General features: G+C 46.4%; 4 protein-coding genes and 2 long non-coding RNA genes across 6 annotated transcripts in view; 1 reads left to right on the forward strand and 5 right to left on the reverse strand.

Moving 5' to 3' along the window:
• Positions 1-4065: 4065 nt before the first annotated feature.
• On the forward strand, positions 4066-73050 carry LOC140214016 (uncharacterized). Its single transcript, XR_011890907.1, has 4 exons — positions 4066-4885; positions 36989-37140; positions 37226-37305; positions 72898-73050. It is a non-coding gene; the product is annotated as an uncharacterized lncRNA (long non-coding RNA).
• Positions 7412-26927, reverse strand: LOC126518069 (uncharacterized). Its single transcript, XR_011890976.1, has 4 exons — positions 26778-26927; positions 17770-17907; positions 12824-12932; positions 7412-7688 (listed from the first exon to the last, which is right to left on the reverse strand). It is a non-coding gene; the product is annotated as an uncharacterized lncRNA (long non-coding RNA).
• Positions 35845-48934, reverse strand: LOC129381656 (ileal sodium/bile acid cotransporter-like). Its single transcript, XM_055064686.2, has 5 exons — positions 48150-48934; positions 44459-44695; positions 43094-43265; positions 41676-41916; positions 35845-36437 (listed from the first exon to the last, which is right to left on the reverse strand). The coding sequence occupies exons 1-5, from the start codon at positions 48627-48629 to the stop codon at positions 35951-35953; spliced, it is 1617 nt and encodes a 538-aa protein (XP_054920661.2). The 5' UTR covers positions 48630-48934; the 3' UTR covers positions 35845-35950.
• Positions 55333-65913, reverse strand: LOC129381655 (uncharacterized). Its single transcript, XM_072285597.1, has 5 exons — positions 65356-65913; positions 64586-64885; positions 61470-61742; positions 57984-58144; positions 55333-56169 (listed from the first exon to the last, which is right to left on the reverse strand). Exons 1-5 carry the CDS (start codon positions 65437-65439, stop codon positions 55944-55946), a joined length of 1044 nt encoding a protein of 347 aa, XP_072141698.1. The 5' UTR covers positions 65440-65913; the 3' UTR covers positions 55333-55943.
• Positions 73051-78865: 5815 nt separating the features above from the next.
• On the reverse strand, positions 78866-91154 carry LOC129381541 (uncharacterized). The gene is made up of 6 exons (XM_055064494.2): positions 91018-91154; positions 89599-89980; positions 88706-89005; positions 85600-85872; positions 81437-81597; positions 78866-80138 (listed from the first exon to the last, which is right to left on the reverse strand). The coding sequence occupies exons 1-6, from the start codon at positions 91119-91121 to the stop codon at positions 79910-79912; spliced, it is 1449 nt and encodes a 482-aa protein (XP_054920469.2). The 5' UTR covers positions 91122-91154; the 3' UTR covers positions 78866-79909.
• A 25958-nt stretch (positions 91155-117112) lies between these two features.
• The window catches only part of Hsdl2 (Hydroxysteroid dehydrogenase like 2), a 31050-nt gene continuing 3983 nt past the window's right edge, over positions 117113-144179 (reverse strand). Inside the window, exons 2-8 of the mRNA XM_050167916.3 lie at positions 142760-142923; positions 140236-140449; positions 135210-135313; positions 133826-133927; positions 129347-129547; positions 126094-126330; positions 117113-120224 (exon numbers count right to left, since the gene is read on the reverse strand). Of these exons, the coding sequence (XP_050023873.2) occupies positions 119983-120224; positions 126094-126330; positions 129347-129547; positions 133826-133927; positions 135210-135313; positions 140236-140449; positions 142760-142923 (1264 nt within the window). The 3' untranslated portion in view covers positions 117113-119982. The remainder of the gene's footprint in view (positions 120225-126093; positions 126331-129346; positions 129548-133825; positions 133928-135209; positions 135314-140235; positions 140450-142759; positions 142924-144179) is intronic.

Consider the following 144179-nt stretch of genomic DNA (forward strand, 5'->3'; position numbering starts at 1 on the left):
TATATAGGAAACACGACTGTGTTTATTCGTCCGGGAAGTATCAAGGAAGCTTATATATGCACACTGCACCAATATAAAATAGATCTCTTAATGCGTGTTCGAACTGGAGTTGCGGAGCGCTAACTATGGAGTTGAACAGAATCGTCCTATATTTTTGTAAGCACTTGGAGTGGAATGGGAATGGAACGATGGCATCAGTCAGGTAGATGAGATGTAAATAGAACAGAAGCCCGAGTTTCCGGAATGGAGTTAAATTGGTATGGGCACGTAGTCCCTGAGCAAGGAACGTTGCTCATAAGCGAGACTACAAAACCGCCAAGTTTGCCATTTAGACTAAACTAGACTTGACCAGTATATTGCATTTCTCTACTTTTTACTCAGTACCCACTCTTTCGACACCTACCTAGAGGTAGTTCTGTCGCGGTAATCATAAACAGCATGATATTCTACACATCCGACGTTTGAGAAGACCTGGAAACCATTCTGCGTTACGAGGTACTGTATTTAAAGAAAGGAACTTCTAGATGTCCAGACTACTTCGGTTTAGCAAGAGCCTCGAAAAAAATGGTTCCCGCTGTTATGCAATTAGATGTTAAAAAAAAAGAAATGTCCTGCAAAGCGTAATAATGTGTTTCGCTTTTATGTTGGTCATCGAAGTGAGAGAATAGTTGGATGCATGGTATGCACAACGGCGTAAGGTTGTGTTGTACTTTGCTTGGCGCGAATAAAAATGGTTTCAAAGAACTAAAGATTTTTGGAAATAGCTGACTTCCTTTAGATGGAAAGCGTTGCTCGTACATCGCAGGGTGCGATAACATCGTGAACCGCCTAACACTTGTGCATCTAGTGTGAAACTAACGTCAGCAGAAACTAATCTCAGCTGTCCCAAGCGGCCGGGAAACTGTGCATTATGCTGTCGGGGTACCATGCTGTCCGAATTTATCGTCACGCTCGGCTGCAAATAAAACAATACTTCTACTAAATTGAAGTATAACCGAGTAAACACGCCGGAGCGTAGTTACAATTATGAAAGCCTCAATCATTAAAGAATTCTCTTTTTTGACTTTGACGACGTCTGGAGGGGGATCGTCTGCTCTGTGACTTTGTTTTTTTTTCCTTATTGAGACTAAGGAGGGTCTTCGGAAGAGGAGACTGCATTACAGGAGGTCACCACGAATTGACAAGTTTTGGGGGCATTTCGATCTTAATAACTGAACATATTTCGCACAACCATCATATATTCGTGACTTCTAGCCTGCCAAGCTTGCATCTGTTCGTTGACGCTCTTTGACGAGGAAGGCAATGAAGTTTAACAATGTTTTATGTATTTCTTTGTCTAGCCTTATTACAGCTGTAATAATTGTCTCGAGTACTCATCTCGTATATGTGTTTGGGAAACAAACTTCTTAAAGTACAGGTACTGTGTTGGCGAGACATGTGCTCTATTAGTAACAGGCATGTGCTTTGCCATTCGAGTGTTCGTGCAATGATTATTTTGGTGCCTCATGATAGTCTTCACAGCACATAGGCTGTTTATAGGTTTATGGCGAAAGTAAAACTGACTATGGGTTCGTTTAAAGCAGCGGAAATTACGGAAATTAACAGCAACAACGCTCTGCAGAGATACAGGCCACAAAGCGTGTTTCTTCTTGTCAAGAAAATTGCACGTAACATAATTTGTAACGTTGTTAGGCTTCAAAAATGTGTTTTTTCTTTAGTTACGAGGCACGCAAGCTCACGTAAATAACTTGTGGAGAAAGCCTTTATTGCCGGAATTGAAGGAATGGACTTGATAATTTCCGCCGCTCTAAGAGTGGGAATGTCCCGGCTCTCACCATTCGGAGAAATTAAAAGGAATCGGGAAATAGGTGTAACTCCGCTGTTCCCAATTCGACTGTGGCTGCAACGGAGGGTCCCACTTCGCTGCTCTGGTTCAAATTGTTTCCTGCATACATGTAATCACGTTAAAGAATCCCCCTCGCTGAAGTTCTTTTTTTCTATGTTTCAGGGCAGGAATCGGGAACAATTACTCTCATTAACGGAAAATTTAGTGTCCATTTTATATTGGTACATTGTCTGCACATTCTGTAGAGTTCATACTTTTACATGTACTATCACACTCTGTACAGCCTATTGCGATTGGGCGCCGTGTCTATACGAGCTAGTCTTTTTTCTTAAACGGCAAAATATAGCTATGCTGTTTTGCCTCGTGCCTTAAGACACGGTCAACATATTCCCTTCAGTGACGAATTACGATGAAGCGTCGTTGATAAAGGTGGAGGAGGTACATAATTTCTTTCTAAGGTGCAGCAAACTCCACTGAAAGGAAGTCAAAGCGGGGTAGCATGATGTTTTCATATTGTCTGGTCAGCCCTCATAATGACGGAGATGTTTGATTGATTTGGTCTTCAGTCAAGCATGTCGCGTTCTTTTTCGTACAAGACGTGAATCATGCACACGCCGTGAAAGCATGTGAACAAGTCAGTTATTGGCTGCAAGCTATGCGGGAAAGGAAAAGTTGCTTTTTCACTGTTGTCCGACGGAACTCGGCACGTTGATCGCCCCGTCAAACATGGCAGCGCGTTCAGCAAGCTGCTTGTGTGTACCGGTACACTGAAGTGAAACGTGGCCCCATTTAGTATGCAGGGGTAGGATTGCGAGTCCGCTGAATAGAACTGGCAAAGGCAACACCCCTACACAAATGCGTACGTAGTTACTGAAGGTGACATCATTGAAATGGCGAATACGTAAGGCCGCAGGTGCGGTCTGTGCGGAGCACACAAATTTACTCAGCGTTCAGTAAGCGACCGAAGTGTCGATTAGCTTTGCCGCCATATGTCGTGAATCTGGGTAAGCGAGAAGGCCAGCCTAGCCGTTTTGAAAAGTATCTATTGTACACGTCAATGTTACGAATAACGATAGCGAGTACTATCGCTAATCGTAGGACTTGAAACTCATGGCAGCTAAAGTCCCTGTATGTAGGCTTTTCTTTTTCAGCGTATCTTGGAACTTCAGCACTAATCAGTACGCGGGTACCTACTTCTGCCGCGATGCTAATATTTCTACTCGTTCACTTTGGACAAATGGGACTCTTTGCATTAAAAAGGAAGAAATCACCGACAATGACGATACTCCCCGATGTGAAATTAGAGCGCAGCTGTTTAGGTGTTTTGAATTCGCGATAAATTGAGGCCAATAATTTGAATCTGAGCGTCAGAGTCCTCTCGGCAGTAGCACTGAGCGTCTGCTCGGACAGTTCGTCTAGCAGCTGCGGCAGACGAAACACTTCCACCGGTTGCATCGCTCATTGTTCAGAAAGAAAGCGTGCACACGGGGAGGGGTGGCTCGCACGGAGAGCATTCTCTAGCGGCGGCGGTGGCGCAAGCGAAGTAGCGCATGCGCAGTTGGTGCGAAGCCCATGCCAGCGCTTTGTTCCCATATGTGATATTGGTGGACGGGCTCACCGCATGTCTTAGTAATGACGTCATCGACGGCCGGGTGGCGGCGCAGTCTACTATGGCGCCATCTCGTAGCGGGTCGCCGCCGTGCAGCACGTCTCGTGCGGCGCACCGCTTTCCTCCTCACCTTTTTCGCCATGCCCTTATCCTCAGCTTTCCTCCTCACGCTTTCTCTGTGCCCCCTCCTCAGCTTTCCTCCTCGCGCTCTCTTCGCTATCACCGTATTCAAACCTCCGCTGCGCTCCTCTCATTCGTTCTGCCGGTTACGCCGACGCCGCGATGCCGAGACCGGCGCCGTGGTCGGCGCTCAACTCAGGAACGGGTGCCTAAGAGCTACATTCTAAATGTATTACGCCGCCCCACAGTCGCAGTCTGAGATGTAAGCACTTCGTAGTTCAATTTATAATTGCTTGATATTTGTGTTTTTTAACTGAGGATTGCTTGAAACTCGCCAAGTTATCTTCGGCACTGATGATATTGCTGTTTCTAATTAAAAGCAGAGTCGTTTCATTCTTAGTAACCGTGTGTTTTCCATTGCCTTAAAATTTTGTTTCTCTTAATGCGATGTCTGTGGAAGGATGGTTTGATGGCGAGGCTGAAAGCCTGAGAATCCCTCCTTTCGGGAGTCGGACTCTCCACCAAATCGAAGCGCACCAACAATTTGACATCTATACGACCCCTTACAATCTAATTAAAATAAATTGTGAAGGTTGCGAAACTGCACAGTGGGTTAGTTAAGGTGTCATGGCTAGTAGAGGGTACTGGATTCCCTTTGACCACCTGAGATTTGTCAACGCGCACGCACAGCATGGCACCACGAGCATTTTTTTGCATTCCGTCCTCGACCTGACACGCCTCCGCCACAGCGTCACCGCTATGGGTCTGCTGAATCTGACCTCACCCTCCTGGCGCCTGCCGCTGCGCTGCGTCTTTTATGTATTGCTCCCGAATCATCCTAGGAAAATATGCCGACAGTGGTGCCTTGCTGCACTGATTGCCTCGCACAAACACACGTGCGTACGTTTCCATTCAATGGAAATTCTTGCGAAACAAAAATTTGATTTTGTCTGCTACAAAAAAAAAAAAAAAAAAGAAACAGCGACAACATAAACAATGATCTGTGGTGAAACCAAGAGCGACGTGCCGATCTTTCGAAACCGAAACCGCAGTGACCGAAGCTATCGTATCCCATGACCCAAGCGATACGTTGCGTCATTTTGGCGGGGGCCTGCGCTCGGAGGAACAACGCGCGGCGCCAGGCGACGGTTGCTGAACCGCCGAATGCAGTGGTGCATGAGTTGCCACTTTTTTTTTTTACTGTGTTATTTCTGTGATTTTTTTTCTATTTTTCGTTGTGCGCCGATAACTGCGGCTTGAAGCTATCGTCCTCTCGGTGATCACGCAGTCTTCCACTGGCAGCCTAACAAGTGAGTAGATCGTTTTTTTTTCCTTTACTTTTTCCGTTCAAGCGTCGACATAGCGTCGTTTCCTCTATGGTTTTCTGCTCATTGCCTTGCTCGAAACTTCCGCAGTAAAGCCGCTCAGGCCGAGCGCGTTAGTCTATGTCGTATAAAACGAGGTCCATCTTCAAGACTTCGCAAAGTGACATATTCGAAGCATATGCGAAAAGTGTACCAGCCTAAGTGCGCACAAATAGCACAGGTGGCCCGTGAAGTATCTTAAGGGGACGTGCGAAACGGGGCCACTCGACAGTTGTTGTTCTTAATGCTACGGAACAGACATTGTTGAGCAAAGCGATTACATTAGCGTGGGAGCCGAATGCACATACGCCCCTGCGTGTGTAATGTCTCTTTTATTCAAAACTGAGCGGCCTACCATGAGACTCGTTTATCTATTTGATGGTTTAGCTGCACTCTGAAAACCCTCGCTAATCTGCCTTAACCTATCGCTTTCCGGTCTGGCACCACTCCTCACTCATAGTACAACTTTGAAAACGTCGCACTACCAATTGCAAATTATTTCCACGTGTAGTCGGGGCGTTTTAAGTTGCAGGCAAGGTACTCTATAGGCTACTGACCTTACGGGGCGTGTTCCTTTTATGAAGTGCATTTTCTCTTAAACGTTACACAGCGACGATATGTGCGAAGCTGAGCCTTACAACTTATCTTGTAATCGAACTGCAGACTATGCCCAATGCGGGCTTCTTGCTACGTTCTCAACATGTCTCTTCCGTTTCGTGTGACCAGTGACAGTGCGGAACACATGGAAAAGTTGAAGCGTACGTTGTACGATACGCCACAGTTTACTCGTCTCGTATGCTTTATCGCAACTGCGTGGCATGAAATGACTCGGCAGTCATTTGCTTTGCTAAAGAAAAGTAAATGCCATGCACTTGAGATGTGGCAGCTTCTTACCTTTTTTTGCAGACAATATTGGTGACGTGTAACAGCTTCATCTGTCTCGTATTAAGTGTGGTGTCGTGACGCGTTTTCTTCATATTCGATTAATTACTGAAGCTGCTAGAAGTACCTTTATAAGGTTGTTTATTTATTCTCTAAATCGATATTGCATCTTCCATCCACTGTGTGGTGTGTGCTGTTCCTCGTTGCTAAGTTGTCTTATCCTTTGTAGAAAGTTACTTGGAAGAATATTGTTTCAACTGTTCGATGGTACTGTATTGCATTTTGTTCGAGACCTTGTTCAAGCTCGTCCAAGTAGGTGCCTGGAATGGTTGTCATTTACCAAGGGTGGGCTCAGGGTTTTCTTATTGCGCCGCTGAGCTCAAGGTTGTGGGTTCGATCCCGCGGCAACGGCGGCCATATTTTAATGTAGGGAAATGCAAAATGCTTTGCAGAAGGGTTGAAATCCGGGCCAGTGGGTACATAGTTGAAGGAAAAAACAAACAAACCAAACCAAACCAAAATGCTAATGGACCGCTTAAGTGCACGTTAGCTAACGCCAAGGGTTCAAAATTAATCTGGATCCCTCTACTACGCGTGCGTCATAGTAAGATTGATTTTGGCATGCGAAGCCCTTGTATTTAATTTTTTATGCTATTCTTATGATAACAGTGTATGGGTGCAATGGGTTGTTAGATATAAGTGTAGAAAGGCAACACAATGCAATTGCGCATTGCCTTCTTTCCCTCTATATTGTCATGCGTAGATTGTCTCGTTTTTCTGCCGGTGGTCGATTTTCACCGGATCATCACTGCTATCGAGTAATCGAGTAGAACTTGTTGCTGGACGAGTTCTGTCGCGCTCGGTCTGTCGTTTCATACTCTCCCTCCTAAGTCTTTATTTTTCCTTTTTGGTGCAACAATGCATTCATTATATCGAGTAATCGCTTAGCGCAAGGCGCAGTAAATTACCCGGAATTTCTCAAAACGTTGATAGCCGTTTACATAACGGGACAGGCTTATCAGATAGATCTCGTGACGCGACTGCTGCTGCTGCTGACTCGCGAATGTGCACGATTACCAGTAATTACCTGCATGGAGTATGCGTTGATGCACGTATAGATAGCCTATCCATTACAAATGTTTTTTTATAGAAAGTCAATAGACAGCCTATAGACACTTGTCTATGAAATCTATAGACATTTCTTTAGACTAGTCTATAGACTTATGGCCACACACTTTTTATAGGCTAGTCTATAAAAAGTCTCAGTCTATAGACTGTCTATAGATTAATGAAAATTTATGTTTGTAGCCAATTGTCTGCAGAAGATCTATAGACAAGGGTATATGCTTATAGTTCTACTTTTGTAGGCTGAAGTCTATAGAATGTCTAAAGACTCCTGCTCCTGCAGTCTGATGTTTGCTCCTGCAGTTTTGAAGGCTGCATTGCAGTGTCCGGCTGCAATGTCTGCAGTGTCCCGTATGCACTTGGAACGTAGTCGCAGCTGCAACCACATCACGCTGGACACCCGCAGCGGTTGAGCTGAGTGGCAAAACCGCATTATCGCGCTCTTTGAAGAAACAAACAAATGAGGAACGGGACATTCTTTTTATTAAACCCTGAGTCATGGCGGTGCGTTGGTGCCTTGAATTTTCGAAGCTTTGCTCAATGAACGGAATGCCTCTCAATAGAAAAAAAAAAAAAGAAGCGACAAAGTTTCGGTTTCGCTTGAATTCCGTGGTTCTTGCTTTATTCCGGAAGTTTTTTTTTGGCGTTTCAAGTGCAAATCACTGCACGACCGCAACAGCGAGGGTACGCACCCACTCCTGTGAACACCTGACGACACATTCTATCAGAAGCCAGTCGACACCTGGGTAGAAAGAAACGTTTAACTTAGGGATGGGCGAATATTGTTTTTTTTTCTCCAAATATGTATAGGGTACGAATAGCAAGTAACGAATCTCGAATAGTTCCCCCTCCCCTCTCTCCCCAGCGTAGGGTAGCCAACCGGACCTTTTCTCTGGTTAACCTCCCTGCCTTTCCCCTTTCCTTTCTCTCTCTCTCTCGAATAGTTAAACAGTAACGCGTGTATTTATAGCAGGAATATTTAGTTTGGTATGATTGAGTACCAGACTTGTACAGAGTAGGGCAAAAGAAGCAACCAATTATCACGGACAGTTGGCGTCAGTGTTAAGTACAACATCCCCAATTCCCAATAAAAGGACCCAGCCAATAGCCTCTCATCATCTTGAGAGCCCGGCTGGAAACAAGCTTTTCCAAAAACTAATGGTTACTGTATGACCAGCTTTCCAAAAACTCTAAGTAAATGGTTGTTAAAAAAATCCGAAGTTGTGTAAAAAGAAAAAGAAAAGCTGCTGAAGTACTTCTGTGCTCTAGAAACGTGTAACATGGCCTGTTCAAACGAAAACATCACTGGTTGTAGTGTAAATGAGGAATAGGGTGCAGGACTAGAATGTAAGAAACTCGAAATTGGAGACTACACTCACGAGGTTGAAGTGTAGACTTGCGCCGCGAAACCGAAAACAAAGCTCGCATCACCCATATTTTTTTGTTTCTGCATTTCTTCAGAAACATTGGTCGTTTCAAGTTTGATCATTTAGGTTACTTTGCTTAGAAGAGGCACCACAGTTCCCCGACTTTAACAGTCGGTTGTGGCGAAATGGTTGGTTAGTTAGTTACGGCATTCGAAAATACCGAATGGTTCATTTTCGTAGAGGAATAGTTGGCGGATAATATGGGATTCGTATTCGACACTTCGAATAATTGGCCACCCCTAATTTTATCCCAAAGCCGGCGGCGTTCCAGTAAGCAAATTGCAAATGTTGTACACTAGCGGTCTGCGTTCAGGCATTCCACGTTTTGTTGCTTTTATTATTATTATTATTATTATTATTATTATTATTATTATTATTATTATTTCGAATAATCATCCTACACTTCCATCGCTTAGTTGGAGACGCAGTCTTACAGATGGCCACTTTTTATACGAAGCAATTCGTGGAATTATTACATGTTCGGATCTGCTAGCTTCTGTTTCACTACGGCTTCCGCAGAAGACTACTAGTGAACATAGACCCTTGCCCAATCCTGTGTCCTTCAGAAGACGCACGCCTCTCCGCCGAATGCAGTCCTTTACGACTGTCATTTTCTCCATCTTGTTATCTTTCATGACGTGCTCTCTTTATTTTCGTTCCCGGCTTTGCGCCTTCCCATGAGCCTTCTTTCTAGCGGGGCTCCTCTCATGGCTTCTCATATAGTTTCTTTCTCATCTCTGGCTAACATCCTTGCCTTTCTATGCGTCCTCTCTCTCTCTCTCTCTCTCTCTCTCTCCTTCCGTACATGTCCTTGACCTCTAAATTGTGTGGTATTTCTGTATTGCTGTTCGTTATGTAGCTGTCTAACCTGTTATTTTTGTCTTTGTTTTTCCTTCCATTTTTTTTTTGTCGTAGCTGGTCTATATTTCTACCTTTTTTTGTTTTTCCATGCACCAGCACCCAGACCTCACTTTTTTCCTGGGCATGTTAAATAATCTATTGATTGATTGATGAACTTATTGATTGAATATCGTTATAATTTAATTCGGCGTCCATAATCAAATGGCAGAAATACGAATGACTTGCAATAACCGCATTCATTCAATTTCCATTTTCTATACATGACAAAGATGCTCATGTGAAGTCGTTCCCTGATAAGGCCTCTTAAACTTATTTAATAAATCTCTCATGTCAATGATGCCTTCGCTTTCTTCCTTTTTATTTGGCTGCTCTTTTTAGTTGTATTCTGCCACTCAAGTCATTTTCTTTGTATGTGCGACTTGTTTCCCCAGATGTACAGGTGTGTTCTAATTTTAAGGATATATATGTATATGTGCGTGTGTGTATCTTGATAATGTTGATTTAGTTTGTTCTATTGGTGTTGCGAGCGTGCTAGGAAAACACCCCCAGTATTTTCCTGCTCTCTCTACAGAACTATCATGATTGATTCATTGATTGATTGATTGGTTCATTGATTGAGTGATTGATTCATTGATTGATTGAATATGAGACTCTGCAGCACAATGCCCCTGAACCTACGGCTCTCGACATCTGCATTGAACATGACGCACGACTCTGTGCGATAAGTTTAAGAAGCGTACGCGGTTTCACTAGTTATTGAACGGGCAGTTTATTGCGCACTTTGTGGCAACAAATCGAACTATTAATTCTTCTTTACTACGTCGAGTTTGAGGGCGGCAGTATACAGTCAAACGCCTTCATAACGAAGTCCTTATAGGGTATCCGAAATTCTTCGTTATAGCGGGAGCAGGCGCTGAAACTTCGCGAGGCAACAGCGGTGCCTGAGCACACAGCCTAACGAATGGTGGAAGCATTTTTTTTTATTCGGCAGCCCACGCTGTGATTTCACGTCAGCAGGTTCGCCACCGATCTCGAGGGACACGTGTCCAGGTTCCGGCCTGACCGGGTACCGGCGCGCCAGAACGGATGCGCAGATGCGCCTCTCCGACGCGCACGGGCGCTTCCAGAGCTTGGCTGGACGCATAGAGCTACAGCAAAACGTTGATGCAGGCGAGCATCAGTTACCGTCCGAGATGTAGAACCATTTTCGTGGCGTACCTAGCGTATGCTGTCGGCATATTTCAGCTGCCCACTCAAACTGTCGTAACACCTCCTAGCCAGTGCTGGTTCGACAGGTCACTTCGTTGTTAATGATCGTGCACCGTACCGCTCGCAATAGAGCAGGTTAGACACGTTCAACGAGAAAAAACAACATTTATTTAACACGAATTAAACATGGGCTTAGTTAATTCGCTATATTGAGTGTATACTTTGTCTGGCAGAACTTCTGGCAGCCGACCTAACTGCGCCAAGGTTCCCAGTATGCTCCGCGGTGAAACGCGAGGCAACGCAGGCTGCTGTACGCAGGCAAATGTATGCGGCTATCGCCTTTCTTGCGGTCAAATTGTCCGCTTTACAGGATGTTCATCGCTGTTGCCTTCGTTGACGTTACCGTCCTTTACGCCCCAGCAACCTACGAAGAACGCCGTCCGTATAGTCAATTAAGATAGCATCATCGCGTCCTCGTCAGCTGCGACGTACTTCAGTGTTACAGCAAGTAGCGTAAAAAGTTGAGCGATTCAGGAACCAGTGCAGTAGCACTCGCTGATCATTCGCTGATATCCGCACGCTCGTCAAGTGCGTAGATAGCGCTGCGGTTAGCGCTGACACAGATCATAGCTAAGTGGCGCCTTCGGAGGGCAGGGAACGCGGTGTTCGCTGCAAAGCAACAAATTATCCATCGGGGTGCCGAAATTCCTTCGTTCTATACACAAATTTGTTCTAGTGGTTTTTTATTGTACAGCTGTTCACACTGCAATTGAAATGTAGAAATTCGGCGGGGCATAATCAGTCCTTCGTTATAAAGGTTATTTCGTAGTAGTGGCGTTCGTTGCAGAGGCGTTCGACTGTATGCGGCGAGTGTTGGAGGGGGGGGGGGGAAGATCGCGGCGGGCCCGTCAGTTTGTTTTTCGAGCGCTGGATTTAGTGCGTGGTTTGTACCGTCGGTATATTGACCAATATAGCAAGTAGTTAAGCCGCAGGTCAGAGTTGCGTGAGACGTAGCCCAGTGAAAGCTGCCTACAAGGGATATAAAGGGTGCCCCTTAAAAGGTGCTCCTATGTTGCCAGACACTCGATAACCAACACGCGCCGGTGAAGTACTACCGTGGGGGCACATCGTATTAGCAGGAGGAGGAGGAGGTGTCGACTTTAATGAAGAGAAAGGAAGAGAGGTCGACCTGCAGAGTGCCTCTAGCCTGCTACTCCTCACTGGGGAAAGGGGGAAATGGGAAATGCATGGAAAGGTAAGTGGCAGGTGATTATGTTATGGTACAATGAGATACTATATACACGTTGTCCAATATGCGGATGCGCACTGTAGACACAATACACGCAAGAGTAATCCCGTCCACACAAAAAGTTATCGCGTAAAGACATTTCGCACTGTCTGTACGTCTCACACGTTCTAGAGGCGATCGTCTAAACCAGTCTCGCGTAGAAAGTGCAAGAGTATCAGAATCTATTCGCTGTAATGAGGGCGAGAGTTAAGGTGTGTTTGCTGCCAAAGGAAAAAAAAGAAAGGCGTCGTATTGATACGTTTGTCAAAACCGAGCACGATTTTAATGCGTCAGGGTCGAACGCCGCCATGGAAGGGTCGCTCTCGCCGCCCTTATACATTCGTTTTATCTTTTTATACAATGTTATACAAGAAGCTCTTGTTTCTGGAGCTTGGCCTACAGGAATCTCAAGTATGGTGGCTCAGTCAGCATGAGAATGATGGTTAGCACCTTAATATGTCTAAACTTCGTCCTTATTGCTTCAGTGAACTTAGTAACTTTGAAAATTGATTATCTTCGACAAGATAGTGCGTTATGCATGCAACAGTTTGCTTTAGTTACGCATGCGTGCAGGGATTAACTGCCTCGCCTTTTTTTTTTATAGAAAACTACGAGATTCAGAACGACAGATAACGTGATAAGTATAACGTCCTAGGAACGTTTGCCGCCAGGAGCACGAAGATTAGACGAATTCCAAATAACACCTATAATTCCCTCTACAGTCGAACAGCCGCAGTGGCAGACTTCCTTCCGAGTAATTTTAGCAAGAAACTATGCATTCGTCCCACCCAGAGTTCTTTAACCTGCACCCAAAGCGCGGTACACGAGCGGGTTTTGCATTACCGCCGGTGCCAGAATTCGGCCACCACGGCCGGGAGTCGAACTCTCTACCTCGCACTCTGCAGCAGTATATGCCTCAGCTGCTGAGCCACTGATGCGGTTGCTGTGAACTGTGCGTGTGTCAGGACGTCGTTACCTATTCCTCGCGCATTCAGTTGTTATTTTTCCTGCGCACACTTGTGCGTGTGCAGTAAATGTTCGAGCGGGTCACCTTGACGGAGATAAACTTTGCCGAGTACCATATTAGCTTACCTTTCTATCGTGAGTTCTCCGTCACGGCACTTGTAGCGTTCGCAGGGCTGTTCCGCGCTTAACTCATCCCTGTTCTCGAGCGTGTAACCTCCTTCTGTTCGACATCCACCTGCGTGAAGGTGGTGCTGGTTAGAACTTACCAACGCTCTTCAACTTACGTTCGTGTTTCTCGTGCGCGTCGGAGATATCGCAGAGATTTAGCGTGTTCCCGAAACGTATCACAGTTTACGAAGCGCTGGAACCTGAGACGTTTAGTGCGGAAGTAGCCTTAAAGCACCGTAAACTTCGTAAAGTAGCGGCACGCTTCGAAGAATGTCGCCTCCTCCTCGCACGTTCTGGCCGAGGCCGACGACGCGTCGCTATTGGCCTAACAGCATCACGTGGGCCCTCGCGCCGTGCTTCAGCGCCATTTTCGCTCGAGAAGCGTCTACGGAGTGGCGAGGAGCGCATGTTGGCGCCGTTGCTACTCTCGAGCGGTGTAGGCGGCGGTCGAGGGGGGAGTGTGAGAGAGAGGAGAAACGAGGAGGAGTCAAGGTGGAGGAGGAAAGTGTCGCTACTTTACGAAGTTTAAGGGGTTTTAAGTAGCCTATGCTGGTAACACCGTCTTGCCGCACTGTCTTGAACCGCCACCTGTTGCAGACGTTCTTGTGCGTGCGCAATCCTCTCGTGTAAGCGGGAAAGGAAAATTTGATACACGCTAACTATTGTTCATGCCAACGCCTCTGTAGTAGAATGTGGGCAGAATATGGTCGTTTAATTTTGTAGTTCTGTGCGCTGTACTTAAGGTCAGCGCCACGAGATGGTGCCACCAGTACGGCTGCACCCGTCTGTGCATATTTACCCTAGACTGAAACTCTCTATTCCCGTCTTTATTTATAGGTTATACGAGAAATGCTTCGAACGCGGATTCGAATGAACTTTTCGGTGTGATCCGTGGACAATAAAAGTTAAAAGAAACGGACAAAGGAAGGACATGGAAGTAAAATGCCTAGTTTCAGATAACCTAGGCGTAGGACTCTCTGCGTAAAAAATTTTACGCTAGAAGTACGAGTGGATGGTTAATTAATTGTGAGGTGAATATGAGGCTATTTTCGTATTTCGCGTTTTCCTTATAACGCGGGAAAAAATAATTACGCGAGACATGACACCATGAAAACAACTGAATCCGCAGTTTTAAAACACTATTATTACTTTTTTATCAAAATTAGGGCCCTTAATTCAGTAATGAAAAAGTTTGTTAATTGATCTCGTGCAATTATTGATAGTTCGGTTCCAAGGACTTCGAGCCGCCACCTGAGGCCGCCACAACCAAACCTGTTGGACCATTCTTTTAATAAAATTCCTTCTCTTCTTCTCCTGGTGCGGTACGGCACTGCTGACAGAATACCATTGGTTGTTAGGGTAATATAGGTAAAAACGGCATGATAGTAAAGGTAAAAAAAATAAAAAGAACAATTTTGAAGAGTGCACATATAAGAAGGCGCAAGGTGAATATAATATAAGAAGGGGGAGAAGGGCAGCTCAACAGTATGTGAAATTATGACTATAACTGTGCCTCAGAACAGGCACCGAGGCATTTATATTTAGTGATGGGTGAAGCTTACGGGATGCACACATTAGGGAGGAAAATGTATAAGACCTTGTCACAGAAATTGGCGATCAAGCAATGCTGCTGAAGTGACCAGAAGGACAGAAAGTCCAGCAACAGGCTGCATTTGTTCTCCATGTAATTATATTAATGAGAATATGTAAGCGTGTTCCAATGAATTCCGGACACATCCAAATCGCCAAGAAGGATTACTCTATGCATGCTAAGGTAAGATAAGGCAGTTTCAATAAAAGAGATGACCTCATCAGACAAAACAGGGGAAATATTAAAATTCGGCGGCACATAGAAAGCTGCAATGAACACTTTTTCACAGCGCGCTAGGCTGACTTCTAGCCAAATGGACTCCAGCACACTTTCCATTTCGTTGCGCCGAACACATCTCTGCCAGTGGTCAGCAGCAACCGGCACACCATCACCTTTTTGTTGAGGTCCACTGACGTCCCGGTCACAGCGGAAGACGTTGTTGTGCGGTGGAAACAAATATAAAGATGAAGTTTCACTGCACAGCCAAGTTTCAGCAAAAACCAAATAGGAAAATAAGATAAATGACATTACAGAAAAACTCATGTGCTTTGGTGCGAAGTCCACGAGAGTTTTGCTAAAAGATGTCCAAATCACACGCCACTTTGATCCCTGGGGTTTATCTCAGAAGCATGAAGCATGTCGTCGCGTAGCACCCCACGGAACGACTTGAAGAGGCATACCATTGGTCACATTGACGGGTAGTTCAGGGGCTAAAGGACTTCAGCATCGATGGATTCACGAAAAGAAGAACATGACTGATATTTTGTTCTAAGTCACCGGAGAGAAGAGAAATATTCAATGCCTCTAACGGGCCTCTTACCAGGTATGGTCATTTTTAGCTGACAAGCGCAGGGCGTACAACGCTCGCTAACGATCGTGTCTGTTAAGTATTACATTCCTACGTGCTGTGTAAAAACCTTATATTTCAAACCAAACGCCGTCTGCCCTTCTCCTCGCGGGCGACTCGCTCCCAGTGGGAGAGTCGACGCCAATGCGCACGCACAGTGGCACATAGCTTCGAGAATTATTCAACGAAACACAAGTTATTTGTTTAATCTGTTTCTTTTTTTTAATTCTGGGGTTTCACGTGCCAAAACCACTTTCTGATTATGAGGCACGCCGTAGTGGAGGATTTCCGAAATTTTGACCACCTGGGGTTCTTTAACGTGCGCCTAAATCTAAGTACACGGGTGTTTTCGCATTTCGCCCCCATCGAAATGTGGCCGCCGTGGTAGGGATTCGATACCGCGACCTCGTGCTCAGCAGCCCAACACCATACTCACTGAGCAACCACGGCGGGTTGTTTAATCTGTTGCCTCAATAGACGAATTTAAGGTTAGAGACATAATAAAACTTCGTACCGTAGCAAGATAGATGTACTTCAGTTTCGTCTGCTTTTCCCACGTCGTGGAGTCATGCGCGCGGAGAACGAAACTATGTAATTTTTTGCCGATTCCAGCGCCTCACTCATGCTCTTTCATCCTCTCGCGCCTGTCTCAGTGCTTGTGATGGTTGCACTCACTTATACCGCTAATCAGGTGTACTCGTGCAGAGCGCGCAAAAAATAATTCGCGGCGCGAAGCGAGACAAACGCAACAGTTCGCGCGCCAGACCGTCACCGGAAGTGCGCCACTCGGCAAAAACGAGAGAGAGCGAAAAAAATGGAAGCCGGGCCCGTGACGTTATCGTCACGAGTATCTCTGTTGGCAGTGACGCTCGCCTCCTGAAATCACGGGTTCGCGGCATTTCAAATATTTCTCCCGCTGCTATTAACGAACTAATGTGAACAATTCTTGCGGTAGAGCACTCCTTAGAGGGAACGTAACAACTTCCGACGAATAATGAAGATTTTCTGTCTGGCCTGGTGAAGGGCACTTCAAGCAGCTCCCGGCAGGCCAATGATAGTTTCGGTTTCAAGGAATACGCGCGCTCCTAGCAGTTGAAGGCCATCCTAAGATCTGGTGGAACGAAGCAGATGTGGACGTTCGCATTTCTTGCCATTCGCGAGTTTTCAGAAATAAAGAAATTTGATTGAACGGCAAAGAACTCTTCTTTCTGTTTAGTTATTTTTTTTTTATTTCTCATTTTGTGAATTTTAACTCGGGCGACGCGCGGGAAGTGGTTTTCTTCGTGCGTCCATCGAGCTTGCCTGCGCTCACCCTTGCCACTGCGTCTTCGATATCACAAGTCGGATCGCGCTTGGTCATCTGCTTCGGTTGACGTGCCAAGTATGAAGATGGGAAAGATAAGACAGGGAAGCTCGATCAAGCGTGCAAAGGACGGAAGACGCCGGAAACCAGGTCGATCAAGCATTAGACAAAGATGGCTAAATCGGAGCATCACATGTCTTGCGCGACTCTGGCGCGTTCTAGCCCCGGGAATTGCCGTTCTGCGAAGTTTTCCAGGTTTCGTAATGACAGCAGGTAAGCACAAGTATTTAACTTTATTTTCTGAGCAGGTATTCATTTTTCATGAGTAAACCAGTTCTGTGCAAGCCTGAGTGGACTGAATTAACAGTGGTGTCGCTCGACCCATTCGTCATGACAGCAGCCCATCTGCTGTCGGTGAAATACTTGTACTGAAGGGCTTGAGTGCGTGTTTGTCGGGCTATACATCTTGTTCATTCTCTACTTTTTCGACACGTACAGCCAAAGCAAAAGACGAAAAAGATTTTCTCTGAATTTTGGAGCGTAGACGGTGCCATGTGCTTAATTACGTTGCCTGAGGCTCAGCTTCGGTGTGCGCAAGTTTTTGAGCCCTTGTAGAATAAATGAGGCGCAATATTATTTGTTAATATTAGTCGTATTATGTTATAGTTGTATAAGCACAACTATAACAGATAATACAACTAATAAAGTTACCAGTAGTACAGCCTTTCGCAAACGTGGCATGTTTTCGCGCAGAAGAAAGGTCCTTGCTTTAGGTCAGTTTCGGTGTAATCAGGAAGAAAGGACTGCAGAAGAGGAATCGATGATCTTTCATAGAGAAGATTTCCCTAATTTCGTAGAAACTTTGCCAGGAAATGCGACATCCACTTCGACGTCTTCGGTTGCGTCTCTTACAATTATCTGAATCGACTGCGTCTGCAACTGAAGCAGCAAGCGTCGACGAAGTGCCTCGCACTCACACAGCCCTCAACCTGAACTATAATATTTTGATCGTAATGGTGCTTCTCCTATATGTAGTTGAAAAAAATTATTTATGCAAAATTTATTTTCGTAGTTGTATTTGTGCTGTACGCGGTATTTCAGAGCCACATAACGTTGTGCACCTGAAAAAAAAAAAAAGACTGCTAGAAAAACTGAGTACCTACCAGCCCTTGCCAGGGTGCGTTCACGAACTCCACAATGGCAGTCCAGTTGTCCGTAAAGCAGTGCCACAAGGAGACCCCTCCACCTTACTTTGATATCCATGTTTCCAAGTCGATACGGGTCACTATTCAGAGACCTTGCTGAAATGCAATCCGTCCCAATTTTAACCCGGAAACTGAAAGATTACTTCCGCAAGTACTGCAAAAAACATTTCGTGCACGTAATGTTCCTATTCAAAAATCATGGTGTTTATTTTGTTCATCTCAGTTACTTACCCAAAACATCGTAGAAATGTGCGGAAAAACAACAATAACAGATCACTCATTTATTGAATGTCTCCAGAGACGCGCATTGCGTTTCGATGCAAAATCGACGAAGGCAAAGTGGACGCACCATTACGCTGTGCTGAAATGGTACTGCCCAAAGTGATATTGGAGAAAAAGTCCTGGAGAGGAGATATCTTGAAAGTGAAGCCAGTTGGTCGCCATCTTACTCGGGGCCCGAAGAGATATCAGAGGACAGCGGAGAACAGGAAACGTTGTCTTTTCATTTATTTTTTGTTAGGAAGATTAATAATCTCGCCGTATATATCCTACTGAATGGCTGTCTTTTTTCTCACTGGTTTTAGAAGCAAGCCTGAACCACGTGGTACATTTATTGGCAAATTATGTGAATACTGAGACAAAGGAAATAGTTTAGCTAGAAGAAAACGAGCTTTAATTTCCAGCTACCCTAGCCTTTACATTAGCAAAGCAAAAGCACGTAAGATGTGAACGGGCTCTAGCCAGCGCTGCACTCTTATCAAAGGTGAAGTCAGGGCAAGCGCTGGCTTCGCTTCTGCTGGTAAGAAGTTGCTGGAGCTGTCACGCTAGAATTATTTCACAGCGAAGCTGTATATGACTTGCATCCCGGGATTTTTTCTCCGTCGACAGAACAGTCGACAGAAAACCATTCCACGAATTGAAGCGAAAAGTGCCTATCTCCATTAGAATTACGCGTGCAAGACACACCCCAATATTCGTTTCAATAAAAGAAAGCACAAAACAGGTGCCAAACGCACATGATGACAAGGCGCGACCCGCCGTAGTTGCTTAGTGGCTATGGTGTCGCGCTGCTAAGCGCGAGCTCGCGGTATCAAATCCCGGGCACAGCGGCCGCATTTCGATGAGTGCGAAATGCAGGAACACCCGTGTACTTAGATTTAGGTGCTCGTTAAAGAACCCCACGTGGTCAAAATTAACCCCGAGTTTCCCACTACGGCGTGCCTCATAACTGCAGATCGTGACTTTTGCACGTCAAAGCCCATAATAAATAAAACAAATGATAAGGCGCGTTCGAACAATGCGAAGCACGTAGCGTTCGCCGCAGGCGTTTTCCGGTAAAGACTACGGTTGCATTAGCTGCAATTTGACGTAGTAGTTCGGCGGAAACCCGCAAGGTGGAGAGAAGTGATGAATAAAGGGAATATCAGACATCCACCCGTTCGTAGCAATTGCAACGAACAGGTTGATTACTTCTCTCCACCTTGCGGGTTTCCGCATAACTATTACGTCAAACACTTGCCTTTGCTTCGTGTTGTCGACAAATTCGACTTCGCCCTGCCATCTGCTAGCCACCTGGTTAGCTCAGATGGTAGAGCGGCTGCCACGGAAAGGCGGTGGTCCCGGGTTCGAGTCCCGGACCAGGACGGACTTTTCTTCAACTCTGAGGCTTTTCTTTCGAGGTACCCGTATGGGTTTCCTTTGTAGCAAGTGCTACGAACGGCTGGATGTCTGATTTTCCCTTTATTCCTTAGCTGCAATTGCCAGGAAGCGGCAACTGTAGTATACGAAGTAGGGAGTAGCGTCACTACACTTTCATATGTAAAATAATAAGAACCCGCCTAACAACTAATTTCATTTATGTTTCGATAGCGCGCCACACATAGTCAGGACTCCCGAAGAGCAGCGTGAACACGACGAGCGGCGACGGGAACAGCACCGTTAATATGCACAACGGCGTCGTGCTCAGGTTATTAAGCGTGAGATGCTTTCAGCTCCCGTTGTCGGCGACCTTCAAATGACCTTGAGCCAAAGGCCAGATACATTATCCGGGTGCTCAAACGAGAACAGCCGGGCACCAACGAAGAAGACGACAGCGCTTGAGCCATTGATGATGTTGATAGTTTCTGCTCGAAGACGCCACGAAACCCCGGATCTGAGCCATTTACAGCTTCGCTGGGAACTAGTAAAACATTTATATGCTTTATTTGTTCGGTACATCGAGAGTACTGCTCTGGTACCTTCGAACTCAAAATTGCCATGTGCTCCATTACTTCAGAAATCTCCTGTTCCTCGCTTACAACTGTGGTATGAACTTAAAGTACCATATAAGGTATAGCACATGTAATACATCATACTTGACGTAAACAAAACAGATTAGCAAATGAAATAATAAATGGTGTCTGCTTAACATTGGCTTCGCCACACACAACAACAACAACAATAAAACATCATTACAGCGTCTACGCAATGACATTATTGTCAGCCTAGAATTTATAAAAGGCACCCGGGGCACATACAAATACAAAGACTCAGCTCAGGCAAACAGAATTGAGCATTATTCTGGCTGAAGAATGACTTTGCCTCGGGAGACAGTTATGTACCGCGTAGACCAGCGGCGAAGAAAGTCAGCTTCACCGAGTTTGAACAACTGTTCTTCAAGATGACCCCATACTATCACCCGTAGTTTCCGCATTATGGGGTACATTGCTCTATTTGACTGCCGAGATCGTTCTGCAACGTTGCGAAAGCACCACAAGACGTAGCTAGCGCTGTAGTAGACGAGACTCGCAAAGCGATCTCGGCGCTGTGGTGGCCGCACGTTGGATATTCCAAACATTCTTGCAACTAGTTTCCAGAAGGTGCGTGCTACAACGCAGTCCTTTACTACATGCGCGTTGGTCTCTGTTTGTGCGCAATATATGCATTTACCATTCGCTACCATACGCCAGCGTTCAAGTCTGTCTGTTGTAGGTAGAATGCCCCACTGGTATTGCCAATGAAAATCCTTCACTTGAGAGGGCAAATCAGGTGAAAGCACGGCTGTCCATGTTTGTGTAGTAGCTGTCCATGGAGGTACAGCTGTCTCACACAACATTTCACACCGCCTAGAAACCGGTGTCTCACGCCATTTTGTAATTCTTAGTTGTACAAGCTGGCTTTGCAAGCGCGCAGCCGCCGCATACTGCGGTGCTGGCGTTACCGCCGTCGGAAGCAAGTTGCCTGTACTCTGCGGCATAAGCGTTCGACGGTAATGGCCCAGCCAATAAAGGAGCAGTGGCCTACCAGGGTACTCATCATCATCAAGTAGATCACATGTACTCTTAGTGCACAACAGCCTACCGAATGTAACTATGCACGGCAAGCTCCATCCTCCGCTGGATTTTGGCAGACGCAAGAATTGCTGCGCTACGTACTGCGACTTGTTTAGCCAGAACCAGGAGAAAATGAGTTTACTACGCGTACTGTTGGTGACGGTGGGAGAGCTACCCTTGCAGCAAACCACAGTTTACTGCACAATACGTTCTTAATAAAGTAAGCCCTTTCTGCCAGTGGTAGTAGCGACGCAGTCACTGCTTCCGTCTGTTCTTTAATGTAGCTGACAATGTCGCGCCACGTGTGAGGTGAAACACCACTTGTACAAAATGTGATGCCTAGTACTTGCATATGCTCGGTCTGTTTAATGTCCCCTGGTAGTGCTATCTCAGCGCGACCTAAATTTAGTGCTTCACATTACCTCATATTTATTTTGCCCCCTGACATTGAAGCATATTGATTATAAATACGAAATACCTCTACAAGACTGTCCCCATCCCGTAAAACTAAAGTGATGTCATCCGCATACGCCGATACCTTTATGCACCCCGTTCCCGGCATAGGGAGACCTCTTAGGAGCGGGCTCTCGCTAAAACGCTTTAACAACGGGTCAATCGCAAGCACAAACAATATGGGTGACAAAGGAGAGCCCTGCCGCACTCCCCTTGTGACATCAAATCCAGGCGTCAAAATGCTGTTAAGTAGTAGCTCAGCTGTTGTTCCCGAATACAACATCCGCAGGATGTCTACAAACTCTTCAGGGAAGTTGTAGCATCGTAAAACCTCAAATAAGTAGTGGTGTTCTAAGCGGTCGAATACTTTAGCTTGATCCAAGCTCACTAATACTCCTGAGGCCTCACGAGCTGTTGTGTATTGTATGATATCATGTGTTAAGTTGAGAGACGAAAATGTACTCCGACCAGGCACGGAACACGTTTGATGTACACTGACTATTTTCGGCAATAATATCTTCATGCGATTTACAAGAAGGGTTGTCAATATATTCAATATATTATAGTCTGTGTTGAGCAGCGTTATAGGCCTCCAGGATGAGGGGTCTGCAAGGTTGGAGTCTGACTTGGGCAAGACCATTACGCGGCCCCGATTAAACGATTTAGGAATACCTTAATTCCCGTGCAAAGATGCCGTTAAGGAGCGATACTAAGGCAGTGCCTACTTCCTCCCAGCAAGACCGGCAAAATTCGTCTGGCAAGCCATCTGGACCGGGTGTTGATCCGCTGTTCATAGATCGTATAACACCAAAAACGTCTTGCAGATTTGTTGGAGACAATAAATTCTGGCCTCCTGTATCTTCCACTTGAAGTAGGTTAGCGCAAAAATCCTACGTTTCTTCACTCAAGAGTTGGGCATTGTAAATCTTTTCCGATGAAAATGCTTCTGACAAGGAAATTTATTGACCCGTAGGCACGTTTACAACTGTGGTCTGAACGAAAAGTACAATATAAAGTACATCACATGCAATACATCATACTTGATGAAAAACAAAACAGATTAACAAATGAAATATTAAATGGTGTCTACTTGACACTGGCTTTGCCACAAACAACAACAACAACAACAACAACAACAACAACAACAACAACAACAACAACAACAACAACAACAACAACAACAACAACAACAACAACAACAACAACAACAACAACAACAACAACAACAACAACAACAACAACAACAACAACAACAACAACAACAACAACAACAACAACAACAACAACAACAACAACAACAACAACAACAACAACAACAACAACAACAACAACAACAACAACAACAACAACAACAACAACAACAACAACAACAACAACAACAACAACAACAACAACAACAACAACAACAACAACAACAACAACAACAACAACAACAACAACAACAACAACAACAACAACAACAACAACAACAACAACAACAACAACAACAACAACAACAACAACAACAACAACAACAACAACAACAACAACAACAACAACAACAACAACAACAACAACAACAACAACAACAACAACAACAACAACAACAACAACAACAACAACAACAACAACAACAACAACAACAACAACAACAACAACAACAACAACAACAACAACAACAACAACAACAACAACAACAACAACAACAACAACAACAACAACAACAACAACAACAACGACGACGACGACGACGACACCAACACCAACGACACCAACAAAATTACCGCATCCACGCAAAAGCATTATTGTCAGCCTCGAATTTATGAAAGGTACCCGGGGCACATACAGATACAGTCTGAACTCAGGCAACAGAATTGAGCATTATTCTGGCTGTAGAAAGACTTTGCCTCGGGAGACGGTTATGTACCGCGTAGACCAGCGGCGAAGAAACTCAGCTTCACCGAGTTTTAACAACTGTTCTTCAAGATGACCCCATACTATCACCCGTAGTTTCCGCATTCTGGGGTACATTGCTCTATTTGACTGCCGAGATCGTTCTGCGATGTTACGGAAGCACCACAAAATGTAGCTAGCGCTGTAGTAGACGAGACTCGCAAACCGATCTCGGCGCTGCGGTGGTCGCACGATGGATATTCCGAACATTCTTGCAACTAGCTTCCAGAAGGTGCGTGCTACAACGCAGTCCTTTACTACATGCGCGTTGGTCTCTGTTTGTGCGCAATATATGCATTTATCATTCGCTACCATATGCCAGCGTTCAAGCCTGTCTCTTGTAGGTAGAATGCCCCACTGGTATTGCCAATGAAAATCCTTCACTTGAGAGGGCAAATCAGGTGAAAGCGCAGCTGTCCATGTTTGTGTAGTAGCTGTCCATGGAGGTACAGCTGTCTCACACAACATTTCACAAAGCCTGGAAACTGGTGTCGCACGCCACTTTGTAATTCTTAGTTGTACAAGCTGGCTTTGCAAGCGCGCAGCCGCCGCGTACTGCGGTGCTGGCGTTACCGCCGTCGGAAGCAAGTTGCCTGTACTCTGCGGCATAAGCGTTCGACGGTAATGGCCCAGCCAATAAAGGAGCAGTGGCCTACCAGGGTACTCATCATCATCAAGTAGATCACATGTACTCTTAGTGCACAACAGCCTACCGAATGTAACTATGCACGGCAAGCTCCATCCTCCGCTGGATTTTGGCAGACGCAAGAATTGCTGCGCTACGTACTGCGACTTGTTTAGCCAGAACCACGAGAAAATAAGTGAGTTTATTACTCGTACTGTTGGTGACGGCGGGAGAGCTACCCTTGCAGCAAACCACAGTTTACTGCACAATACGTTCTTAATGAAAAAAGCCCTTTCTGCCAGCGGCAGTGGCGACGCCGTCACTGCTTCTGACTGTTCTTTAATGGAGCTGACAATGTCTCGCCACGTGTGAGGTGAAACACCACTTGTACAAAATTTGATACCTAGTATTTGCATATGCTCGGTCTGTTTAATGTCCCCTGGTAGCGTTATTTCGCCGCGACCTAAATTTAATGCTTCACATTTTTCTCATATTTATTTTGCCATGAGTTAGCAACGAAGATACGTGTGATGGAGGCGCATGAACAGGAACTCAAATGCGAGTCTATTTCGTTCCAGCCGGAATGTTTGCTCAATATTTTCAACTGCTCTTCTAAAATTACTTCTCTGAACAACAAATGTTTCGCGGTGATTAAATATTACTTAGACTATACTTCATAAGTAGCACTAACTCTTATTTCAAACTAACAAATATAAGGAACCAACGGTGGTTTAACGCCCAATTATCGGGCTAGAAGCGTTTATGCAGGTTATTCCAGGAAGTAAGGGTGGCAAAAGTTAAGCAGGGAGCTGCAGTTGACGTCTATGTAATGCAAGCATGGGCGGTTTGCAAGAGAATTACGAAGCACAAACGTTTTCTGTGTTGCGCCGCGAATGGTTACTGCTCTTGAGAAACCGCTAGTGCAAGTTTCTCGTAAATTCAGCCAGTAAGTTCATCCCTGACGTCCAATTATTTATTTAGAATTATATCACGCTTTAATTGTTGTTCTAATTGTCAAGATGTCAACTAGGCGGTTGTAGAGAATCGTAGGACACATGAAAACGACGTGCTGATAGCAACACGCAACATATCGTGTTTTTACGTTTTCCGTAAGATAAAGAAAGCCCGCGAAATATGAAAAAAAAAAAAAAAATGCCACGTGACCGCGCCCCGTGCGTACCAAAGCAACTGGATCTTCGAAACTTAGTTAAAGGCTTTGACCTTGCAGTCGAGCTACGCGATTGGACAGTAACATCAGCGCGCCCCCTGGTGTGGGGGCGAGAGACGCTAGCTGGTAGCTCGAGTTGCGCACGCGCTTGTTCTCCGTCCACGCATTGCTTTCACAATCGCAATGGTCTATAGACCGGCGCGGGCGGGCCGTCTCCACGCAGTAACCTAAAGGAAAAGGTAAAGCTAGGAGGGACGCCGAACTAGCGGATTTTCCGCCTAATGTCGAACGGCTGCTTAGTAACGGGGCGCGGGAGGCACGTGAAATTTGAACATATATGTCTTGGCTCAAACCACAGGAAGCCGTCACGTACTATGGCTATCTATATACTGGTTGCTTTCTTTAGACTGCACTGCATTTGTGATCGGCCCACGAAAACGGTCATAATGCCACCCCAAGTACTGGGTTAATTGACCTGCAGAAGAATGCCGGACATTAAAAGTACGCGCAAGGTAAAGTTTTGCTCTATGGATGGCGTGCTCATCGAAATGATGCGAACCGCAGAAAAATATGTACAAGGGGTGCCTGTAATCTTCATTGCACGTTACTCAAATGAGACGACGAGTCAGTTTGACTACGGTAAGTAAATCGGACCCAAATCGAGACTTGGACGTCTTTAATCGACACTCGTTTTTAACGGTATCGGAACATGTAGGTGGAATAAATATGTGTAATACATACAGCCCGCTTGTTCAGGAATTAGAAAAAGCAACACTTGAACTTATGTATTGCCTTGAGCAAAAGTATACGAACCGGCGATACCGCGATAAAGTCTATTTTCTTCTTCGCCAAAGAATGTGATTGGGAATTCAGCACTGTCTTTCAAAGCTCACGCTGCGAACCTGCAGTGGGAAAGCTCAAGTAGCTGATATTCTGTTATTTCACATGGTCTACGAAAAAAATTGCGAAGGAATTTCAAATTGTAATGATCCGCGCACATCATGTTGTCATACAACTGGTGTCAAATTTAGATCACAAGAAAACGAATGTATACTAGTTACGCCGGAGTGAAATCGTGTCTTGAAGACTTCATTGTTCGCGACGCATCGTTAGAGCCTTTGATAACGTTTAAAGGTGAGTGTGTCTGAAGTAAGGCGCAAAAGATATATAGAACGAATAATTATCAAATAAGTGAAATAAACGACATTGACTGTCGTAAACAATTTATTAACGAATATTTATAACGGGGTTGCTGATGTGGGGAAAATTAAAGCAATTGCCTTTCGTAACACTTTTCACGTGACACCTGACATCGAATGGGCTCCTTTGCGTTAGAACACGGAGGTTCAGATTACTGTAACAAATTAAGATGTGCGATGGCGTTCTGGAACTGGAAGCTCTGTTTAGCGTAGCTTCCTCCGTGTCCTGCGTTTTTAAAGGAGAGCGCTTCGTTTAAAATGAAAAATGAGCTACTTACGAAGAGAGAAGGGGGGCGTCACCAACTGGTGAGTTTTAGTCTCCAACGGAGTAATCGTCGCGTCGCGTTAGCTCCGTGCATCGTGTATATGCCGTAAGCAATTTGAGTATTACAAAATCCTTGTTCATTTGCCGTTCGTGTTTGTCAGCCTTTTTTTGTAGTCTGAAATAAACAGCTGACGAAATAAACAGGAATAAATTCATTGCTATTTTATTTTCTTCTATAAGGCTTTTCCAGATCGGGAAACAGCTTCATTATAGCGGGAGTAGAGGCTGCAGCTGCGGTTACAAATGCACGCTTATTGTAATTTACTGTTTACTTTATGGGCGGGCGGGAGGGACTATAAATGAACGTTTTCTTTTGATTTTTTTGCCGCACAGCACTCAAATTTTACATTTAACTATGCGGCTGATGTCTTGAAGAGCTCGTTATACGCTAGGGACTGTGTCCTCGGGGCACGTCTCCCGGGGGATGTTTATAGTTAGCCTTAAACTTTGCGAGCTCGATCGCATGCAGCGAAACCCGTGAAAACACTAATAATACGTTCATGAAAGTGTACGCGGTTAGGTAATTTCTCGCTTCACCGTATAACCCGAACAGCGGCGGGCGTGCAGAACGGTTTTCGCGGGCAGTGCTTCGGAACGCCACTGCAACAAAGCGATTAGAAGCAGGCGGGTCAGAAATGTTTTTGACGACATGGCGAAATGCGCCTTGCGTACGGCGCACAATATGTATCCGGCTTATACCCCTCAGACCTGTACTCGCCTGGGTGCAACTGAATAAGCGCTTGGGCAGAGTACGCGCCAAGGGTTTCACACGGCACGCTCTGGAGCGTCCTGCTGGGCCGTCCGCTTTAACGCGACAGCGTAGCAAAGCAAAATCACTTAAGTCGTCAGCGGACTCGAGCTGACGCTGTGCTCTTTTCAGAGATGAAGTCAGGGCAAGCGCTGGCTTCGCCTTTGCTGTTAAGAATTTGCCAGAGCTGCCACTCCAGAACTATTTTTACAGCGGACCTGTCCGTGGCTGTGGTCCCGGGGTTTATTTGTGGCGTAACATCGACAGAAAACAACCATCATCAGATGATAGTTCCTCACATCAACGTGAGGAACAGGGCGTTATTCGAGCGAGAAGAGTACAGTTGTTTTGTCGACAAAGAAGTAATAAAAAAAATGAGAATGCGATGCAATGAAAAGGGAAGTTAAAGATACGAAAATACTTTCACAGAAACAGGTTACGTACAAAACTAGCAACTACATCATGCTCGTTTCAAAGACTAGTCACTGCGTCAGGCTGATATTAACAACGTATCTTAGTCTAGAAACAGTACCGCGCCTCGCAAGTTACACACCTCTCGTTTACATCTGTATTAAAGAAATAAAGCAGGGCTATATCAGTTATATTGTTGTGTTCTTGAACTCTAGAAAAAAAAAAAGAACCCTGTGTTCCATTGGTTCGGAAATCTCCTGTTCCGAATTTGTGTCTAGTTGTTCAGGTAAGTATTATCGATGTGTCTCACACAAAAAGAAGTTTATTGACGTGAAATATCATAACTCAATTCATCTTGTACAATTTTCCAATGAACAAAACAGTCTAAGAAGGACAATGATGTATACAATGTACTTATCAAAGGACGGGTTGACAATGTTACTTACAATGTTGTTCTACTTATAAATGCGTGAGGACCATTCCGTCAACAAATTTATATGCAATTGTCGAAGTTTGACATTCACACTTGATTGTATGAAGTATTGTTACATAATTACATCTTTATACAATTTCTACGTGAAGACTCTTGTTACATAAGTACTAGTACATCCCTAATTCATGAGCATTGTTCTGGATATGCCTTCTTAGGAACCATAGTAAATATATGACACACCGTCTAATAATAGATGATTACCCGCCGTGGTTGCTCAGTGGCTATGGTGTTGGGCTGCTGCGCATGAGGTCGCGGGAACGAATCCCGGCCACGGCGGCCGCATTTCGATGGGGGCGAAATGCGAAAACACCCGTGTACTTAGATTTAGGTGCACGTTAAAGAACCCCAGGTGGTCGAAATTTCCGGAGTCCCCCACTACGGCGTGCCTCATAATCAGAAAGTGGTTTTGGCACGTAAAACCCCATAATTAAATAATAGATGAATGGTGTATTAATGTTGTCATTTTTAATTGTCCAGAAACGAGTAGGCTACTTCCTGTTAAGAAGTGTTCTACTCCATTTGCTGCCAATTCATCGGCAATAATTACACTCATCAAGACAGGTGCACGTTTGAAAACCGGATAGACGGATTCTTGTGGTTTTCTTTTCAGTTCCGCTAGTCCTCTTTTCCGAAGACCGTACATAATCACTATTGTTAGTGATTTGTCGAAGAGATTTTTCCTTTTGTTCCGTTTTAGCAGTTCTGCTTTGAAGTTTCTAGAGGCCATATTCCACACAATTTTGGCTGAAATACATTCGTTCAGGGCATGTCATTGTGATTCTGGATTCTCGCAGTTGGGGCATCCATCTGTAGCTGTGATATGGAATTTTGCCAAGCGGATCTTAGTTGGCAAGATGCCCCAGCTTCTTCTCCATTCAAAATCTTTAATTCCGCTGAGAAGCCGTGTTCCGTTCCAAAGCTTCCAATTTCTTCTTGCGCTTTTCTTCGTCGCTTCCGGTTCCAATTCACAGATTGCCAGTTCCGCGTGCACTCGCATCTCCTGGTTTTATTTCCGCTAGTGCAGTGTTTGGTAAGAATTCTTCGTCGGCCCGCTTGGTGTTGATAACATCCTTATAGAACTGCAGCGGGACTTCCACTCGAGGACCTACCCATTTTTCTGTGGTTATGAAGCGATACAAGGTACTTAACCAGTAACGTAAGGCCGGTCTTCCAACATAGTCCGATGTATTGGTCAACGTGATGGCCATTTTAACAGCTAGAACTCTGGTGGTTTGCGCCACATTTGGTATGACTAATCCGCCTTTAGACATTGCAAGTCGAATGATTTTCTTAGTTACCGGTGGTGGCTTTCCCCCCCAAAGATATATCCCAATCAGGGAATCGAGTTTTTTTCGCAACGATAGGCGAGGCATTTTGGCGACTCTCGCCACATAAAAGGCCGGGGCGCAGATCTTCGTTTGAACCAACTTTGCCTTTTCTACTAGACTTGTTGCAGGATGTACAGTCAACCGCAAAAGACTACGGGACGCAGGATCTGCCAAGAAGCTGAATTCTCGCGAAGCGTGGTCACACAGCCTCGAATGAAATGTTCAAGCATGTAGTAGCCTTCGCCACCTACACGGTGATTCATTAAATACGAAGTGCCATGCCTTAACAGTTCAGGAGTTCACATTTGAAGTGGAAACCCCATTCCTCAACCTTTTGCTGTTGACTGTACTTGTTCATCTATTGATTTGGCAGCTTTTCTAACCAGTTCCAGCCAGCTTTTGGGGGAAACCTCTTCTGGCTCAAACCAAACGCCCAACACTTTGACAGATTCTGGGAACTCAATTCCTGGTAGGGGTATCTTCGCTGAAATTTCCAAACCGAAGCGCTTTACTTTTCCGTTAATTTATGCTTGCTCCGCATGAGACCGCATATTCATTGAATATATGAAGGAAAGTTCTATAACTTCTTTCGTCCTTCAAAAAAAAAGAGATGTCATCGGCAAAGGCTGATATTTCTACTTCTCTTTGTCCTGGCCGCGGCAGTCCTCTGATTCTTGACCACAAGAAGCCATGTACGACGACTATCTATGTACTGGTTGCGTTTGTCAGACTGCCCCATCCTTGGGATCGGCTCTACGCATTTCGACAAGGCGTATTCCGACATAGCGAAATACGTCTTGCGTGACAGCGCGCAAAAAATTTGGAGGACGCTTAAGCTTCGCCTTTAAGAGTGGAACGCGATAGCATTCAAAGATCCCAGACTGCTTCTGACGCTTGCCTGCAACTGCATCTAATGTAAACGTGACATTTCCCTATAAACGCTGTCTGTGAACGCAACGCACGAAGGTGACCTTTCTGGTTCATTTTTCTTATCCCCCCTCCTCCCCCTCCCCCCCCCCCGCGGCTGGCGCCTCTGCTGCCACGGATGCGCGGAGGCGAGCGCCATCTGGATGGTTGTTGCAAGGAACCGAGCGGGTCGCTCCGCTTCTACTAAGACGGACCTCTAATGGCAGCTGGAAAAGGCGATTGTGTTTGAGTTTCCACGCAAAAGAATTTTGTTTTCTCGAATATTGAAAATACAATCCGACGCTATCATGTCTGTAGGTTGTGTGTAAGTCCTACGTTACGAATTTCTTGACCCATTTTAGTATGAGAAATCCAGTTCAGTAACGCCCTCTGCGTCTAACGGAGGGCCTGCGTGGATCGGGGTGCGTGGTTCGGGATGATCGTTCTTATGCGGACATCGCCGCCGGCCGACATCGACGCCTGATTTTCTCCGACTCAGGCTCCTTAACGTTATCGCGTTAAAATCTATCCTGCTTACCTGTCAGACCTGTGCACGCCTTGGTGCAACCTAACAAGCGCTTGAGCAGAGCGTACGCGCCAAGAGTTGCAAACAGCACACTCTGGGGCGGCCAATACTCACGGCGCGTTTTCAAGTATGCTGCAACGCGCTCGTGCGCAGTCTCAGGCAGACTGGTCTGGCGTCCTGCGAGGTCAAACTAAGACCACATACAGTACCTGAAGACGCCACTCTTACTGTAAGACGAGGCCTCGAAGGCCACAATATACGCAAGGAAGGAAAAACGTGCGGTGATGCCAGCCTTGAAGTGCGCGCACCAGCTCGCAGTAACATTAGCGATTTTGACGGCGGCGTCAGCTGTTATGGCTCAGTTAGCGTTACATCGTTTAATATATACTACATTGAAATCTCAAGAGTCTGTCTCAAAAAAGTTCAGTCTCAAAAGACTGAACTTCACAAGTTTCAGGGATAGTTACTAAGCCACCAACGACCCCAGCACGAAAAATATAATTTGAAATCCGTGACGTACCACTGCCTTCCGTTGGGGTTTCAGCGAGAGAATCACAAACCGGAACTTTTGTCCTATTTTTCTCCTATATGGGCAACCTATTAGAGCGGGATTACGGGAAATAGTTACGAAAGCACGCGCTTTGTCTAAACCAATTTATTACTCCTTTTCAGTGTCACTAATTCTGACCTGTTATGAAAAGAAAAGTAATTAATGCAGTCTTTTTGCAGCCAGTGCTCGCCGCAGTATTTAGGAAGGTCAATGTTCGAAGAATGAGAATTAAATTCGTCTGTTATGCACCCACAATCGGACAGGCACGCCGTTGCCGATTCAGATTAAGGTAGGTGCATCGGCAATGAACCACTGCGCACGTAAATGTGATGTAATGTATACCGCAAGGTGTACAGCGGTTTCGTCTCAACATCACTTCCATATACGGAGGCTCATAGACTGCTCGAGGGGTTTCGGTGAAAGGTTAATTGAAAGAGGCCATACTGCAGCGTCCCACAGGATAGTGTCTCAGAACAGTAGATGACAGGCTATCGTCAACGCTCGACAAGTGAGTCAGAAATCGAAGCTCCTTGGGAAGGAAAAGTCGGCTGCTGAGAGCGCGTTAGTCAGCAGGAGCAACACTCCGATTCCGATCACCATAACGGATTGATGGTGATGTTTCCGATTGATGATCACTATATAACCCGCCTGTGCTAACATTCGGTTTGCTTTGTATGCGAGTCTAGACTAGCCTGAAAAAAATCTTACTGCGTAAAACTGATTAGTAGTGTGTAACACTTTGCAGAAAAACAGTGCTGTTACAACGTTCCTTCTTTTGGGCGTCCGCTGAGACTTTCACCCCTACCTGCTTAACCAAAGAAGAGCTGGCACGTTTCTAATACAGGCACCCGGCCACAGGTACGCAATGACGCTTTCAATTAACGCCCCAGTGTCGCCGACACCGTCCGCTAGGGGTGCAAATAAAATGAAACATTCCAAGCTATAGCCACGCTTGCTTGATCTCTCGTCTGTAGCATTGCGCGCAGTGCTTTGCCGAGTTCAAGCTCGCGAAATGTTCGTGCTTCTGATCTTGATTGCCAACGTTGCCAGACATGTGGAGCATGCACACTTCGACGTTTGCAGATTTCGAACACTCTTGCCTCGCGATATATATGATCAGAGAGGTGTCACCGTGAGTGAACAGCGCAGTGCACCGTTTAGAGGGAACACCTATCATGTGTGCCTCTCACCCTGTTGGCGCAGTTGTTGGAATAAAACTTGAAGCGGCGCGAAGAAGACGAAGATGACAATCTAAAACACGATACACAACAGGGCGAGCGCTGTACTGCCAACTGGAAATTTTATAGAAAGATCAACAAGCTTTTATACAGCATTCCATATAAAGAAGAGAGGAAAAAAAACTATGTTAGTGATACTTCTGTGACTTTCTTTAAAAACCAAAATGTCATATCTTGAAAGATTTGGCAGATGATGCCTTGTGGTCCTTGTGCGTATGTCTGTGATTTTCCTTATATTTGTCGATTTTTCAGTGAATAAAGATAAAGTCTGCGCTTCCTCCCGCTCTTGATCGTCTTAGTTGGCGCTGTTCTTTCCTAGTTCAAGAATGCATCATCTAGCCCAAATGAATGTTGTTCTGAACCAAGCTTTTATAACACGTCAAAAACGCCAACAATAACCAAAAGGTTAAGAAGCATGCGTACTGCCTACAAGTGTAGAGGGGCTTATCTAGAAAATTTATCTCAAGTTTTGTTAGGCTGAGTGACGCTGTGCTAACGTATTTGTCTCCTGATTTGGTAATGTAGTAAGCTTTTACAATTTCTCTTTATTTTTTGCTCTTTGCGTGGTTCAGAAACGTGGTGTCATTGAACATTGGTGTACATGAGCGTTTGTTGCAATGCGCAGCTAAATGGATACAGTACCTGTTTTTTTGTTACATTGTTTTTATGCTGCTTAGAGGTATCATTAAAACATTGCCCGGTTTGGCCGATGTACACTTGTCCGCAATCTAAAGGCATCTCGTAAACGACGTCAGAAGTTTACTTGGTGAATTTTTTCTCGTGATTCCTGGTGCATTCCTGGGTTTTCCGATTTTTCATAGCAATATATAATTTCGAAAGTTTACAGGAAGCGGAGACACTAAGTTTATTTGGTGCCTATTGGCCATTTTCTTTATATTGTAGGATTACTTGTGAACCTATGGTACTACATGAAAAGGTATCTTTTCTTTTTCCTGCTTTTCGATTTTTCTTCCTGAGTGATTTCTTTGCAGGAGTGTTTAACACACGGCTGTGATGACAGAAGATGGGTACCCGACTGTTTTAAGACGTTCTTTCTGCTATAAGAGGCTATTTTTCATTAGTTGCTCACAGACTGTGTTCATTGCAGCTTGAATACAGGAGATGGCTATTACCCTTTTCACGAGTTTTTAATGAGCAGTGTCATAGGGAAGCATGCCTTTCTTAGACCTAAGTTGATAAGCCCAGCAAACGTGGTGATTTGAAGCAAATGAGATTGATATCTAAGAACTGAATGTTAGTTTTATTCGGCAGTTCAAAGGCGAACTTCAGTCCCCCACCGTGCGTACTAAAAAAATCTCAGAATATTTTTCACTTCTTCGTCAAAGCAATAACCAGGTCGCTGGTTTAAAAGAACCAGGTAGTCGTCGACGCAGCAATAAATGAGCGTAACTGGGGAGATCAACTAAAGCATCGTAAATGCGTTTTTCAATGCTAGATCAACATATATCACTAAGCATGGGTGCGATGGATGAACTGACACAAATACTGGTGTGTTGGATATAAAACTTTCTCGTCACGATTTATGGCTGTCGAATGAAGATAAAGATCTAAGAGCGTAATGAAATTGTCAACGTTTATGGCTACTGTGTTTTGAAATTCTTGTTCACCAGTGATTGTTTCCCGTACAGTGAAAGTAGTTGGAAGTTTCTCTGGAAGCTACGTCAATGCAATGCAGGCGAGCGCAGCAAGTCGCCACCGTCACCAACCTCGGCCCATCGGCTGCAAAGCAAGAGAATTACGCGCTTGGCAGAGGGAAAACAATTACACGCGCTTTGCACTCGCGTGTTTAATTTAACAGTGGACGGCACTGCGCATCGTGCATTTCCCAATTTCGCTTCCACCTCGCTGCAAGACGCGCGTTCTGTCGCTGTTGTCAACTCTGGAAAGCTTCGTCGCAAGGTGTCTACATGTGCATCGCAGAGGGTCGCGCTTCTTGAAACCGTGAAGATTATTTTACAAGCGTTACTATATAAGTAACTCTGGAGCTACCGTCTACGTGCGTGAACATAATGGTTAGTACATGGATTCGAATAAACGCCGTACTTCTCGCATAAGACATGCCGCTTTGTGACTTTGCGAACTGATCAACTTCAGCAAAATTGTGCCTCATAAACGCAATAATTCGCGCTGATTGCCCATGTGCTCAGAATCTTATTGCTTCGTGCGTTCTTTTTTTTGTTTTAAACTGGGTTGCTACAAAATTTAGACCAATACAGGCGCATAATATGCAACAAGTAAAGCCACAGGAACTTTTGAAGCCACGATGTTGAAGATTGGATAAATTAATGTAATAACCATCATTCCCATGCGAGCTGAGCGATCACTGAACCAGAAGGATCTCTAACATTTTCAACAAAAGAAACTGTATGACGATCAACTGTGACGAATAACTGACGTTATTATACTTAAACACAAGATGTTCAACATGACGGAGACGTGCACGTGTTACGCATGTGTTACGCACGTGTAACCAACCGCCTTTACAACGCACGCAGACGCCGAAAGTTATCGCTTATCGTCGATAAAAGTGGTAACATTCGACATGCAGTCCACAATACTGCTCCCTATATTGCAACTCGGCTATGTCGTCGTCCCTGTGTGCGCGCGCCTGGAGGCGCTCTCGACGACGGATTCGTGCTTCGCGACATCCTTGTGAGGCGTGCACGAGGCGGCCGCCGCTTCCCCGGCTTCCGAACCGGAAGCGGCGAGCGCCCCCGCATCCGGTTTGGAGGAGCCCGCTTCGGCGAGCGACTTCTCGCTCACGGACACTCACTGAACAAGAAGGATCTCTGCCATTTTCAACAAAAGAAACTGTATGACGATCAACTGTGACGAGTAACTGACGTTATTATACTTAAGCACAAAATGTTCAACATGACGGAGACGTGCACGTGTTACGCATGTGTTACGCGACATCCTTGTGAGGCGTGCACGAGGCGGCCGCCGTGTCCCCGGCTTCCGAACCGGAAGCGGCGAGCGCCCCCGCATCCGGTTTGGAGGAGCCCGCTTCCGGTTTGGAGGAGCCCGCTTCCGGTTTGGAGGAGCCCGCTTCGGCGAGCGACTTCTCGCTCACGGACACAGGCCCGCCGTAGGAGAAGCAAGCCGCCCGGATCCTTTGCGCCGCGAGAATCGCGTAGAGTGGGACTCCCTGCAGCATCGTCTGGTACACGACGGGCACAATGACCAGGTCCGAGTCCGGTCGCGGAAGTGACATGTACATGATGACGACGACGATGCCGCTGTTCTGGAAGGCGACCTCGATGGCCAGCGCGATGATCTGGGCCCGGTTGAGGCGCGCCGCCAGGGCGCACAGCGTGCCGGCGCCGTACGCGCTCCACGATATCAGCGCGCCGCACAGCACGGCTTGCCACGTTATCAGCTGGAAGATGTACCTGCGACAGAAGCGGTGCAGTAGACCCGCGTGCTGAGGTGTAGCGATGACGACCGGCCACGACAGTTCGGTGGTTGGGGCGCTGCGCTGCTGAGCTGTATACGAGGTCCAGGGTTCGATCCTGGCCGTGGCGGCCGCTTTTCGACCACCGCAGAATGAAAAAAAAAATGAAAACGCTCTTGTCCCTTGCTTTGCGTGCACGTTAAAGCATCCTGGTGCAGCTGTGCAGTCATGAGGATGTTAAAACCAATAATTTGCACAATGATTTATAATATCATCCCCTTTGTAACGGGGTGGCAAGAAGCAGTCATCTAGTCTGCTTGAGGTAGTAAAGCCTTATTACACCTATTTCAGTCTGGCGTAATGCTTATCCCTCTTATATATCACCATTGTTTTGTTATTGAGATATGCCTTTATATTGTGAGGTAACCTACGTCTGGGATGACTCTGGTTCCTTCTCTTCCTTGCTTTTTTCCTCACCAATATTTATAAACGTCCATTGCTTATCTAGACCGCTGGCCAGTTAACGCTCCCATCCGCTTTGAATCCCAGCGCTTCTGGATGGCGGACTTTCGCTACGGTTCCAGCAGGGTGACGCCCCCAATGAACACGGCAGGGGCATTTTTACATTTCGCCCCAAGAGAAATGCGGCCGCCGCGGCCGGGCTTTGACCTCGCCACCTCGTGCTTGATGACTATCCATGGGTATGCGATAGCACTTCACAATACGGACGCGAATTTCTTTATGTGACATCACAGAATTCGTAAGTTTCTGTGTTTATTACCGCAGCACCTTAGGTGGCTGGGGTGGTCCTGACGCTCGGCGTGGATGAACGACTACCTGCGACGTCGAGTCGGAGGCGGCAACAGGTAAGGAAGGATGTTTTGCAAATACATAATCGCTTGCACCACCGGTTCCTGCGATGGGCATGAACTCTGAGGTTGAACTGACATCACGAAGGAAGCAATTTCATATTTTGCGAAACTCCCTTCTGGTGCGAACCGTTAAAAGCCATTTGGTGAAGTTGGAGAGTAAGAGTTCGAACATTTAAAGAGGGCAGATTTTATTTTCGTTGTTCTTTCGCACGTTTTCGCGGTCCGAAGGGGGGTCTGTCTTTTTTTTTTACGGCCGATAGAAATCTGTCGGTGCACAGGGCGCGTGGGCGTATTCGTCACCGGACGCCAATATTTGCCACGCGTCACGCCCGAATTCGGGAGAGGCTTGAACACTAACTTCAAATTAAGCTACAAAAGACTATTTTCCGAAGGAAAGTGCTAAGTGTTCAATACCGGGAAAAAATATTCTGGTATAGAAGTGAATACTGATAGACCGACAAGCAATGCTGTCGCGAAGTCCCCAGGAACAACCAGCTGCGGACGTGCCTGTGCGCGAAATAAGTAGGCACGCGCGAACGGTGGAGGCCCATCTCCAACAGCATCCGTAAATTTTACCAACATTCCGAGCGTTTTTCACGAAAGAGATAGTTTGAACAGTTTGATTTACGATACTGGCGCTGATATTCTCGTACTAACGGAAACCTGACTACATTAAAAAAAATTGAGTTGTTTAAGCGCAACAAGAAATTTACTGTATATCGGCTAGACCATGTCGATAGGGCAGGCGGCGGTGTCTTCATCGCTAAATAGACTCTAGTTTTGAATCGTTCCTTTTGGGTGTGACTACTAATTTGGAATTACTCTGTTGCTGCCTGTCTATTGGTTTGAAAAAAAATCATAGGTGCCTGTTATCGTCCACCTAATCCCGAAGGTGAGCTTGCAGAATTAATTCGTGCCACCCTTAACGAAATATCTGTTCGATTCAGTGGTTCCCCCTGTTTCTTTCCAGGATACTTTAATTTCCCTATTATCCACTGGTCGCGTTCTCGCCCCTTTTCTAATCCGGCGTCTGCAGAGGCTAGAGAAGTTCTTAACGCTTGCTCGGATTTTTAACCGTTTACAGCTAGTTATCAAACCAACACGTGTCACATCTACTGCAGCTTCCTTCCTTGACTTGATTCTATAGCCACGTACTAATCCCGATAATGCTTCACCAGTGACCCACGTGCCAGGGCTAAGCGAGCATGCCATCTTACACTTTACTATTTCCACCCCGTCTGCAGAAGGAACACACCAAATATATCAGGAACTACGATGAGGCTAACTTTATCGCTATTAGCTCTTGAGCTATCAGTTTTCCTTGACGGATTCCTCGTGACACATGCCGACTTAACAGTTCAGGCGAAGTGGTTGTTTTTTTTAAAGCTGCAGTAATGCATCTAATCAGCAAATGTATTCAGCTCAAAGTAATCAATCAAACTTCTAGTGCTTCTGGTTACAACAACCCTCTGAAATGATTACCCAACAAAAAATGCAGACTTTTCCGTTCCGTCAGAAGATCAGATGGTTAGCATGCACATCAGCTGCTAGAGCATATACAAGCGCTTTAAATACGCCCAAGTTTCACTTCTTTAACTCTACCCTACCGTCTCTAATGAAACTAACCCAAAAACACTTCTGGAACATTATTAAATGCATCAAAGACAGCACTATAAGCTTCGTAAACGAGCTAGAGGATCAAGTTCCGAATCATGTTTGCGCTTCCCCACTTAACAACAAGTGTGCCCAATCATTCTGCACAGCAAATATCAGTGAGTATCCCCTCTTTTCAGCCGTAAACGCTCTGGAGATGGATCCCATTGCCTTCGACTCAGCAGACATCCGGGTCAGAATTTCCAAGACAAACATTTACCAAGAGTACCTCCATTCTTACTAGATCACTTAACGACAGTGCCCTACCCATTGACTGAAAAACCGGTAAAGTGACCCCGCTTTTTAAATCGGGGCACCCACACAACCTATATAATTACAGACACGTTTCATTAACCTCGGTAACTTGCAAAATATTCGAACTTACAATTTCAACTCACCTTGCACTCTTTCTTGATTCAAAAAGTTTTTAGTTATCAAATATTTTCATGTTTCATGTTAAATGTTATCAAATAGTTTTTATCAAATAGTTCAGCAAATATTTTCTTGTGAAACATAACTTTTAATATTTACTAATGAATCGCATGCGTTTTTGGACTCGCGTTTTACGACTCACTGTTTTTTAGACTTTTCTAAAGCCTTTTATAAAGTTAATCACCTATTACTCATCTATAAGCTAAGCCTTCTAAGCATTGATCCTTGAATATTCAAATGGATTTGTAGGTTTCTTTCTAGTCGTATCCAATATGTAACAATCAATGACGCTGACTCACTAGATCTATCAGTTGAATCGCGCGTACCTCAAGGCTGTGTGGTGGCGCCTTTAATTTTCCTCATTTAAGGACCTGCATAACGAAATAACTAATTCTGTTTGATTATTTGCCGACAATTGCGTAATTTGTCGGAAAATTACTAACGAATGTGACATGGTCGCATTACAAGCAGATCTAGATAACGTCACAACCTGATGCTGCCGCTGGCACATTGATCTTAAGACTTCAAAGTGTATGTTCATGAGAATCTCACGTGAAAAAAAAATTATGGGGTTTTACGTGCCAAAACCAAGATCTGATTATGAGGCACGCCGTAGTGAGGGACTCGGGAAATTTGGACCACCTCGGGTTCTTTCACGTGCACCTAAATCTAACTACGCGGGCATTTTCGCATTTCGTGCTTATAGAAATGCGGCCGCCGTGGCCGGGATTCGATCCCGCGACCGCGTGTTTAGCAGCCCAACACCATGGGCACTAGTCAACCACAGCGGGTAATCTCACGTAGCGAAGTATCTCTTCCTAATTACCAGCTTAACAACATCGAACTTGAATCAGTATCCGGTTATAAATGCCTAGGAGTGCACCTTACATATGATCGCTCCTGGAAACGACATTTTAAACACATAACATCAAAAGCTAACCGCATGCTTGGCTACGGACCTGAAACGCAATTTCCCGCTCGCACCTTCTTCTGTGAAGAAAAAGCTATATGTCACCTACGTTCGACCTAATCTACATTATGCGTAATCTATATGGGACCCTCATCAACTTACATTAATTAACACCTTAGAAGCTGTGCAGAATCGTTCCGTTCGTTTTATTCTGAACAATTAATAGCGCACAGAAAGTGTGACTAGATGAAACTTGCCCTCAACATGTCTCCCCTTGTCAACCGCAGAAAAATCGCTCGCCTATATTTGTTTCATAACATATATTATTTAATTCCCACGCTCAAGGCAAACTATATGGAACCAGCCTCTTTTACTTCTGCACGCGTGGACCGTCGTCATAAGGAGAACATCCCGTTCGACAAAACCTCCACCTATGGAAACTCATTTCTCCCAAAAACATGCCAGGAGCGGAACCACCTAGCGGATCCACTAGTCTGTATTGCTAACGCCGATGACCCTCACAAGGTACTTACTAATGCTATCTAGTATACCTTCATGCGGATGCGTAACGAAGCTGTCCCGTTTTCTTCTGACCAGTACTGTCCGTCAGCGCCGTCCCTCTGTAATGCCTTATTGTATACCCTGAGGGTGCTATAACTAAATGCTGCTCACCAGGACCGCGAAGCGGAAAGAAATGCGAACCGTCAATGTGGCCCCGATCGTGCAAACTTGGAACGTTTCACCGGATCAATGGCCTGCTTTCAGAGGTAGTTTGTGGGGAACCAATTTGGTGCGACCTGTGTTGTGTGTGACCGCTTGTGGTTTTCGAGTGACCTCACAACCGTTACTGCACTGCGGGACGTCGACCAAGGCACGATCGCCTTGGCTACGCTGAAGCAGTGTGTGCCCTTGAAGAGCGGTGAGGTGCCGGGATTCGTTAGTAAAATGTGCGATGCCGTGGTTTGAAACAATACATGGCCATGTACACGTCCCGGTGCCTCATCATCTTCCGAGGCTCAGCATCGTGGAGGAGCGCCTAGTGACGTATGGCCCTACATTTGTGCATACGGCGTTTTGCGCACTGCAATGGATGGCTCTTGCACGCCAATCAATATATAGTTATCACACAGTACAGCTTCGCTGGTCATCCTCCTTCCCAATCTGTGCTGTCTTCATCATACACTGTTATCGACCTACGCCCTACACTTGGGAAGTAATGCTGTCGTGTCTATTTGCTTTATGCGGTGCACATAAAGCTATTCGCTTATTTTGACACTCATCTTCGATAGCTTCGCCATAACTTTCCGAAAGCAAGAACTCAAATTATTTTCCATTTGTTTCCCTTGAAGCGGCGAAGCATTCGCATTACCTCTGGACAGTGGCTGTCAGGATCAGCAGAGTGACGAGCACAAAGATGGTGACGGGCTTTGAGTACTCCTCCAACGTCAAAGCCAACTTGGGTCTGAACTGCTGGATAAGTAGGCCGATGGCCAGTGGCACTGAGAGCATCGCCAGGCTGGCGATGAGACTGGTGTAGGGGATGGTCACCACCTTGGTCTCGTCTTGGCAGATGCCGTTTCCCAGGAGGAACACCCACAGGGGCATCATGACTGCACAGCATCACGCGAAAAGCACGTAAACGCCAGAAATAATAGAGAATGTTAGTACTGCGAACGCAAGATAACTTATATGCAACACTAGTCTGGGCGGCCACAGCTAAATATCGGAAAAGGCTGTCATTCTTGCAGCAAAAAAAAATTGTAGGGTGCTTCAGCTTTGACTTTAAGAGCGGAGTGCGCGATAGCATTCAAAGGACCACTGGCTGCTTCACACGCTTCCCGGCAACTGCAGCTTATGTAACCGTAATGTTTACCGGGATACGTTGGCGGCGAACGCTGAAGACGAAGACGAGCTTTCTGGCAGATGCGCGGCCACTTGCGTGGGCCGATCCCAAATGGTGTGCCCAGCCTCAACAAAAAATTGCGTAATATTAAGGCTTCTGTTATTGGTTCGCACTTTTGTAGTGTAAATCTGAGATTTACCATAAAAGGCAGGCGCTGTCGGTGTTTTGTTTCAGGACATTTGTTTATGGGCTGTCATTCTCAAAATTCTGAGGAATGACTTTGTCAAGAACAAAAGGCAAGGGTATGAAAAACTGTAGTGACTGAACGGTGTGGCGATATAGCTCGCTTATACCGCATGTCATATAGCAAGGCATGGCGTATACATATAGCTAAATATATGTGCGAAAATTTTCGTTCACGGACGAGTCCGTTGGCGCCGACGCCGACACCGGATGTTGTGCGACGGCGCCCTTAACGATATCGCATTAAAGCCATTAACTGGGCTAATTAGCTTAGTCTCCTACTTTTCCTATGTACGAACCTTGTTTCAGAATCCTTGCATCGTAAACCTTTCCCTCTTTTTGAGGCTTTGGCGCCTTTACTGACTAGAATCTGTTACTCTTCTGCACCACTATAAGGTTGGAAAACATGCCAAGTATTTTCCAAAAGTTATCCTTTTGTCAATGAAATGACGGCACTATGGTCACCCTAATACATCTGTTGCACTCAAATTTGGTACCGGGATGCCTCCTTCCACTTCTGACACTAGCCAATACTGGCAATGGTGCTGGTAAACGCCATGTTGCCGTTAAGGTATGCGAAGGATTTTCCGAAAGTTATCGTTCGGGCAACGACACCGGCGTATCGATCATGGTTTGCGATTAAGATACCAATTGCATTCAAATATGGCCCTGGGATGCCTTCTTCCACGTGCGACACTCACAAACGCTGGCAATGGTGCTGATAAACGTCATGGTGATGCTAAGGTTGAGGTCGCCGTTGAACACAAGCGTCCAGAGGTTGCTTGCGCTGCCCCCTGGCGAGCAGCCCAGCAAGAAGATGCCGAAACGCTGGAGGGAATCTTCCAGGATCAACAGTCCGATGGAGTAGGACGCCTGCAGTTTGGTACAGAACGTAACTTTTGGGTAGGAGCTCTGATAGAAGACTGCTGGGAAATCTCCGACTGCAGTCTCATTCATGCAGGAGGTCATCTACTGGGACGAAGGGTTGTAGAGGGCAACGCATTCATTAGTTGTTCAAGACAGGCTTGAAACAAGAAGTGCTTCTTCAGTCCGGCTAAGCGGAGAATTACGATAGCGAATTTGACCACTTAAAGCGACGCAATTCCTCCGCCCCACCAACCGCCGGAGGCTACGAAAACGGGTGTCCAATGTCTGTCAGTTGAGCACTCTTGTCCAGAAGCCAAGGCGCTTGTCTAGAGCACGCGAGCCGCGTGCTTCGTAACATCTTGTGCTCAACGGCTGCTTGCGTGGGTAAACTTAAGAAACGCCTTGGCTTCTCTCTCTCCCCGCTTCACCTCACGTTCTGAAGGCTGCTTTGACAGATTGGTATTTTACCCACGCACACTCGGTACACGAGCACGCATGTGTTTGTGAATTACCCGACACGCATGAAAATGTTCAGAATATATGGCAGCTTGATTTGTGATAGGAAGTTTAACCAAAAAACTTAGCATGACCCAGAATAAGCGTAAGCTGAAATGGCAGGCGTTAAAAAAGAGCGTAGAAAATGGCTTCGAACAAGTTGTTTTTTATCTTTCATATCACATACCTTTCTAAAAAAGGTATAGGTAGAGAAACGTGTATTGGGCCGTCATCGTGTATCTCGTAGCGAAGAGGCCATAGTCTTTAAAATTTATAAATTTCCTTTTGGAGGTGAGGCCTTGCATTACTAGATTTTTTCCCTCGAACCATATTAAACTGGAAAGCTTTTGCACCTGTGAATGCTTAGATAGTGCCCAATGACTTCTATCGCGCTTTGTGTACTTGGTTTGAACGTCAATTACATTATGTTACATATAGGATGTATACCTCCTCTTGTATTTACGGTATAGGTGAAGCAGGTACCGAACAAACGAACCGAACCGAACCGAACGAACGAACGAACGAACCGAACCGAACCGAACGAGAGTGTCTTGACCCCTGCATCTGCGTCGATACAAGGAGCCCACAAGCACCCTCTGTCTGCGACACCGATTTTATTCGCGTCCATCAGATGTCATGCGGCGACTACCAAGTCCACCACTGAAATGGCGATTCTACCGACGATCAATATCAGCGCTGCTCACCAGGGGCATGAAGATGAACTGGCAGAGGCAGCCTATGGTCGGCGCCAACGGCTGTTTCAGGCACTCCAGTATGGCTCCCATGTCTACCTGGCAGCCCATGCTGATGAAGTTGAGAAACAGCATTAGGGCGACCACCACGGGGAAGGTCTTCTGCAGCACCGTTCTCGCGCGTAGCACGGCGACCACGTAGCTCAGTTCGACGCAGTTGGTCTCGGCGTCGCCTCGCAGCTCGCATACCTGAGTGCGGAAGGAGCACGTGACAGGGAGAATGAACGTCGTATTATCGGGTTCAACGGCGCAGAAGAAACGCCCGGGTGTATGTGTGCCTAACGGGGGAAAGGCAGCTCCCCATTTGTTTTGGTCGTCTGGTGTTCCTTAAACTGCGCGCACTTCTGAACAAATTTTTTTACAAGTTGTATTTCTGGGCTATATATATATATATATATATATATATATATATATATATATAGTTGGTTCATATTGTCAGGTTCGGCCAGTGTCACTTTGCACGAGGGCGACGACGAAAAAGCGGTGTTCCCCGTTACTTTTACTACGTAGAATTCTTGTGGCAAAGTTATCTTGGCCGGGCCTGTGATTTCCTTATTTCTCTTTTTTTTCTTTTATGGTTCTCGTGTAGCTGCTGTGCGCTAAACATGCAACGCGTAATTACTGGCTGAGAATTCGCGGAACTTGTCGATGAGCTAGGTTGGCGCGCATTCACGTACGTGCCGACACGGATTGATAAATGCTCGTCGCCATGGCTACGCGTGGCTTACGACGCCCTGCTGGTCGCCGGTGCGATTACTGGCTGCGCCGGCCGCATTCCGTGACGGCGGAACGCGAAAAAACACTCGTGTGCCGAGCTTTTGGTGCGCGAGCTCGGGGGATCAGGATTAACTCGAAGCCTCCAATAGTGTGGCGTCCCTCAAAACTCGCTGCGCAATGCTCATAGGTTAAACTCGGGAATATATTTTAAAGTAGGTCAATGAAAGGCAGAACCCAGTGATTTCAACCCTAATGGTTACTGTTAAAAAATTGACCTTATATGCCCTTTAATATCCTTCCGGCTTGTTCCTTCATCAGGGGGCGATCGACTTGCTATATGCAGGGCCTGAAGTAGGAGTCGTAGGACTGTGGAATTAACTCCCGGTGTGTTTGGAAACCTAGTTATTTGGTGTTTGCTTCATGTAACTTCAAGTGTCCTTCAAGTAGACTTGATTTCAGTCGAATGTTTGCCTTCGAGTCAAACACACACACTCCAATGCCTTTCAATTAAGTAGGCGTGCAGAATTATATCAGCAATGTGGTCAACTTCCATATCGTTCTATTGTCTTTCTTGTAGCTTAGAAAGAAACATATATCGCACGTGTATGTGCTGTTTCGGGGAATGACACCCTGGTACCAAAACATTTTTTAAATGAAAAAAAAAAAGAAATAAATAGAGGGTGTAAGTTGCACCATTTTCTCAATATTCATGAAGCGCTGCGCGCCCTGCTCTTCTCCGGACCACGTCTGTCGTTTCCACTTGGTCCGCTTCGGCCGCCTAGGTCATCCATGACTTTTGAACTCGACAAGCGCACAATGCTCAGATTACCTTAACGCGGATGGAGGTAGACATCGTAAAGATTATGCAGCCATCCTTCTACTGGGATGTATTGAGTTGTGCCGACGTTTTTTACTTCCATGCCCGCGATGCGCCCATCTTACTAGTTCGTACCAATATCAACGCCAAAGATAATTAATGTAATTTAGGACGAGACTGTTTTTGTCCTTTAAGGGCGCTGTTAAAGTATTGTTCAACCACGAGGCCCAAAAGAAATCTTCGTCTTGACCACACGCTGTTCATTTTTGGTTCTTGAACAATGAATAGCGCAAATTCTTCAAACACGAGAAATTTTCTATAACAACGGCATTCCCTTGACGTTGAAAGCATGTATGTTCTTCTACTGAGTTATCTGTCGCAACGTAGTTCCAACTACGCAGCATTCGTGGAGGCCCCCATTTCTGAAACAAAAAAACAAAAAAATAATAATCTGCGTTTATTGCGAACTCTCGTTTATGCCGTATTCCAGTATTTGAGCACACACAAAGGTTATTGAACTGAGCTCGCCCGAGAAAAGCCGGAGCAAAGGGAGAGCCAGCACGAAGTACACTTCCGCTTTTCTTATTCCTGCTAGTCAACCAGGTTGTTCGCTTTGAAGCACTTTGAACACCTCGAAACGTGGTCATCATCACAGATTGTTATAATTTGGCATCTTTTTCTGTTTGGCACGAAGTAGTTATTTTTTTTTAATGTGATTATCATTCTTGAGGAACTTCACCGGCCTTGCGGTATGTTTGTTCGTCCGTACCAAACTCTTTCCCATACCCAGCGACCTAAGTTTGTTACAAGCACTGGGCTACTATGTACGTGCTGGCTGCTGTCTTGCCCTGAGCAGACGACATAAGTTACTGGGTGTGTGCCCAAATTGACAACTTGCTGCTGGCAGCCGTCCGGTCTAGTTGACGACGTGGGCCACCGGGGGTATGTGATTCTGGTATGTGCTCGTTCTTGGCCAGTACCCCCAAAGCGCACGTGCCGAGTTGTGACGCCAGGGTTATGTAGCCTCAAATACATTAAAGCGACAGCGCCCTATCCGCGTCGAACGCTGCCGCTTGGTGGATGGCCACTGGAGAAAGCCCATCATAAGATAGAACGCTAATCACGTTAACGTTGCTGATAATGTCCAAAGGATGGCGCGACGTCGATTTTTTTCCCTTCCTTGCATTAACGAGCACCGATGCCGAACCCTGTATTTCTCGCAGTGGATACATTGGCTCTCTTCGTTCCTGTAATCGGTGCGTCTGCCACGCGCGTGGAACTCTTGCGCATTCTTATCATCACTTGTGAGTGACGTCATCAAATCTAGCTTTATTAGTACGCGACGTGAGCAAATTTCGCTGTTGTGTCACGATGTCACGATTATGTCGATGACTTGAGGTCTGCCCCATTTTGAGACCAGCGTTGCTACCAAATTACAATGTCTTATAAGTTGCCCAAATGGCACAGTTGCTAACTGCGACTCCCTTTTCGTGAGAGGAGCATGTGGTTAGAGCTCCTGCGACTTCGAAAAATGCACTAGTTTTTTGATAATTTGAGTGACAGCACTCCCTTTTTGAAAGTTCGCTGTTGCTGGGCAACGAATGCCGTGCCAACGTTAAAGTCCGACGCACAATCTTGTATCCTCAAATCTGGAGGAAACTCGGGGGCATATTGGCTTTTCAATTCCCTTCTTATCACCGCTCGACTAGCATGTTAAAAACATGAAAACAACGGTTTCTTTCTTTTTTTTTTTGCTTACGTACCCAGGGCTTTGGTGCTCAAGCAGCATCTCTATTTACGTAAATAAAGTGACCGTCTCTTCGCGCTTGTTACTGTAAAAGTGCTTTCTATTTGCCTCAACACAGATGTGAAGATGCAGCGTATCACAAATGCTATTCCAGTCCGTGCTTTAAGTTTCCCCTGCTTAAATACAAATTTCGCCGTATCCAAAAGGAGTATCATGTGTGATAACGCTGGGCATTGCAGGTTAGTGTTACAAAAGGATCTAAGGCATTCCGCGTCGTACTGCACACGAGTGGTAGCATGTCCCGATCTCCGAGAACGAAACCGGACGCGGTAATTAAACGCACGGAGCGTGTATGTACCCACCCTGAAGTGGAGCTTGGTGTAGCCGACGAAGACCCCGCGAACCGTGACGTTGAAGGCGCTGCCGTGTGCCTCCGAGTGCAGGTTCACCTTCGAGAGGTCCACCGTGGCTATGCTGGGGTCGGCGCTGCTCACCGCGACCACCCGATCGCCCGTCATGGCGAAGGACACTTGCACGACAACCTCGCTCTTTTCGTGGACGCTGATTCGGCGCGGCGGATCGAACGTGACTGCGTAGGGACCGCGCTCGATGCGGCCGGATTTGTTGCCCGCGACGAAGTCGGCCCGCTCCTGGAAGTCGTCGGCGACGTCGCGTACCTCGAGGCCCTGCTCCTGGACGTCGTGGGCCTCTTCCAGGCCCTCGAAGGTCGGGAAGAGAACTAATCCAGCGGTCGCTTTGTTGTCGAGAGAGGATGCCGAGTCCAGAAACGCGGCGCGGGAGAGCGCGCAGAAAAGCAGGGCTGAGAACTGGCCGTGAAGCATGACGAAACCACTGTATACTAGGCCCTTGTTCCCAGAGGCTCATGTGGGGTCGGACGGCTCCCGAAGACCGGAAAGGACTGTTCCTGCTCGGGGCAGCCAAAAAAAAAAGTCTTTATGACGGCGTTACCGGCACAGTGTAGATAATCAACCTGGTCTACAGCGGTCAAGCGGTCCATTCTATCGTCATCGCTTGCGAATGAAAATGCAAGCCGACGTTGCAATAAGGCCACGTATGGCCGTACCGCATGAGCGCTCGGTGCTCGCTCCATGCGCGCTGCATGCGCTCCTACCCAGTCGGCCTTGTGCCCGGCAGCCAGTCACCCGATTATTGTACACAAGTGTGATTCAGACTGTACGTAACGGGAATCCTAACACCATGTATTTGGAGGCAACGCTACAGGGGACTACATGGAACTGGACGCTATAGCGTCTAGTGCCATGTGGTCCTCTGTAGCGCAAAACTCCTTAGCCGCACGATTCACGAAGCTCCTGTTCCATGTTCCATGTTCAACCATGTCCAACTCCATGTCAACCATGTCCAAGCTCCATGTTCAACCGGGCCGGCATGTTGACTGAATGCTAGCGTCGAAGTCCGTAGACTGTCGGGTGTCGGCTGAAAAGAAATGACAACCATTCCACTCTGTGAAGATGGAATGGCAGCCAAAGGTGACGACAGTCAGAGCTCACAAACGAAAAGCAAAGTGCTTTCATTGCCATTCCATTTTCACAGAGTGCAATGTATGGTTGTTATATGTTGCGTTGCGAGTCTGGAGTCGTTGCTCGTTCGGAGGTCGCCCGGACTGGCGATTGTCGTTTTCGTTCAGCATCGCGGGAACGTTCTTCGTCGGTGGTCGCTTCACGCCGGCGCGCTTTACATTCTCGCTGCTCTTCCCTCCGGCGCTCCTTGTACGCATGTTGTTCTTCGGTTGTACGAACTATACGTGTACGCCCCATCGATAACGCAGCTGTTTTTAGCACCGATGCCTCTCCTGCGATAACCTTGACGTCATGCTATTGATCACGGCGAGCGTTCAATCTGTTCCGCATTTTGACATCTGCACCACCGCACTGCACCCGTATGGGTTTGTTAGAAATCGTTAAGTCCGTTCCTGTTGCCGGACGCCGAAACAACTACGGAAGGTTAGTCATATACAGCTGTCGCTGTGAAAGGGATGCGTTGGAAGCAGGGAAACGGGGAGCGCTGGAATGATCTTTAGACGTTCAGCGCTATTCCGTTCTTTCCTGTCTCGCGCCGTATTTTGGCCCGTGCCAAATTGCAAAGAAAGGGGTCTACGTACCTTGTACCTTGCGACGCCGCTAATCTTCTCCTTCTTCCTCTTCTTCCTTCAAATTTCGGAACGTGCCGCTATTCGTAGAATTGACAGTGGCTTGCTTGCTTGCTTCCTCACTTGTGGCGCTTGCCCCACCACGGGGGATTGGCGAAGAAGCCGGTGGTTAAAGGGAAAGTGAGAGAGAAAAACCTAAACGGAAAAGTAAATCGGAGTCATGCATAACGTTGATGTTAATTGAGAAATATATTCACGTGGCCGATATAGAAATAAATATATATGTAATTATATATAAACAACAAATTCCGTGTTCGTTTTTGGATGGTATTATGATAATTTCAAAGGCACAACCAGGGATTTCATGATGTATCCAATTATTGATTTCGAGAATTAACATGGTAGCCCTCTTGTGTCGCAGACGTAGTCGCACATGGCCGCGCAGATTTTCCTGTGGCTAAAGCAACAATGAAGAAGCCTCGAAGGAGAGGATATCTTGAGTAGTTGAAGAAATACCCAATTTTCGGAATGAAAATGCTAATTTATTCCTCTGATTTCTAAATCGATGGCATGCTAGTAGAAAGTGTTCAATGTTTTCGGGTTCCTGACACGTAGGACACAGGGAGGGCGGTGCCAGACTAGACCTGTATAGGTAAAAATTTAATAGTGCGAAGCGGCATCGTAATTTTGTTATGGAGATTTCTAATTTACGTGCGGGACACCATTTATTGTCCCAAGATAAGGGCAAATAATTAAATTCCAACGCTTAGATTTTCAGTTTTGTAGGCTCTTGGAAAAGAGAAAGTTTTCTAAACCTAGCTGCAGTGACATAAGCCGAAGTAGGCATAACGTACATAGCTGGTCCATCAAGAGATATCCGGGCAAGTGTGTCGGCCATTTCATTTAATAATATACCACGATGGCTTGGAACCCATACCAACCTCACCAGGCTTGTGTTTGGGGGAATTAACGATTTAAATGTATTGGCTACAATAGTGTCTGAAGACGAAGGGTACACTGACAGTGAAACAGTCGCTACAACCGCTGTTGAATAATTTGAAGAAAGTTTTCGATTAGCAGTGGGCGGGGGGAGATGTTTGTTTGTTTGCCTCTACGAGTGACTCATAACAACTATGGGGGATTGGCCATGAATCGGGCGACTTAATATAAAAGATTAAACGAATCTAAAAAGAAGCACCATTGAAAATTTTGAATAGCTGAAAGAATCAGTTCAGATAAAGTTTAAGAATTTAGCAATAGAATCGTGCTGATTCAATTGGGTATCTCAGAACAGCCGAACCAACATCGCCATGATAACGTCCCAGAAAAGAGGCTCTGAAAGATAGAATATCAGGAATCGTCATACTCGATCCAGCACCATGAAATTGCCTTTCTAAAGTATGTTTTCTTAATGGTGAAAGACGGCGACGTGACATGAAGAAGCGTTCCATTGTCTCATGCTCACCACAGTAACAGCGCAAGGAGGAGGGCGCCAGACAAGATCGATGCAGATAATCGTTTAATGCAGGTATTCGACCTCTAAACTTCGTAAAGACATCAGTTTTTCTGTTACGGCAGAAGGTTCTGCTCCTAGGGAATATGTGTCGGTAATCAGTTAAATTTGGTAATGATAGGTTCAAAGAGTCTTGCATGACTGCACGTCTGCTTAACCTAGCAGCACTTATGAAAGCTGATACGGGAAGGATCGGAATAACTGGAACACTAAGGGCCGCTCTCGCCGAGCTGTCTGCTATCTATTTATTTATTTATTTATTTATTTGTTTATTTATTTATTTATGTACATCAGGGTCTTTCGGCATTAGAGAGGGGAGGGGGTTATACAAGAAATAAGGAGGAAATATATTACGAGCTCATACACAATATTTGCTAATTATACAATGTTAGCTGAAAGTATGATAAATACAGTAATAGAACATGACATATAAAAGTAACATTAAAACGGAAAACACCAAGAGTAGTTCGTACAAATGTTTGCTATTATGCAGTGTTAGCTAGTGCTTTTGGACCAATCCTTTGTGACCAGGCACCCATACCAATCTGATTAGTGTTAAGTGAGAGGGTATTAGACAGTGAAATGTGCGCGACCTTTGTGAGCCGCTATTTGCAGTGAGATGAACATAAACATACAGAATCCCTTACTACTATACATATTATGAGATTGGGGAGTTCCCTTTTCGTAAAGCCAATGTAACCGCCAGAAACTCGGTTAAATATACAGACAGTCAGGAAGTCCTAAACAGAACGACCAGACTAAAACGGAAGGGAAAATTCCAATTCCCGATTTTTCTTGTGATTACGATGCATCGGTCGCTATGACGACGTTTATTTTTTAGCTCCAATAAGTGATTTGCAATGGCCCATTTATTATATTGTAGGAAAAACGTTTCGCGTTGTTGGGATATATGTCGTCATATATAGGCTGGAGATTCTCTCTCTCACTGCTAATAGGAGGGATCTCACATAATCGTACATCTAAGGGACCGACAACTGCCTGTACAAAGGCGACCTGAGGATTGTGGAACCGAGGCCAGGAGGACTGAAAAAAAATATTACAGGCTGGGATATAAAAATGATGTGCAATTTTATAGGGGACTCATGCATCTTTAGGAACGTTTGGAGAGTTAATAGCAGATATCTACACAAGAGACTGTAAGCGTGCTTCTAGGTATAGTACATTTCGGGCAACGAACTTTGGTAAACCAAGGCACAGGCGTAAAGCTTCCCGTTCTAGAAGAACAAGGGGATGCAATTTATAGAACGCATCCGAATTCCAAAATTGGCGGTACTTACATATTATAAGTAACCACAAAGGGTATCTCTGCATCCCCGATCAACTGCTGCCAAGCCTTTTGAGCATTACAACCACTCGCATTCCATATTTATTTATATATTCAACGTACTTGAGCCAAGTAAGGTGGTTATCATATATTATGCCAAGTTATTTTACCCAGTCCACATGGGCTATATTCTGCAGGCGGTAGGTAAGGTTTATATGTATCGGATGCCTTATGTGTAGATGTACATCCTTGTGTTCTAATGGCACGTACCAACTGTGGGGAATTGAAATCGGGTAAAATGAGTCAAAACTTTTTAATAGGTAAGCTGTAGACGAAAGGTACAGATTGTAGAGCCTGCATGATTTCATAAAACCGAAAATTTTACCATGACTATTGAGTAAAACAATTAAAGTTCAATTTTGATGAAAGAAAACTGGGCTAAAAATTTTGTATTCAGAATTATATCTCACCGATCCTAAAAGAAAATCTTGGATGGCAGCGCTAACCTTCCCTTCGCTATGCCCAAGTGTAGAGGCACACAAAGAAAGCACATTTTGAACTGTTAAAGCTAATCCAAGAAAACGGAGTGGTGTTTCTAAGGTTCGTTTTTTTTAAACGAATAAATCGTCAAGAAATTAATAAAAAGATGCTCTATGGTCTAATCTTCCCTACACACATGACAATCGGTGAGGGTGCCAGACTAGCCTTGTATAAATAAAAATAAAAAGAAATGTATGCGACAGCAAAGCCTACTTATAAGGCAGACGGGCATTGACTTGTTATTGTTTCCCGTCAATGATTCATGCCCGCTACTGGGGATTCGACAAGAAGCAGGTGGTCTTGCAAGTGTTTTGTAAAAGATAGTAACTAAAGGAGAACTTCCAATATTAGAGCGTGAATGAGAGAAAAAGAATAAATGTAAAAATTAGAAGAACGCTATAACGAATTTTATGATGAAATATTTTAACATCAAGCAATAAAATAATCAATAGGTAATTGAAAATTGCATTAACATAATCGTTTTATGTGCCTAATAAATTATAAATATCAGGAAAAACGTCCTCCTTGTGACTGAATTTCAGTGAAGACGTACCAAGTGAGAAAATGGCTGTAGATGTTAGTGATAGCCTAAGCTGACGAAATTAAACTTCCAAAGGTTTTTTTTTTGTCTGAAAGAGCGAATGCAGCATAGAAAAAATGTTCTGAATTGTTGCACGTACATTGTAATAATACCACAGGTGACAAAGCGACACTAGACTTGTTTAAATGAATGTTTTACGGCGGAACATGGCTGAGCAGTTTTGTAAAAGAAACTTGAAGTTGTTCTTCGGGGGCACCAATTATCGTTCCATGGCAAACACAGGTTTTTGAAGACAGGAGACAAAGTGAGGGTTGATCTTGCGGAATTTGCTTGTGAAGAAATTTCGGTACCTAGCCGTGATTACAGAAACCGAAGTCGGCAAAACATACATTACAGGGCATTCGAGAAATGCTAACGCGACGAATCCACCATTCCGTACAAGTACATTCCACGGCGAGCCGGTGCCCAAATCTAGCGAACTTGCCGTAGGGTGCGGAGGAATTGCTAAAAAAAAGATCAAGGCCATTCCGCCCTGTGAAGGTGGATCACTAGCGGAGCTGTAAACATCGTGTTTACCACCTTGGCGGTAAAGACAGCATTACAACACTCTTTGCCACTTAGTAACGATGGTCGCAATGGTTTTGTGGTCGCTATGATATACGCTGATCGGTGTTTCTCGCAACTGCAATCGTATTCTTTGATAATGTCAAATCGATGCACGTACGCCGCTGGGTGGTCGGTTGGGCCGCATCGGGAGATCGCAAGCGATACGTCTGCAACATGGAACGCGCAAACCACTCCCTTTTCAGTCCCGACACATCCACATTGAAATCACCGACAACGACCACAGGGGTAGTGTCAACGCAACTAACCCAAGCTTTGTCATTAAGTAGGAGCGCTTGAAGTAGTGCTTACTGTCAACACGTCTTTTTGCGGTTCATTTAAACACTTGTTGTTCGCTTGCCGCATTGTACAAGGAAAAGCAGGTTCCTCTTCAGAGACGACGCTTGCGACGAATTAGCAAACCGATTCAAATGCTTGTTTCAAAAACGCGAATTCCCGCAGCACGACGAGAACGTTCATTTATTTAGTCATTTTCTGAACATGGAAATGCGCAATGTTTGCGTGAAGGCTGAAGGTGGATTATCTTGTCGCTGATCCCAACTCCGCTGCTCCTAAAGGGATCCATCCGTCCCGCGTATTTAGTATTAGTAAAAGCTGTCCCGTGTCCCTCTTCTCGGCACCACATTTCAGGGGAATGCACAAGGCTTGTGCAGTATTTCAGCTTCGTCTACTTTGAATCACAGTATCTATAGGATGCCGAATGCCGAGAGTACTTGTTCTTATAGGTAGAAGATATATAGTAGCATACGGCTTGTTACCTTGGAGCAGTGCTGCCAATGCAACGTGAAGTTATGCTGCGACAACTGTAACCGAGGAACGGGCCAGTTAGTGTTAACTTGTGTGACGCAACCGGACGTGTGACGCAGCCGAATCACAATGTCCGCAAAAAAGAAAAGGAATGAACAAAAAACACGTTTTATCACTTATGAGGATGTTGTATCAACGTCTTTATTTCCCATAATATGCGACAGAGCTGCAGACGACACGTTCAAGTTTGATTAGAAAGTAAAATTGCTAATCATTCTGATGTCTCCACGTCCGTAATTAGTATACATTTGGTAGGGGACACAAATGGGAGAAAGACGATATCACGTCCAGTTATAGGTTCTACTAAAATATGAAAAAGAAACTTGTAATTAAAAGAAGTTCTGCATTTCCCTCCTCTTACGCTTCACGGCGCGCACACCACATTCGCTCTGTGTTGCACTGAGGTCCGGATGATCGAGGTTAATATGCGCGCACAGTTGCGATCTAGCACCATCAGCACTGAACCCTCGAATTGTGACTTGCATTAAGAAAAAAGTGTGAAGCGAAGTCGAGGCATACATGCACAAGGGACATATATCTTTTAGGCCCAAACATAATCGAGAAATGTAACAGTAAAATCGGTAAGTTTTGCGAAACTGAAACGCGTTTCGCAAAAGAGCGCACAAATGCAAAGTACCGAGAAGCGATGGCCGCCGTAGCAGCATACATGCATATACGCAAAGCAGAAATGTGAGATCGGTAGGCGGTGAAGTCAACGCTACGTGAAGAAACGGCACTGGCTCAGATCGTCTTCCGCGCGCCCCTTGGCGCAGCTGAAGACGGAGCCGAAGTCGGGCAGGCTGCGCACGGCCGATTTGCAGCCGGTGCCGGTGCTGCAGAAGCGGCGGCAGTAGGTCAGAAAGAAGAGCTGGTCCGACGTGTATCGCTGGGCGTCGCCGTGCGAGTCGAGGATGTCCAGAGCCTCGACCGACGACGAATCGCCGCTGGAGGAGAGGGAAACGCGCACGAACTAAGTTAGCGTAATGGTATAAGTGCCGGCTTTTGCTTATCGGTACCATACCCCGATTTTTCCCTAGTTATTTAACAGGGAAAAGCGGGCTAGTTGGTGGTCGTTATTGGAATGCATCATGTAACCGCACAAAAACAAGGGACAAAGAAGGAACACACAAGACAGGCGCGAACAGGCGATGCCCTTTGTGCGGTTACATGATGAATTTTCCCTAGTTTTCGTACCCTGGGAGGGCTTTGTAGTAGTCCATTTAGCCCCGTTTCTCTCAGATATGTTTCATTCTATATCTGTGACAATTCTAGTGGCTGTCTAAAGAGTATGGAAGAAGAGACGATGGCTCTCCGTGGAAATAAATGTAGGTTCTGGTGTAACTTTCGAATGTTAAGGCCCCCGGCGGGGTCTCATGATCGTAAGGGCACAAGGACAGGTACACAAAGCGAAGAAAAGTGACAGCGTGAAAATATTGAGGATCACAATATTTCGCTGCCTCATTCCCATTTGCATTTCCCCTCCTAACGTTTGTTCGACGTGAACCGTCTTTCAAACGGTCTAAAGGGATCGCTTGCAGAAACCGATGCAGCGAAAAACATGTTGCAGCATTCTCGCTGATATCTTGGCAAACCCATGCAGTTAATTTTGGTATGATTGCGTAGAGAAAAGAAGCATGCACGTGTTATCATACCAGGAAGGGTCGCGTTTGAGAGAGCTCACTATGCCATAGTCGGTGTAATTTATCAAACTCAAACTGACACTCATCAGGAATCGTAAGGCATACAAACGTTATGCTCCGAAAATTTCCACCCTCGCTCAGCTATCTTCTTTTGTTGTACAAGAATTTAAAGTAATTTTACCATCACTTCTTGGCTTACCGACACTTGCCGGAACCACGATCTGATTATGAAGCACGCCCTATTGATGGTCTCTGAATCGCTTGTGATCTTCTGGGTTTTCTTTTATTGGGCACTTTTTCTTTTAATGGGCACTTAAGAACACGGACGTTCTTGCATTTCGCCCCATCGAAATGCGGCCAGCGCGGCTAGGATCGAACTCTTGTGCAACAAAATGGGTTCCGATGTATGAAATAATTAAAAAGAACGTCGAAGGTTCTATGCTAGTTTTCGCTGTACTATTGCACCGACAACTTGTTTTATTGTTCGTAAGGGTTAGCGCAAAGTCTCAATTGTGTCGGTTCCGAATCAATGCGACATGAAGAACCGCCGGGCGGTTAGCCCGGCGGTTCTTCATGTCGCATTGATCCGGAACCTGTTGTTGCTTTGCACCGTGGGTAAAGCCCCTGTCTATAGAGCTACTAACGACTTTATTGGACACGACAGCGAGCGATAGCTACACGTGCGATGCGAAAAAGACAGTTGAAAACTGCTCAATAATTTTGAACTCTTTGGACGCACAGAAATATCTAAGAGGAGAATTTGACGGCAATGCATTTGAAAGCTTATTTAATGCACTTTTGTTGTCGTCTGTGGCAGATACCATAATATTTGCTTGCCACAAAAAAAGTCGGCAAACTTCACTGGTCCTCGCCAACGATTCCATCTTACCCTTAAACGCGAGGGCGTTAGCCGTATGACGTCAAAACACCATTTATACACACCTAAAGGTGCAAACTTTTGTAAAAAAGTGAAGGTGCGAACGATAACGTATGCAAGCCTACAAAGTATCTTGAAGATACTTTGGGTTAGTTCCAGCAAATGTCCGTGTGGACATTTGCTGGAATAGAGAGGTGGAACTGCACAGACTTATTCACAAGGCGCACCGAGCGTGGCTTACCCCGACGAGGCGTTCTTGTAGGCCTCCCAGGCGACGCGAAGGCTGGCCACCTGCAGCATGTTTTCGCCGATGTCGCTGCTGCAGTGAAACCTGCGGTACAGCTGTCTCTCGGCACGGGGGCTCATCCAGGCCCTGGCCTCGCCTTCGTCTATTCGAATGCCCTGCGAATGCACAGCGGGGGCTCATCGAACGTGAACGAACTTTTTTGACAAGGATTGGGGCCCAGTGGCCCATGCAGGGGGTGAGAGTCGCTGGCGCGGATCATGACGTAAACAAAGAAATATAAAGGAACATGTGCGCAAGCTTCCGGTCCAATCCCATACAGAGTTGATAGTTCACCGATAGTCTGCCTGAGGAAGCAAAATATCGCGGCACAGAAAGGCGAACAGGATCTGCGTTTAAAGCACGCCTGAACTGCTTACAATCCATGTAGCACGTTATGTCTTTTCATAAAACGGAACAGTTTCTTCAATATTTGATCGAATGAGAGGCTAATCACTGAAGGGGCAAAGGCTACCAAATTTTTCACAACTGCACTCGGCCACACTTCAATACAGAGTGCTTCACAAATGTACACAAAAGTCAACGTAGAGTTACAAACGATATAGACATCAAGGGGTCAATGTAGAATTCCCGTTTAACTATACAAAGAATTTCACGTATATGGCACTATGTAACAACATGGACAAAACATTTGGCGCCCTTTGGCCGTAATTGGCCCTTGCGCCACAGAACACTACATTCATCATCAGACAAAACATTCTAGCATCGTTAAATTTTCTTCGCCTCATACAGCTACGGTACTATAGTATGAGATTTGAACACCAAGTAAGAAGGCCATAAACAAAATAAGGCGTGCACGAAAGTAATACCAAGGTGTGCAAACACTAAGCATTGAAACAAGCTCACCCCGTTTAACATCGAACTTGTTCTTTTTTCACTTTCTTGGGTGTTTCTAGTTTATCCCTTCTTGAAAATTGCACTGTCGTTGTCATGAGACAACAAAGTGATAAGCTGGCTCTGCGCAGAGTTGTTAACGAACGTATAACGGCAGCCTATTAACCATCGTTATCGCTAGAAATGGGCTTATTTCTCGTGCTTTTATGCTTTCACATATTCATCTCAAGACGTAGTAGTCGTACTGCGATATAATAAATTACAGGCGTGTCACTGGCGCATCAAAGTTGCACTTTATATTAGTCGAACACAAATATGAAAACAACACAAACTCCAGAGCACCTACCGTTGTTTGAGACATCGTTAACACAGCCTATACGTAGGATCAGAACACTGACAAGCCGAGAGCATCTTCTGTATCTGCAGTGTTGCTGTCATGTTAACGCCAACGTTGCCGAGCGGAGCAAAACGCAAATGTTTAGCCTTTTTTATTGAAGTGCTGGCAGCACTGGAGGCTAGTTTCGATGATATCACCCGTCGAAGTTTCATTTTTCCAGACTCCACAATATTCTGGAAACTGTCAAACATAACAAAGTTCAGTCGTTGTTTCAGACGGTCGATGTTGTATGTTGCTAGTAGAAAAATTCCAACTGAAATCTTTAACAACGCGTAGAAAAACGCTCGATTAAACTGATCGATTCATGTAGGCGCGGTAAGGAAAGAGTTAACAAATATGCGTAGCGTAGAGAAGTTCTACGAGCAGAGACCTTTATGTTTGCACTAAGTCTTTACGAAGAGCCATTTTTGAGACTGAATCAAACGCGAATCGTATTGTTTAGGAAGCGAATTGAAACGAATGTCAAATAGTTTTTCAGTCAATGAACAGCCTTTTTCTACATCAATACGAACCAAATTTCTCAGCCTAGTAATAACAAAATTAGCAAATGTATATCATAACACTGCACATTATGAAGGATGTTTTATTAAAACCACGTACGGAGCATTACAAAAAAACGGCAGAGGTTCACAACAAGATAGAGGCTAGAAGTGGTGAACAGTGAGAGAAAAAAAAAAAAAAAAAAAAAACACAGGCGCGAGTTGACAATTCCGATAGGGGACTTGGTCATGGCACGGTTAGCAGCGTTTGTGTTAATGAATAGAGCAAGACTAATAAGCAGTCTGTTAACATATATGTATACTGACTCGTCGAAGCATACGGGATCAAAAATTATTGTAACCGAGCTTAGAAAGGCAATATTAAAGGGCAGATAGCATCTGCAAAGAAAAAAAAAATAAATCACCATAACAGGTTCACGTCACTGACCCAAGTCAAAAGATTATTCACGTTTTGGAACCTCACACAAGTTCCTTGTTATCAATGCATTTGCAACGGAAGGCATTGTGAACAAGGAGTGCACATGCCGCAATTCTTGCTGATTCTCCCGATTTTTTCGCAACATTTACGAATTTAGGCTCGTTCTATACGATTTTACGAAGTTTTAAGAAAAACAAATTCTGGTCCCAAAAATGTAATAAAGGTCTTAAAATAAGGACTGGTAAGCAACAAAGTAAGCAAAGAAAGAAGAAAGAAAACAAAGTAAGAAGAAGAAGCAACAAAGTAAGCAAAGTAAGAAGAAAGAAAACAAAGTAAGAAGAAGAAGCAACAAAGAACTAGTATGCCAGAACGTCACAAGAAGGAACGAGACCGTATACCACAGTAACTTGTAGCATACCGTTTCCTATTATAGAACGCAGCTCTTTTACGCGCTCGTTCCTGCTGCGAGCATCAACATCGGGGGCGTAACGGAGCGAACGAGCACAGCGAAAGATGAAAGAGCGAACGCAGAGCGACAGAAAGACGCGAGCCGTGAACGGAGGTGACCAGTGAGAGCGGCCCGTTCAGTCACGTGCGCGCGGGAAACTGGTGTCGCGCGGACCCGCCCGACCGCTCGATGCGTACTCGTATTTGGCCTCAGCCGGACCGCTCGTTTCGTAATATCGTCTGCTCGCGTCAGCTCTCGCTCGCGCTTGTATATGGTTTGCTTTGTTGTCTCGTTCCCGCTTGTTTCGATTCTTATGGTTTGCGATCGTTTTGCAATCTGATTGTATGCGAGACTCGAAGGCTGTAGCACTTTCTGGAAGCCACGTGGCTCCAGCGATTACACTGGAACCTTCGATGACTCATGCATAAAAGCCGCCGTGCTTGACCCGCACATCAGACTTTCGACGATTGCCCACCCTGCTATACATGGCCGAGTCCCTCAAATTCTTTGCCTCAATATGTCGCCCAATGGAAACACGTGTACAGCTGCGCTCAAATTTCGCATTCGGGAGTATAGTAATCGTCGGTGAATTTTTTTCGCTGGTACAATTGTACTTGTACTTCTACAATTGCACTTGCACTGTATTGTACTTGTACCGTACAATACTTGTACAATTGTGAACGCAATGTGAACAAGTAACCCGCGTGGGGTTCTGAAACGTCGATTAGCTTCTGATTAGGTCAGTGACCGCAAGCTTTTCTTTTTTTTCTTTTCAACATGCCAGCTCACTCGAACTGTCGATCTACGCGAAGCGTCGAGAACTCACTCGTCTGTCGAACATTCTGAGCGCGGCTTCCAGGAAGGCGGTGGCCAGGCCCCCGAAGCTGGCCGCGCGCAGGACGCCGCCCCCGCTGTAGTCGGCGTAGAAGAGCGGACTGGCGGTCGCGGCTTGCGTCACGGTCAGCGTGTTGCTCAGGTAGCGGTAGAGGAGTCCGCGGTACGGATTCACCAGCCGGCCCTCGCCCTCGTAAAAGCGCCACGCCTCGCCACCCTCGGGGATTCGTTTCGTCGTCGGGGCGATCAGGATGTCGATGAATTCCTGAAGCAGCGTGTGGGACGCGCCCAGTTTATATATGTAAGGAAACCGGAGCACGTCTCACTCTGTGGCATTCCGCTTTCTTTTCCGCGTATGCAGCAAATCCATTCATTGTACAAAATGAAGCATTTTAAAGGTGTGGTCATTCACATATTCATCATATTTTTGGTAAATTTAACATTAGACCTGAAACTTACTTAACATACAGCATTTCTAGGCAAACTAGACACACACGTGCTCATACTGTTGAACCTTACTTTGCGCGCACAAAATTTGTCATGTAATCTTTTTTTTTCTCCCTCAGACCATAAAAGAATGGAATGCGTTACCGTTGGAAGCATTTCGTGATGGGGATAATTCTGACTCTGAGAGCTGTGTACCTTTCTGTTTATGACCACACAGTACGAACTGCGGGGTTCTTTATTCGAACTGTGTATCTCTTTGGATGTGTTTTGATCTGTTTGGTCGTGCTTTCCACTTTTGCTTAGTCCTGCTAACTTTTGATTATAATTATGTATTATAGTGTCTTCTACCGTTTCACTCTGTACTTTTGTGTTTTTCGAATTTCTTTCATCAACTACTTTTGGTACGCCCCCCGGCTCGGTCTTTAGACCACAGTATGTTCTCAATAAAAACAAATAAAACAAAACTGGCGCAGAGCCGCCCGCAGTGACTGAATAGCTGTGATGGCATAGCGCTGCTGCTAGGTACAAGGTGACGAGTTCGGTTTCTGGTCGCGGAGGCTCAATCCCAACGAGGACGGAACGCATCAAAAGCGCTTGCATGCCGAGCTTCCAGGTCGTTAAGACTGCCGGGGAGGCTTCGTGAAACACTGTCGGCACTGTTTAGTCTTGCATATGCACTGAAACATCCGATAAAGTTAAAAGGAGCATTGCCGCCGCCGGTAACTCAGTTGTTAAGCCCCTTTCCGCGCAATGCGGAAGGTGTCGGTTCAGATCCCACATCCTACAAGTTATCTTTTCGTCCCCTTCCGTTTCCCAATTACCTTGTTATTTTTACATTTCAATTAAGCGCAACAATAATGTCCCTAGCGTTTTGTATGTCTTCATTGTCTGCTATTGATAGCGACTAACATATTATTTATAGTGATTATTGTCCTCATTGATAGCGATGAATAAAAACATGAGGTCCTCAGATGTTATTCTCGTCCACCAGCGTCACTGGTGCGACCGAGCGGAGTCGTACGCGCTAAGTGTGCATTTACACAAGTCGGATTCAGGAAGGTTCCCTATATTTAACATTTTACATTGAAGCTGCATGTGCATGGCATCCTTCCGCCCGTCTGTCGTCTGTACGCCGAAAACCCCTCCGGCGCAACCAGATGCACATGCGCAAAAAAAAAAAAAAAAAGGACGAGAGGTGCGAGATTGGCTGCGTCAGTAGTGACGTCGTTGCTCTCCGTCGCAGCCGAGCGCGCCCGCAGCAGTTCCTCTCCGGTGGTAGTTTCTCTCCGAAATGGCTAGGCCACGCATCACACGTACCCCTGAAGAGCAAGCAGCATTCGATCAGCAACGCCATGAGCAGAACACCGTGCCGGTCGCTGCAACCCGGGCACAAGAACAGGCTCGTGCAGCCGAGCGCAAGCAGCGACTGCGGACCGAGTATCCTACCAAGAATCCTACCAAGCCGTTGTTTAAAGAACCATTGGGATAAACCCAGTGTGATAAACACCGGGGTCGCACGATTCAGCTTCGCTGGTTAACCACCCGTGCGGAGTGCGTGGGCGGTAATTTTTGTAGGATTTGTCTCATTTCTGCGCCATCGGCGTTTGAATGGTTTTATTAACGACTCTATTGTGGCGACCTCATGAGTATCTACGAGTGCACCAAGAAACACAGACAGCCGTAGCACAGACGCTTAGAAACATGGACGTTCGAATGCTCTAAGCATCAGTCCTGTAAGCTAGACGTCTTTCTGCTTCAGTCTACTGTTCCTTTATTCAATACACACGACGAATTTCAACCAACTAGCCCGCCTTCACAGCTTGCGTATATCGTCAAAGGCTGCAAGAATTTACAGCTCACAGCTCAAGAACAAGCGCAATCGACATGACAACACGTCGTTTAAGGCACAGCCCACGCTGATGCCCGTAGCTCGGCAACAAATCGCTGGTTCGAATTCCGGGAGCAGCGGCTATACTTTGAGGCGGGTTAGGTGCGAATGGGCTGGCGTTCTGATACTTTAAATGCCCGATATTCAATCCCAGGTGGTTAAGTACACACATAATAGTAGCTTTCTTCCATTAGTTGCAATAAATGAAGTTCGTGGGCATTGAAATCCAAGAATGAGTACTGGCAAGTCTCAGAAATAAAATAATATTGCTGTAAATACCTTTTTTTAGGAACCAGTTTCAGTTCAGTTTCCCAGGAGGTGCGTTTGTCATGGCGTCATAACGCTGAAATTGGTGCCACGTGCAAGAAGAACGGAGTGACGTTTCGGCACTCGCTTCGGGGTTGTTCGGTCATGTGCTATGCCGCTATAGCGGGTCGCCAAGCAAGTATAACAATATTTATAGCAGACGACTGAGCGACCTAAATAGAGTGCGATGTTGTCATCACAGATAAGCCTCAGGACTGCGAACATATACTGAAAGACGTTCTTTGAACAGCGGGTATAAATCTATCTGTATTAAGCTATTTATGTCGCTCTAAGGTTTACTAATACGTCCTTTAAGATTTCAAAGCCCAACACCTTGACTTAGTGGAAAAAACGAAAAAGAGCGATAATACCAAGTCAGTATTCCTTTAAACTATCGCGAAGGCATACGTTGCACGAAGTCCGTGTGCACGGCGTTCGCTCATTCGCCATCACTCACTGAGTCCTACCTTAGTGGAATTCGACCAGACTTCGGACAGTGCGGCGCGGCTCGCCTCCTCCGGCTCCTGCGAGGTCACCACGCTCATATCGCGCAGCCTGCGGACCATGGCGCGCCGCGTCGTCTCGTCGGTCCACGAGATCGCCGTGACGGCCCGGTGGACGTCTCCGAGCAGAGCCCGCAGGAAGTCGTCCACGGCGCGCCTTTCGTCGGCCGCTGTGAAGTACGCGACGCTGCCGTACAGCGTGGGCCCGAACCAGGCCGCGGCCATGTCGAAGCAGTTCGCCTTCTTCAAGGTTCCCGATTCCACCTGCGCGTATCGCCGTATATATAGCCTCTCGCAAACCTTTCACGAGAGGCTGGCCACGCGACTCGTTTTTTTTTTAAGTGAATGGCCTTCCATTGCCTTTCCTTCGTCGGTTTTTCACTGTGGCCACACTTTCTTTACCGCCCATAGAAAGACGCCGGTGCAAAGGGTATACATACTGGTTCTCGCGCAACCGAGCTACACGGGAAGCGTTTGCCGTCGAACGCCATCTATTATCGCTCGTTGAGACGCACGTAGCAAAAACAACAACAACAAAATGGAAGTTAATTCGCTTTAAATGCTTAAAATTCATGCGCATGTCATTCAATGCATAATCGACAAGGGACTATATACACCGCGCGACGTCCGAACAAGACAACTCGCACGATGGACGCGGAACAGGCAATCTGTCTGCAGGATTCTATAGATGCCAGCGAACTTCTTACGAGCGCGACACATCGGGGCTCCGTTACCTCGTTCCCTCCGATCAGCAGGCGAGCCTTGCTCGAGGCCATCACGGCGCACAGCTGGGCGAACCACCAGGCGATGTGCTCCATGAGCCGGTCCTTGCCGAACTTGCCCAGCAGCTCGTCCAGGGCGACGACGAACCGGCGGCTCTCGACGTAAACACGGCTGCGCTCGTGGATCCCCGAGGCGTTGAAGAAGGACACGAGGAACTGGACGAGCGGGATGTCGCCCAAGTGGCTGAAGAGCGACTCGAGACGGCCGACCGTGGTGTCGACGGCCTCGCGGCCGGTCTCGTTCGTGACGGTCGCCAGCGCCGTCAACACCTCTCGTTCGGTCTTTAAGTGCCTGTCGGCGGTCGCCGCGTCGGGGACGGGCACGCCGTAGAGGCTGCGCGGGGCGTTGGATGCGCGCCGGTAATGTGCCAGCCAGGCTCATGAACCAACTCTTCGGGGACAGCCCCGCACCTTTACCGATTTGTTTATCGCGCTCTACCGATGGGCCAATGTGTAGTGCACAGCGAAGAAGACGAATAAGATATAAGTGCGGTTGGCAGATTTGTAGTCAAAGTAGGAAATCAATGTTTAAACATGCTTCCATTGGTAAGAATATTTACCCGTGCTCATTTGTTCGGTTATGTTTATTTTGTTGTTTTCTTAGTTAAATGTTTGTTCGCTCATTCGCGCGCTCGCGCGCGCGCATGTCCCACAAGGGCACGATGAGGGCCTGTGGTTAAATAGCTACAGTTTAGAAAGGCATAAAAAATTTTACTTTAATATAGCGACCAGACGGCCAAGGGTGTCGCACTGTATCTAACAAAAATAGCAGACCCTAGCCGGTATTTACAGAGCTTTTTGTTTTTAACTGTTGTTTGCCGTTGGCATGGCCACCTTGGTTAGTGTATGTCCAAGAAAACAATTGGCTGTACTTTTTTTTTCTTACGAACAGTTCTTGCATAGGAACATTCATCTTTTTTCTGTGTGAGCGATTACGCGCGCCGGCTTTCCGTGCTTTCAGCTGGACTCTCGCTTGTTCTACTTGTGTACCTGTGTATGTCTTTGTAGTACGCCATGCGTCCTTGGTTGTTGTCGAGCGCGTCGACCAAGCCCAACCAGGCGGAGGCCATATCTGTCCTGCGTACCACCAGCACGGGTGGTATCGGTTTTTGACGCCTGCGTTTCAACACGGTTGTCTGCAGAAAAAGAAGAGGCCGTGGAATATCAGCCGACCGTATGTTAGTACTCCTTCAATGCATGCGGTAATCGTACAGAAATGGTTTCGAAACCTTTTTTGAATACTCGACGTGAAGCTCCGTGGAAGGCTTGCTGCCCCATAGTTCATTCCATAACGGGCAGCAAGACTTGTCAGACGAAACGTGCAAAACAAGGCCATATACCCAAAGCCTGATGCACGAGTATTTCTTTGCGTACCGTAGCCCACCGTAGGGGTGCACGGAACCACCGCAGCAGGGAGTCGAACCCACGTCCCTCTGCTCCGAAGCACAATGACATGGCCACTAAGCCACGGCGGCGAGTAATTTGTCTTGTAGCTGTCTGTGTTTCAATTGACCTTCATTCGTGGTCTGCGTGCGCGTGCTGCCATTGTTCTCCGCATTCACCCTCGTTCTGCCCTCGTTCTGCTCGAGATAAAGCCACCGAGTCACCACGGCCGGGTGATTTGGAACTTCATTACGTTTCGAGAATAACTGTTCGCACGCTTCTTAGGTGTAGTACCAGGGGCCAATAGGCCGAACCAAGAAGGCGCCGAATCCTTACTGTGAACTTCTTGTGTGTTTCGGCAAAGGAACGGCACCGCGATGACGGCTTGCTCGACAGCTATAGCGTACAGCGTAAGCTTACAAACGGGACGCATAAAAGAAGAAATGCAATGCAACATCTGGCACCGTGCGATCGTGTTGCCTCCGCTATGTCTTTCTGTCATACATAGGCAGATCTCGGAGCGCGAAACTTCTGTTGACTTGCCTGACACCACAGTTCCAGGCCCCAACGCCCGTCCAGCCGGATGAGCACTTCGAAGGGGTGGGTGTCCGGCACCGAGGGATGGTTCGCGTCGTACGGCCACGGGATACCCAGGCGTGCCGCGAAATCGCGCACGCTGAGAAGGCTGCGTCGGTCATCGTCCTTCTGGGCGATACACTTGCGCAGGAACGCCGATACGACCTTGTGCTGCGCGCCCAGTTCGCCTCCCTAAAGACGGGAGGGGAAAGTGCGTCATTAGAGAGTTTTCGATTAGGGGACGCAAGCAGCTTGCGTACGCGAGGACTAGGGAGCATTGTACTGCGCATGCGCTCACCCCTACATTTGGGTCTGCACATGCGCACTACCGTCGCAGAAGGACTAAGGGCCACGGTACTGCGCATGCGCGGAACACTACGTCGGTTTCTGCGCATGCTCAGTACCGTCACCCCCAGTTCTTGCGTACGCAAGCCGCTTGCGTCGCCTAACCTAAACTCGCCATTCACCCGTCCAACGCGTGAGGCCGAAAGGAGTCGGGCTGTCTCGTAACCTATCATTTTGACAGGGGTGTTACGTAAATAGCAGCGCCATCAGTGCACATGACTTCCCGCTAAATCTCTGGTTGACTTTCCGTTCAGATTGCGCACGGATCGAGTTAGCACATATCGGTGGATTTGCCTTAGAACCACGTTTGGGAGCATTACTTGCCTGTTTCGTTAGCAACAAAGCTTAAGTGCGCGTCTTCCGCGGCGACGCAACTGGGGGGAAAAATGGAAGAGAAATGTGGAGTTTACTGAAAGTGAACGTTAGCACCACCTGTCATTGCTACAGTGGGATTCGCTTTACACCGTAACGGTGATAGATGGGAGCACTGTTTCTTCGCGTAAGAACATTATTCGTTATTGATCTTGTTACCGTGCATTTAAACAGGACCGTGTTCGCAAGAGGGAGAAGAGGAGGATGTGGTAGACTGCCTCCTGGAGTTGTGGCCTTTGTACCAGCCTGCGCGATTACCACTAACTTTTCGCCAAGTAAATAGTGGTACATACATTTACATCGGGATTCCTTTCCGAAGATCATCATCATCATCATCATCATCATTGTTATTATTACTATTATTATTATTATTATTATTATTATTATTATTACAGCAAATATACCCACGTATTATTGACCCAAGACGACAAACATGGTGGAGTTTAAATGGAACCCCCCCCCCGGTGTAGCCTCACCGCGTCCAAAGCCTCAGACGTGGCGTCCCGAGTCAGCGACTCCGTGGCCCTCAACGCCCAGGTCAGAGTCATCTGTCCAGCAAGGTCCGAAGCCATGGGGCTAGATGGCGACCAGAGGGAGCAGACGTAGGCGCCCAGGTCCTCGCAGGGGTCTACTCGTGTGTTCAGACTGCGGTGGAAGAACGAAGCGTGCTCTTGGCAGCCAGCCGTCACGCATGCGCGGGTCGCCAGCGCCCCTTGACTCTGAAGTGAGCCCGACGGCGCGGAGAGGTAGAAGTAGTAGACCACTGCCAGAGCACACGCCACTCCCACGGACAGTGCCAGCAGAGCCAGGGCTCTCGGGGAAGCCCCTGGCCATTGCCGTCGCTGGAGCCTGACGCGTTGTGTCTGCAGAAGGGAGCGGGACGATCATGAAAAAAAAAAGAACGGACATGCTCGAAAGTTGTACGCAAGCCGCAAAGAAAAACCTGCGCGGGTTTCTAAGAAAGAAAGCTCTGCGGTTGGAGAAAGGTTCGTCGGGGTCCAGGGGATCGAATTCGGGAGCAACGAATTTATGTTCTATAGCATCCGAGTTAACCCGGAGACTTGCAGACTGCCAGAGGGAGGTCCAGTTAGTTGACCACTCAAAGCACAGGAGCACCGAATCTAAAGGTGGAGAAAGTGTGTTGTAGTTAAACCGATGTGCTATTTGCTTGAAGTACAGCTTGAAATGGTTGAGTTTAAATTGCCTACAGGTAGTGACGCCTCGGATAAGAACTTGGTTGATAACCTGCGCTGCCAAAGCGGCGCTGCGGTTACTGCAATTTTAGGGAACCTACATTCGCGCGAGGCTTCCTATTCAAATTGTCACTACAGCAACCGACGCGACTTATTTAGTTCCCTGCAGAAAGCGCTTGCGACTGAATTGTAGACGGCTATTTCAACGTGCACCCGCATGATGATATTGTGGAACTTGATGGCAGGGCATCGGTTGCTTATGCAATTGAGATTGTTGATGTTTCGGCACTTTCCCGTCACTTTTACTCCGTACACATTGACTTGCGCCGCTTCGCCAATTGCTGTTTCGGCGTTGTCGGATGGTCTCCATATTTTGTGCACGAAATACTCGAGCGCACTCGTCCCCGCTGAGAGAGTTTTGTCGCCGCTGTTAAACGCCCGTACGCGAGCGTTTGAATTCCAACTGGTGCTATCCTATACCTGAGCAACTGGAGACAACAACACCGCCAGGTGTACTCTAGTCTCCTGCTCTTCTAGTCCGCTCCATGCAATTCCCTTTCTCGCCCACCGCACCTTTCATCATAGGCGACTGTAGACAGCGCGAGGAAATGCAAATGAAGAAAGGAATAGATAAGACGAGGATTGACTTGCCACCTATCGCGAGTTCCTTTGTGGGACTGCTTCTTCGCCTCTTTCTGGCGCAGACCCGTCCTCCTGCAGTCTCAGAGCGAACCACCTTATCGACCTAACCGACGGTCCTCGCTTCTTCTCCGGATTTCTAGATTCTTGGAAGTTTCTGTGACATACTAATTCTCCTTGGCCGTGTTCGGCACATGGAGACTTGTCACGTTGCGAGTCGGTGTCCGTCGCCGCATATCCTGCCGTAAGGAAGGTGTACGCCGCGCAGAACAAAAAAAAAAAAAAGGGGGTGGGAATTTGTGCCAGAACTATCAGCGCCGCCGAGTCTGGGTACTGCCAGTTAACGTTCCTTTTGAAGATGTGTGTGCACCTGTCTCGGGTTCCACGGTGAGGAGCAGCGCGCACAAGCACGAGTAGCTCGTCAGTGCTTATCCTTGTCCCCCTCACCTTAATAGAGCGCTGGTCCGCCTTAAATATAAGATTCTCATTGTGTGCACCTTATCATCACTATATACTATACGCTCTAAAACAAAATTGTACCCTTTGGGTTGTGTCTTGACACACAACAACAAATGTCACGTGTCTTGTCCGCATTTCCATTCTTTAACGCTGCGAGCCCGGTACTTCCCAGTAACGAACGGCATGCGCGTTATCGGCATGACATAGCATTCCCGAAAGGAAAGTAGCGGGCGCAGCGTTTTCAAGAAAGGAAACGCAAGCAAGGCAGATGACGATTATCGTTGTGTGGCAGGTATACACCCAAAAGGGTGTACCTTTGTCTAAGAGTGTATATATGATGACACTTTCCTTTTTTTCGGAACGAGATCCAACACTGCGAGTCCCAGTGGTGCCTTACAGCACTGAGCAGTGGGGAGCGGATCGGGGTCCCCTTTCCGGCGCTCTCGGCCTCCTCCGGGTACTGCGAAGTCAGGACGGCAGCGGGCGCCGACATGGTCGACACCGACGTCACCACCGCTGGCGTGCTCGGAGAGGCCGCGGCCGAAGCAGGGGAGACACGCCTGTGGTGCCTCGAGTGATGCAGGCCGCGTTCCGATCTCGCGCGTCTCCTTGTCGGCTTGTTTCTGCCTCCTCGAGATGGGGGATCGCTGTCGCTGCCGGTCTTCGCTCCTGGGTGAGGGGAGCCGCCGGAGCTTCGCGGCATGCGAACCGACGACCTTGGGCGAGAGGAGGAGACGGGGAGCGAGTGCCGTGATGATTTGGGCTCCACCTTCAGCAGCGGAGTGGCGGCTTTGAGATCCATATGGCTTCGCTACCTGCGTCACTATAACGAGGCGCTTCACTTGAGCACTTGAGCAGCTCAGTCTCTTCTGAGCAAGTCCAAGGTCCACCTAAATTAGGTAGCGCAGCTTGGAACAAAAAGCGTGCAAAAAACTATTTCCAGAGATGTCAGTTAGTGCTACACGATGGAATCGCCACTAGGTGAGGAGGGGACAAACAGTAAAACGAGGAAACCTATGTGAAAATTTTTTTCTCAACATTTTAAACCACAATACTGTCGTATGAGTGAATATTCCGTTTCAAATATTTTTGCTGTACTAGAGCACCAAATGTTATTCTTTTTGTATTTCACAATCTATTAGTTCGTTCTTGGTGACCCCTACCTACCAGTGTTTCTGGCACAAGACTTGGCAAGACTGTACACGACAGCTGTTATGTCGTGTGTAATGGCGTTGTTCAATTTAACGCGGCGGCTACGTACGAGCTTTTTTTTTTATTATTTTCTTGCGTATTTGTTCAATGGGTGGCGTGCGCTTCACTTCAAATTTTACGTTACCTAGCGCGCGGCATTCATTGGCGAAAGTTGCGAGTGCAGGATTTTCGCTATCGTGCAAGAATTCACGCGGCGGCATCCGACGCGCTGTGTCTCATCGTGACGATAAATTCGGAACGCTCCGCGGAAAACGTCGTGATATGTTCGTTCACTCTCCGTAACGCCGGCTCTGAGCGTCCTACGGGCAGCAAAATTAGCAAGTCGAATGTTTTCTAAATGATAATGTTGCACAATGTTGTCTGGTAACTGTTGGATGTGAATACACGGTGTCGCACGGAATTGCGAATGATTCCGTGAAAAAGCTTCGCATATGTTGCTGTACATTAGGACTATGTGCCGGTCACAGTATTTTTTATCCACTGAAACATATGTTTTGTTTGGTCAGTTGTGTTGGTTGCATTATTCTAGACGAATAAAAGTGAGGTTGCTTTCGAAACCACGGTGGCACCCTCATTTGTTTCCATCCTGTTAGCTCACCTTCCTAACAAAGCTGCTGGAGCAATCGTCCTAAATAGCAACCTAATTATGTTCACATTAAGACTTACGCCCCTCCTATAGTTTAATGACATGCTTGCGCTTCAGCTGAGGCGAGTCGCAAGTTCGCCTCAGCCTCAAAAGAAAAATAACTGCTTTCGTAGATCGAAATGCCGGACGCTAAAGAAATTCAAACATTCGCGCTAAGCAGCATAAGATCTTGACGTCACTGCCCTTTACGGTTAGGACGTCATTATTTAGTTTCGTTTGCTGTTGTCCCCCCGATGCGTATATGGTGACGGTTGCAACGAGCGGACTTTTTTTGACAGGAGGGCTTCTATAGAAGCTTCGGTACCAGTTTACATATACCTTGGCAAATCCCCAATGATTCAGGTATAGCTGCGGTAACCACACTAAACGTATTTGCAACGCAAGGCGATAGCGTTAAGGCTCCCCTGTCGCACAACATCCGGTGTCGGCGTCTTGCGCCGGAGGTCGTTCGGCGCAAAATTATTCCGAACAACAACCACGCAGGCGCTCCCCGTGGTGCAGTGGCGTTACTGAAATAATTGAATTTCTCAAAGTAGGATGATTCAGAAAAATCGTAGAATGCCACCTAAACGCAACCTGCAGTCATGATAGCGTCGGATTGTAATTTGACTATAGCAGAAAACATACTTCCGTTACGCGGAAACTGAAACATAGACCCATTTTTTCCAGCGTTTTACCATTCACAGAGCGGCGCGCTGCGCTCCTTGCAACAACAGCATCCAGATGGCGCTCGCCTCCGCGCATCCACGGCCACGCAAGAGGCCGCGTTTCTACAAGAAAGCTCGCCCGCCCGCCTTCGTGCATAGCATTCGCCGCCAGCGTTTCCCGGCAAGCATTACGGTTACGTAAGCTGCAGTTGCCGGCAAGCGTGTGGTACAGTCGGGGATCTTTGAATGCTATCGCGTTCCACTCTTAAAGGCGAAGCTTAAGGGTCCTCCAAACTTTTTTGCATTGACGCGTCACACTCGGCGTCAGCGCGTCCAATTCCCCGCGGCGCAGTAACTATCAACACGGCTGTTACCATGACAACATGGCTGTTACCAAGACCGACAGTGAAGACCGGATGGATAATCACTTTGACTTGCGTAACATCTAGCTAGACAATCGGAACGCGGAGCGTGCTTCTGCAATAACCCTTTCAACCGCGAATTATATAGTGGGTTGTCGATAAAGATGAATGTGTCCAAGGTGCATAAGTTTATTCCAAAGCGCTTCTAAGTCAATCGAAAGAAATTCATTCTGGTAGGGTGATGCTTTGCGCATATTCTAGTAAGTGCTCATAATTAACAAGTATAAATAAACTTTGGTTTGTTGCACGGTCACTTGCGCTGCGTCCTTTCACGAAAAGAAACTAAATCTTAGGCTCGAAGCACGTGATGTTCATTATTAGCTGCAAGCGCTCGGAGAAATAAAAAAAGAAACTATTATTTCACGAGAGCATGCCGGAACGCGCCATGTGGAATATCCTGTCAAACATATGCTAGTGCCTTTGACACTGGGGGCAAGCACAAGTAGCATCATCATCGGGACGGAGGAGAGCCGCCGGACGCGCAAGTGCGTCGCCAGAGCCTTGGGCGTGCGTTTCGAAGTAGCCGTAAACATTCGGGGCTCAAGAGCGAGGAGGAAACCGAGCCGAGGGTCGGAATCCTGAGTGCCGTATAGGCTGAAAAAATTAAGGGTCTAACAAGTGTCGACGCGCTAAGCAAGACATGGTTGACGTAATTGCGCGCGAACAATACGATACGATTAAGATACGAATTGAGTGCACGCGTTAAAGAAACCTAGGTGGCCCAAATTAATTCGGGGATCCTCCATATCGGCGTTCCCGATAGTCATGCCGTGGCCTGGGCACGTAAAAACCACATAATTTAAGTTGAATAAAACTGTAGAACATATAACCGACAATTCCTGCATACCGTCTTTAGTCTGTACCATTGGACGGTCTGCAGAAAGGGACATGGGGGGGGGGGGATAGTTGAATGTGTGCATGGCAGCAAGGTTGTACATTGTATAGGCTTCTTGGGCGGGCAGCGCGTGCTCGGGTGGACCATGCATCGCGATTTGCGAAAGTGATTTCGTCACTAGAAATTTGTTGACCTTCTAATAGATGTCGCAAAACGATATTCCAGTCTTGTCTGCTTCTGCGCATATGTACATCCTACGTTTCCTATATACCCATTGGTGCCACTTCTGTTTCCGTAAAAGTCAGTTTCCACTTAATTGCGATTAATCTCTACCGTTTCACATTCATTTATTATTGTGCTGTCTTGCAGAGCTGTGCCGTATTTCAAGTCTTTTTTTTTTTCTCTCTCATTATGTCCCTTGGGCCCGCTCCCAGCTGTACGCAAGCGAGAAATTTTGAAAGTCGCGGCTAGGCACAATGCCGTTCACGTAGTTGTCCTATGTGCCTCCCGCGAATGCGTCGCCTTCTCTGTTCTTAATCCCGCTGACAAAGAACCTCAGTCACTGCTTACCTGTCAACGATGAGGAAGGATGAAACGCTGCCTGCTATATCGGCTTTGTTCACGTCTTCTTATCGGAATTGCACGTGGTCACGTGCATATATGATGGCATCAAACTGTGACGCACACCCACTACGGTGGACCGGCCAAGAGTGGGTTGCCGCAAGCGAAGTGCACGCTTCCCTTCCTCGAATTTGTTTTCTTTCTCGCCGTAGCCTCAACACAGGAGCCCAATGTGACGTCATGAATTTTTAAGTATTTTATCGTATATCTTGGTTCTTTGGCGCAACAAAACTTCTCGGGAAATGTTTGTATTGAGTCTTCGTTTAGAAAGCGTTGTGCAGTTCTCCTTTGCCGATGAACGTTTGCCTAGACTCGGGTAGACATAGTCAAAAAATCATCACGTACCAGGCGCAGCTGGAGCGAGAAATTCAAGGCGATGTCACGAACCGTATTTCGCGTTCGTTGCTTCTCTGCATTACGAAGCCTCCGCCCACGAAAGCAGTGGCCACATCGCTGTTGTACAGCGTAATTTACCAAAATAGCTTTACTAAAGTAGTACAGATTGACATATTTCGGGCTCTCTTCAATATTTTTATCAGGTAAAATGAAGGTCCTGGACCTCTAAATCCTAGAAGAATATGCTGAACTGCCGCTTCGAACATTTTCAGCTAGCAAAACATATGTGTCATCGAAACTTGAAAACTTTACAATTAAATAAACTTATTGGTTTTACGCGGCGAAAAAATTCAATGCCCTTCCGCCATGCCCCATTGGACAACGAATATCCGCAGGATGCCCGGAACGTCCGGGAGGGAACCGAACGTACGGACGTCTGACGGACGATCTTGCGAATGAAAATGCAAGCCGACGTCGCAATAAGGCCACGCATGGCTATGCCGCATGAGCGCTCGGTGCGAGCTCCATGCACTCGTACCCAATGGATCTTGTACGCGGCTGCCAGTCACTCGACTACTGTACACAAGTGGGATTCACACTGTTCGTAACGGGAATCCTCACACCGTGCATTAGGAGGCGATGTTCAAGTTTCCTTCCTATAGCATTCTCTTTTCATGTGGTAGCCTGTAGCGCAAACCTCTTTAGCCGCACGATTTACGAAGCTCCTTATATAGCCCACGCTCAACTGGGCCGGCATGTTGACTGATTACTAGCGTGGAAGTCCGTAGGCTGTCCGGTGACGTGCGGCCGAAAAAAAATGACAACCATTCCACTCTGTGAAGATGGAATGGCAGCCAAAGGTGACGACAGTCAAAGCTCTCAAACGAAAAGCAAAGCGCTTTCGCTGCCATTCCATCTTCACGAAGTGGAATGGTTGTCATTTTTTACGTTGCGAGTCTGGCGTCGTTGCTCGTTCGGAGGTCGCCCGGACTGGCGATTGTTGTTTTCGTTCAGCATCGCGGGAACGTTCTTCGTCGGTGGTCGTTTCGCGCCGGCGCCGTTTAGATTCTCGCTGCTGTTCCCTCCGGCGCTCCTTGTACGCATGTTGTTCTTCGGACGTACGAACTACACTGTCCGCCCTATGGATAACGCAGCTGTTTTTAGCGCCGATACATTTCCTGCTTATATACTGCGATAACCTTGACATCACGCTATTGTTCAGGCGAGCGTTCTAATCTGTTCCTAATTTTGACGTTTTGTCGCCGCACTGCATCCGTATGAGTTTGTTAGAAATCGCTATGTCCGTTTCTGATGCAGGACGCGGGAAAACTACGGAAGGTTAGGCACATACAGCTTTCGCTGTAAGTGGGATGCGATGGAAACTGGGAAACAGGGCGCGTTGGAACGCGCCTTAGACGTTGAGCGCTATTCCGTTCTTTCCTATCTCGCACCTCATTTTGATCCATGTCAAATTGCAAAACAAAGAGGTCTACGTGCCTTGTACCTTGCGACGCCGCTATGGTGCTTCTTCTTCCCTCAAATTTTGGCACGCGCCGCTATTCGTAGAATTGGCAGTGGCTTCCTTGCTTGCTTGCTTGCTCCTAACTTGTGACGCTTACCCACTACGGGGGATTGGCGAAGAAGCCGGCGGTTAAAGAGAAAGGGAGAGAGAAAAACCTAAACGGAAAAGTAAATCGGAGTCATGCATAACGTTGATGTTAATTGAGAAATATATTCACGTGGCAGATATAGAAATAAATATATCTGTAATTATATATAAACAACAAATTCCGTGTTCGTTTTTGGATGGCATTAGGATAATTTCAAAGACACAACCAGGGATTTCATGATCTATCGAAATATTGATTGCGAGAATTAACATTGGAGCCCGCTTGTGTCGCAGACATAGTCGCACGTGGCCACGCAGATGTTCCTGTGGTTAAGCAACAGTGAAGAAGCCTCGAAGGAGAGGTTATCTTGAGTAGTTAAAGGAACCCAAATTTCGGAAGGAAAAGGCTAATTACTTCCTCTGATTTCCATATCGACGCCATGCTAGCAGAAAGTGTTCAATGTTTTGGGGTTCCCGACAGCTAGGGCACAGAGGGGACGGTGCCAGACTAGACCTGTATAGGTAAACGATTAATGGTGGGATGCGGCATCGTAATTTTCTGATGGAGATTTCCAATTTACGTGCGGGACACCATCTATTGTTCCATGATAAGGGCAAATGATTAAATTCCAACACTTGGATTTTCGGTTTTTTAGAATATTGGAAAAGAGAAAATTTTCTAAACCTATAGCTGCAGGGACATAAGCCGATGTAGGTTTAACGTACATAGCTGGTCCATCAAGAGATATCCGCGCATTTCATTTAAGAATATACCACGATGGCTTGGAACCCATACCAACCGCACCAGGCTTATGTTTGGGGGCATTAACGATTTAAATGTATTGGCTACAATAGTGTCTGAAGACGAAGGGAGTGATCGATGTTTCACTGAGAATGAAACAGTCACAACAACCGCTGTTGAATAATTTGAAGAATGTTTTCGATTAGCACTGGGAGGGGGGAGATGTTTGTTTGTTTGCCTCTACGAGTGACTCATAACAACTATGGGGGATTGGCCATGAATCGGGTGACGTAAAAACCATTAAGCGAATCTAAGAAGGAGCACCATTGAAAATTTGGAATAGCTGAAAGAATCAGTTCAGATGAAGTTTAAGAATTCAGCAATGGAATCGTCCTGATTCAATTGGGTATCTCACAACAGCTGAACCATCATCGCCATGATAGTGTCCCAGAAAAGAGGCTCCGAAAGATAGAATATCAGGAATCGTCATACTCGATCCAGCATCATGAAATTGCCTTCCTAAAGTATGTTTTCTTAATGTTGAAAGACGGCGACATGACATGAAGAAGCATTCCATTGTCTCGTGCTCACCACAGTAAGAGCGCGAAGAAGAGTGCGCTAGACCAGATCGATACAGATAATAGTTTAATGTAGGTATTCGACATCTAAACTTTGTAAATACATCAGCTTTTCTATTACGGCAGAAGCTTCTGCTCCTAGGAAATAGGAGCTGTCGGTTCGGAATTATCGGAAGGATCGGAATTATTGGACCACTAAGAGCCGCACTCGCCGAGCTGTCTGGAAATTCATTTGTTTAATTAATGTATTTATTTATTTACCCTCAGGACTTTCCGGCATTAGAGAGAGGACTGGGTTACACAAGAAGTAAGGAGGACATATATTAAGAGTTCATACACAAGATTTGCTAACTATACAATGTTAGCTGAAAGTATGATAAATACAGTAATAGAACATAACATATAAAAGTAACATTAAAAAAGAAAACACCAACTGTAGTTCCTGGAAATGTGTGTTATTATACAGTGTTAGCTACTGCTTTTCCACCAATCCTTTGTGACCAGGCTCCTACACCAATATTATTAGTGTTAAGTGAGAGGGTATTAGACAGTGAAATGTACGTGACCTATGTGAGGCTATTTGCAGTGAGAAATGAACATAAAAATAAAGAATCCGTTACTGCTATACATGCTCCTTCTGTCTCTATACATGCTCTCGCTACTACTATACATACTCTATATATACTCTTGTTGTTCGCTTGCCCCATTATACAAGGAAAAGCGGGTTCCTCTTAAGAGACAACGCTTGCGACGAATTAGCAAACCGATTCAACTGCTTGTATCGGAAACGCGAATTCGCGCAGCACGATGAGAAATTTCATTTATTTAGTCCTCTTGTGAACCTGGAAATGCGCAATGTTTGCGTGAAGGCTGAAGGTGGATTATCTTGTCGCTGATCCCAACTCCGCTGCTCCTAAAGGAATCCATCCGTCCCGCGTATTTAGTATTAGTAAAAGCTGTCCTGTGTCCCTCTTCTCGGCACCACATTTCAGGGGAATGCACAAGGCTTGTGCAGTATTTCAGCTTCGTGTACTTTGAATCACAGTATCTATAGAATGCCGAATGCCGAGAGTACTTGTTCTTATAGGTAGAAGATATATAGTAACATACGGCTTGTTACCTTGGAGCAGTGCTGCCAATGCAACGTGAAGTTATGCTGCGACAACTGTAACCGAGGAACGGGCCCGTTAGTGTAACTTATGTGACGCAACCGGACATGTGACGCAGCCGAATCACAATGTCCGTAAAAAAAAAAAGAATGAACAAAAAACACATTTTATCACTTATGAGCATGTTGTATGAACGTTTTTATTTCCCATAATATGCGACAGAGCTGCAGACGACACGTTCAAATTACACAGGAAAGTAAAATTACAAATCATGCTGATGTGTCCACGTCTGCAATTAATATACATTTGGTAGGAGACACAAATGTGAGAAAGACGATATCGCACGCGGATATAAGTTCAGTCAAAATGTGAAAAAAAAAAGAAAACTTGCCATTAGAACAAGTCCTGTATTTTGCTCCTCTTACGCTTCACGGCGTGCACGCCACATTCGCTCTCAGTGTTGCACTGAGGTCACGGATGATCGAGGTTAAGATGCGCGTAGAGTTGCATTTTAGCATCATCAGCACTGAACCCTCGAATTGTGACTTGCAATAAAAGAAAGTGTGAAGCGAAGTCGAGGCGTACATGCATAAGGGATTAGCTTTTAGGTCCAAACATAATCTAGAAATATAAAAGTGAAGTCAGTAAGTTCTGCGAAAACTAAAACGCGTTTCGCAAAAAAGTCCACAATAGCGGTGTAGAGAGAAGCGATGGCTGCAGTAGCAGTATGTATGCAAACGCGCAAAGCAGAAATGTGAGATCGGTAGGCGGTGAAGTCAACGCTAAGTGAAGAAACGGCACTGGCTTAGATCGTCTTCTTCCGGGCGCCCCTTGGCGCAGCCGAAGACGGAGCCGAAGTCGGGCAGGCTGCGCACGGCCGAGTGGCAGCCGGTGCCGGTGCTGCAGAAGTGGCGGCAGTAGGTCAGAAAGAAGAGCTGGTCCGACGTGTAGCGCTGGGCGTTGCCGTGCGAGTCGAGGATGTCCAGAGCCTCGACGGACGACGAATCGCCGCTGGAGGAGAGCGAAAGGCACAATATAAGTTAGCTTTACGGCATAAGTGAGGCGTGTTGCTTATTGGTACATACCCCGATTTCTTCCCCGGTTTTCGTTTCTTGGGAGTGCTTTGTGGTGGTAATTTTAAGCCCCGTTTCTCTCAGAAATGTTTCACTCTATTTGTAGTAATTGGACTGGCTCTGTATACAGAGTGCGGAAGAAGAGACGATGGCTCTCCGTGGAAATACACGTAGGTACGGGTGCAACATTTGAGTGCCAAGGCCCGCGGTGACGTACCATGATCGTAAGGGCACCAGGACAGGCACACTAAAGCGAATAAAAGTGGCCAAGGGCACCGTCTTTCAAAACGGTCAAAGAGTATCGCTTGCCGAAACGATGTAACGGAAAAATGTGTTGTAGCATTCTCGCTGATATCTTTGCAACCATGCACCCCGCGCAGTTAGTTTTGGCGTCGTTGTGTAGAGAAAAGAAGCATGCACGTGTCACCATGCACATGTCACACGCGCTGATGATGTCGTGTTCGGGCCACGCGTGACGTAATTAGAGCTAAATTTAGCCTGGCGCGCGCTTCAAACCCGTCCATCCGAACAGGAATGGTCGCGTCTGAGAGAGTTCACTATGTCATAGGGGGTATAGCTTATCCAACTCAAGCTGGCATTCATGAGGAGTCGGAATTCATACAAACGTGCAATACCTTCCACAAAATTTCACGCTTGCTCAGAGATAGCTTCGTTTGTTGTACACTAATTTAAGGTAACCTTACAATAAATTACAAAAAATTGGCGCCCTTAAGGGTGTTGCTTTTTCCCGTGGGTAACGTCCCTGCCTTTAGGGCTAACGATCTATTACACGTGATAGCGAATGATAGCTATACGTGTGATGCGAAAAAGACACAGTTGAAAACTGCCTAATAATCTTGGCCGCCTTGGACACAGAGAAATATCTGACAAGAGAACTTCACGGCGACAGCTTTGAAAGTTTATTTAATGCACTTTTCTTGTCGCCTGTGGCAGACGCCATAATATTTATTTGTAACAAAAAAATTCGGCAAACTTCACTGGTCGTGGCCAGCGATTCGATCTCACCCCTTCAACGTGAGGGCGTTAGCCGTATAACGTCCAGACACAATTTATACACACATAAAGGTGCAAATCTTTGTAAAAAAGTGAAGGTGAGACCGAAATGTATGCAAGCCTACAAAGAACCTTGAAGAGACATGGCAGTGCGCCCATTTGCTGGAATACAGAGGTGGAACGGCACAGACTTATTCACAAGGCGCACTGGGCGTGGCTTACCCCGACGAGGCGTTCTTGTAGGCCTCCCAGGCGATGCGAAGGCTGGCCACCTGCAGCATGTTTTCGCCGATGACGCTGCTGCAGTGAAACCTGCGGTACAGCTGTCTCTCGGCACGGGGGCTCATCCAGGCCCTGGCCTCGCCTTCGTCTATTCGAATGCCCTGCGAATGCAAAGCGGGGGCTCATGGAACGTAAACCAACCTTTATGACAAGGATGGGGGCCGAGTGGCCCAAGCAGGAGGTGAGCGTCGCTGGTGCGGATCACAACGTAAACAAAGAAATATAAAAAAAGCATGTGCATATCCTTCCGTTCCAACCCCATAAAGAGCTGATAGCTCACCCATAGTCGGTCTGGGGAAGCAAAATATCGCGGCCCAGAAAGGCGAACAGGATCTCTGCGTTGAGAGCAACGCCTGAACTGCTTATAATACATTTAGCGCGATATGTCTTTTCGTAAAAGCAGAACAGTGTCTTCCTTTATCATTTGATCGAATGAGAGGCCAACACTAACGGGGCGAAGCCTACCAAATGTCTCACAACTGCACTCAGCTACACTTCAATACAGAGTGCTTCGCAAAAGTATACAAAGTCAACAAGCAACATAGGCATCAATGGGTCGATGTAGAATTTCTGTTTAAATATACAAAAAATTTAACGAATATAGCACTATGTAACAACATGGACAAAACATTCTAGCATCTTTAAATTTTCTTCGCATCATACAGCTACGATACTATAGTATGATGTTTGGGCATTAAATAAAAGCGTCATAAACAACATGAGACGTGCACGGAAGGAATAGCAAAGTGATAAACACTGATCATTAAGAACGAAACCCTCCCCGTTTAACATCTACCTTGTTCTTTTAGCACATTCTTGGATGTGTCTAGTTTATCAGTTCTTGACACTTGCACTTTCGTTGTCAAGAGACAACAAAGTAATAAGCTGGCTCTGCGCAGAGTTGTTAGCGCACGTATAATTCCAGCCTATTAAGTCTCGTTACCGCTAGAAATGGGCTCATCTCATGACGTAGTAGTACTGCGATATATTAAATTACAGCCGTATCACTGGTGTATCAAAGTTGCACTTGATATTAGTCGAACACAAATATGAAAACAACACCAACTCCGGAGCATCTACCGTTGTTTGAGACGTCGTTAACACAGCCTATACGTCGGATCAGAACACTGACAAGCCGAGAGCATCTTCTGTATCTGCAGTGTTGCTGTCATGTTAACGCCTACGTTGCCGAGCGGACCAAAACGCAAATGTTTAGCCTTTTTTATTGAAGTGCTGGTAGCACTGGAGGCTAGTTTCGATGATATTACCAGTCGAAGTTTCATTTTTCCAGACTCCACAATCATCTGGAAATTGTCAAATATAAGAAATAAAGTTCAGTCGTCGTTTCAGACGGTCGATGTTGTATGTTGCTAGTAGAGAAATTCCAACTGAAATCTATAACAACGCGTAGAAAAACGCTCGATTAAACTGATCGATTCATGTAGGCACGGTAAGGAAAGAGTTAAGAAAATATATCTACTGTTGTTTGAGACGTCGTTAACACAGCCAATACGTCGGATCAGAACACTGACAAGCCGAGAGCATCTTCTGTATCTGCAGTGTTGCTGTCATGTTAACGCCAACGTTGCCGAGCGGACCAAAACGCAAATGTTTAGCCTTTTTTATTGATGTGCTGGTAGCACTGGAGGCTAGTTTCGATGATATTACCAGTCGAAGTTTCATTTTTCCAGACTCCACAATCATCTGGAAATTGTCAAATATAAGAAATAAAGTTCAGTCGTCGTTTCAGACGGTCGATGTTGTATGTTGCTAGTAGAAAAATTCCAACTGAAATCTATAACAACGCGTAGAAAAACGCTCGATTAAACTGATCGATTCATGTAGGCACGGTAAGGAAAGAGTTAAGAAATATGCCTACCGTAGAGAAGTTCTACGAGAAGAGACCTTTATGTTTGCACTAAGTCTTTACGAACAGCAATTTTTGAGACCGAATCAAACGCGAATCGTATTGTGTAGGAAGCGAATTGAAACGTTGTCAAATAATTTTTCAGTCAATGAACAGCCTTTCTCTACATCAATACGAACCAAATTTCTCAGCCTAGTAATAACAAAATTAGCAAATGTATATCATAACACTGCACATTATGAAGGATGTTTTATTAAAACCACGTACGGAGCATTACAAAAAAAAAAAAAAACGGCAGAGGGTTACAACAAGATAGAGGCTAGAAGTGGTGAACAGTGGGAGGACGAAAAAAAAAAAACACAGGCGCGAGGCGACAATTCTGATAGGGGACTTGTTCATGGCACGGTCGGCAGCGTTTGTGTAAATGAATGTAGCAAGACTCATAAGCATTCTGTTCACATATATGTATACTGACTCGACGAAGCATACGGGGTCAAAAATTATTGTAACCGAGCTTAGAAAGGCAATATTAAAGGGCAGATAGCATCTGCAAAGAAAAAAAAAAATAAATCACCATAACAGGTTCACGTCACTGGCCCAAGTCAAAAGATTATTCACGTTTTGGAACCTCACACAAGTTCCTTGTTATCAATGCCTTCGCAACGGAAGGCACTGTGAAAAAGGAGTCCACATGCCACAATTCGTGCTGATTCACCCGAATTTTTCTCAATATTTACGAATTTAGGCTCGTTCTATACGATTTTACGAAGTTTTAAGACCAATAAATTATGGTCCCAAAAGTGTATTAAAGGTCTTAAAATAAGGAATGGTGGAATATTTAAAAAAACAATGTACGCACGGAAAAAAGAAATAGGTGATTGTACGTGTGTCGCCCTCGTGTGGCAGCATGTAAACAAGAGAGTACTGGCTTCGAGTTATGTCTATTAAAAAAAAAAAAGAAGTCCATCAACAGGCGAGATTGACAACAAATTGGCTCAAAAAGTCAGAGATCTAAAAACAAAGTTCTGATTGTCCGTATCTGCTTTGAAAAAAAAAAATACTCCGGTGCTAAACATATAACGCTATAAACCTATAAAGCTAAACCTATAAAGTTAAACAATCGTTAATAACATCCGTATGTATCCCACAACCAGCGTGTGCTCCGGTAGGCTTGAAAATAAATGCGTGATGTCCCCCTTCCCGCTCCTTTTTCGCAGTATGCGCGACTTTACAGACCTTAAAGTTCACACGTTTGAAGGCATGCAGATTGCCACACTAAGCAGCAAGGAACTAGTATAAGAACGTCACAAGAAGGAACGGGACCGTATACCACAGTACCTTGTAGCATACGGTTTCCTATTATAGAACGCAGCCCTTTTAGGCGCTCGTTCCTGCTGCGAGCATTGGCGTCGGCGGCGTAACGGAGCGAACGAGCACAGCGAAAAATGAAAGAGCGAACGCAGAGCGGGAGAAAGACGCGAGCCGTGAACGGAGGTGACCAGTGAGAGCGGCCCGTGCAGTCACGTGCGCGCGTGAAACTGGTGTCGTGCGGACCCAGCAGACCGCTCGATGCGTACTCGTATTTGGCCCCAGCCGGACCGCTCGTTTCGTAATATCGTCGGCTCGCGTGAGCTCTCGCTCGCGCTTGTATATGGTTTGCTTTGTTTAGTCTCGTTCCCGCTTGTTTCGATTCTCATGGTTTGCGATTGTTTGGCAATCGGATTGTATGCGAGACGCGAAGGCTGTAGCACTTTCTGGAAGCTACGCGGCTCCAGCGATTACACTGGAACCTTCGATGAGTCCTGCATAAAAGCCGCCGTGCTTGACCCGCACATCAGACTTTCGACGATTACCGACCCTGCTATACGTGCCCGAGTACCTCAAATTCTTTGCCTCAATATATGTCGCCTAATGGAAACACGTATACTGGTGCGCTCAAATTTCGCATTCGGGAGTGTAGTAATGGTCGGTGAATTTTTTTCGCTTGTACAATTGTACTTGTATTTGTACAATTGCACTTGTACTTGTACTGTATTGTATCTGTACTTGTATTGTACCTGTACTTGTACTGTAAAATACTTGTACAATTGTGAAGGCAATGTGAATAAGTAACCCGCGTGGGTTTCTGAAACGTCGATTAGCTTTTGATGAGGTCAGTGACCGCAAGCTTTTTTTATTCTTTCCAACATGCTATCTCACTCGAACTGTCGATCTACGCGAAGCGTCGAGAACTCACTCGTCTGTCGAACATTCTGAGCGCGGCTTCCAGGAAGGCGGTGGCCAGGCCTCCGAAACTGGCCGCGCGCAGGACGCCGCCCCCGCTGTAGTCGGCGTAGAAGAGCGGACTGGCGGTCGCGGCGTGCGTCACGGTCAGCGTGTTGCTCAGGTAGCGGTACAGCAGTCCGCGGTACGGATTCACCAGCCGGCCCTCGCCCTCGTAAAAGCGCCACGCCTCGCCGCCCTCGGAGATTCGCTTCGTCGTCGGGGCGGTCAGGATGTCGATGAATTCCTGAAGCAGCGTGCGGGACGCGCACAGTTTATAGATGTAAGGAAACCGGAGCACGTCTCGCTCTGTGGCATTCCGCTTTCTTTTCCGCGTATGCAGCAAATCCATTCATTGCACAAAATGAAGCATTTTACGGTATGGTCATTCACATATTTCACATATTTATCATATTTTTGGTAAAGTTAACATTAGACCTGAAGCTTACTTAACACACAGCATGTCTAGTCAAACTGGACACACATGTGCTCATACTCTTGTACCTTACTTCGCACGCACAAATTTTTTCATGTAATCTTTTTTTGCTTCCTCGGACCATAAAAGAATGGAATGCGTTACCGTTGGAAGCATTTCGTGATGGGGATAATTCTGACTCTGAGAGCTGTGTACATTTCTGTTTATGACCACACAGTACGAACTGTGGTGTTCTTTTTTCGAACTGTGTATCTGTTTGGATGTGTTTTGATCTGTTTGGTCGTGCTTTCCACTTTTGCTCAGTCCTGCTGACTTTTGATTATAATTATGTATTATACTGTCTTCTACCGTTTCACTCTGTTCTTTTGTGTTTTTCAAATTTCTTTCGTCAACTACTTTTGTTACGTCCCCCCCCCTCCCCGCGCTCGGTCTTTAGACCACAGTATGTTGTCAATAAAAACAAATAAAACAAAACTGGCACAAAGCTGCCCGCGGTGACTGAATAGCTGTGATGGCATAGCGCTGCTGCTAGGTACAAGGTGACGAGTTCGGTTTCTGGTCGCGGAGGCTCAATCCCAACGAGGACGGAACGCATCAAAAGCGCTTGCATGCCGAGCTTCCAGGTCGTTAAGACTGCCGGGGAGGCTTCGTGAAACACTGTCGGCACTGTTTAGTCTTTCATATGCACTGAAATATCCGATAAAGTTAAAAGGAGCATTGCCGCCGCCGGTAACTTGGTTGTTAAGCACCGTCCGCGTAATGCGGAAGGTGTCGGTTCAGATCCCACATCCTACAAGTTATCTTTTCGTCCCCTTCCGTTTCCCAATTACCTTGTTATTTCAACATTTGAATTAAGCGTAACAATAATGTCCCCAGCGCTTTGTCTGTCTTCATTGTCTGTTATTGATAGTGCCTAACATAATAGTGATAGTGATTATTGTCTTCATTGATAGCCGTTAATAAAAAAATATGAGGTCCTCAGATATTATTCGTCCACTAGCGTCACTGGTGCGACCGAGGGAAGTCGTACGCGCTAAGTGGGCTTTACACATGTCGGATTCAGGAACATTCCCTATATTTAACATTTTACAGCGAAGCTGTATATGGCATGTGTCCGCCCGTCTGTCGCCTGTACGCCGAAAACCCTTCCGGCGTAAAACCATGCACATGCGCAAAAAAAAAAAAAAAAGAACGAGAGGCGCGAGATTGGCTACGCCAGTAGTGACGTCGTTGCTCTCCGTCGCAGCCGAGCTGGCCCGCAGCGGTTTCTCTCCGGTGGTAGTTTCTCTACGAAATGGGTAGGCCACGCGTCATACGCTCTCCTGAGGAGTAGGGAGCTTTCGATCAGCAACGCTATGAGCAGAACCGGGAACACTGTGCCGGTCGCTGCAACCCGAGCACAGGAACAGGCTCGTGCAGCCGAGCGCAAGCAGCGACTACGTACCGAGTATCCAGCAGCCTACCAAGCCGTTGTTTAAATGAACCGTAGGGATAAACCCAGTGTGATAAACACCGGCGACGCACGATTCAGCTTCGCTGGTTAACCACCCGTACGGAATGCGTGGGCGGTAATTTTTGTAGGATTTGTCTCATTTCTGTGCCATCTGCGTTTGCATGGTTTACGAACGACTCTATTGTGGTGACCTCATGAGTATCTACGAGTGCATCAACAAACACAGACAGCCGTAGCACAGACGCTTAGAAACATGGACGTTCTAATGCTCGAAGAACCAGTCCCGTAAGCTAGATGTCTTTCTGCTTCAGTCTACTGTACCTTTATTCAATACACACGACGAATTTCAACCGACTAGCCCGCCTTCACAACTTGCGTGTCTGGTCAAAGGCTTCAAGAATTTACAGCCCACAGATCAAGAACAAGCGCAATCGACATGGCAACAAGTCGTTTAGGGCACAGCCCACGCTGATGCCTGTATCTCGGCAACAAATCGCTGGTCCGAATTCCGGGAGCAGCGGCTATACTTTGAGGCGGGTTAGGTGCGAAAGGGCTGGCGTACTGATACTTTAATGCCCGATATTCAATCCCAGGTGGTTAAGTACAGACATAATAGTAGCTTTCTTCCATTAATTGCAATAAATGAAGTTAGGGGGCATTGAAATCCTAGAATGACTACTCGCAAGTCTCAGAAATAAAATAATATTGCTGTAAATACCTTTTTATTAGGAACCAGTTTCAGCTCAGTTTCCCAGGAGGTGCGTTTGTCATGGCGTCATAACGCGAAAATTGTTGCCACATGCAAGAAGAACGGAGTGACGTTTCGGCACTCGCTTCGTAATTGTTCGGTCATGTGCTGTGCTGCTATAGCGGGCCGCCAAGCAAGTAGAAGAATATTTATAGCAGACGACTGAGCGACCTAAATAGAGTGCGGTGATGTCACGACAGATAAGTCTCAGGACTGCGAACCTATACTGAAAGACGTTCTTAGAACAGCTGGTATAAATGCATCTATATTAAATTATTTATGTCGCTCTAAGGCTTACTAATACGTCCTTTAAGATTTCAAAGCCCAACACCTTGACTCGATAATACTATGTCAGTATTCCTTTAAAGTATCCCGAAGGCATCCTGCGTACGGCGTCCGTGTGCACTGCGTCCGCTCATTGGCCATCGCTCACTCAGTCCTACCTTAGTCGAATTCGACCAGACTTCGGACAGTGCGGCGCGGCTCGCCTCCTCCGGCTCCTGCGAGGTCACCACGCTCATCTCGTGCAGCCTGCGGACCATGGCGCGCCGCGTCGTCTCGTCGGTCCACGAGATCGCCGTGACGGCCCGGTGGACGTCTCCGAGCAGAGCCCGCAGGAAGTCGTCCACGGCGCGCCTTTCATCGGCCGCGGTGACGTACGCGACGCTGCCGTACAGTGTGGGCCCGAACCAGGCCACGGCCATGTCGAAGCAGTGCGCCTTCTTTAAGGTTTCCGATTCCACCTGCGCGTATCGCCGTATATATAGACTCTCGCAAACCTTTCACGAGAGGCTGGCCACGCGACTCGCTTATTTTTTAAAGTGAATGGCCTTCCATTGCCTTTTCTTCATCGGTTTCTCACGGTGGCCAGACTTTCTTTACCGCCCATAGAAAGACGCGGTTGCAAAGGGTATATATACTGGAAATACTGGCTCTCGCCCAACCGAGCTACACGGGAAGCGTTCGCCGTCAAAGACCGACTATTATCGCTCGTTGAGAGGCACGTAGCAAAAAAAAAAAAGGAAGTTTCGCTATAAATGCTTAAAATTCATGCGCACGTCATTCAATTCATCTTCGGCAAGGGACTACATACTTGAAGTAGGTAAAGGCAAGGCGCAGAAGAACAGGACTTAGGAAGAAACACAAACGACAAGACGCGCCTTGCCTTTACCTACTTCAAGCATGAACCAACTAGCCCAAGCAAGAGGACTACATACACCGCGCGACGTCCGAACAAGACAACTCGCACGATGGAGGCGGAACAGGCAATCTGTCTGCAGGATTCTATAGATGCCAGCGAACTTCTTACGAACGCGACACATCGGGGCTCCGTTACCTCGTTCCCTCCGATCAGCAGGCGAGCCTTGCTCGAGACCATCACGGCGCACAGCTGGGCGAACCACCAGGCGATGTGCTCCATGAGCCGGTCCTTGCCGAACTTGCCCAGCAGCTCGTCCAGGGCGACGACGAACCGGCGGCTCTCGACGTAGACGCGGCTGCGCTTGTGGATCCCCGAGGTGTTGAAGAAGGACACGAGGAACTGGACGAGCGGGATGCCGTCCAAGTGGCTGAAGAGCGACTCGAGACGGCCGACCGTGGTGTCGACGGCCTCGCGGCCGGTCTCGTTCGCGACGGTCGCCAGCGCCGTCAGCACCTCTCGTTCGGTCTTTAGGTGCCTGTCGGCGGTCGCCGCGTCGGGGACGGGCACGCCGTAGAGGCTGCGCGGGGCGTTGGATGCGCGCCGGTAATGTGCCAGCCAGGCTCATGAACCAACTCTTCGGGGACAGCCCCGCACCTTTACCGATTTGTTTATCGCGCGCTACCGATGGGCTAATGTGTAGTGCACAGCGAAGAAGACTAATTAGATATAAGTGCGGTGGACAGATTTGTAGTCAAAGTATATAGGAAATCAATGTTTAAACATGCTTCTATAGTTAAGCATATTTACCCGTGCGCATTCGTTCGGTTATGTTTCTTTTGTTGTTTTCCTAGTTAATGGTCTGTTCGCTCATTCGCGCGCTCACGTGTCTCACAAGGGCACGATGAGGGCCTGTGGTTAAAAAGCTACAGTCCAGAAAGGCATAAAAAATTTTACTTTACTATAGCGACCAGATCCCCAAAGGTGTCGCATTGTATCTAACAAAAATAGTAGACCCGAGCCGGTATTTACAGAGCTTTTTGTTTTAACTGTTGTTTGCCATTGGCATTGGGCACCTTGGTTAATGTATGTCCAAGAAAACAGTTGGCTGTACTTTTTATGCGTTGCATATTGCAATCACTCAGTTCAGCCCTTGGGCGCGGCCGGGCAGCCACCATTGACCTTTAGCGCAACCACGTGACGTGACGTCACGACAGCCGGAGGAAAAGCTGGGCCCCAACCGGCCCCAACTCGCGCGGTCGCGCGCGGCCGCAGCCACCACCTGACTCCCGCTCCTCCCGCTGGGGGCGCTGCGCCGGCGCGTGACGTCACGGAGGAAAAGCTGGGCCCCAACTCGCGCGGTCGCGCGCGGCCGCAGCCACCACCTGACTCCCGCTCCTCCCGTTAGGGGCGCTGCGCCGGCGCGTGACGTCACGGACCACGCAATATGCAACGCGCGCAATATGCAACGCATTCTTGGCTTAACCAAGCTAAGCCTGGCCATTTCTTTATGAACAGTTCTTGCATAGGAACTTTTAACTTTTTTTCTGTGTGAGCGATTACGCGCGCAGGTTTCCCGTACTTTCAGCCGGACTCTCGCTTATTCTACTTGTGTACCTGTGTATGTCTTCGTAGTATGCCCTGCGTCCTTGGTTGTTGTCGAGCGCGTCGACCAAGCCCAACCAGGCGGAGGCCATATCTGTCCTGCGTACCACCAGCATGGGCGGTATCGGTTTTTGACGCTGGCGCTTCAACACGGCTGTCTGGAGAAAAAGAAGAGGCCGTGGCATATCAGCCGACCGTATGTTACTACTCCTTAAATGTATGTGGTAATCGTACAGAAATGGTTTCGAAAGCTTTTTTGAGTACTCGACGTGAAGCTCAGTGAAAGCTTGCTGCCTCATAGTTCATTCCATAACGGATAGCAAAGCTCGTCAGACGAAACGTGCATAACAAGGCCATACACCGAAAGCATGATACACGAGCATTTCTTTGCGTCCCGTAACCCACCGCAGGGGTGCACGCAACCACCGCAGCAGGGAGTCGAACCCACGATCTCGTGCGCCGAAGCACAATGGCATGGCCAGAGAGCCACAGCGGCGAGTGATTTTTCTTGTACCTGTCTGTGTTTCAGTTGACCTTCATTCATAGTCTGCGTGCGCGTGCTGCCATTGTTCTCCGCATTCACCCTCGTTTGCCCTCGTTCTGCTCGAGATAAAGCCACCGAGTCACCACGGCCGGGTGATTTGTAAATTCATTACGTTTCGAGAATCACTGTTCGCACGCTTCTTGGGTGTAGTAACAGGGGCCAACAGGCCGAACCAGCAAGGCGCCGAAAGGCGCCTGACCTTTACTGTCAGCTTCTTGTGTGTTTCGGCAAAGGAACCGCACCGCGATGATGGCTTGCTCGACAGCTATAGCGTGCAGCGTAAGCTTACAAACGGGACGCATAAAAGAAGAAAGGCAACGCAACACCTGGCACCGTGCGGTCGTGTTGCCTCCGCCATGTCTTTCTGTCATACATAGGCAGATCTAAGAGCGCGAAACCTCTGTTGACTTGCCTGACACCACAGCTCCAGGCCCCAAAGCACGTCTAGCTCGATGAGCACTTCGAACGGGTGGGGGCCCGGCTCCGAGGGATCGTTCGCCTCGTACGGCCACGGGATGCCCAGGTCGGCGGCGAACTTGCGCACGCTGAGAAGGCTGCGTGGGTCATCGTCCTTCTGGGCGATACACTTGCGCAGGAAGGCCGATACGACCTTACGCTGCGCGCCCAGTGCGCCTCCCTAAAGACGGGAGGGGAAAGGGCGTCATTAGAGAGTTTTAGATTAGGGGACGCAAGCAGCTTGCGTACGCGATGACTAAGGGCCACGGTACTGCGCATGCGCGGAACACTACGTCGGTTTCTGCGCATGCTCAGTACCGTCGCCCCCAGTTCTTGCGTACACAAGCCGTTTGCGTCCCCTAACCTAAACTCGCCATTCACCCGTCCAACGGGTGAGGCCGAAAGGCGTCCGGCTGTCTCGTAACCTATCATTTTCACAGGGGTGTTACGTAAATAGCAGCGCCATCAGTGCACATGACTCTTCCCGCTAAATCACCGGTTGACTATCAGCTCAGATTGCGCACGGATCGAGTTAGCACGTTTCGGTGGATTTGCCTTAGAACCACGTTTCCGAGCATTGCTTGCCTGTTTCGTTAGCAACAAAGCTTAAGTGCGCGTCTTCCGCGGCGACGCAACTGTTTCGTTGCGTAAGAACATTATTCGTTATTGATCTTGTGACGGTGCATTTGGACAGGACCGTGTTCGCAAGAGGGAGAAGAGGAAAATGTGGTAGACTGCCTCCTGGAGCTGTGACCTTTGTACCAGCCTGCGCGATTACAACTAACTTTTCGCGAAGTAAATAGTTGTACATACATTTGTGCATCGGGATTCCTTTCCGTAAGATCATCATCATCATCATCATCATTATTGTTATTGTTATTATTATTATTATTATTATTATTATTATTACAGCAAATATACCCACGTATTATTGGCCGAAGACGACAAACATGGTGCAGTTTAAATAGAACCCCCCCCCCCCAGGTGTAGCCTCACCGCGTCCAAAGCCTCAGACGTGGCGTCCCGAGTCAGCGACTCCGTGGCCCTCAACGCCCAGGTCAGAGTCATCTGTCCAGCAAGGTCCGAAGCCATGGGGCTAGATGGCGACCAGAGGGAGCAGACGTAGGCGTCCAGGTACACGCAGGGGTCTACTCGTGTGTTCAGACTGCGGTGGAAGAACGAAGCGTGCTCTTGGCAGCCAGCCGTCACGCATGCGCGGGTCGCCAGCGCCCCTTGACTCTGAAGTGCGCCCGACGGCGCGGAGCGGTAGAAGTAGTAGACCACTGCCAGAGCACACGCCAAGGCCACGGACAGTGCCAGCAGAGCCAGGGCTCTCGGGGAAGCCGCTGGCCATTGCCGTCGCTGGAGCCTGACGCGTTGTGTCTGCGGAAGGGAGCGGGACGACCATGAAAAAAAAAAAAAAGAACGGACATGCTCGAAAGTTGCACGCAAGCCGCAAAAAAAACCCGCGCGGGTTTCTATGAAAGAAAGCTCTGCGGTTGGAGAAAGGTTCGTCGGGGTCCAGGGGATCGAATTCGGGAGCAACGAATTTACGTTCTATAGCATCCGAGTTAACCCGGAGACTTGCAGACTGCCAGAGGGAGGTCCAGTTAGTTGACCACTCAAAGCACAGGAGCACCGAATCTAAAGGTGGAGAAAGTGTGTTGTAGTTAAACCAATGTGCTATTTGCTTGAAGTACAGCTTGAAATGGTTATCAGTTTATATTGCCTACACGTAGTGACGCCACGGGTAACAACGTAGTTCATAACCTGCGCTGCCAAAACCGGCGCTGCGGTTACTGCAATTTTGGGGATCCTACATTCGCGCGAGGCTTCCTATTCAATTTGTCACTACAGCAACCGACGCGACTTATTTGGTTCCCTGCAGAAAGCGCTTGAGACTGAATTGTAGAGGGCTATTTCAACGTGCGCCCGCATGATGATATTGTGGAACTTGATGGCAGCGCATCGCTTGCTTATGCAATTGAGATTGTTGATGTTTCGGCACTTTCCCGTCACTTTTACTCCGAACACATTGACTTGCGCCGCTTCGCCAATTGCTGTTTTGGCGTGGTCGGATGGACTCCATATTTTGTGCCTAACTACTCGAGACCACTCGTCCCCGCTCAGAGAGTTTTGTCGCCGCTGTTAAACGCCCGTACGCGAGCGTGTGAATTGCAACTGGTACTATCCTATACGTGAGGAACTGGAGACAACAACACCGCCAGGTGTACTCTACTCTCCTGTTCTTCTAGTCCGCTCCATGCAATCCCCTTTCTCGCCCACGGCATCTTTCAATTGGAGACTGTAGAAAGCGCGAGGAAATGCAAATGAAGAAAGGAATAGATACGACAAGGATTGACTTGTCACCTATCACGAGTTTCTTTGTGGGACTGTTTCTTCGCCTCTTTTTGGTGCAGACCCGTCCTCCTGCAGTCTCAGAGCGGACCACCTTATAGTCCTAACCGACGTTCCTCGCTCCTTCTCCGGATTTCTAGATTCTTGGAAGTTTCTGTGACATAGTAATTCTCCTTGGGCGTGTTCGGCACCTGGAGATTTGTCACGTTGCAAGTCGGTGTCCGTCGCCGCCTATCCTGCCGCAAGGAAGGTGTGCCTCGCGCAGAACAAAAAAAAAAAGGGGGGGGAGGTATTTGTGCCAGAACTATCAGCGCCGCCGAGACTGGGTACTGCCAGTTAACGTTCCTTGTGAAGATGTGCGTGCACCTGTCTCAGGTTCCGCGGTGAGGAGCAGCGCGCACAAGCACGAGTAGCTAGTCAGTGCTTATCCTTGTCCCCCTCACCTTAATAGAGCGCTGGTCCGCCTTCAATATAAGATTGTTATTCTGTGCACCTTATCATCACTATATATACGCTCTAAAACAAAATTGTACCCTTTGGGTTGTGTCTTGACACACAACAATAAATGTCATCTGTCTTGTTCGCATTTCCATTCTTTAACGCTGCGAGCCCCGTACTTCCCAGTAACGAACGGCATGCGCGTTATCGGCATGGCATAGCTTTCCCTACAGGAAAGTAGCTTGCGCGGCGTTTTCAAGAAAGGAAACGCAAGCAAGGCAGATGACGATTATCGTTGTGTGGCTGGTATACACCCAAAAGGGTGTACATTTGTCTAAGAGTGTATATATGATGACACTTTTCTTTTTTTCGGAACGAGATCCAAAACTGCGAGTCCCAGTGGTGCCTTACAGCACTGAGCAGTGGGGAGCGGAAAGGGGTCCCCTTTCCGGCGCTCTCGGCCTCCTCCGGGTACTGCGAAGTCAGGACGGCAGCGGGCGCCGACATGGTCGACACCGACGTCACCACCGCTGGCGTGCTCGGAGAGGCCGCGGCCGAAGCAGGGGAGACACGCCTGTGGTGCCTCGAGTGATGCAGGCCGCGTTCCGATCTCGCGCGTCTCCTTGTCGGCTTGTTTCTGCCTCCTCGAGATGGGGGATCGCTGTCGCTGCCGGTCTTCGCTCCTGGGTGAGGGGAGCCGCCGGAGCTTCGCGGCATGCGAACCGACGACCTCGGGCGAGAGGAGGAGTCGGGGAGCGAGTGCCGTGGCGCTTTGGGCTCCACGTTCAGCAGCGGAGCGGCGGCTTTGAGATCCATATGGCTCCGCTACCTGCGTCACTATAACGAGGCGCTTCACTTGAGCACTTGAGCAGCTCAGTCTCTTCTGAGCAAGTCCAAGGTCCACCTAAATTAGGTAGCGCAGCTTGGAACAAAAAGCGTGCAAAAAACTATTTCCAGAGATGTCAGTTAGTGCTACACGATGGAATCGCCACTAGGTGAGGAGGGGACAAACAGTAAAACGAGGAAACCTATGTGAAATTTTTTTTCTCGAAATTTTAAACCACAATTCACAATTTATTAGTTCGTTCTTGGTGACCCCTACCTTCCAGTGCTTCTGGCACAAGACTTGGCTAGACTGTACAAGACAGCTGTTATGTCGTGTGGAATGGCGTTGTTCAATTTAACGCGGCGGCTACGTACGAGGTTTCTTTATTTTCTTGCGTATTTGTTCAAAGCGTCGCGTGCGCTTCACTTCAAATTTCAAGTGACTTAGCGCGCGGCATTCATTGGCGAAAGGCGCGAGTTCAGGCTTTTCGCTATCGTGCAAGAATTCACGCGGCGGCATCCGACGCGCTGTGTCTGATCGTGACGATAAATGCGGAACGCTGCGCGGAAAACGTCGTGATATGTTCGTTCACTCTCCGTAACGCCGGCTCTGTGTGTCCTACGGGCAGCAAAATTAGCAAGTCTAATGTTTTCTAAATGATAATATTGCACAATGTTGTCTGGTAACTGTTGGATGTGAGTACATGGTGTCGCACGGAATTGCGAATGATTCCGTGAAAAAGCTTCGCATATGTTGCTGTACATTAGGACTATGTGCTGATCATAGTATTTTTTTATCCACTGAAACAGATGTTTTGTTTGGTCAGTTGTGTTGGTTGCATTATTCTAGACGAATAAAACTGAAGTTGCTTTTGAAACCTCGGTGGCACCGTCATTTATTTCCATCCTGTTCGCTCACCTTCCTAACAAAGGTACTGGAGCAATCGCCCTAAAGAACAGCCTAATTATGTTGATATTAAGACTTACGCCACTCCTATAGTTTAATGACATGTTGCATGTTGACGCTTCAGCTGAGGCTAGTCGCAACTCGATCGCCTCAGCCTCAAAAGAAAAAGAAATGCTGTCGTATATATAGGTCGAAATGTTTGACGCTGAAGAAATTCAAACATTCGCGCTAAGCAGCATAATATCTTGACGTCACTACCCTTTACGGTTATGACGTCATCATTTAGTTTTGCTTGCTGTTGTCCCCCCGATACGTATATGACGACGGTTGCAACGAGCCGTCATTTTCTTGACAGGAGGGCTTCTATAGAAGCTTCGCAACCAGTTTACATATACCTTGGCAGATCCCTCGTCGTTCAGGTATACATATTGTGGGGATGCGCGACTCTCACGCATCCCCTGATATGCTGTTTTCCCGCACGGCTCGCGTGGCCTGGCGCCCGCGGCGGTCGGAGTGGTACAAGCGCGGTGCGAGAGATTGCGCGAGTGTCGACGCGCCGCGGCGGGGTTACTCGGGTGCCGAGAGACAAGGCGCTTCCTCTTTGGGTTCGGGAAGCGAGCGGGACGGACGTGCCGCCCGCGCGTGCGCCGACTATGCTTCTGCGAGACCGTCTCGCATGGCCGCCTTGGACACCGTTCGCGTGACAGTAAGCGCGAGCGACCAGGCGTTGAGATCCAGCGTGGGGCGAACATATTCGCTCGCTCGGTGAGTCGGACTTCTAGATTTGTCGCGCGCCCATCGGCATGTTTTGTGGATAGCAACTCGGCTAGCTGGCATTGATCTATGAAAGGTGCAATAAATGCCCTTGTGACTGTTTGCACTACTGTGTTGTCGTTCCTTTGTCCCAAGAGTACGGAGGAGAACCCCATATCTCCCACAATATATAGCTGCGGTAACCACACTAAACGTATTTGCAACTTCAGGCGATAGCGTTAAGGCTCCCCTGTCGCATCACATCCGGTGTCGGCGTCTTGCGCCGGACGTCGTTTGGCGGAAAATCATTCCGAACCACAACTACGCAGTCCCTTCGCGTGGCGCAGCGGCGTGACTGATTTATTTGAATTTCTCAAAGTAGGATGTGTCAGAAAAATCGTAGAATGCAACCTAAACACAACCTGCAAATATGATAGTGTCGGATTGTAATTTGACTATACCAGAAAGCATGCTTGTGTTAATTACGCGGAAACTTAAACATAGACCCATTCTTTCCAGCGTTTTACCATTCACAGAGCGGCGCGCTGCGCTCCTTGCAACAACAACATCCAGATGGCGCTCGCCTACGCGTATCCACGGCCACGCAAGAGGCCGCGTTTCTACGAGAAAGCTCGCCCGCTCGCCTTCCTGCATAGCGTTCGCCGCCAGCGTTTCCCGGTAAGCATTACGGTTACATAAGCCGCAGTTGCCGGGAAGCGTGAAGAGCAGTGAGGGATCTTTGAATGTTATCGCGTTCCACTCTTAAAGGCGTTCCACTCTTAAAGGCATCAGCGCGTCCGATCTGCCACGGCGCAGTAACTGTTACCATGACAGCATGGCTGTTACCAAGACCGACAGTGAAGACGGGATGGATAATCACTTTGACTTGCGTAACATCTAGCTAGACAATCGGAACGCGGAGCGTCCTTCTGCAATAACCCTTTCAGCCGCGAATTATGTAGTGGGTTGTCGATAAAAATAAATGTGTCCAAGGTGCATAAGCTTATTCCAAAGCGCTGCTAAATCAATCGAAAGAAATTCATTGTGGTAGGGTAATGCTTTGCGCATATTCTAGTAAGTGCTCACAATTAACAAGTAAATAAACTTTCGTTTGTTGCACGGTCACTTGCGTTGCGTCTATTCACGAAAAGAAACTGAATCTCAGGCTCGAGGCACGTCCTGTTCATTATTAGCTGCAAGTGCTCGGAGAAATAAAAAAGAAACTATTATTTCACGAGAGCATGCCGGAACGCGCCACGTCGAACATCCCGTCAAACATATGCTAGTGCCTTTGACACTGGGACAAGCACAAGTAGCATCATCATCGGGACGGAAGAGAGCCGCCGGACGCGCGAGTGCGTCGCCAGAGCCTTGGGCGTGCGTTTCGAAGTAGCCGTAAACATTCGGGGCTCAAGAGCAAGAAGAAAACCGAGACGAAGGTCGGATTCCCGAGTGCCGTATACGCTGAAAAAATGAAGCGTCAAACAAGTGTCGACGCGCTAAGCAAGACATGGTTGACGTAATTGCGCGCGAACAATACGATACGATTAAGATACGAATTGAGTGCAGGCGTTAAAGAAACCTAGGTGGCACAAATTAATTCCGGGATCCTCCATATCGGCGTTCTTCATAATCATGCCGTGGCTTGGGCACGTAAAAAACCACAAAATTTAATTTGAATAAATCTGTAGAACATATAACCGACAATTCTTGCACGCCGTCTGTAGTCCGTACTTGCGGACGGTCTGCAGAAAGGGACGTGGGGGGTGAGTTGAACGTGTGCATGGCAGCAAGGTTGTAAATTGTAAAGGCTTATTGGGCGGGCGGGCGCGTGCTCGGGTGGACCGTGCATCCCGATTTGCTAAACTGACTTCGTCACAAGAAATTTGTTGGCCTTCTAATAGATGTCGCAGAATGATATTCCAGCCTTGTCTGCTTCTGCGCATGTGTGCATCCTACGTTGCCTATATACCCATTGGTGCCACTTCTGTTTCCGTAAAAGTCAATTGCCACTTAATTGCGATTAATCTCTACCGTTTCACATTCATTGAATATTGTGCTGTCTTGCAGACCTGTGCCATATTTCAAGTGTTTTTTTCTCTCTTATTATGTCACTAGGGCCCGCTCCCAGCTGTACGCAAGGGAGAAATTTTCAAGGTCGCGGCTACGCGCAATGCCGTTCACGTAGTTGTCCTATGTCCCTCCCGCGAATGCGTCGCCTCCTCTGTTCTTAACCCCGCTGACAAAGAACCTCAGTCACTGCTTACCTGTCAACGATGAGGAAGGATGAAACGCTGCCTGCTATATCGGCTTTGTTCACGTCTTCTTATCGGAATTGCACGTGGTCACGTGCATATATGATGGCATCAAACTGTGACGCACACCCACTATGGTGGACCGGCCAAGAGTGGGTTGCCGCAAGCGAAGTGCACGCTTCCCTTCCTCGAATTTTGTTTTTTTCTCGCCGCAGCCTCAGCACCGTACACTAACGTGACGTCACGAATTTTAAAGTATTTTATCGTATATTTGGGTTCTTTGGCGCAATAAAACTTCTAGGGAAATGTTTGTATTGAGTCTGCGTTTAGAAAGCGTTGTGCAGTTCTTTGCCGATGAACGTTTGTCTAGACTCGGGTAGACATAGTAAAAAACAAACATCACGTACCAGGCACAACTGGTGGGAGAACTTCAAGGTGATGTCACGCACCATATTTCGCTTTTGTCGCTTCTCTGCATTACCAAGTCTCCTCCCACGAAAGCAGTGGCCACATGGCTGTTGTACCACGTAATTTACCAAAACAGCTTACATGACGTAGTATAGATTGACTTAATGAGAGCAGCATTCAGGGCAAGTTGGTAATCCATTGCTTAAATGATATTGCGCGACATAAAAACGACACGCAACAATGTAAAAAACGGCTCTGGTGGTTTCTTGGCGATCCACTGTCGCGATCATGGGTGCAAGCCTCTTGAGGATCAATGCACGATTGTTTCCCGTGGCAGTACGCAACTCATCCGTCAAATATCTGAAGCGCAGATGATCGCGAAATTGGGTGATGCGTGTGTTAGCTTCCCGTCCCTGGCTCTCACAGAAAAAGAATTAAGTTACTTGGACGCGGCATCACATGACACGTAACCATGTTACATGAATTCGCACTTCAGTTCCTTGTAAGCGCATGCGCGATCTACGTTGCCTACTATGTATAAAATGACGCAGTGGCACAATAAACTTAGTTGAAAGTTTGCGCTTGGTGTGTCGTCTTCTCTCACGTCCGTGTCGTTTTTATGTCGCGCAATATCATTTAAGCTATAGACTGACATATTTCGGGCTCTCTTCAATATTTTTATCAGTTAAAATGAAGGTCCCGGACCTCTAAATCCTAGAAGAAAATGCTGAACTGCCGCTTCGAACATTTTCAGCTAGCAAAACATGTGCGATCGAAACTTCAAAACTTTACAATTAAATAAATTTAGGGGTTTTACGCGCCGAAAAAATTCGATGCCCTTCCGCCATGCCCCATTGGACAACGAATATCCGCAGGATGCCCGGAACGTCGATCCTGGAGAGAACCGATCGTCCAGAGCCGACAGCGGACGTCCGACGGACGATCGTAGGACGTTCACAATCTGAGTGATATGTTGTGTCCGAAAATGAAAATCCTGTGGACGTCCGCACAAAATCATCCGCGGCCGTATTAGTATACGTTTGGTTTCGTACTGCAAATGGACGTCCACAGGACAACGCCTGCGTAGTTTTGTTAATTACGCTGGATGCAGATTGTGTACTGCTAAAATGCATGCGGGCTGTTGTGCCTGGCTGCTGTGCTTTCTGGGAAGTAGTTTAACCATTTTTAACAATTTTGTCCATGTGCGTGGATTACATTTACTCATGAGCCGTGTAAATAACTATGTAAATTTCTTGACAGTCAGTGCGCAGGGCCCGCTGTAAATGCACGTTATGCACCGTCTTCGTCACCAATTACGCCATCGCATAAACATCGCACGATGCATGTGTAATCATTACTAAGCGTAACCGAGACGCGCTCATTAAACACTACAGAAAAAATAACGTATTCAGACACACAATAATTGTCTTGATGAGCTGCGTGGTGACGCCGAGAGCCAGCTTCATTGGTGTCCTTCCATCAGTGAGGTTTTCTATCTGTAGCCTAATGAAATCATGGCAAAAAGATTCATATTTTGTATATTTTACACATATATACGCCTCGTGCACCGCCTATAGAGGCGCCACTGAAAGCCACCTAGCGGACGCTTCCAACAGTACACGCGGGAGCAGTAGTAGACGACAACCCTTTGCAGCAAGGATGGCTGAAGTTCGCGGCTGCGATTTCTCCTTTGTTCGGGTGCCAGGCTGCTTCTTCTGCGGTGACAGCTGTAGGGAAGGTGCTGACCTCTGTGCGAGCGGGTATGAACACGGTGTTACCGGTGTTTGGGACAACATGGTCCACATACGTGCAAGGTGTGTCCCGCAGACAAACGCCATGAACCCCATTTACATGGCGTGGAGCTCATGTTCACTAGCCGATAAATTTTGTTGAGTGATGCGATCTCTCGATGTTTTTTTTTTATTCTACCCTTGCCGCAATGCTGCTTCTGTACCTGAATAATAAGCTCCCGTTGTTAGTGCAGCCTTATATCAAACAAATCCGCACGGTGCAATCTCTGCATATGCCGTTGTGATTTTTCTGCATATGAATACATGTGACATCGCCGAATAAGTGCAGTCGAAGTCGCCTCAAGAAGAGTTATTGCCAATTTATTGATGGAAACGCGTACACTAGCCAACGAAGTCACCAAACACACGGGTTAATAAAAGCGCGTGTTAGTGCTGTACCTCCGATGCAATTCTGCTGCATATGCCGATGAACGACCATTCCCGTTGCAGTTCGTGCAATTTTAAATTCTCCAAGGGAGCTGCTTGGAAACGTACAAAGCTAAAGACTGACTAACTTTTCAGTACTTTTTTATGTTACTAGAGAGAGGTGCCACATGATATATTTAAATGCAGAGCAGCGCCAGTCAAAGTAGATGAACGCTGGCGGCAAGGCCCGGTTTAGTCGTCTGCAGCGTAAGTATAAGAAAGAATTCAGTTGAGTACAAAACCCACATGCAAGAAGGGACTACGTTGTGAAACCAACAAATCACTCGACGTGTTAAGTTTGCTCAGGCAGCATCGAGGTGTGATGATTTCCTAAATGGGACGCGAACTTTTCAGCGAGAAATGGAACAAAAATACCATATGGAGCAGCTATTAGTAATTCTCGCCCTGAACTACCTATTTTCTAAACATTTCCAAAAACGCAAACAATATCTAAGATGCCCTCGGGCGAAAAGAATAAAGCTGTTAAAGAAGCACTCTCTTGGTATCATTCCGATAAGACAGAGCGTGATTTATACCCTTTACAAACAAGGCAGGGTGAAAACTTCGCAGCTCAAAAGAATAGACAAGAGTTATGCATAGAGCAACTAGCAACAGTTAAGCATGTGCGAAGCCACGCATAAAATCGATTTAAAAACATGAAGTGCGCGACAGCTGGTGCGAGGATTTACCGCGCCACATGAAACCAACAATTTCAATTCTTGCGAACTTCAGTAGCTTTAACACACAACGCAATGCGCTCGTGCCTAGCTAGCGCAACCTAGCTAGCTAGTGCCACCTAGCTAGCGCAACGTGGTAAAGAAGCGAAAAACAATATAAGCGGCAAACAGCATTCCGAAATTTAGCGAAATGCCTTTAAACCTCATGCTGGACTGCAGACGAACTTCGTTGCTCACGCGTCTAGCTATGATCGAGTGGAAAAAAACACAGACGAGACAAAGGAAAGGATGAGAACAAGAAATTTCCCTGCGAAGCGACGATCCATTTTTGCCACCGTTGCTCCCGCTGATGAGGCTTTGCCGGGAATGACTAGAACCGTATCGCCGGCACGTTTTCACCGGTATTTGAGCCCCCCACCCTGCAACAATTCTTCTTCGACATAACCTGAAGCTTTGGCCACCTCACACGTGCGAATGGTGTTGCCTATCTTGCTCTGAAAACGTGATTAAGACGGAGAAGCACGATCAACGACACAACAAACTACGGCACGCGCCAGGCTCCTCTCCCGCGTGTTCTGCGCAAGGCCGCCACCAGTGGCGCGTCCGTTGGCATGCACGGCGCGTATACCCCACGGTGATCTACCCATGAACACAGAACTCTCTCAAAGATCGCAGTTGAGAGACCACGGACAGTATAGAATAACATGTTTATCCAGGGTAATGAAAATCTCGTTGCAAACACACAATAGCCTTGGGCGGCCTTCTCTTTTCTACAATAAGGAATTTGTGCACAATACAAAATAAGTTGTCATTTTTCGTATATCTTTTTTGGTCTACCGCCCACCATCGTGTTTGTTTGCAGTGGTGTGTACTAGAATAGGATTGAGTGGAACGAGCTGCTGGGGCGGCGCACGCTTTGCAGTGAAACGCGCATGCTTTGCAGTGAGGCGCGCATGCTTTGCAGTGAGGCCTCAAATACGTATCCGTAGCAAAAAGGTGTCAATGTAAATTTGCCGTTGAAAACGAAGCACCATTTTAAGAGCGTGCGCTCGCAATCGGTCTCAGCGCCCGCAGCGGAATCACGTTGAATGTGCTGCGAAGTGCGTCGCCGCCGCAATTCATTCCGCTCGCAGCGCCCTCGCACAATTTTTCCACACGCGACGCCTCAGCGGTTGAGCGTGGTCCGAACCCCTCGACTATAGTTTACGCTCAACGATAATCGTCATGGTGATCATAGTTTCCTACAAAAATTACTAGAGGGAACTCTGGCGCTAGTGTCTACGGGAGCTGCAATGGGAGCGGTTGTCCCAGCATGGGAATTATGGGAAGTACATGGATTTGCCTAAACTTCGTCTTTTTGGCTTCAAACGGCTTTGTGACTTTGTAAACTCGTCATTTTCAACAGTGTATTGCGTAATAAATAAATAAATAAACATCATTAAAATTGCCCGACGGCAGGATTCGGACACAGGGATTCTAGCACAGAAGCCTGATATTGAAGCCATTAAGCCACGGAGGCATGTATCGACAAGCGAATGAAACGCCCTTACGAATTTATCGCGGGCATGCCAGTGCCTAGAGACGCTTGGCGCGTTTCGACTTGGCCACCTGGACAAGCTCAATCGTTGCAATTAATAGAAACTGTACGCGTTCCCGGCGTCTTCTGCACTTCGAAGAATATAGATTGCGCTGAAATATACGAAAATAAGATTTATATAGCGTAATATACAAAGCCACAAGAACGTTTGAATCTACAAGCACGAAGATCAGACAAATCCATGTACTTCCCATCATTCCCATGGTAGGACAACGACTGCAGCGCCAGAGTTCCTTCTAGTAATTTTTGTAAGAAACTCTATGATGGTGATAGACTCAATAAAAGTCCTAACTTAGGAAATAAATGAAGCATGCGCTTTATAATGTTATGATAATTTATTATACAACAAAAAAATGTTCGCAGTATTGTCGTGAGCACGGGGCATTGGTCGCAAGCTCTACAAGCGAGACAAGATGACGGCTGCGGCTTCGGCCATTGCATTGCTTCGGCTTACACTTGGATTCCCGCGCATTTTGTATTTGTGTAGGGTCGCGGTATGGTGTCTAGAAAGGGGAGGTGTGATGACCAGCCAGGAAAAACTGGTCCCCGTTCGCGTGAATGCCGCAGGGCGGCGCTACCGTCAGGGGCGCCGTCAGCGCACGCGGCTACCCTCTGCGTGTGCAGAGAGAATGCTGTAGTGGAAACGCATTTGACTGATTTTGAGAAATTTTAGCTGATACTGCAGTCCTTTAGACATCGCAAAGATTGTATTGCGCTACGGTTATCATGCTGTTTTCGATTACGGGGTAACACAGCCGAGTTTCCCGCTGGCAGAAAGGGAGCAGGCATTTTTGAAATTCCACAATAAAGCCACTAAATCAGCAGGGAGCTTATCTATCGTATAATGCTCTTTGCATGAGTTATGTGCAATCGTATTTTTTTTTCTCCGAGGTCAACGCGATAACTGCTAGGATCACCCGGGATGTTTATTCTTGCCACAAGTATTTTCTTTTAGTTGTGGACGTTATTACGCACGAAAGCGTTTAAGTTGGTTTACACCTGCCAAATCAGCATTAAATCATGACATACCTTGTAGTGCAATGACCTGGAGCCATTTCATTCTCACTGCAATTCAAAAACCAGATAAACAAAAGCAACATGTTTACGGACAAGCAAATTTATTGCATAAAGCATATTGTACTTCACCAATTCTGCTGCTTGTTTCACATCACGCAAGGCTTTGTTCTTTTGCCTTTTTTCTCATTCATTTCCTGGTTGAGGCTCTTCAAAAGAAAGTGAATTCTTGTAAGGCAGAAAAACCTGACCACTGATTTTGTAAGTTCCAGGCAATGTTCCCCACAACCAATTTGTGGCACATTTGTGCTCACTTTCTCGAGCATGCTGAAAGCAGCTTTAGAATGCAGACGCGTTCTGCTAAATTCATACGTTAGCCTGATTCCAAGAGCTTGAATCAGACGATACAGTGACTCCGACGGGTAGAGAAGCCCACCCAAGTCCCACTCTTTGGAGGCATCATCTGGGGGTTCTTTTGGGACGCAGTCTCTCGGCACAAGGCAGGCATCCCTGCATACTACACAGCTAGTTGAGAGAACACGCTTCCTGGCCACGTAGCCTGCAATGTAGTACACCAAGCGAGCATCGCTTCGTTTTTCAGTAGTCCGCATGGTCCACGGCCACTTCAACAGCCTCCATGGGGAATACATCATCCTGCTTCTCATTTTCCAGGAGTGCCTCTTACTCGTACTTCAGCTGTAGAGCATTGTTTGTGTTTGTACCACGTGTTTTAAAAGCAGCCCAAATCCTTAACTAGCGTGCGCGAGCGGGAACTTGCTGTGCGCCAGCACCTCAACAAATGACTATACTATCTTCACGAGCTATGTGAGCATGAGTTACCATCGACTGTTTCGCAAGTTCGCTCCGTCGTAGCGCGCCGGAAAGGAGAAAAAGAAACAGCATTTAGATGAGCTAGCTAAAGATTTGGCCGGCTGTACATGTATGCATACGTTAACATGCTAGAACTATACCTTGCGTCAAAGTGACTGCGCAAGCAGCTGAATTTTCCTGCAGCGGTTTGTCGGCCCTTGGAATGGCACGCGCCCACTTCAAGAACAGTCTTGGCAAGTAGGCGCACGGAAAAGGAACACTCTTTTTGAACAAGATTTGTAACCGGAATCGCACCCTGGCACGAAGCAACACCTCTGAGTTTTTTTCTTTGAAGTTGAAGGCATCTTCGTCAGCCCACAGCAGTCATAAATAAGCAGCACAGGCAACAATCTGCAGCAAAACAAACCGTGAAAATCCGGCGCCCAAGCGCTGTCTAGCCGTACTCGTTGCCTTCTCTCCGCCGTCTCTGCGGAAATGCTGACGGCGCCCCGGGCGGCAGCGCTCTGTATGGCCCTAGCGGCAGTCACGCACAATGGGATCACCCCTCTCTATGGGAAGGGCGCCGCGGTCATCACACCTCCCCTTTCTAGCCACCCTAGTCGCGGTCGCTAAAATCCGCGCCTTCGTCGTTCGTTTTGTTTTTCCCTCGCACCTCTCGAGGAACTAAAGTTGCCGAGCTACTTGAGTACCTGTGCTTGCTTCTGGCAAGAAGGTGAGTCTCGTTTCTTCTAAATTTGTTGTCTCGAAATGCTGGTATCTGAAAACGCAATTTGAGCTGAGATACGATTCTTCGGATACCATGTCAACTTTCCAGAGGGAACATTATACAGACTACGCGCCTGCGAGCATTGTGCCGAAAGCGAACAGTACGGTGCCAGTGACAGTGGCGGTGACAATGCCGATTCAATAACATATTGCGCGACGCCATTTTTCGAGCCGATTGCAACGCGATACCGCACTCCGTATCCAGAATGTGATGGTTCAGTGACCAGCGAGGAGGAGGAGTAGTAGATTTTATTGAAGAGAAAGGAGGAGAGGTCGGCCTGGAGAGAGTGTCTCTAGCCTGCTACTCATCGCTGGGGAAAGGGGAAGCGGGAAATACAGGGAAAGGTAGGTGGCGGGTGATTATGTTATGGTACAATGAGCTACTATATACACGTCCAATTTGTGGATGCACACTGTAGACGCGATACACGCAAGAGTAATCTTGCCCACACAAAACGTAATCTTGTCACAGAAAGTTATGGCACAAACACATTTCGCACTGACTGCACGTCTCACAGGTTGTAGAGGCGATCGTCTAAACCAGTGTCACTTAGAAAGTTCAAAAGTAATCTTATGGCACGTTGAGCACAGTCAACACTGTTGGAGACTCCTTACGGCGCAGGGTGGTAGACAGCTGTTTCACTAAAAGGCCACTCACTCATCAGTTAAAATTGTTGAACCTGCAAAACGGCTTCTCGGATCTTCCGTACGATGCGAACAACGTGGACGGCCTCCTTACAGATTCTGCAAAAACCTGCAGCGACAAGTTCTCAGGTATTGTCAAGATTACAGGCTAGTACATCCACTTTGGATTCGTGTCGGGCCGGCCACGTATGGTAAGGCACGTAGAAAACCTTCCTCCTGTCGACCTGCTCACTGGACACATGGATGCGATTTCACTGACCAGGAGCTCTAAAATACAACTCTGTTTAATTCAGTGGGCCATTCATATCTGGTAGTCTTGCACCATTTATACCAGGGGCATACGCAGGTCTCTTGAAGCCAACATTTGTGAATGAATTGCTGCTTATAGGCACATTCAGAAACATACTGAAAAATAATTTTGGGAGATGCCGTTTAATGCCAGTCAATGAAAACTAATAAGTAACCGTGTATTGCATTTGGACCTGTTGTTTGTAACTTTTCTTTGTCTGCGTTCACATCCCTTAAACTGCTGGGTACTGCAACTTGAAGTACTGCATTGTTTTGCACTTAATTCAACTTCAGCTGCAGTGAGTCGGCTGCCGGGTGGAAAGACTGCTACTGTTGAGGCTGTGGGGTTCTCACCCGTGCTGTTGGGACGAAGGAACGACAACACAGTAGTGCAAACAATCACAAGAGCATTTATTGCACCTCTCATAGATCAATGCCTGCTAGCCGAGTTGCTATCCACAACACATGCCGATGGGCGCGCGACAAATCGCGGAAGTCTGACTCACCGAGACCGGATAACGAGCGAATATGTTCGCTCTATGCTGGATACCAACACCTGGTCGTTCGCGCGTACGGTCACGCGAACGGAGGCGCGTTCGAACGAGGCCTCGCGAGACGGTCTTGCAGAAGCATGGATCGGCGCACGCGCGGAACGTCCGCGCTGCTTGCCGAGCTCGAGCCAAAGAGGAAGAGCCTTCTCCTTTCCGCGCCCAAGTAACCCCGCTGTTACATGGTCTAACGCGTGAGAGTCACGCATCCCCACATCCCCCCAACGTTAAATCACTACATATTCCGGCGAAACATGTCACACAGTCTAACATCAACGCGTGCTTCGCGAACAAGGTAGTACATGCAACAGTGGCCGCGCCGAGGAAATGTCCACACGCTGTACATAACATGCGAGCCGACATTGTCCTAGGGTACACCTCTAGCGTCTGCTGGTCACAGCAGCAGCTCTGCAGACATGGCACGATTCCAGGCCAGGACTCCGGAAACGGCGATGCAGTAGCCGGTACGAGCAAGCGTCGCTCGCGCCGGCGCGCACTGCTGGCGAGAACCGCAGTAGCTGTTGGTGACCGCCGGCTCTTTTCTCTGCCGCCGAGGATTGCGAGCCGGATACAGGCGGCCGCAGAAGTCGCTGCGCCGGACTGGCCACAGCATCACCATTGCCCGGGGTGGCTCGATCGTAGTCCGGTGCAGCAGCGCAGACGATGCGCAGGTAACAGCAAACCAGGAGTGACTCCGCTCACGCTGCGTACACTCAACGCACTCGGCAAACACTAAAGTAGTGCAAGTGAGAGAAATTCTGCATGCGCATCGCCCACGTGGTACGTTGTTCAACTCGGCTAGCAAAAGATCGGGCGGCTACTTAGGCGGTAAGTTCACGTGAACGAAGCTCGCTTCCTTGAGTCGAACGAGTAATTTCAATTCATGCGAGGCTAACTAGAACGAGGGGAGCAAAGTGCAACACCTCAACGCCACGGTCCACCAGGTTGTGTCCCGCCACGTGCTACAGGCAGCTTCGTAATGCCTTAGGCCTAAAGCGTCGCTACCCTGACAACAACCGGCATCCAAAAAACACCCAAAATGAGCGCAAATACAGGCAGCCGCGAGGAGACATCAACTCTGTAGGTGGTCCTACCCCGCTCGGTGCACACAGCATCCGAGGTGACGGCGCCCACCGTCCCAGACGGTGTCGGAGCGCCCGGTGCCAGGCCGCAATACCAGTCAGCCCGTAGGGGCACCCGGCTCCCAGAGCCGCCACTTCATAAGAGTCAAAGAGATAGAAGGATCTATTTACATGAGAAATTCGGAGCACACGCGAGGCTTCCGTGCTCACTCGCTTCAGGCTTGCCATTGCTCCGCGGGCGCTAAGCCTCGCTCTCCCAGGATGTAGACCACGTGGCTCTCGTACCGACAAGTGCCATTAAAAAAAAAACACTTGCGAAAAGGCTTAGCATGTTGAGAAGTCCAAACACACTACAGCCACCGTCGCCTCGCTCAAGAAAGCACGCCGCCAACGCTAGCGATCAAAGTTAACGCTAGCCCTACGCTTCGGTTCAAACAGGTCTCGAACGAAGCAAAACTTAAAAACTATCGTCCGATGCCCCAAGAGGTCCACATTGGGCAGCCAGATGTGGGGTTCTCACCCGTACTCTTGGGACAAAGGAACGACAACACAGCAGTGCAAGCAATCACAAGGGCATTTATTGCACCTTTCATAGATCAATGCCTGCTAGCCGAGTTGCTATCCACAAAACATGCCGATGGGCGCGCGACAACTCGCGGAAGTCCGACTCACCGCGACCGGATAACGAGCGAATATGTTCGCCCCATGCTGGACACCAACGCCTTGTCGTTCGCACGTACGGTCACACGAACAGAGGCGCGTTTGAACGAGGCCTTGCGAGACGGTCTCGTAGAAGCATGGATCGGCGCACGCGCGGAACGTCCGCGCCGCTAGCCGAACTCGAGCCAAAGAGGAAGCGCCTTCTCCTTTCCGCACCCAAGTAACCCCGCTGTTAGGTGGCGTTAGCAGAGCCACACTCGCGCCATCTCTCGCAATGCGCTTCAACCACACCGACGGCCGCAGGCACCAGGCGACGCGGCGAAGCCGGATTACAGGAGATGGGAGCTATGCGGGAAAACAACTTATCGGGGGACGCGTGAGAGTCACGCATCCCCACAAGGGACGTATCAAGTCATGGTTGTGGCGTGTGCCCGAGTATCTCAGCAATACTTGAAAAAGACTCATTATGTCTGTACAGAATTTAAAAAATCTAAAATGCCTTTAGAGCTTTGTATTAAACTTTTCCATCTTACACAAGAAAAAATAATTTCTACTCAAAGCTCTAGACATATCAGAGAAAATAAATTCCTTAGAGATTTTATGACAACTCAAGCAGGTGTCGTTACTTGAGTGTTTGTCAAGTATATATTTTTTTCGCTGCATTGGCTTTAAAGTGGTACTGGCATTATATTTTCGACAAACCTGTTTCTGTTGCATGAAAGAATGATCTAGACCTCTAAACTCTAGAAAATATTGGGACAATCTTTAGAGTGCTCTACAAAATTTATTATAACTTTCCCTAGAGTACACTGTGTTTAACGTCATAACGTGGTATGGGGTCACATGAAAGCATGACATTGTCGCGTTTTGACACTTTCTCTGGCTTGCTTGGTCACCTTGTATGCTGTTACTTGTTTTGAGAATCAGTGTAGCAGCATAGTGGACAGCAGAGTGAGCCGAAGCGAGTGTGAAAGCGTCACAATGTCCTGCTTTGACATGACCACATACCATGTCATGACGTCACAACACAGCAGAAGCGAAAGTGAGACTAGCGGTAGAAAAGCTATTATATTAAATCATTTAGAGTCCTCTGAGGCTTGGAAGTATTTCTTCTGGATTTAGAGGTACTGCATCTTCATTTAAAGACAGAAAAGAAGACTTGAAAATATTCGGTCTTTACTTTTCAATGCTAATACTTGGACGCCATACTGTTCGGTATTTTGCATCTTGTATTTTAGTTCAACAGAAAGCTAGTGAGGATCTACTGTTCACTTTTTATACCCAACGAGATATATGCCTCGGCAAAGTGCGACATCTACATTTACTTTGTGACAGTAAAAGTGCCCAGTAGACAATTTGTGATATTTCTAATTTTGCCAACACATATAGGTGTCTTTAGCCAAAGTCTATCTAATACATTATCCGTCTCAAATTTTTCCTATCACTTGTGCCTTCCTTTGCAGCCTAGTGATTCTCTTCACATTAGATCATATGCCAAGTGATAACCATCCATTTTAGCATCATGATATTTTTTATTCACTTATGCTAAATATAATGTGTAACCGGCAGCGAAGTATAGCTAGTTATGTTCAGAAGGAGCCTCTCCCAATTTTAAAATTGGGCTCAGTCCAAGTTGCACAATCTGTGTGGCTTGTGTAGTTCAACAATTGTACTATTAGTTAATTACTGTAGCAAATTTGATGTTGATGCCAAAATTTCCTTACATTGCAACTTGCAACTTTTCAGAAACAATATTGACAAACACCTTCGTCTCTGTACCTGTCCTGATGATGTCATGTAGCAAATGTGACTTATTTATGTGTTTTAGCAATTTTTATGCATACCGTCATGTATGCCTTAGGAACTGTTGAGAGAGACAAATTATTTCAATTTAAATAGCATAGTTGCAGCAGCATATTTGTGCGTGATGTGCACTTCAGTGCTTAGCTGTGTGGTGAGTGAGTGAGTAGCAGTATAATTTTTACACTTTTTGCTTAAGCATATGGCGTTATGTGCGAACGTGCGCGAAATATTGCTTTTTACCCGAAGGAAATTAACTGGTCCATTATTTTGATTGTATGCATGGTATCTTGTTTCTCTTGCATTTTGTCAACAGTGAGTTCTATGTCAGACTGTCTCATCTGTGATGCCATTTAAGCTTACTTTGCAAGGCAATTTTTTGTGATAACCTGCCATGGTGGTGCAGTGTCTTTGGTGTTGATGCTGCTAAGCCCGAAGGCGCACGATCAAATCCCAGCCACGGCGGTCACATCTTGATGGGAGTGAAATGCAAAAACGCGTACCTTGCATCAGGTGCACGTTAACAAACCCCAGGTGGTCAAAAATTACTCCAGAGTTTCCCTGCTATGGTGTGCGTCATAATCATATCGTGGTTTTGGCTCATAAAAATCTCAGAATATTTATCATTTTAACATATTCGTGTTATTTAGTCAAGGTGTCTGAAATATATTATGCCACTCGTGTTTATTATCCGATTCATAACGTCTTTGCTGTGGAGTGATCTTTCTCGAGTAAGATCTTGTGCCACGTCATACCATTCGTGTTGGTGTCTTATTTTTTTCTCTTAATTCACTATTTTCAACAAATTCGTTTTTACCATGCATGTTTACTTCTGAGATGTAGTTTATACTCAGTTATTCATCACTTGCCTTTTTTTTGTCATACTACACTGTGTTTTCAGTCATGCATTCTTGTAGTTTCTGTGTGATCAAGAGTTGAACCACTGCTCACCTAGTTTCAGTACACCATGCAGTCAATATTTTGTCTGTTTGAAATTAGGCTTTATTGTGTGACAGTTCACCATTTGCTGTTGCTGCTTTTACTAACAAAAGATGTGTACCTGTTTTAGCCCCCTGGTACCGTAATTCCTGATATAATTGCTTTCTGACATGTGCACACACTCTTAATGGCACGTGCGGAACTAACGTTTGCACAAGCCAGCAGTGCCTACATATATAGCTGAAATGGGGCAAGAGCTCTAGTGATAGAATAAGCTGCACTATATGCAGTAAGTGCTCAGTAAAGATTGAAGATGACTGCTGCCAAATAGGAATTTCTTTTTAAATGCAGATAATATATACACTGAAAGAGTAACAGTATACAGAACAGTGTGGGTGTTACTCTTGCAAATTCCTGTCCTTGTGCACCGCCTTTTTCTGTTTATGTATGTGTACTAGTGAGCCAGTGTCTGTGCTATAATTCATTCGCGTGTTGTCTGGTGGCATCTACTTTGCAAGAGTGTGCGTAAAAACACTACAAGGATGTCAAGCAAAGATTACACAATCTCTTTACATGAATGCAAATTTCAGCAACTTTGAAATTTTGCCTCTCGCGTATGTTGACAGTGACTTGTACAAGCATTCCTAATGATTACTGTATACTTGCGAAATAAATGGCACTACACAACCAGCCAAACAAGGGGAGATAACAGGTTCTCACAGGGCATAGAGCCTATACAGTAAGGCAGTACAGTATAATGTGACGTTCAAAGAGAAAAAGCTGTTGTTCTAATGGACAAATTTGCATGGAAATTAAAAAACATAGTGACCACAATTTAGATTACTGCTGCTCTTCTGGTGTGTGCATATTTGCATTTAAAAAAAATCAATTTCCCAGTTGACAGATTTCAGGGTTACACATTCATATTGAAATCACCGACAACTACCACAGGTGTAGTGTCATCACATCTAACCCATGCAACATGAGTAGCCATAAACCTTACAGGGCCATAAGCCATTGCATTTTTTGCTTGCTTACAGGAGTATATATGAGCCATTGCTTAAAGGAGTATATGAGCCATTGCTTACGGGGGTATGTGAGCCATTGATGATGACAGTTTTCAACATGCTGTTAGGTATGTTGTATGTGTGACTTGAAATAATGTAAGCACTGTTCGCTACACTTTGCTGTGTGCTTGTAGCTTCTGCCTTACGGGGCCTGTGAGCCATTGCATTTTCGCTTGCTTATGGGGCGAGTGCTTACAGGGGTATGAGCCATTGATGATGATAGTTGTGTGCGGACAAGAAAATTCTATGGTACCCTAGCCATGTGCAGCTCCGCTGTGAAACGATGCGATTACGAGGCACACCATACTGGGGCACTATGGATTAATTTTAAATGCCTGGGGTTCTTTGGTGAGCACCCAAGGCTCAGCCCACAGGTGTTCTTGCCTTTCTGCCCACATCGAAATGCGGCTGCCGTGGCCCGGATTTGGTCTCGCAAACTCGTGCTTAGCAGCACAGTGCCTTAGCCAATAACCTACCATGGCGGTTTTCAAAAGCTTGGCTGTCATTTTCTCATTGACATTTTTCATATAATTATATTTAAGAAGTTGATTAAGACTAATTACACAATTAGGCAGAATACAAAAAATAAACAGAGTATCTCCAAGCGATGGCAAACAACATTACCTTGGTTCTGACCAGCTACATGGCATTTGCATATTTTTAAACCTTGGTGCACGATAAATGGGACACCCTGTATATAGCTTAATGCAAACAAAGCATCATCACAATCCAATGTGCGGCTTCTGCAATGCCCAGAGAGCGTGCTGTTATTGCCTCCACCTCCGCTAGTATAAAAGCAATGAGTAACTTCACCGACACAATATACTTTTTTCACTCTTGGAAATTGGCTCATCGTATCTTCACTTGTTGCAATCACTATCGAAGAACGTGCCACAATTATGTACTGCTTCAAGTGGCAACTACCATAGAGTAGCATACAATTACTTATTGTAGGAAACTCTATGGCAACTATAGCAAAAGCACGCCATCTGGCCACTTAATATTTTGATAGCTGAATGAGTTCTTGGTAAGTTCGTTTCTTCACTGCCGAACGGCGCGAATATTTGGCGCAAACATGTAAGGAAGGAAGAAAGGGAGGAGGGAACATTGCAAAGCTCCGATAAAAAAGGGGCGAACGGAGGCAGAGAGCATGGTGGAACACCGGCGGCTGTTATAGCTGGGAGATTAGTTGACTGCGCCAAATGCATTGTAGGATATGCGAGTTGGCACTCTTGCATATGTTACTCTGTGGTCCATTTAATTGATATCCCACTAAAAGGGGAAAAAAAAACAATCTAGCTCCAAACGAGGAATCGAAGCCAGGCCAACATCGTGGTTACGCTTGTGCATTGCAGTGAAGTTCAACATATGACCATAGAAGCTATCTCCAAAATTTTAAGCTAGTACCTATCCTTGCCAAAAGTTGTGAATAGCGCGGAGCTTTTCCTTTTCTTCTTGCACAACTTCCGACTTTAAAAAAAAATTTCAACCAATTATTTAGTCTTTAAAGCTTGTTTACAACCAGGCTCTAAAGATTTTCAGAGGCTATTCGAGCAGTTCTTTTGATGACAATTATAAATATTGCATTTAAAATTGATCTTAATCTGTGATAGTTGGCTGTCTCTCCAGTCAGTACAGGCATCGCACCTAATTATGCCAAAATAAACATTCCTTCTTTAAATACAAGGGATATTCTGAAAGCAAGTTTTGTCATTTCTTTTAAAGCGAATATGGTGCACCAGGTGAAACAAACAATCGCCATAAGAATCCACACCCGTTGCTGGCTCAACGACGGAGGAGGAGGAATGACGTCAGCGGAGGAGGAATGACGCATGTTCAGAGCGCTGAAGAAGATAGAGTAGCAGCAGACCACCGTGCCTGAGGTTAGTCGAGCACAAATCACGGTGGCAGACAGATGTGTGCCGACAGTGTGATCGGCAATGGAAGTGCGTGCTGTTATCCGATGTGAATGGGCATGTGGGACTAGGCGTGAGGGACGCCATACACGCCTACAGATTGTGTATGGTGAAGAGGTCATGTCTCGGGCCTTGCATCGCAGAGCATTTAGTTTTACCACAGTGGTTTCTACAAACTGATTGCACGACAAATGTCTGAATGTGGGTGGCGACCATGTGGAAAAATAGCGCAAGGTGTATAGTTCATGGTGCCATGGTGCATCTTTTTTTTTGGCAAAACGGTTTGTGTGTGAAAATAATGAAACTTACTTTCGGAATGTCCCTTGTATGTGCACCTGCATCTAACTATTCGATACTTACTATTCGTATTCAAAAAAGGTGATATTCACAAAGCTCTAGCAAAAATACTATATAAACACTACAGATTGTGAGCTGTTCGCTGTTTTACATGCATGTTCCGTTCCTTCCCATCATTACATCGGGAAAGTGATGTCCAGCCGACTGAACGATTCTCACAAGTCCAATGGGACACTGCGTCACTTGCTAATCTTTATAAAAGATTTCGAAGCTACTGAGTATGTCCCTGGAACTACCATTGGGTCCTGAACTGAGATCACTGTGGAACACTCAGCTATCCAATGTTCTCAAGTCTGTTGCCTAATTCCAATGGCAGAATTTAAATGGGCAATCAACTACGTGAATAAGCATTTTTTCTTTTTTTAGTACAAGGAGGCACAATGCACTACCAGAAACTACGCAATTGAAACAAGAGCTCCTGCAAAGCAGGGAGTCGAGGGAGTGTGGGTGCCGATACGGTTCTGGAGTTACCAGGATAGTGGAGTTCCACCTTGTTTTGGTGGTTTTGCCAGAGCACATGAATTTGATGCAACAGGTGTTCTAAACGTGCCACTGCAACAACTGGCCAGCACTTTTGATCAGCTATTGGAACAGTCTTGCTACAAGCAGGCACGCCTGCGATGGCGTGTAGCTTTCCGAGGGAACTAACTCAATAGAGTGCATTTGTCAACGCTGTCCCGTGTGTTAACAAGTGCAGTCTCATTACCTCTGCAACAGACCTTGTATAAGTATACCATGCATGCAAGAAAAACAAGAATATGTTACATATGTACAACCCAGATTTATTACACCATTGTTCTACATCTGAAGAGCCATTAGTACTTTTTACGTGCTCCCAAATAAAGGCTACATACATCTTCTTGTACTCGGTTAGGCTGCCTCGTATCTTTGGTAGCCAAGTAATTCAGTGCTTTCGAGGTTCCCAAAGGCAGCTCGAGCTGCAATATCTATGCGATGGGAGCACTGCCGATGCCAACACAAAGCGCTTAGTAAATGCTGCCAAGACTTGCCATTGCACAGTTTCAGCCCAAGTACGAGGTTTATCCCTGAAATGCAGTCTGTCTTCCCCTGTGTACGAAAGTACAAAAGCACATTTGCCCACTAAGTATGTGGCATGATGCGCCCATCGTCAGAACATTTGTGCAAAAGGTGCTCGTGTTAAACAGCAGTTTTCCAAGCGTGCAACAGAAGTGCACCGTTATGCAAGATATTTGCCTCTCTTCAGTGATGCGTGTTGACAAAATCACTAGCACGCAAGCAGAGCTACGATAATCTTAAGGGTAGTAATTTCACAGAAACATCAATTAAAATGAGTCTCAAAATTATGAACCAGTGTGCGCCACTCATTGCTATTATCAGCATTTTATTCCCCTATGCGCAGAGCGTGCGAGTCCTGTTTAATGTAGTGATGGTATTAACTTGAAATTTGAAGTACCACCTAATCAGAGTATGTCCTTTGCTCACTGACCGATAAGCAAAAAAATATATATATTAATTGCAGTAGTGATATTTATAAATGACTGCATGTTGTGTGCCAAGGCTACACCTTGACTGTGAGAGATGACTTGTTGGAAGGCTTCAAATTGGTCTTGATTGTGTGAGGTTAATGCTAAGTAAGTGTGGCAGCAACAATGTTAAGGTATATTAAGTAATAACCTGAAATTGTATCATCCCACAAGTGCAAGCACTACACGGACTGTATACCAAACATGCCTAGAAAAATGCATTCACACAAACGGATATCCATCCAGAGCTCGCACCACAATTCAGTAGAGTTTGACATCATTTATCTCAAGCATACTGCAACATATCAAGAATTGTCATTTTTAAGGAGTTGGAAGCTACGTAATTATTACACAAGGAAAAACAAGCATTTAAAAAAATTTGCTAAACGTACGAGAAAAAAAAAAAAACCCCAGCAACAATGGCAGCAAAGGTAATAAAAGGTAAAAAAAAAGTATAAGCAAGCACCGACAGTGGTAGTCACTACTGTATGTCTTTCACACACAATTGATTTATTCCTTGAAGAACCACGTGCACCAACTAATGGTGAATTTTTTTGTTGGCATGCATCACACATGCAAACAAAACTGTCACTGTAAGCTACAGAACTCGGGATACGCCACCTGTGAAGGTATAGCCACATCTGTGAGAAAATACGTGCACCACATGATTGTGGCACACATCATAAAGGCTGAGAAGAAGCAAACGTTCTGCTCCACATGACAAATCGCTCTCGGGAGCATGGTTGACAACATGCTGCAGATAGCCAGATGGTGAGGCCAACGGAAAGCATTTTCTTTGGTCACACGGGCGATTGGCACACAAAAACATTGCTCTCTATCAACCCTGCCTGGAATTGTCACTGATCGCAGTGGAGAATGCATTAATTACAAACCTTATCATGTGACTACTGCAGCAGAGCAGCAGATGGCCAGTGTGTAGTCATGCCTCCATTGTTACCTTTGACGCAAGCAACTAACTATCTGTGCATATTTATGCACTAGTGTGGCCATGCCTTAATGGCTTTCAATGTTCACCAGCATACCACGTGCATGTGTTATTACACTAACAGTGATTCATCATCACTGTAAGACACCCAAGTTTATCAAACATCGTTAGCAATAATCAACAAGGTGTTATGCAAACCATAGAATAATTCCTTGTTGCATGGCAGAACAATTCTAAAAGGCATATCAACAGCTCTAGTAAGGCACATGAATGTGTTCAGTACACTAACAGCTTTAATGTCAAAAACAACTGCCATTTGTAAGCGATGCATAGTACAAGCTGCACAGCAGCAAGAGTAGAAAACCACCATAATGTTCTATGTGTAAAGTAATCTAGTGCTCTCAGGTAAAAAATAAGGACACTGTGAAACAGCTCATGAAACAAGCAAATGAAAATGCAGGCCTTGAATAATGCAATTTATTTTCTAAAAAACTGCGATTTATCTTTCAATAGAGAGTACTAGAATTAATGCATTCAATTCCATTAGTGTAGAGCAGATGGAATGTGCAGCCTATTGAGCAAAGTCAACGTTTCTAAGTAACAGGCAACAGAATTCATTCCCGACAGTCGTTCAGCCACGCAAGATTACCTACTATTTCGTTCAACAACTTTGCACCACACCAACCAACAACTTGGATATAACCACTTGCAGGATCGTTTAAATATCTGAAGAACCCAAACCGGAAAGCGAAATCAAATCTCATTGGTAAAGTACAACATTCACAGAGTTCGCTGTTATATAAAGCTTCTATGTCATCCACTTTCCTGGTGAAGTAGACCCTCGGCACAAGTTGATCAGAAAGCTCCCACCCTCGTACACTCATGATGTAGCCCACTGCACGTAATTGCAGCTTCTCACCACGTCTCTCAAGGTCGCTGTAAATACACAATGTGCAGGAGTTTCGCAAACGTGAGAACACATTCAACATTTGATCCAGCAGATGTTAGCCTGGTCTCCATGCCGAATTGGCTGAAAAATCGACTTCTCCTGTGACCTTCCAGAGATGGGGGGCACTGTCTGTGTCTAGCCTTGGTCATTCTTCCTCCACATGGCTGCGTGGATCAAAGGTGGCGAACGTGTCGATACTGGTGCCAAACGGAAGAGGAACCTGCTTGGTCTCTAGAGCTTGGCCCTGAGGCTGCCCATCAGCTTTTCAAGCTTCATGGCCTTTCCCATGTCTCCCTTGATCTTCATCTTGCCACTCATGAAGGCTGCTGTTGGCTTCAGGCTGCCCGCAAACATCTTGAGCAGGCTGTCGGTGTCCATGGTGAAGACGACGTCGGGCGAGTTGCCTTCTGAGGGCTGGCCTTTGCCCACGCTGCCCTGTCCCGTTCGGAGATCCACGAAGAAGTCATCACCACCTGTGCAGATGTGCAGAAAGGAGTAAAGAGTTTATCAGTCTGTCAACAGCATATTTTCTCCCCAAGCCTTGCCTTGACCGTGCACCTTCTGAGGGTTACACATGCACTTTATCAACGAAGAGTTACCTTCAGATGCAGTACACAAGTAGCAGCAAACATGGAAAAGCACATTGTTTTTAAATTATGGTGAATTTTTCAGAAACTTTGGTGTTGCCAATTTCACCTCGTTCAGGAACACAATTGTCAGTACAGTTAAACTTCAACATAACGAAATCCTCGATATAGCAAAGTATTTACCTTTTCATACCCTCTTGTCCAGTTGGGACTACACTTCTAAATACTATGTTGTTAGAACCTCAATATAACAGTGTTTGTATGCGACTTCAGTTTAACGAAATTTCACTGCCGCCACAAAGGAATGCCGAGACAATAAATGGAAACTTCTGCGGACGCAGATGGTCAAATGATTGAATTACAAGCAGCTGCTTGCAAACGCACCTGTCTAATCGTGCACCGCGCGACAAGAGTGACCGCTGAAGTGGAGCCTCGAGATGTTCTCTATAAAGTCTAAGTGCGATAAGATCCTATCGGGCCCCGCACATTGTGTGCTTTAGGTGCGAGTGGAAGTGTGCGAGGGTGAGAAAAGAAAGATGGTGACTTCACAAGTGCCACCTTCCTGGGCAAGCTCATGATAATGCGATAAAATGTGCAAGAGGGCTGGGAGGTCAGAGTGGGGGGTAAGTTGGCACACGTCTCGATATTGGCGTGCATCTCGGCCATGGGTGCACATGGCTGAAAGCAGGACTGAGTGTATCTGCAGCCGCACACCCCGATTTGTAGGTAATCTGCTATGTGTGCAAAGAGTTGGCGTGCCGAGACGGCGTGGCACCATGTAAGCCGTCTTATCGTGCACTTAGCATTGGAGGTTGCGTAATCTCTAGTTTCTGTGACTTGTTGGAGTGAGAGGCAGGCGAGGTATTTGCTCCCCACTGCTGTCACTTTTGCTGATAGCGTCGTCCCAGTGCGGGCGACGCTACGAGCTGTGGGGGCGGAGTGCACGCAAAAGCGCAGCTGGCTTCGCTTAATTCGTGCCACTGAGAAGATATCGTCGATGTACCTGGCATGAAATCGTATCATTTGTCGGCGACTCCCAAATTTTATCAAAATGAATTGTTTTCTCATTCAAACTTGCTTTTTTCGATTGCCCTAAAGAAAAATCCATTGGTGACTGTACTTATTTGCATAAAAGGGCGAACTTCAATAGAATGAAATTTGAACATAATGAAGCAAATTGATGATTTTACCGACTGCATTATATCGAGGTTTAAATGTATAAATTTGCTTGGAACAAGTACAACTTTTGCGACCTGTCACCAACACAATACAGTGCAGTCCACTTATAACGATACCACATATAACGATATATCGGTTATAACGATGGGTCGACATGAGAGTGTCATTTTATGCATTAGGTCTATGGGGAAGAAAACCATTTATAACGATAGGTTATTCACCGCATATCGGATATAACGATCAAAATTTTGCAGTCTGGACGGCGCTTTCCGTGCCAAATAATCGCAACGTTTGCGTTGCTTAGTTCCCTGAAACGAACGATGTCGAGACGAGGCGATGTTTACCTCCGTAAGTTCGTATCTGCCGCCATTACCGCGCAGCGCGTCTCGCCCCGCCCGCGCACGAGTAGGCGCAGCCAACGTTGGCGCAGCGCGCCACAAGATGGCGCTAGCTGCTTCATGCGCATCGGCCACAGTCGCTCCGATAGAGAGAGAAAGAAAAAAAGAAGCGACAAGCAAAGCGGCGCGGTGGCGCCCGTCCCGCGTCTCTCTCGCGATAGCAGGCTGACGCCACCGAAGCAGCGTGCAACCAACGGTTCAACCCAGTTCGAAGATGGCGTCGACAAAGCGCAAAGCTGTGTCGCTTGACACGAAGATGGATATTTTGCAGGACTCAATGCGGCTTCAAGGTATGAGCTCGTTCAGTTAACGATATCAATCATCTTGAAAACCGGGAGCACCGCGATTGTGAAGGCAGGAGCTATCAGCGGCCATTCCGATCAGCGGAAAAGGGGTTAGAGACCCTTTGTACGCCGATGTTGAAGAGGCGCTTTACCAGTGGTTCATCACCAATTGCTTCAAGAAGGCGGGCTTTGTGCGTAAGGACGAACTTCCCCAACCCGCTGAGACCGACCCGGTGGAATTCGCTGACATAACCGAGCTCTGGGAGCTCGTTCCTACTGGTGACACAGGTGGTGTGTCGAAGGAGGAGTTTTTGACTGCAGACAGTGCTGCCTCGTTCTGCGATGAGGTCACCGACGAGGCGATCGCCGAAGATGTGCTGTCTCGACAGACGCAAAGTTGTGCGACGGTGGCGACGGCATCAGCGACAGTGACAACGAGATCGACAGTGGCACCTTGACCCCGACCACGATGTCCACGCAAAGTGCACTGTCGTCGATCGACTCCTTAATTGATTTTATGCATGCTAAAGGATTGCCGCCAGTGTTCGCGCAGCAGCTGGAATCCATGCACACCGCGGTTGTGAAGCTGAAGCTGCCGCAAAAGCAAGTGCAGATTTCGGACTATTTCGGCGCGCCTAATCCTTGACACGGTCATTGGCGCTAGAAATAAAGTTTGTTTTTCACGGCCTACTGTACACATCATCTATTCTTTAGAGCAAGTAGCGAATTCGAGTTCAGAGCTGCAAAGGTAAAGAGCGCAAACGCGTTTAAAAATTTTTTTTTTTTGGTAACTGCAGTCCAGATATAGCGATCATCGGTTATAACGATCATATTTTTCGTCTTTCTCGATATCGTTATAAGTGGACTGCACTGTACTTCCAACGAGCATCCTGCCAAAATCTGGAAGTGCCCACGCTGCTAGTAAACATTGGATGCAGCAGCTCAAAACTCCCACGCGCTGACAGCTACCTGAGAGCGTCCGAAATTGGCTGCACTGATAAGTCAGTGGCTACGCATGCTCTCTTATCACTGCTGCCTCACGCCGAATTCTACCAACACTACTGACTCCCGCAATCTTTCACACTGTGCACACAGCATGCTCCTGCATGTTTGATTACCATGCAGCGCAGTGCACGTTAGTGGTATGTTGTGTACTAGCCGGAATGAAATGCCAAAAGTAAACAGTTGGCTTGTATGTGGAGGGACGATGCTTTAGTACATGCAGCGCCATCTAACTGCAGCCGTGATGTGCCATCAGGAGCTTTCCATGAGTTGGGACTGCACTTTATAATGATAGATTTCTTTTTTTCATTCTTTTTCTGACTTTATTATTGGCTCAGATTAAGCCATGTTGCCATTATCACCGTGATTGGGCACTCAGCTTGACAAATACAGTAGACTCCCGTTCATTCGACTCCGGTTAATTCAAATTTTCGGTTAACGCAATCCTGACCGAAGGTTCTGGCTGGCGCCTATACATCTCTATGCGCCCAAACTTCCGTTATGACGATCTAAAAATTCGCCTTCGCCAAATAATCCTAACTTTACTGGTAAGCTTCGCCGCATTACAGTAGTGTTATGCGGTGAAGCATAGAACTGCAACGGGGCCGTTACGGGACATAGTTTGCGCTTCTGAATTATTAACGTGCACACGCGCGATCTCTGGTCACAGTATGAGCACTTATACACCTAATAAACACACTCATAGTCATTCGGAGCTGTTTCTACATTGAGGGAACGTTCAATGTTGAGGGAACGTTAAAAGTGCACAAGAAGAGTGGGGGTCTATCTAGAATTCTGAAGGCCTGCCAGTAAACTTCTTAGGCATCTCGATGCTCGTACTGTAACTGTAAATGGTGCAAGTGCATGTGTAAATTAAGGAACATGTTCTATGTCCAGTAATAATGGCATCTTTACCCTATTTATATGCTTTACCGCATAACACAGCTGTATTGCGGCGAAGCTTATTTTGAAAGCAATACTACCAAGTGAATCGACAGCATTTTCTGGCGTTTTTTTCTGCTTTTTGCTTCACTTGACTTGGATAACTAGACCAGTTTTGTCGGTCCCATCTGGATCAATTGGCAGAAGTCGACTGCAATAAGAATAGATAATGAAATGTATCATTACCAAGTACTAGCTCTTCTCATTTTGTTGGTAATCACTCAACTTATCAGCATTTCATCAGCATGCCAGTGGAGCACTGCAAGCCTTTGATAAGACAGCCCTTGTTGCTACAGTCGAACCCGACTATATCGAACTCGTTTACATCGAATTATTCCATATATCGAACAATTTCTGGACACGGTATAGTTACAATGAGTATATATAGCAAAAATTACGCTTACATCGAACAAAACTAGTAGCGACTCCCGATATATCGAACGTCAAGCGGCGGAAAGTGCCCCCGGAAGTTGGCTTTCCCTCGTGGTGTCGGGAAAACCCGGCGGCGCGGCTCCATCCAACCGCTCTCCCTACGTGACCGCGCTACCTCGGAGCCGCCGACACCCCCCTACAAAAAATGATCCTGGCCCGCCCGCCCGCAGCGCTTGCTCAGACAGCCAATCAGAGGAACTTGTGCTCTCGTCGTGCAAGATGGCGAAAGTGCGAGTTGTCCCGCTGCTTATCTGATTCATTGTGTGCGCCTTCTCCCGCAGTGTTGCCGTGATGAAGCGGCAGAATTCGCCTTTCGCCGTGAAGCTCGAAATCATAAATCGGGTCGAACGCGGTGACAAGTCGGATGTCCCCGCAACGTACAAGATTCCGAGGTGCACTCTCGGCACGATTTTGAAGGGGGAAATTAGGGCTAAAGCGGCCTAACTCGCGACCCGGTGCCCGTAGTGCCTGTGGCGCCCGACGCGTACGCACGGCCGTGTACGAGCGGTTCATCCAAAATAGCTTCAGCCGTACCGACTTTCGCGTGCTCGGTGATGACTGTAAATTCTGATTATTGCGACGAAGCCGTTGCCGTTGTTGACGAAGTTTGGAGCGAGCTGTCAGAATTTCCGGAAGCTGTTGACGAATCAACGGTGGACGAGTTTGTGAGCGCAAACGATGGTGTCGGGGCCACGGGAGAGCCCTCAAACGAAGACTACATTGCCGACATCGTGCCGAGCACAAGTGAAAATGGGCACAACGACGAAAGCAACGACCGTCTTTGGCCCACATCCTCCGAAGTGATTGGTGCGCTCGCACTAGTCCGGTGCTTCTGCGCGAATGCGGAATGTTGCGGCCTCAGCTGCTCGGACTCCTTAAACGAAGAGGAAAAGTGCGTGCCTCGCACGCAGCGAAATTGCCCAAGCAGAAGAAAATGCAGGACTACTTCGTGCGAAACTAAGCTAGTTTCATCAATAAAAGTGATTTTATAAATGGTATGTGCTTTTATGACATCCAATTATTTAGCAGGCTTATATCGAATTATGCTCTATATCGAACTGATAGGCGTTTTTTGGCGAGTTCGATATAGCCGGGTTCGACTGTATATGCAAAGTGAACTGGAGCACTGAACGTCTACACAAGGTGCAGCATTTTGAACATACAATTATCACAGTATGATCTATGCATCACAACTGTTTGTTTGCAATGCCAAAAGCTGGCGAAAGCCCTCTCAAAGCAGTGCAAAATAAAACAGAGTGATGAAGTGAGAAAATTCACAATTATATTGGCTGGGTGCATGCAGAGCTGGAAATGATAAACTGAAGAGCGATTGAAAACGCCCCTTTCCTGTATTAGTTATTGCACAAGATGACGGAAGTGATGACAATGGACTCAAAGTATAAGGATGCGCTGCTGAAATCATGACCCTTTCTTGCACAGAACATGTGTCTGGCACATTACCAAAGGAGAAAGCAATTTACTGCCGCACCCATCCCAAGAAATGAGCAACAGGCTAACCTTTGACTTGGAAGAGAAACAGTCCTCCCGTCTGAGTGACGAGCTCAGGGCTCAGCTTCTGGCTAATCTTCTGCACGATGCCGTCGACACCATCAGCAGTGGGGCTACCAGAAGAAGCAGCTGATGCTGACGGCGGCGGTGCTGCACCGGTGCCAATACCAAGTGACGACACCTGCTCCTGGTCAAACTCGGCAAGTACATCGTCCGGAATGAAGAAGTCTGGCTGCAGCTTGGAGCCTGCATCGCAATGAGAAAGTAGTAGTTCGTGTGCTCAGTTCAAGAAGTAGGAAAACTATGCGGAAGTGAAAGCATCTGCTACACTTCAAAATGGTGGTTAGCCGGGCTTGTTATTACGACAACATACTATTGCAGACAGTGCAAAACGGGATTAAGATTAAGGGAACATATGACACATGTTCTGGCTTCCAACTAAAGTTTGTTGTGCACAGGCCAAAGCTATAGCCAAGGCAACAAGGCAAATGAAAAAAACCCATCTTACGACGCCTGTTGACCGTAACACATCAGCATCGAATTAATATAGCGACACAACGTATTGCCACCGCCAAAACAAGCTATGTATGAGGCGGGACTCCTCTGCTCTTTCCCAAGAACACTCGGAGCCATGTAGTGCCACCACTGCGAAGCATGCACATGGCTTCTGATATGCATGGTGCGCTGGTGTGTGTGAACGCTGGCAAGTGTGTCATAAGGCAACCAGGCTCCTCTCTTGCGCTATGATGAGGGCTATCAGCCCTCGTCGCACCTAGACTCTGTCCCCATCACAGATCAATTTCATGATAGGGCCTGCGTGGCCACGCCATAAGCAGCCGCCTTGGAGTAGCGGCTACTGCGTTAGCTCTCATATTGAATAATGAAATAATCATCTGGGTCCGTTCGGCTAGCATCCTTATAATAACCGAGAACTTGACCATGCTTCATTTAGGCTGAAGGGCTAATGGGTCGAATCAGGCCAAAATCTTTCGGGCCCAGATATTTCAGGCCTGGGCCAAGTGTGGGCCAGGTTTGAAGGCACCAGGCTCTGGCCGAGCCCTGGCTTGAAAGAATGGCCTGTGCAGTGCTGTAGTGCATGCTGCGAAATCTTAGAGCTAATCTGCAGCTACTACAGCCTCTCATTAAGCCTAAGCAGCCAAAAAATCAAAAGCAGATTTTGGAAACAGTGCCCAATAGACAACTTTAGAAAGTGGCGCACGCCTTCAAGCAGTTGCCGGTAAGGCATTATGGGAATCTTGAGGGTGGGGACCATGTCGTCTGCTTCGCTTGCAGACACCTGGGTAGGACGTGCCTCGTCTAACTGGAGTTAAGCCTTTGTTCTACTGTCTTAGCTTACCATAGCACAGCATGTCAGAAAATGAAGCGTCACCCTAGTGGTCACAAAATTCTGTGCTGGTTACGTAGCCAGTACATCTCCCCACAGTTGGTGCGCCGAGCGCATCCACGCTCCGGCACTCGCTTTTTGCTTGCCAGGTACGTGCAGCAAAACTCGCGAGCCATGGCATGCTTTTACTAAACACATAAAACGCACAACTTCAAGATGCTGCTGAGAAGACAGCAGCACTCCATCAGAACATGGCATAGGTCTCACGCTACTACTTTGTTGCGTTTCAGCTGGTCATAGGCACGGAGCCATTCCAGCAGCACAGCAATCACGTTTAAAGTGATTGGTTGCGTCAACAATTTCTCATAGGGCTCTTAGCCATTTGTGTTATGCACTTAAACATGCCTCATGCTGTTCAGGATACCGAAAATTTGCTAATGTGTTTTTCCGTACATTTTGACCAGTTTGCTGGGGGCCACCAATGGATTGCATGTGAACGTTACCTGCTATTCTAGCACTCTTCAAACGTGAGCTGAAAAATACACCTTAGTGTGCACTGGCAACAGCTAGGGATATCTGCGAATAAGCTTTTATATCTTTAAGAGCACGCAAGATAACACACATTTTCACATACGTAAATGCTACGCAACCACGGTTGATTACAGCAGCTGTGTAACAATGTTTACAAGCCTTTTGTATGTTTCGCGGGTGGATGGCCCCTTAGAGATTTCTCAAAGAACAGTGGTTGCATTGGCAAGTGTAGCCGAAAAGCCCGTGAAAGAAACTAAAGAAACATTGGCTGATGACCCTGCGCATTTCTGTGCATAGGGCTAGTGTGCATAGACAGTGTCAAACATTTCGTGCAGGTGGAAGGGTGCCGCGAGCTCGGGCTGGCTCACATCCAAGGAGGTTAAAGGAAAACTGCTGGAGTGGAAGCTCCCCTGTAGCTTCTTACCAGGAAAGGTGAAGCCAATGCTTGCCCCTCCTTCACCTGAAATAGAGCCTTGTCAGGCGATCTCCGCTTACAGATTGAATTGGCTCTATTGTAATGCTAGGCTAATAAGAAAATAAAAATTTCTTCTGGATATCGATGACGTCCTTCCCAATACAATATGCCAGGATATTCAGATTTCACACTAAAGCCGGTAATACAGAGATACATGTAGATAAGCTATGATTAACAAAGGAGGTTGATTAACACATGGGAAGTGTGTGAAAAGCGCTTCTTCGACATTTTTTATTGTTTAATTTATAGCTTTATTGCGCCCTTCCTGTGCGGCTTCACCTTCGGAACATTGTTTCTACTCCAGCAGTTTTTCTTTAACCTTCTTGCTCACATCCCCATGCCCAGGCACCTGTAGCAATGTCACCCACAGAGACCAATCGGAGTACAGATTTTCCAAGTGTTTCGATGGTGAGAGGGCTTGTTGCGGCACTCTACGGTGACTGCAATATTTAGCTACGCAGAATGTGGCGCCCAAAACCGAAACTGGCGCTCACATTTTGCATAATGCTCTTGGTGCCACAGGGGGCACTGCCTTTTCCTGTCTATTGTAACTAATACTTTGCTGTCTAAGCATCATGACACAAATCTAAAGCAAATACAAGCACCAGCTGGGAACTAATGAGCTGAACAGCACAGCACAGTGACTCAAGGGACCTGAAGCGGACAGCATCCACTTTTGACTTGCTTCAATCATGTGCATTACCATAGGATGCCAATTCCAGCAAATAGCATATGCACGCAACAGCCCCGGGGTTGGCTTTGTACTGAGCACACTCAGTGTGTGTCACGCAAGACTAAAATTAAGCCCTTGCATTTCCTGCTATGCTAGAACTAGCTCTAGGACTAAGCTAATACTGGAACTCTTGAGCAGAGCTCTTCTATGGGGGCACTTTGACAAAGGCTGAACTCACCAGGCACGCATGAATACTGATCGAAGTCCTTGATGCCTTCCTCACGCAGCAGTCGTTCGTCAATGCAAAAGTTGCCAGTGAAAGACTGGCTCGGCTTGGTCAGGATGGCATACGCAGCATCAGCCATGATGGCCGGCTTGCGGCTTGTGCTCAGGCCATGCTCGGCACCCATGAGCATCTCAATGGCTGCGGTGTGGATGGCTGTCACAAAAATGGGGGAAACATTTATTTTTTTGTGTGTGTCAAGATTGCACAATCTTATATATGCAATCACCGAGGCATGCAATGGTTACATATATGCTGAAGGTTCTTGCAAAATAAGAAGGTCTGCTATTCTATCGGACAGAACTGACATGTGTCTCATATAACATGCAGTGTCTCCTCAATACTGATCAATATAGAGTAGAACTTCATTCACAAGTATTGGAAACAAATTGTGAAAAAAACATACTACAGCCGGGAAAATGTGTGATCCGAAGTCACCAAAAAATTATACGTGGCTTTGCTATCGCAAACACCGGAGACCAGCAGAGCTGGGGGAAGGCCAGTAAGGTAGAGCCAAACCGCACACTTGGTCTAACTTTTGCTAGGCTTTGCCAAGTTCCGGTGGTCTCTAGTGTTTGCAATAGCAGAGCCACAAACTTTTTTTTCCACTGCGAGAAAGAACACTGCTAAAGCAAGCGCACAGGTTTTTATTGGAGAACAATGCCGTCACACCACCTGTGGTCCGCGCCGCTCCTTCTTCCCTGCTAGGCTCTTACCACCCTCCCCGCGTCACTATGCTGCGCTATGCTATTTTTATACTCTACTTTCACTCTCAGCTTTCTCACACAGCTCGGCAAAGCTGTGGACATCAAGAGAAGCCCAGTGAGGTTCTAACAGCTCCACTGTAAAATACTGACAGACTCAACTGTAGTCGAAATTTACATAAGGCAAATCATTGTGCAAATTGTTGTAGCACAAGACACAGACATGCATCAGCTGGTGAGGCCTGAGCAGCCTGTAACATGTATTGTCATTCTTGCTGCTCTAGCAAGCTTACGTTTGCACTCCTCCAATTCAGCCTGAGTCAACAGCTTTGAGTGGGGCATTTTGGCAAGAAGTTTTGACACGCCCATTCAGCTCCACATGCCGACGTGAGTCCGACTGGTGGGGGCCGAGTGACCCAAGATCCACATTGTTGTTTTTTGATTGCATAGTGCCTCAAGACGGCAACGGAAAATTGAAACGAAATCAAGTTGGTGGGCGATGCGGGAATACGATGCCTATGATGCTGTCAGAGTGAAACGTGGTGCTCAGTTCATGCCAACCGCAGCAGGAGATGGTGGTGCATTTGGTTAATTGCCAATTAAAAGCGTGCAGTACGCTTCCAGCAGCACTAAGCCCCATGCACTGTGAAAGAGATAGGCAAAGATGTTTATTGAAATAGTGTTGAGGGCGATAGCTGTGAATGCGGCATGTGACGACCCGGGAGGAGATTTGTTGATACCGGAATAGGAAACTGAGTGCGCATTGGTGTTTTCATGTGAGACAGGAGGGCGAGTATGTATTGCAGGGAAACTGTTGCGGCGGGTGGCTACTGTTTATGATCGCATGAACCTGATGCCTTTTCCTGTTGACATGGGATCTAGCGGCTGTAAAATGTATCTTATGATCACAGTTTGGCAATGTATGGGACATTGGTGCCAAAAGATAATTTTTTTGGGGGGGAACACGTTAACCTGTAATAAAGAAGCACAGCTTTAGTGGCTCAATTTCTGTTTTCTCGATCACAAACGTTGGTGCAAGGAAATCATACGTAAAGGAGCGTATAAACGACGGTCTACTGTATTGCAGTGGAAAAGTAATTGAGAAACGCACCTTCTTCCTCTTCCCAAATTTAGACTCCTAAAAAATGAAATTCTAGCAGACTCCTTCTTGCTACAGCTAGCAGTGAACCTACAATATAATCTTTGTGCCTAAAGATCTTGTACCACAAGCAATAGTCAAAACCTCGAGATAATGAACCTCGATGTAACGAAATTCACAACGTAACAAACCACCTACTGCAGTTACATTTCCCGATTATAGTTCCATTGAAAACCACAATTTATCAGTGTAATATTACGACACGGTTTTGATTTGAATAAGTTCTTGGCCATTTCAAGCACATACTCTGAGCCTGTGTGACTAGTAAATCTAGCAGAAGAAGAAACTTTATAAATGTTGGCCGAGGTAAAAGTTATTTCAAGCGTACTTCCGCATGAGAAGTTTGAACAACAAAAACACTGCCAAAGCGTGCACGCCAGGACGCCGTATAAACGACGCTGCACCATTTGTCGCATTGGTATAAACAACTGGCGAAGGCCACAGGGTCTGTGGCAGCTTGGAGAAACGCAAGAGCTAACAATTCCTTCTGCACAAAGAGGGAGAGGGTGAACGCGATTCATGCACCTACTTTCGGAAGTAATCTATGACAAGTTCAAAGTGCAAACCGAGACTGTTGGTGCTTTGCACGTGTTCCCGTGCATCTAGGGTTAACAGCTGTGTAATCCCTAGTTTCTGAGACGCGATGCAAAGCTTGGGCTCCTTTCTTACAGCCAGTTTGTGTTCATCGAGCGAGATCTGTTCATATTTGCCTGAGAGCGTGTGACACCGGTAAAGCTATGAACCTTACTTTGTGCAATATTCTCTTTGCTATCGCCATCAATGCTCCACTTTCCTGGTGAAACTGCAACTTTTTTTTTATTGCTCAGGACGAATATCCATACCTTTTTGCACCTTTATATTTAATTTGTGGATGCCACATGATATGATATAGGCTGTGGGCACTAAGTGCGGCTGGTCATGGCATCCAAAATTTATGGTGCCGCGTGGTGCGATGTACAGAAATCTAGGATGCTGTGAGCCACTTACATTTATTGACCTCGGTGTGATCTGCATCGGGCATGCTGGCGCTCGTAACAGTGCTATTATGGTCTGACCTTGTGATTTGTTTATTAGTGCTTACTGCTTACTGCTTTAAAACCTCGAATTCATTCTTTCGAGTACAAGTTCTTTATATATTGAGGTATGACTGTATATTACAGTCTAAAATGATAACTCATCATTTTAGTACAAGCGATCTCATAAGCCATGCTAAGATGTTTGTGTAGAAAGGAGCGATTCTGTGTGCAGCTTCATAATAGCAAGCATGACAGGTTTTGGTTGCAAACAAAAATGAGAAGTTTGAGTGGCATCCTCTCGCACGTGGCATCAGCTGGGAGACTCCGCCACCATGCCGCGTGCCCGCAACATGGAGGCTGCTTTACGAGGTTGGTCGACCTGCCTTGCTCAATTTTTTAAAGCGTCCCACGTTTTCAAGCTTGTACAGCAGTGTAAAGAATTCCTAGAGCAATACTTTCCGTGAAATTGAGCTAAGTCACCATTGCAACAACATCTTGTGTGGATTGCTCCTTAAGTCATCTGCTAGCCAACCGTGTGTTCACATTCACACAGTCAATACCTCCTTGTGAAGATTGTCCAGTGATTGTGATACACTCACAACTCAAGGTCAATCAAGGTTATTGTGTCAATAACACAATAACCTCTTTTCTGATAATAATTTGCATTATTGGGCCTTCAGCTGCAGTGTCTGCACTGTAATAAATTCTGTGCCTGCATGCGTCCAGTGTACCTTTGCGTGGTTGGTTGTGCGCTCCGGTGGCCGCGGACATTTCAATTTTGTTGCCATCCAGTACTAACCTTACTTCGTATAGTTGCCCAATAATTTGCTGTCACAATCAATGCTATGCTTCTCGGGTGAAATCACGACACTTTTTGTTCCATGAATAATATATTTTCGTTCTTACAGTGATTAAGTGACATTTTAGAAATCTTAATGTTTTCTAAATGTGCTATAAACAGAAAGTCTAAACATGCTAACCTAAGTGAACATAAATTCTCACAATGTAGTGTGATATTCATGCACAAGGAGACATTGTTTTGAATGCTTGACGACTGGTGAAGATGACAAAGTGTCGTGCAATCACTGTTTGATAGTAACTGCTTACCAGGGAAACCATACAACTATTATTGTCAGCAAGAGATTTGTGTAGCAGGAAATGAATGGACTCACATGCAAAATACTGCGAATTAGCCACGAGATTGTGCCTCGGATTCAAGCCTGTGTAGACTCAATCTAGTTTACTCACTCAGTGTGATGTTTTGCGACTAAGGCGCGAGATCGTGTCCTTGACCATAATGGCTGTGGTTTTATAGAATGTTTGTTGGCCTCCTAATGCTGACATTGATAAGATTAACATGAGGAAAGAATGGCATAGACAGTGATTGGAGAGTGCCTTGCTGTGCAAACATGTGTGAGAGCATGGGCAAATAATTGAAAATGCCGCTGTTCCCACTGGATCATAGCACACAACAAAGGCGAGTTCCCCAGCTGACATCACTGCAGCACCAAGTGCAGTGCACCCCACCAATTGCACACGAGGCCGATTTGCTCACCTGTCTTTGGCCAAAGAGCATTGACGGCGATGCCATCTGGTCGTAGTTCCTCGGACAAGCCCAAAACGCACATGGACATTCCATACTTGGACATAGTGTAGGCTGGGGGGCACAAAAGCAAAGCCACACTATTCAACTTTGTAGTAACCAGAGGTGCGTATATGTTCAAAATGTCAAACGCTGCACTATGGTTTCCCACTGCACTTTTGCTATTTGAAGTGCCTGAGCTTATCAAGTGCTCTTAAGATACTAGTGATCTATCACAATTTCCAGTTTATTGTGAAATTGCTGTGATACCCCAGTGTTTTTTAATGGTAAGCAAATGGGAGTATGCCGTGACACCATGCATGCCATGATCACCTGCATAAAGCAGTGCAAGGCATGTCAACGCCGTATGCTGGCACAGCAAGTCTGGGCCTATCTGTCACTACATGCTGCTTGTTAATGCTCAGCAAACAGTGTGCCTAGAAGAAAAACTAATGCTGTAGGCAGGAAAACAACATGTTTGTTAACACACTTCAACTATCATTAAAAGGAAAATTGTCATCCACATGATTGAAGCATGAAGCACTGGCTGACAATTTTCCCTTTCATGAGTCCTGCTCCACCTTGTGAAGTTCTGCAGAACTGATTTGTTACAACCATCATATTAACTTAAAATAGTACTGACATGCACTTCTTCCCCCTCCCCCAAAGAAAAACAAAACTTGACAAGCATGTTACAGTCCTGTAGAAGAATGAGCATTCTGTAGGAGCTGCACCCTATTGTCATTAATGACACCATGGAGCAAAGGAAGTCGCAGCTACTGAAACCTGCTCACTCACTGCACACATAATAATAATATTGGTGAATACAAAGTGTGCCGCTGCTATATATATGACTTGTGTTCTGCGCAAATGTCGCAAACGGCTGTCCAGTGAACAGTGGTTGGGTGCAAATACCCAATGCATGCTGCACGATTCAGTGCCATGGTAGCTAGGCCTGTGAACAGAGCACCGGCTGTAATGGGTGTTGCTCTGAATTCGCAGGTTTAAGTAACCTGCATGTGGCTGACGATTAGCAAGCAAGTTTGCAAGTGTTGACTTTTTTCTTTTATTTATCTCTGCTAGAAATGAATGAAAAATGCTCAAGTTCTTTGAAAAGCTTTTGTCTGACACCAGATGATCTTGTTTTCCAAAAGAATGCGCATGCATGCCAAAAATAACGAAAAGCAAGTAAAAGGGTGTGCATTACTATTACAGGTGTTAATTTCTTTTTCTCTCTTTTGAGATCACAAAAAGAGGGTGCACATTACAGCTGAACACTTGCTAGAAGGGAGTAAATGCGGCACACGGACACTGGCATTACAAATCTCTAATGGCTCAAGAAAAGGAGCTACAGTACCTAGGTGGTTCTGAAACCAGAATGGTTTCATGATGAGCGGCGGGCTGAGCATGAGAATGTGCGGATTGCTGGACTTCTTCAGGTGGGGAATGCAGTACTTGGAGCTGGAGATGGGAAAGGATGGGAGAGAGAAATCAGCCTTTGACTTGGGCAAGCAGTTCCATTACTGAGTGACATGCACCCTCCATAAAGCTTTGTGCGCATCTATAATTTTAATACAGTGTAACATGTAAAAGCAGGGTAGACAACATGGACACATCAAACAAAGTGAAGCTCCTGAACCCATTACAAATCAACCGTACACTCCATTTCCAGGCAAAAAATAAGAAAAATGGGCAAAGGTGCAATGTGTTTCATGGTGGCTGGTTTTTAATGCGTTAATATTAGGAATGTCAAAGTGGAAAAATACGAGTGAAGTGTGTGTGTGTTGTGGGGATGCAAGACTCACGCATCCCCTGATATGTTGTTTTCCCGCATAGCTCCTGTCTCCTGTAATCCGGCTTCGCCGTGTGGCTTTACGGCTGCAGTCGGTATGCTTGCAGGGTAGTACGAGAGATGGCACGAGTGTTGCTCTGCTGATGCCACCTAACAACGGGGTTACTTGGGCGAAAAATGGAGAACGCTCTTCCACTTTGGCTTGGGGTCGGCAAGCGGCGCGAACATTCTGCGCGTGCACTGATCCATGCTTCTGCGAGACAATCTCGTGAATCCTACCCCGGAATGGACGAACACGATCGTTCGAAACGCCACCGTTCCCATGACCTTACGCGCGAACGACCAGGCGTTGGTGTCCAGCATGGGGTGAACATATTCGCTCGCTATCCGGTCGTGGTGACTCGGACTTCCCGATTTGTCGCGCGCCCATCGGCATGTTTTGCGGATAGCAACTCGGCTAGCAGGCATTGATCTATGAAAGGTGCAATAGATGCCCTCGTGATTGTTTGTACTACTGTGTTGTTGTTCCTTTGTCCCAAGAGCACGAGTGAGAACCCCACAAAGTGTGCATGTGCGTGCATGTGTGTGTGACCCAACTAAGAGGCAGGATGTATGTTGAATGAACTCCTGAACAACACTTTGTAAACTGGTGAAGGCAGTTTAAATCTTGATGGATCCTTGACCACAAAAAGGTGTGATAAAGTATTTTTGTTGCATTTACCACTAAATCACCACTGCTTCTTTAAATTCAGCTTCACTGCACGAATTTTTAATGCGATCTTTGCTGCAATAAATCACTAATGCGGCAAAGCATGCAAATGTGATTTTCAACCCAAATTAATAGAAAAAAAAAAAAGTGCGTGTTAGAGTTGGGTAAATACTAGAATCAGAGATTGTGCGCTACTTATATTATTTAATTAAGAAATACTCCTGAAGGCCCACAGATATGGGTGTTATATAGGGGGAAGGGGGGGGGGCAGAAACAATACAACTTATCACTTGGATACACTATTATACAATATAGTTGCATTGTATTGTCTACAAAAGCTTGAACAGAACACATAGGCAAAAAATAAAGATTAAAAAAATTGGCACAAGTCAAAGAAAACTACAAGGTGTTGGGAGCAATTTACAATTATACAAACAAACAATATAATTGCACTGCAATATACATTAGTGCAATAGAAACGAAAAAAAAAGCACCATTTGTGGTATGAATGAAAACACTGGCTGAAAAAGCACTAGTGAATAAAGAAAGCAATGACTGTCATATAATGAAACATGGAAAACTGTGATAACAAAACATGACCTAAAACGGAACAAATTTAACGCATAAATAATTAATACAGGGAAGTGCTAAGTGAGTGAATTTATTGTACACATGAACACAATTATACATGCATTGGCATGATGTCGTATCTCACGTGCTAGCGAAACTTGAAGATGAACATATGTTTATTTATTTATTTATTTATTTATTTCCTCAAAGGTCTCTGTTGAGACATTACATGAGGGAGTGGGGGGGGTTTGTGACAAAGATAGATACTACAAATTACAAAGGGATATTTTCGACGAGTCGCTTGAATGCAAGTGGGTTGATGATAGTGGCAACTTCGGTGGGCAGGCCATTCCAGTTTCGTGTTGTGCGCAGAAAAAATGATTGCTGCAAAGTCACGGTATCGGCTTGTGGGTGATATACAGGGATATACAGTGACTGGTGCGAGCAATGCGATGTGCTCTTTTTATGCACGGGTTGTCAAAAGGCAAAGAATGAAAAAAATTATGAAAAATGTTCATCAGCGAATAATCCAATACAGGAAGAAACACAAGAGGGTAAGTCGTTTATATAAATGAGAAACAATAAGAGACCGATTGTATATGTTAGCCTTCATTCAGCGTGTGTATTAATTCTTGGAAGCGTGTGGCGATGTGTGGCGGGAGATTATTCCATTCAATGATAGTGTGAGGAGTAAATGACATGGCAAGGTGAGGTGCATTGTACCTTACACATTTGATATATTATGGGTGGTCCTGGCATGGAAATGTGGGCTGTGGGTTTCTGGAAGAAATCGTGATGCATGGTTGGATGGTGATAAAGGTTGTGAAGGAACGAAAGGTGAGCACTCTTTCGGCAACACAATAGTTGAGGCAATTCAGCATGTCTTTGAAGAGCAGTGACGCTAGTAAATTTTTCGTGTTCAGAGTAAGTAAATCGTACAACAAGGTATTGCAAGGATTCTATGTTAGCAATAACGTAAGCCAGCTCTGTGTCCCAGATGGCAGATACGTATTGAGCTTTTGAACGGATTAACAAAATGTAAGCAAGTTTACCAATGTGTGCAGGAGCATGTTGGATGTTGCACTTGAGCAATTCTAATGAGTGGTTGGAAGATGCAAGCGTATGACCAGTGTTGTACTGCCATGGTATGTCGGGCTGCAAGTGCTAGTAAGTTCGACTGGCTGGTTTTTAATTGTGTTGGTACTTTTTATCTGGAAAATATGGTTAGTGAAAGACATTGTTTTGGCTTTAGAATAATTTTAAAGCATTAGCCAGGAGGTGCATCAATCACTGAGCACATCAAGATCTTTTTGTAAAGCTAGGAGGTCAGCCTTACAAGAAATGGAATGGTATATCTGGCAATCATCAGCGAATAACCCAATACAGGAAGAAACACAAGAGGGTAAGTCATTTATATAAATGAGAAACAATAAGAGACCGATAACACTGTCTTGAGGGACACCAAACGTACATGGCCGACAGAAGATTCATAGTTATTAATGTTGTAAATTGCATTATATCGTGATGAACATTAGCCTTTCTTAATTTTAACAGAAGTCTGTGGTGTGGGACACGGTTGAAAGATTGACAAAAATCTAAGAAAATTACATCAACCTGTAAGCCAGTGTCTATTGGGGCAACAATGTCATGAATGAACCGAGTGAGCTGTCTTTCGTACTAATATCCCTTGCAAAAACCATGCTGATACTTATATATGACTCTGATCTTCAAGGTGATTTATTACTTCAGGATGTATCATATGTTCCACGAGTTTTCCAAATTGTTGCATGTTCCAAATTTTTTAGTATCTTGTTATTAAATCAAATGCTCGCACAACCTCCTCAGGCAGGCTGAAAACGGGCATTTCTCATGGAAGATAACATGTTCAAGGCATTCACTGTACCCCACCCTCTGCCAAGACAGATACTACCAGTAAAGGGGTTGCTATGGCAGTTACCATACAGGTCAGGTGCATGCTTGCCGACTGGTCAAGTTCGAATTATCCAGTGAAGGCTCATTTTTAGATTGAAATAACGAATGTCTGGGCCCATAGAAATGCTAATGTCTCCAGTCAAAGTACAAGCACCAAGACGCTTGTCTGATAAGTTTACTGGCAGGACTTTTGTTGGCTTTACACGTCCCCTCAACTTTCCGAGTTATTTCATTTTACCGCCTCCCTTTTCGCTAGCTTTCGCAAAGCACAGATGGTTTTTCTTCACTTCTCGGTGCAAGCACGTACCGTGCACAGAGAAGACAAAGAATGCATACTAGGCCCAGTTAACCGTCTCATATACAACACATGCATGGAAACCGAAACGAGTGCTCAAATTGGCACAGCAATGTCAGAAACAGCTCTGAATGGCTGCCAGTATGTTTATTAAATGTCTAAGTGCTCATAGGCACGTGTGTACATTTATAATTAAGAAACGCACGCTACATCCCGTGACAGTGGCCTCTTTTCACTCTTGGAAATAAATTGCATAAGCTTCAATGCTAACATGGCTGTACTGCAGCGAAGTTGACCAGTGAAGTTCAAATTACTCGGCAAAGGCCACATTTGAGAATGAAATAACAGATGTTTGGGCCGACAGAAATGTATGGGCGCTGGCTGGGACCTACAGTCAGGATCCAATTAACCGAAAAATCGAATTAACCGGAGTCAAATAAACGTAAGTCTACTGTACTTGCATTCAAGGCTTAAGCAGAATGCTCATAAACAAAATGCTGAAGCGAGCTGCATTGGCTATTTTGCCAGCAAAATTTTTTCGGGGGGAGGAAGGGTGTCACATTGAACATGCAACCAGTAATGTCGCATTGAACACCTGAACCCTCATTATATAATCAAATCTTTGTTCTTCCCCACCTTGTCTATCCATCCTGAGAGCTGTGCCAACTGGTTATGATTAAAGAAAGATGGAGAGGAAAAAAATGAAATCTAATTCAAAGCACCATTGCCCTTCAGTCAGCCAAAGACTACAACAACCAGCATCTTTTGGCTCTGCAACAGCGATGGCGTTTCATGATTGGCTGTTTTCGGGACTTTCAAACACAGCTGAACTACAAGGCAGGTCAGATTAACTGAAACCAGTTGTAGTGCAACCAGTTTTCTGCATGCTTGGACATAACACCATGTTCTTGGTAACAAAGTTCTGCTTCAAAGCCGGCCTTTGTAAACTGAACCCACCACTAGCCTTGGGCTCTAGGCACAAGCAATGTCTCTGATTTTCTATGCACCCTGTCACCAGAGAGATCTAGCTCAACCAAACGGATGGCAGTCTCCGCATCAAACAGCCTTGATGGCTAAAGACCTACGTGAGGAATGTGCCGCGGACGTTCACAGAGTGCATCAGGTCGTAGCGCTTCATCTCCGTGTTCTGCGTCTGTGTCAGGCTGATGGCACTCGCATTATTGACCAGGATGTCAATGCCGCCAAACTTGGAAACGGCATCACCCACAGCCCGCTTGACTTGCTCTTCGTCACGGACATCAAGGACACAGGGCAGGCATTTGCCTCCTGCAGCTTCCACTGAGCGAGAGAGAGAGAAATGTTTAAGCAAAGTCAACCCCAGTTGACATCTACGTAATTCCATAGATGTCACTACGTAGGTGTTGTTTGTTGTGATACCTAATCACCCAAGTTGACGTCAAAGAGGTTCATTGAAGAGTGGCACTTAACCAGTGGCACAACAGCTTAGATTTTTAGGCTGAACTATCTTTGTGATTGGCCCGCAAGCACGGCCAGATACGCCAGCTAGATAACTGTAAAAAGAAAACTGGGTTGAACTCTATACGAATGCTTCGTACTAATATATATATATATATATATATATATATATATATGTATACACACACAGACAAAGTGCTTTGAGGAGCAACTGAGAACAAGAATCCAATAAATGCCAGATGAGCCTAACCTATAAATGCCACGTGTGCAACAGGCGATATGCAATATCCTCAAGTGTGCTTTTCCACACATCTGAAACAACGTAACCAAAATGGCAGATTTTAGATATGCAGACTGTTGTCATCATCCCTGCTGCCTTCTATTCCTAGTAACATTCAAAATTTCGAAATGTGCCTGCTCGGCCAGATTTCTTAAGGGCAAGGTAAATGCCCGGGAAAGGCTGCTTGCAGAGTTTTGCATATATAGGCTATTGAACGCCCGAGAAGCACTAATGAAAATAATGATGTCTCAGCCATACCACAGATACCTTAAAATGAGCCTGACAAAAAGTTTGCAAAAAATAAAAATGTACAAAAAGTTAGAGAAAAACCTGGAAAGATAGATGCTTGCATAGTTGCTGCCAATGGGATGCAATAATGTCACATGTTTTGTTCCTTAATTTTTCTATATGGTAATGATTCACATCAAACAAATTTCTGAAGTGGGTCAGCATTTTCCAAGGAAATTCTCTCTGAAATAATCTCTGTGAAATAGTCTGTGAAAATAGACTGTGAAATAGTCTCTTTTGTTCCCGTAGCCAAATTTTTTTTTTAAAGTACTGGTATCATTTGTGGATCCACAGCTGTATCATTTTGGAAGTGCAAGCATCATTAGTAGGACCAAACAAAGTGGTAAGCAAACTAGAATGGGGTACAAAGACTATAAAACAAACAAAAGTTCACTTCAGAAAGCTTGCTCGTGGGTTTGTAGACTTGGAGCCAGATATTGACACACGAAGAAAAGATAGCTCAGCAATATGCTAGCCCCAAGAAGTTACTACAATACCAGGTTATTCGTATGGTAAACTGCAAAGCATTACCTACATCAGTTCTATTTTGTGTAGTGACAGCAGGACAGCAGGAGCATTTGTGCACTGACTTATACAAGCAGGAATTTTTCCAACAGCTACAGCAGCACAACTGACAGCGTTCGCAAAACGCTGAAACTGGCTCAAACAGTGCACATAAATGCCTTAGACACAGACAGCACTAACGCGTTCGTAAGGGTCCCTAATTTCAACAGCTAAAGGCATTGCAGACATTCCAGGAAAACATCAAAGGTGGGTCACGTATAAAATACTACACTGTTTTGACGAGTGCAGGGCTAGAACATCCACAGCTGCAAATGCATTCCAGACATTTCAGGAAAACGTCAAAGGTGGGTCACGTATGAAATACCATGCTGTTTTGATGATGAGCGCATGGCCAGAACATCCACAGCTGCAATGCAGTTTATGCACTCAGGCCTCAGTTGAAGTCAACCACAGCTGTTTCCCCCCCCCTTTTTTTTAGTCGCAAACACATGAAGCCAACAGATAATGAACCCAGTGGTCAAAAGTGTGTGCCACATCCACTGCTGTGATCACACGTGGTGCTGTCTAACACTCCCAAGGTCAACTCGTGCGCATACATAAATACTCAAGAATGTGGACATGGGAACAGCCATCACCACAGCTCAATTGGCAAGAGCATCGCATGCATAATGGGGAGAATGTGGGTTCGGTTCCTACTAGTGGTAACTTGTTTTGTTTTCTTCATCCACTTTCATTTTCCTTATCATTAATACAATTGAATCAAAAACAGCCATTTCCCCGATGATTTCCTTGGATTCATTATCTGCTGGCTTCATAGGGTGTGGCTAACAAAAATCAGGCCCGTTGGTTTCTCTTCTCGTCTCTTTGGCCGTTCACCAGTATGAGCGAAAGTCAGTAATCGTGAGTATGGGCATGAGTGAGTAGAGAGCCTACAAAAATACTGGTGAGTGAGCATCCACTTATTCTGCCAGCCATTTGGGCTGTGATTACCACACAGGGAACAAAACTAGTGAGAAAGATGCACACAGAAGCAGAAGGCTAATGACCGGTCAATGAAATTAAGAAAGTGGTAATCCCACCTTCCTCAGCAGCTGTATAGATGGTGCCTGGCAACTTGGGGTTGGGATCGGCCGTCTTGGCAGCAATGACCACGTTGGCACCATCCTTCGCAGCCTTCAGGGCAATCTCCTTGCCGATCCCTCGGCTGGCACCAGTAATGAACAGTGTCCTCCCTGCTAGCTTTCTGCATATTCATAGAACACGTTCACAAGTCTTGTACCATTCGTCCCTCAAAAAAGGAGAAAAAAAAGAAGAGAGAAAAAGAAAAGAGAGAGAGCGATAGAGAGGAAAAGCACAACTGGATGGCTTTGCTGCTACTCACGAATGAAGAAGTGTCCATACATAGGCAGCTAATAACTAGCTATGGTACTTCCTTTTGACCCTGGACGTGGCACAAGTCAGTTAATTTTGCTTTTCTTGCAACAGAGATTAACCACCCTAATCAAGCCCTTTTGCCTAGTGCAAATGAGCTAGAGCAATCATGGGCGTCACTTTGTAGCTTGTGCTGCCTTCGCTATCACGTGTTCAGACATTACCACAGGTGCTTACACAAATGTAGAGGGAAAGCCCCTTGTTCAGAACAAGTATTCTTCCCGACATCTGGGGGCTAATATAAAAAGCAAGCTGCAATATAAACATTCTGGAACCAAGATATGTGCAAAAAAGTTAGTGCAATAACAAAATTACCAAAAAAAGAAAAAAATATTGTGAACTAGAAGAAACTAGCAAGTTAATAAAGGGTTAATTAAATGGAATACTGGGATTTTATGTGCCAAAACTACATCCTGATTACGAGGCATGCCACAACTGGGGGGGGGGGGGGGAGGTGTTAAATTTGAATGCCTGAGGTTCTTTCAGTGCCTAAATCTATAAGTACATGACCATTTTCGCATTTCAACCCCATAGAAACCGACCTTGGCTGCCATTGCAGCCAAGGTCTAACACTTGAGCTCAGCAGCGTACCGTCATAGCCACTGAGCTAACTTTTAAACTTGGGTTACAAAATGTACTGACACATATTGTCCAGGTTGTAGAAACTGTGCCATGTGCTTTCCATATATAGAAGAATGACATTTAGAGTGAGACTAGGGATGATGAAGCAGCTCATAGGTAAACAAGAGTGCTGTGCACACTTTTGTGGGCTTTGCTAATGTGTATGACAGTCGCGGCTATCGTGGGTATGAAGCTAGTGACGTCACGACACATCCAGGGTATGTGCAAGGCTGCAGGAGAGACGCTTCAGCTGCTACCGCATACACTGGCTGCCGGTCGAGAGTGCTAAGGTGCTTCTAGGGCCATGCAGCTTCTTGTGGATGTGGTACAGCTCGGAAGACTAATTATTTAATACAGCAGCTGGGTCTCGCAACCCAGCTGCTCTGCAAAGCCGCAAAGCACGTGGAAGGATGGAATTGAGTAGAGTGGGTAGGGAGAGCCCATCTT

The sequence above is a fragment of the Dermacentor andersoni genome, chromosome 11 (assembly GCF_023375885.2).
Source record: "Dermacentor andersoni chromosome 11, qqDerAnde1_hic_scaffold, whole genome shotgun sequence".
Lineage (NCBI taxonomy): Eukaryota > Metazoa > Arthropoda > Arachnida > Ixodida > Ixodidae > Dermacentor > Dermacentor andersoni.

Bases quoted from the DNA above. Each gene is read 5' to 3' on its own strand.
- LOC129381656 (XM_055064686.2), bottom strand. From the start codon at position 48,629: ATGCTTCACGGCCAGTTCTCAGCCCTGCTTTTCTGCGCGCTCTCCCGC. The intron at 43,266-44,458 runs GTGAGCAGCGCT...ACCAAACTGCAG, and splicing joins AGTTCATCTTCATGCCCCTG to GCGTCCTACTCCATCGGACT. The intron at 36,438-41,675 runs GTAATGCGAATG...CTTCTGTCGCAG, and splicing joins CTGACAGCCACTGTCCAGAG to GTACATCTTCCAGCTGATAA.
- LOC129381655 (XM_072285597.1), bottom strand. From the start codon at position 65,439: ATGGAGCACATCGCCTGGTGGTTCGCCCAGCTGTGCGCCGTGATGGCC. The intron at 64,886-65,355 runs GTAACGGAGCCC...CGATACGCGCAG, and splicing joins TGCTGATCGGAGGGAACGAG to GTGGAATCGGGAACCTTGAA. The intron at 61,743-64,585 runs GTAGGACTCAGT...ACGCTGCTTCAG, and splicing joins TCTGGTCGAATTCCACTAAG to GAATTCATCGACATCCTGAT.
- LOC129381541 (XM_055064494.2), bottom strand. From the start codon at position 91,121: ATGCTGGTGGTACGCAGGACAGATATGGCCTCCGCCTGGTTGGGCTTG. The intron at 89,981-91,017 runs GTACACAAGTAG...CGCCCCGCGCAG, and splicing joins TACTACGAAGACATACACAG to CCTCTACGGCGTGCCCGTCC. The intron at 81,598-85,599 runs GTGAGTTCTCGA...TTGCATTCGCAG, and splicing joins TCAGAATGTTCGACAGACGA to GGCATTCGAATAGACGAAGG.